This window comes from Schistocerca cancellata, chromosome 5 (assembly GCF_023864275.1).
Source record: "Schistocerca cancellata isolate TAMUIC-IGC-003103 chromosome 5, iqSchCanc2.1, whole genome shotgun sequence".
Taxonomy (NCBI): Eukaryota; Metazoa; Arthropoda; class Insecta; order Orthoptera; family Acrididae; genus Schistocerca; species Schistocerca cancellata.
Window position 1 is genome coordinate 563214704 of NC_064630.1, and position 144179 is coordinate 563358882.

Genomic DNA, 144179 nt, shown 5'->3' on the forward strand with positions numbered 1-144179 from the left:
ACGTTCTTTTAGTATTATGGCACAGTTTGCACACTACTCCTGCAGTTTTATTACTAAAAGCTTGACAAATGTGTTGGCATGTATCTAACCTAAAATGGCCACCGAGCTCTAAAACTGCAGACTGAAATCGGGGTGGTCCATCTCACCCAGACAATCAGGATAGATGGACCAGTTCTATTTGTGAGTGATGGACCATGCATTTTAATTAGGGAGAGATGGTCCACAATTAAATATATCTTAAGTGACCCTGGAAACATTGATCGAATAACATGTTTTTGCATAGTTGGTATTTTTCTCTTTCAGAAAAATGCCAACTAATTACAAAAGGACCGGATCTTGTGAGCGAGGCAAATGGACCGAAGCTGGATTGATGAAGGCCATACATGCTGTGCGGGATAATATCATTGGTGTCAATGCTGCAGCTAAAGCTTTTGGTATACCTAAAACTACATTGAAAAGAAGACTGCAGTCAAAAAATTATTCTATGGGTAGTATGGGATCTCAGCCTTTACTGGGTATTGAGAATGAACGAAAAGTCATCGCTCGCATTAAGAAACTTCAAGAGTGAGGTTTTGCACCATGTAGGGATTCAGTAAGGAGCATGGCATTTGAATTTGTTGAAAGGCTAAATATACAACATACTTTCAATAAGGAATTAAAAAAGGCTGGTTACGACTTGCTTCATTCCTTTCTCAGACGTAATCCCAATATAGTTGTAAGAAGAGCGGAAGGTGTGTCATCTGCTAGAGGCAAAGGGATGAATAAATACACCGTGAAAGAGTATTTCAAGCATCTAGCAACTGTCATGTGCGAAAACGAATGGTTTGGCAAACCAAGCCACGTCTACAATATGGATGAAACTGGGCTACAGCTGAACAACAAACCTGGCAGTGTTTTAGCAATTAAACATTCAAGAAACCTTGCGTCAGTCACATCTGGCGAGAAAGGAGAGACAATCTCTGTTCTGTGTTGTGTCAATGGCGATGGAACGTTTCTTCCACCCTTTTCCATAATGATGGGGGAAAACCTAAAGCATCAATTTATGGATGGAATGCCACCTGGTGCAATTGTAAGAATGTCTGAAAAATCTGCATATGTAAACAGTTGTATTTTCCTGGATTGGCTAAAAAACCATTTCACTCCCAGGAAACCAGCAGGAAAAGTACTGTTAATGCTTGATGGACACACGCCTCACACAAGCTGTTTGGAAACTTTAGAGTTTGCAGAGGAACAAGGGATTATTTTAATGAGTCTACCTCCACATACATCCCACTGGTTGCAACCGATGGAACCAACATTTTTCAAATCACTGAAAAACTATTTTTACAAAACTTGCAACAATTTTTTGATAAATAATCCAGGGAAGAAATTAAACCGTATTCAGTTTGAAAAACTACTAAATTAAGCGTGAGCTACATCAGTCACCGTCGAAAATGGTACAAGTGGCTTCAAGGCATGTGGAATAATTCCACTGAGTATGTCTGCAATCCCCGACTATGCTTTTTAGTCGGAAGTTGAGTCAGTGCCAACAAATATAGGAGCTGAATCTAGCACTCAAGCCAACCAACCAGTTCACAGCTCATCAACAAACCTAGCGACCCCAAGCACATCAAAAGAGCTGAGTTCCTCCGCCGACACAACTTCAAGCACCAAACCTACGAAATCCGAGACTTCCACGATTACCACATAAAACTAACCACTCCTATGTCTAAGCAAACACCGACAAAGCTTTTGGAAAAAGTATCACCTGTTCTTTCTATTGACAAAACACTGAATTCCAAGAGGAACACAACAACTGTCTCCAAAGTGCTAAACTGTGCTGAAAATATTAAAAGTGTATAGGGAAAGAGGGATGAGGAAAGAAAGGCAACAGAAAAAAGGAAACAAAAACTACCAACAAAGCAGAGCACTAGCGAGGAGAAAAAGAGACCCAAGAAACGACAAAACAAACAGTCCACCATATTCATCAGATGCAGAAAGCTGCAACACTGAAGACTTTGTAGAAGATACTGAAAATAGCTTTGACGAATGGCATGCAGATGATTGTGTGGGGTGTGGTGAAATCTATTACGAAACCAACAAAAAAGACTATTGGATTCAGTGTATTTTCTGTTCACGATGGTCACATGAATGTTGTTCATCATTTGTTAATAAGCGTAATAGCTGTGGTAGGAGAAAAATATCCTAAAGTTGGCACAAAATCTACAAATCAATGAAAATCCAGTGTTCGCTTACTATTTACAAAAAACTGATAAAATTGTTTTGGTCTGAAATGTCTTACTGTATTCATTACTACATATTCCAATAAAAATATGTGATTTCCATTCACTCTTTTCTTCATGTGTAGCAATTATTTACGTGGTCCATCTCATCCACTACACTGGTCCATCTCACCCATACACCTAGGGGGGGGGGGGGGGGGGGATGGACCGCTGATGTATATTTTTATTTCGTTGTGTGACTTGCACTTTGAGTGGAGGGCCTCAGTAATGTACTGTATGTAAGTTTATATGACAATCTATGGTACAAGTGGCTTCAAGGCATGAACCATGGACCTTGCCGTTGGTGGGGAGGCTTGCGTGCCTCAGCGATACAGATGGCCGTACCGTAGGTGCAACCACAACGGAGGGGTATCTGTTGAGAGGCCAGACAAACATGTGGTTCCTGAAGAGGGGCAGCAGCCTTTTCAGTAGTTGCAGGGGCAACAGTCTGGATGATTGACTGATCTGGCCTTGTAACATTAACCAAAACGGCCTTGCTGTGCTGGTACTGCGAACGGCTGAAAGCAAGGGGAAACTACAGCCGTAATTTTTCCCGAGGACATGCAGCTCTACTGTATGATTAAATGATGATGGCGTCCTCTTGGGTAAAATATTCCGGAGGTAAAATAGTCCCCCATTCGGATCTCCGGGCGGGGACTACTCAAGAGGACGTCGTTATCAGGAGAAAGAAAACTGGCGTTCTACGGATCGGAGCGTGGAATGTCAGATCACTTAATCGGGCAGGTAGGTTAGAAAATTTAAAAAGGGAGATGGATAGGTTAAAGTTAGATATAGTGGGAATTAGTGAAGTTCGGTGGCAGGAGGAACAAGACTTTTGGTCAGGTGATTACAGGGTTATAAATACAAAATCAAATAGGGGTAATGCAGGAGTAGGTTTAATAATGAATAAAAAAATAGGAGTGCGGGTTAGCTACTACAAACAGCATAGTGAACGCATTATTGTGGCCAAGATAGACACAAAGCCCATGCCTACTACAGTAGTACAAGTTTATATGCCAACTACCTCTGCAGATGATGAAGAAATAGATGAAATGTATGACGAGATAAAAGAAATTATTCAGGTAGTGAAGGGAGACGAAAATTTAATAGTCATGGGTGACTGGAATTCGTCAGTAGGAAAAGGGAGAGAAGGAAACATAGTAGGTGAATATGGATTGGGGGGAAGGAATAAAAGAGGAAGCCGCCTTGTAGAATTTTGCACAGAGCATAACTTAATCATAGCTAACACTTGGTTCAAGAATCATGAAAGGAGGCTGTATACATGGAAGAAGCCTGGAGATACTGACAGGTTTCAGATAGATTATATAATGGTAAGACAGAGATTTAGGAACCAGGTTTTAAATTGTAAGACATTTCCTGGGGCAGATGTGGATTCTGACCACAATCTATTGGTTATGAACTGCAGATTGAAACTGAAGAAACTGCAAAAAGATAGGAATTTAAGGAGATGGGACCTGGATAAACTGAAAGAACCAGAGGTTGTAGAGAGTTTCAGGGAGAGCATTAGGGAACAATTGACTGGAATGGGGGAAAGAAATACAGTAGAAGAAGAATGGGTAGCTCTGAGGGATGAAGTGGTGAAGGCAGCAGAGGATCAAGTAGGTAAAAAGACGCGGGCTAATAGAAATCCTTGGGTAACAGAAGAAATATTGAATTTAATTGATGAAAGGAGAAAATATAAAAGTGCAGTAAATGAAGCAGGTAAAAAGGAATACAAACGTCTCAAAAATGAAATCGACAGGAAGTGCAAAATGGCTAAGCAGGGATGGCTAGAGGACAAATGTAAGGATGTAGAGGCTTGTCTCACTACGGGTAAGATAGATACTGCCTACAGGAAAATTAAAGAGACCTTTGGAGAGAAGAGAACCACTTGTATGAATATCAAGAGCTCAGATGGCAACCCAGTTCTAAGCAAAGAGGGGAAAGCAGAAAGGTGGAAGGAGTATATAGAGGGTTTATACAAGGGCGATGTACTTGAGGACAATATTATGGAAATGGAAGAGGATGTAGATGAAGATGAAATGGGAGATAAGATACTGCGTGAAGAGTTTGACAGAGCACTGAAAGACCTGAGTCAAAACAAGGCCCCGGGAGTAGACAACATTCCATTAGAACTACTGATGGCCTCGGGAGAGCCAGTCCTGACAAAACTCTACCATCTGGTGAGCACGATGTATGAGACAGGCGAAATACCCTCAGACTTTAAGAAGAATATAATAATTCCAATCCCAAAGAAAGAAGGTGTTGACAGATGTGAAAGTTACCGAACTATCAGTTTAATAAGTCACAGCTGCAAAATACTAACGCGAATTCTTTACAGACGAATGGAAAAACTGGTAGAAGCCGACCTCGGGGAAGATCAGTTTGGATTCCGTAGAAATGTTGGAACACGTGAGGCAATACTGACCTTAAGACTTATCTTGGAAGAAAGATTAAGTAAAGGCAAACCTACATTTCTAGCATTTGTAGACTTAGAGAAAGCTTTTGACAATGTTGACTGGAATACTCTCTTTCAAATTCTAAAGGTGGCAGGGGAAAAATACAGAGAGCGAAAGGCTATTTACAATTTGTACAGAAACCAGATGGCAGTTATAAGAGTCGAGGGGCATGAAAGGGAAGCAGTGGTTGGGAAAGGAGTGAGACAGGGTTGTAGCCTCTCCCCGATGTTATTCAATCTGTATATTGAGCAAGCAGTAAAGGAAACAAAAGAAAAATTCGGAGTAGGTATTAAAATTCATGGAGAAGAAGTAAAAACTTTGAGGTTCGCCGATGACATTGTAATTCTGTCAGAGACAGCAAAGGACTTGGAAGAGCAGTTGAACAGAATGGACAGTGTCTTGAAAGGAGGATATAAGATGAACATCAACAAAAGCAAAACGAGGATAATGGAATGTAGTCAAATTAAGTCGGGTGATGCTGAGGGAATTAGATTAGGAAATGAGACACTTAAAGTAGTAAAGGAGTTTTGCTATTTAGGGAGTAAAATAACCGATGATGGTGGAAGTAGAGAGGATATAAAATGTAGACTGGCAATGGCAAGGAAAGCGTTTCTCAAGAAGAGAAATTTGTTAACATCGAATATAGATTTAGGTGTCAGGAAGTCGTTTCTGAAAGTATTTGTATGGAGTGTAGCCATGTATGGAAGTGAGACATGGACGATAACTAGTTTGGACAAGAAGAGAATAGAAGCTTTCGAAATGTGGTGCTATAGAAGAATGCTGAAGATAAGGTGGGTAGATCACGTAACTAATGAGGAGGTATTGAATAGGATTGGGGAGAAGAGAAGTTTGTGGCACAACTTAACTAGAAGAAGGGATCGGTTGGTAGGACATGTTCTGAGGCATCGAGGGATCACAAATTTAGCATTGGAGGGCAGCGTGGAGGGTAAAAATCGTAGAGGGAGACCAAGAGATCAATACACTAAGCAGATTCAGAAGGATGTAGGTTGCAGTAGGTACTGGGAGATGAAGAAGCTTGCACAGGATAGAGTAGCATGGAGAGCTGCATCAAACCAGTCTCAGGACTGAAGACCAGAACAACAACAACATGACAATCTATAGGAAAATGCTGCAGAAGTTAAAAAAATTAAAAACCGATTAATTTCACCCTAAAGAAAAAAAGTGGTCCAACTCTCCCTGAGTTACCCTACATGAAATATGCGAAGTGGAAGCGTAGTTACCACAAATCTCGAAAAGTTCTTCACTGATTTACTTCACATTTTTTCACGATACTCTACTGAACATGCAGCCAGAAAGGGATATAGAGTGGGGGGGGGGGGGGGAAGGAGGAGATGGACAGAGAGAGAGAGAGAAGAGGAGTTTGTGTACAGAGAGATGGGGGGAGGAGGAAATGTATCAAGACAGGGGGGATGAGAAGTTGGGCAGAGAAACTGGGGGGGGGGGGGCAGGGTATTTAGAACGTATATGTAATTCTCATAGATATTTAGCAATTGAAAAGCACTGCCAGATTCGCTAGTAATATCATAAAAATCCAAAAAATTATCTCGTAACTACAATATGGCTTACTCAAGTAAAACGTGTGGTGCGTAGTTACTATCAGCCATTATGTAAAATTTGGTTCTGATCCCACATCTGTGCATAGTTGTATTAAAAGAAAAAATACTTGAGCATATAAGCCAAAATCATATCACATAGTATTAAACTCTTATCAAACAGTAAGAGTAATCACTCATTCAGTGTAAAAACTAAATGATGAAGCACATACATCAATGTGTACATGAAGATCATGTAACAAACAAGGTTCAAATGTCAAGTCTAAATACAATCCTGAAGATAAATGTGATATATCAAGAGAAACAAGATTTGTATGCTATGTGATAGTGTCACATAAAACCTTTTTATGCATTGGCGTAATGTAAAACGAAGTATAACAAGAAGGCTATGAGAAGAGACCAAGAACATATGGATAAAAGCAGTAATGTCGTGATTCGTTACATTAAGCCAATATATGAACAAAATGTCCAGTTCTATCAGTATATAAAAATTCTTTGACAATACATATATATCAGGGCTCTCTCACCAACTAACTGCATTCTCCTAAAGTGTTGGTGACTAAACCACGCCATATTTATCATACAGGTCAACAGAGCTCAAAATGGCAAATCTATACACACAATTAAAAATATTAATCTGATATGTCAAAGGAAAACAAGATTTTATATCATGTATGAAAATATTATTCAAAAATATGATAAAATAGGTATATTGTAATCCAATATTATTTGTGTTCTGCTTCTATTAACTTGCATTTTAAAAAAATTATAAAAATCCTGTATAGCATTAATGTTTGATAAACAGCTTATTTTTCAACGACTGTGATAATATTATGTTGTACTTGACTAAGCTTTACGGTGTCTTAGATCGCATTTGTAACCTGGACTATTGTAGGTAACTTGTCGTTGTTTGAGTTAATGCTGTAATGCGGAATACTTACAGCTCCTACGTTTTTCAGATTATTCAGTGTCATGTTTGAAAACCATGAATGTGATATGATGTTGACTTTGTAAGAGATGTTTTTCGTAAGTATATTTAAAATCTTCGTTTAGGACTTCCTGTGTAGTAAATTGTATTCCGATTTCGAAGTTCACTATTTTTGTTGGTTTCGTTTCATGTGTACAGCACTGTGGAAATGGCCTTATGATTAAAACCGGTCGTTGAATTACAAGACAGCAATGTGTTCATCATATATTTCAACAAATTTCCTGAGAGTAGATAGCTACAGGGCTTTTAATTATTGACTTTGGAGTTGAGAGAACTTTACCCCTATTTCGTGGATAGGCTTATTTAGATTTGATAGCGTAGCATTGCAGACAATTATCCGGGATCGCCAATAAACGTTTCCTACTAAATTCTCGGATCAGTGCGAAACATAACTGTACTGCGCGCCACTCATGGCCAAGAGAGTGTGGATTCTGACCACAGGGGTGACTTTGCGCGACGGCACGGCAACTTCGAGGCACGGAAGGAAGGAATATCAACATGAATTCTTGTAAAAGCCAAAGGACAAGGTGAACCATTAGAATAGAAGCTAGCGTGAATAATAGAAGAAAAAATTTACTTCCACAATAGAATACAACCGTCATCAGGAGACTTTCTCTATTTTTTCGAGGAAAATGGGCTCTTACTTGGCTTTATGGCGTGCTTAAACTCATGCATTAATGATAATCTACTCTTACGTACACTCTGAAAAAAGAAAGAAACGAACCACGAAGGAATTATCCGATATCAGTAGATGTGATTTAAATGTACAAACAAACAGATGAGTACAATTTTAGAAAAAATTGGATGATTTATCAAGAGAAAGACCTTCACGAATTGTGTAACTCAACAAAGCGGCGGTCCATCTCTAGCCCTTATGCAAGTAGTTATTTGGCTTGGAACTGATTGACAGAGTTGTTGAATGTACCCATGACGGATAAAGCGCCAACTTCTGTCCAGTTCACGCTTTAGATCGTCAAAATCCCATGATGGTTGGAGGCCCCTGCCCACAATGTTCCGAACGTTCACAGTCTGAGAGAGATTCAGAGACCTTTCTGGCCAAGGGTAGGGTTTAACAAACACGAAGATATGCAGTAGAAACTCTCGTCGTGTGCGGACAGCCATTATCTTACTGAAATGTAAGCCTAAGTTGGTTTGCCAAGAACTGCAACAAAACAGGGCGTAGCATATCGTCGACGAACCGCAGTGTTGTGAGGTTGCCACAAATAACAACCAAAGCGATCGTGTTATGAAAAGAAGTGGCACACCAGACCCTTACTCCTGGTTGTCGGGCCGTATGGTAAGTGACACTCAGGCTGGCATCCTACCGCTGCCTGGGTCGTCTCGGGACGCGTCGTCGGCCTGGACTCTCGTTGACAGGAGTAGGATTGTCTTCAGTCATGAGAGTCGCTTCGAAAAGTCCCCCAGTGACAAACGAGGAAGCCCCGGACAGCAGTGGGATACTAAGCTGACTGTGGCCCGCCATACGGCCTGACAACAAGGAGTGATGCTCTAGGCCGCTACTTCGTTTCATAGCAGGCCCCCTTTGGTTGCCATCCGCAGCACCCTTACAGCGCAGCAGTACGTCGAATGTATTCTACGTCAGCAAGGTCGCCGGATCTTGAGAACGGTGGGAGGGTTATGGGCAAAGCCCTCAAACCATTTCGGGATTTTGACGATCTAACGCGCCAATTGAACAGAATTTGGCACCATGTCCCTCAGGAGGACATCCAATAACACTGTCAATCAGCGCCAAGCCGAAAAGCCGAATAACTGCCTGAATAAGAGTCAGAAATGGACCGACGTGTTATTGATTTGCTCAATTTGTGAAGCTCTTTCTCTTGAATAAATCATCTAACTTTTCTGAAACTGTAATTGTTCAAAATGCTCAAATGTGTGTGAAATCTTATGGGACTTAAGTGCTAAGGTCATCAGTGCCTAAGCTTACACACTACTTAACCTAAATTATCCTAAGGACAAACACACACACCCATGCCCGAGGGTGGTCTCGAACCCCTGCCGGGATCAGCCGCACAGTCTATGACTGCAGCGCCTAAGACCGCTCGGCTAATCCCGCGCGGTTGTAATTTTTCATTTGCCTGTACACCTGCTGATTTCCGTCCCATTAGGATAATTCTTTCGTTGTGTGCCGTTATTTCTTCTTTTGGTGTGTGTTATCAATACTGTAATGTGCTTTGCACTTATCCATTGTGAAAAATGTTTAATATGGGGCAAACGAAAACTTAAAGCACGTTGCTCAGTTCGGGCAAATTTATAATGGAAATGGGCTCTTGTCGAAAGTCTGTCTGTGCACGACATGGACTTCTGTGCATAAATTTAATGAATTAAGTCAAATAAAGCTGTGAATAAAACTAATGGTACTGAAATGCTGTCGTTCTTTTTACTTAGAGTCTGTATTATATCACGGGCCAGTTCTAAAATGTTTTTAGACTGTTAGCATAGAGCCAACAGAGAACATGAAATTAGGCCTAAACTATCACAGAATCAACTACACATTTAGTTACAGGATACAGGACGTAGGTGGTCCGACGCATTAGCTTCTCTCAGCGCACGTCATTCATGAACTCCGTGTGTTATTGAAACCAAATTAGGTAATACTATGCATTTCAATTCATTGATGCTGCATGTTGCATTGCTTCATTATCGCATTATTCTGCTTAGCATCCATCAAATATTTATAGGATATTCGGCTTATGCAGCTCACAAGACTGTATTTGCAGAAATGCGTTGTTCACGTCGTTGACTGATTGGTTCCGTTCTAGGCCATTATTTTAATGTGATAACCTTTTCAATGCACCCATCTCAATAACTGAGTACTTCCTGTGCTATCATGGGTGATGGAATTTTGTGATAAGTTGTCGCACTAATTAGGTGAATTGTGCTGCCACCTACCGCCAGGTACTCCATATCAGCGACCTAAGTAGTCATTAGACATCGTGAGAGAGCAGACTGGAGCGCTCCGCGGAACTCACGGGCTTCGAACGTGGTCAGGTGATTGGGTGTCACTTGTGTCACACGTCTGTACGCGCTATTTCCGAGCTCCAAAACATCCCTAGGTCCACTGTTTATGATGTAATAGTGAAGTGGAAACGTGAAGGGACAGTTACAGCACAAAAGCGTAAAGGCCGACCTCGTCTGTTGACTAACAGAGACCGCCGACAGTTGAAGAGGGTCGTAATGTGTAATAGGCAGACATCTGTCTAGACGATAACACAGGAATTCCAAACTGCATCAGGATCCACTGCAAGTTCTATGACAGTTTGGCGGGAGGTGACAAAACTTGGATTTCATGGTCGAGTGCGCTCATGACAGAAAGCATGGGTCACATTTCAGTGGTGTCGGTGGAGTCTATCAGCAGGACGGTTTCACTAGACACGGCCTGCACCTCAACAGGTATGGGAAGGGGAGGTTGGCAAAGCTTATAGGTGACAGCATAGGTGGGGTTGGTGGGATCACTCATGGGAAAATTCCTGCAGTAGTGGGTGTTAGAGCTGCACCTTTTTTAGATTGAAGTCAGCTGATAGGTATTCCTGCTTAAAGGAAGTCTCTCTAACAAGGGAATCACTTTTGACAAAGCTTAGGTATCCGAGTAATGAGGGAATTAGTATATTTCATCAACATATACAAGGTATTAGAGATAAAGTTAGTGAACTGCTTATAGATGTTGACTCTGAAATTATTGGTATATCTGAACACTTCTTAAATAAGGAGATAATTCAGAGGTTTCCTTTACCAGGATACAGGTTGGCCGGCTGCTTTTCGAGGAGCTCTTTGCGGTGTGGGGGAGTAGCCATGTATGTGAAAAACGGCATCGCATTTGAGTCAATTGATGTTTCAAAGTACTGCACTGAAAAGGTGTTTGAATGTTGTGCAGGTGTGGTTAAATTTAACGGAGCTAAACTTGTAGCTGTTGTTATTTATAGATCCCCAGACTCCGATTTCACAACATTTTTGCTAAAGCTAGAGGAGGTTCTTGGTTCACTTTATAGGAAATACAAAAAGTTAGTTATATGTGGTGACTTCAATATTAATTGTATAAGTGACTGTGCAAGGAAGAGGATGCTGGTAGACCTCTTTAATTCATATAATCTTATGCAAACCGTATTATTTCCAACGAGAGTGCAAGGGAACAGTAGAACAACCATAGACAACATTTTTGTTCATTCCTTATTACTAGAAGGGCATTCTGTTTGCAAAAAAGTGAATGGCCTTTCAGATCATGATGCGCAAATTTTAACTTTAAAAGATTTTTATGCTGCAACACGTGTTAAATATAGTCATCAGCTGTTCAGGAAAGCTGATCCAGTTGCTGTAGAGACCTTTGTAAACCTTATAAAGGAACAAGAGCTGCAAGATGTTTATAGCGCTGATACAGTAGACGATAAATATAATGCTTTTCTCAAGACTTTTCTCATGCTCTTTGAAAGTTGCTTTCCGTTAGAACGTTTAAAACAGGGTACTAGCACAAACAGGCAGCCTGGGTGGCTGACTAGAGGGATAAGAATATCTTGTAGAACAAAGTGGCAATTATATCAAAACGTTAGAAACAGTCAAAAACTAAATGCAGCAGCCCATTACAAACAGTATTGTAAGGTGCTTAAAAATGTTATTAGGAAGGCAAAAAGTATGTGGTATGCAGATAGAATAGCTAAGTCTCAGGATAAAATTAAAACCATATGGTCAGTCGTAAAGGAAGTTGCTGGTCTGCAGAGACAGGTCGAGGATATAGAATCAGTGCGTAGTGGGAATGTCCGTGTTACTGATAAGTCGCATATATGTACAGTATTTATAATCACTTTCTGAATATAGCAGGTGAACTAAATAGAAACCTAGTCCCAACAGGGAATCATATAGCGCTCTTAGAAAAAAGTGTTCCGAGACTGTTACCTCAAATGCTCCTCCATGATACTGACAAGAGGGAGATTGAGTTAATAATTAAATCACTAAAGACCAAGAACTCTCATGGATATGACGGGGTATCTAGCAGAATACTGAAGTATTGTTCTATGTATGTTAGCCCAGTTCTCAGCCATATCTGTAACTTTTCCTTTAGGAGTGGTCGGTTTCCTGACCGATTAAAGTACTCGGTAGTGAAGCCACTTTATAAAAAGGGAGACATTGATAATGTTGACAATTTTAGACCTATTTCTATGCCATCGGTGTTTGCTAAAGTTATCGAGAAAGTTGTATATACAAGGTTACTGGAGCATTTAAATTCACATAATTTGCTGTCAAATGTTCAGTTTGGTTTTAGAAATGGTTTAACAACTGAAAATGCTATATTCTCTTTTCTCTGTGAGGTTTTGGACGGATTAAATAAAAGATTGCGAACGCTAGGTGTTTTCTTTGATTTAACGAAGGCTTTTGACTGTGTTGACCACAAAATATTACTGCAGAAGTTGGACCATTATGGAGTAAGGGGAGTAGCTTACAATTGGTTCGCCTCTTACTTTAAGAACAGAAAGCAGAGGGTAGTTCTCCGCAATATTGAGAGTGGTAGTGATGTTCAGTCCCAATGGGGCACTGTTAAGTGGGGCGTTCCCCAAGGGTCGGTGCTGGGGCCACTGCTGTTTCTTATTTATATAAATGATATGCCTTCTAGTATTACAGGTGATTCAAAAATATTTCTGTTTGTTGATGACACCAGCTTGATAGTGAAGGATCTTGTGTGTAATATTGAAACAATAACAAATAATGTAGTTCATGAAATAAGTTCGTGCCTTGTGGAAAATAATTTGATGCTAAATCACAGTAAGACTCAGTTTTTACAGTTTCTAACTCAAAATTCAACAAGAACCGATATTTTGATCAGACAGAATGGGCATATTATAAGCGAGACGGAACAGTTCAAATTCCTAGGCGTTCGGATAGATAGTAAGCTGTTGTGGAAAGCCATGACCAGGATCTTGTTCAGAAACTAAATGCTGGTTTATTTACCATTAGAACAGTATCTGAAATAAGTGACACTTCAACACGAAAAGTAGTCTACTTCGCATATTTTCATACGCTTATGTCGTGTGGTATTATTTTTTGGGGTAATTCTTCTGATTCAAAAAGGGTATTTTTGGCTCAAAAACGGGCTGTTCGAGCTATATGTGGTGTAAGTTCGAGTACCTCTTGTCGACCCCTATTCAAAAATCTGGAAATTCTGACATTGCCCTCACAGTATATATTTTCTTTAATGTCGTTTGTTGTTAGCAATATTAGCCTATTCCCAAGAGTTAGCAGCTTTCACTCAGTTAATACTAGGCAGAAATCTAATCTGCATGTAGAATGCACTTCCTTGACTCTTGTGCAGAAAGGAGTGCAGTATTCTGCTGCATCCATTTTCAATAAGCTACCACAAGAACTCTAAAATCTTAGCAGTAGCCCAAACTCTTTTAAGTCTAAACTGAAGAGTTTCCTCATGGCTCACTCCTTCTATTCTGTCGAGGAGCTCCTGGAAGAGCTAAAAAATTAAGCAAATTCCAGTGTTACATTGTTGATTGTCTTCATTTAAACTTACGACTTGTCACCTGAATACGTTTTTTTTATATTTCATTACATCTGTTTCTAATGTCGTGTTATAATTTCATGTATTGACTCGTTCCATGACCATGGAGACTTCTCCTTAATTTGGTCCCACGGAACAATAAATAAATAAATAAATAAAAGTGGCTACTCATATGCCACACATCACGCCAATGTACGGCCTGTAGCGGAGTGGTTACACTGTGATGGACTGGCCTACGTAGAGTCCTGACCTCAATCCTACAGAACACCTATGGAATGTTTTTGAACGCCGACTTGGTGGTAGGCCCCACCGACCGATATCGATACCTCTTCTCAGTGCAGCACTCCGTGAAGAATGGGCTGCCATTCCCCAAGAAACCTTCCAGCACCTGATTGAACGTATGCCTGCGAGAGTGGAAGCTGTCATCAAGGCTAAGGGTGGGCTAAGACGATATTGAATCCCAGCATTACCGATGGAGGGCGCCACGAACTTGTAAGCCATTTTCAGCCACGTGTCCGGATACTTTTGGTCACACAGTGTAGGTAATACAATACCCACCTAAAATATATGGTATTTGCTGCAACGAACTACCGTCGTAGCGGACGAAAGATCAATGATACCACAGTGCTAAGGTGATTTGCTTCAGGAGGCAACGCTTCCCGTTATTTTGTTAACTAATCTCCATTACGTCTGAATAACTGGTAATAGGTCCACATAGGCTATTTGGTGCCAAGAATTCTACATGTATACGGATAGAAAGAAATGTAACAAGTATTCTTTTTTTAAAAGAATCGTAGTTCGTGGCATTTCCGTATCGTCATCAGAATGTGACTTTAATGGTTGCGATATATTAAGTGAGATATACATGTGCTGCTCTACATGTATATGCCAAACAAGTATAACAAAATGTTATGATTTGTTAGCACTTGCCAAACGAAGGAATATATATATATATATATATATATATATATATATATATATATATATATATATATATATATATATATATATATATATATATATACAGGGTGTTACAAAAAGATACGGCCAAAATTTCACGAAACATTCCTCACACACAAAGAAAGAAAATATGTTATGTGGACATGCGTCTGGAAATGCTTACTTTCCATGTTAGAGCTCATTTTATTACTTCTCTTCAAATCACATTAATCATGGAATGGAAACACACAGCAACAGAACGTACCAGCGTGACTTCAAACACTTTGTTACAGGAAATGTTCAAAATGTCCTCCGTTAGCGAGGATACATGCATCCACCCTCCGTCACATGGAATCCCTGATGCGCTGATGCAGCCCTGGAGAATGGCGTATTGTATCACAGCCGTCCACAATACGAACACGAAGAGTCTCTACATTTGGTACCGGGGTTGCGTAGACATGAGTTTTCAAATGCCCCCGTAAATGAAAGTCAAGAGGGTTGAGGTCAGGAGAGCGTGGAGGCCATGGAATTGGTCCGCCTCTACCAATCCATCGGTCACCGAATCTGTTGTTGAAAAGCGTACGAACACTTCGACTGAAATGTGCAGGATCTCCATCGTGTATGAACCACATGTTGTGTCGTACTTGTAAAGGCACATGTTCTAGCAGTACAGGTAGAGTATCCCGTATGAAATCATGATAACGTGCTCCATTGAGCGTAGGTGGAAGAACATGGGGCCCAATCAAGACATCACCAACAATGCCTGCCCAAACGTTCACAGAAAATCTGTGTTGATGACGTGATTGCACAATTGCGTGCGGATTCTCGTCAGCCCACACATGTTGATTGTGAAAATTTACAATTTGATCACGTTGGAATGAAGCCACATCCGTAAAGAGACCATTTGCACTGAAATGAGGATTGACACACTGTTGGATGAACCATTCGCAGAAGTGTACCCGTGGTGGCAAATCAGCTGCTGATAGTGCCTGCACACGCTGTACATGGTACGGAAACAACAGGTTCTCCCGTAGCACTCTCCATACAGTGACGTGGTCAACGTTACCTTGTACAGCAGCAACTTCTCTGATGCTGACATTAGGGTTATCGTCAACTGCACGAAGAATTGCCTCGTCCATTGCAGGTGTCCTCGTCGTTCTAGGTCTTCCCCAGTCGCGAGTCATAGGCTGGAATGTTCCGTGCTCCCTAAGACGCCGATCAATTGCTTCGAACGTCTTCCTGTCGGGACACCTTCGTTCTGGAAATCTGTCTCGATAAAAACGTACCGCGTCACGGCTATTGTGTGTGAGGAATGTTTCCTGAAAGTTTGGCGATACATTTTTGTAACACCCTATATAATTTAAAGAGATGTAGAGATGTAGCCGGTCGTCTATGTCCCAACGATCCAAAATATTTAAAAGAAAGGAAGGAAACAGGAAACAGCTGAGATAAAATAATGGACCTAAGTATAACACAGTTGAATATTCTAATCAAAGGTTTGGACAGTAACATCAAAACAGACAAATAATTATAAAACCCACCTCATAGTTAACCTAAAATTGACGGTAAATCGTTATCTCGGCTGATTTCTGTACAGCACAACAGTTCTCATCTTACTGCCACAGAAAGATCAGAAATATGACAGAAAACGTTTGCTAGCCTCTCATTCAATAATGTCGGCAATATTTCTGCTAGAAGAATATCTACTTTATTATGTGCAATACAGTGGAGATTCACAGTTGAAAGGTTAATGAAAAAATTACATTGCTTTTTTGTCAATACACTGCAATACAGTGCAATACAGTGGAGATTCACAGTTGAAAGGTTAATGAAAAAATTACAATATTATTGCTTTTTTGTCAGCCTTTTATTAACAAAAACATAGCGTAAGCATCAGTGTTTATATGAAAACAAGTGAATACAATAGTAAGCGCCAAAAACATTGTGCTAGGACGTTACCAACAGCAACAAACAATAATGACTGTGGCGTACAGCCTGATAATCATAATCAGCTTGGGGACTAGTCTTTTGGTAAGCATGTTGCGATCCACTCACAGCAACGACCACGAGAAGCACAGATGTTATGGGATGGCGTTGTAGGAGCGACGCAGAGCTGGACACTCGAAGACCGAAGTGGAGCGGTAATCTGCGAACACGTACACAGGCACATTAGGAAGCGCTATTGATGTAACTAAAAGAGAGAGAGTGCAGAACTATAGATGAAAAGGGCACCAGGAGGGAAAGTTGAACGATTCATAGCTATGCATGTTATTACAAATGGTTCCAAATGGCTCTGAGCACTATGGGACTTAACATCTGAGTTTATCAGTCCCCTAGAATTTAGAACTACTTAAACCTAACTAACCTAAGGTCACCAAACACATCTATGCCCGAGGCAGGACTCGAACCTGCGATAGTAGTTTATTACAGACGAAGTCGTAACCCAGCTGAGAAAAATGGAATGAAATACCAGCTATGGCTTTTTCGGAGTGACTATCCCTGCGTCTGTCTGAAGTGACAGCGGAACCGCGTAATGCCTAAACTCCTGGCCGAGTAAGGAAACTCACTGATTAAGTTCATTATCTTAACCACTACACCGCTTCCCTCAGACATTCAATGGTTCAAATGGCTCTGAGCACTATGGGACTCAACATCTTAGGTCATAAGTCCCCTAGAACTTAGAACTACTTAAACCTAACTAACCTAAGGACATCACACACACCCATGCCCGAGGCAGGATTCGAACCTGCGACCGTAGCAGTCCCGCGGTTCCGGACTGCAGCGCCAGAACCGGTAGACCACCGTGGCCGGCCTCCTCAGACATTCCACGCACATTCTCTCTAAAGTGTTGTAATGCTGTGGCTTCTTCTTTACTGCAGAAATTGTTTATGCAGACTTTCATAGTTCATGTAATGGGCGGAAGTGATCCTTCTACTGCGTCGGCCGTTGTGACCGAGCGGTTCTAGGCGCTTCAGTCCGGAACCGCGCTGCTGCTACGGTCGCAGGTTCGAATCCTGCCTCGGGCATGGATGTGTATGATGTCCTTAGGTTAGTCAGGTTTAAGTAGTTCTAAGATGTTAAGTCCCATAGTGCATAGAGCTATTTGAACCATTTGATTCTTCTACTTCACGAAAAGAACACTCTCCACTAAAACTGTGATTTTTAACAATGATTCTAAGTGTAAAATGATGTATAAATGCAATGGAGGTGTTAGTTTGAAATTTAATGCTCGTCAGCTATTTAAACAAAACGTTGCAAACGAAAAGGTTAAGAAAGTAATGCTAACTGATTCTTCTGGCGTAAAGCGTAATATTACTGTTGCTCTACAATACTTATTTATAAGGGGCGATCAAAAAGTTTTTCGTTCGAAGGGCACACTAACTCCTTGCCTGATGTCGCTGCTTACAGTACATACCCGCTTCGGAGTCGCGCAGGGTTGCATATACGCTGCAGCGACGCCCGCATACGGGAACTTCCTGATGGTCACTAACATTTCATTAAAAGGTATTCAACTCACACGACAGTCAACAGACTTTAACTATCGTTGCCAAAGAAACATCCGTGAACTACTAAAAAAAAAGTTTTACTGGTTCCATGAGCCCTGCAGCACAGATAATGGTAACAGACACCGATATTTGTTTGAAATCTGTTAGGAGTTCCCACACAAAAATCCGAGATCTGGATGGACAAGACATTTGTGGGCGGACAGATGCCAGATATTTCTATCATCCTGAATCGTGGTACACTGTTTAAAGGAGTGTACGTTGTTGCAAACCTAATTTGTTTGTAGCTCTGGCGAATCAAAGATACTGGATGAGTGTTGGAAGGAGCTGGGCCGCGGACGAGAAGCACTTACTGGTGCGGTTGATGCAGTTGAAGCGCAGCATGGCGCAGTAGCTGGAGAAGGCGGACGTGGAGAGCCCGTCTCGGCCGCAGACCGGGGACCACGTGCCGGGGCACTGCGGGCACTGCAGCTGGGCGCGCGCGACACACACCGCCGCCGCTGCAACAACACACCGCGTCTCCGTCACACACGAACACACACACACACTCACACAGATGAACCGTCTACCCTAAAGTAATCCCTGAGCTGTTATTTTATTCGCTTCACAAGTGTCAGATCTGTCTGTCTTCTGACTGGTTCAAATGGCTCTGAGCACTATGGGATTTAACATCTGTGGTCATCAGTCCCCTAGAACTTAGAACTACTTAAACCTAACTAACCCAAGGAATCACACACATCCACGCCCGATGCAGGATTCGAACCTGCGACCGTAGTGGTCGCGCGGTTCCAGACTGTAGCGCCTAGAACCGCTCGGCCACCAGCGGCCGGCTAAGTTATGTATGCCTCTGTAAATATTCATGCACCAGTAAACCACTTTCACTTTCTTGCAGTACCGGCGTGTATTACCTCACCTGCTCCTACTCGCTTCCTTCATTCGGCCGACCTTTCAGTTGTCAGGAGCAGACCCACGCACAATAAATAGTCATGATCGCAAAATACCATTTGTTTAAAACGCCGTGTTTCGGGACATACATTAGGCCATCTTCAGAATGATTGCACCATTTGCTGAAGCTGGCGACGTGCTGAGCAGTTGCGTGTTGTCGAGAAGGTAACTGCGAGTAGGACTCCGAGGAAGTTTCAAGACAGGTCTCGACGTCATACATTCGAACCTATACTGAGTGATCACAAGTATCCGGAATCCCCAAAATATACGTTTTTCGTATTAGCTGCATTTTCCTGCCACCTACTGCCAGGTACCCCGTATCAGCTACCTCAATAATCATTAGACATCGTGAGAGAGCAGGATGGGGCACTCCGCGGAACTCACGGACTTCGAACGTGATCAGGTGACTGGGTGTACTCCTAAACATCCCTAGGTCCACTGTTTCCGATGTAATAGTGAGGTGGGAACATGAAACAACACGTACTGCATAAAAGCGTAAAGGTCGACCTCGTCCGTTGACTGAAAGAGATCGCCGTCAGTTGAAGAGGATCGTAATGTGTAATAGGCAGACATCTATCCAGACCACCACACAGGAATTCCAGACTGCATCAGGATCCACGGCAAGTACTATGACAGTTAGGTGGGAGGTGAGGAAACTTGGATTTCATGGTCGAGTGACTGGTCATAAGCCACACATTGCGCCGGTAAATGCCAAACGACGCTTCGCTTGGTGTAAGGAGCGTAAATATTGGACGATTGAACAGGGGCAAAACGTTGTGTGGAGTGACGAATCACGGTACACAATGTGGCCATCCGAAGGCAGGGTGTGGGTATGGCGAATGCCCGGTGAACGTCATCTGCGAGAGCGTGTAGTGCCAACAGTAAACTTCGGAGGCGGTGGTGTCATGGTGTGATCGTGTTTTTCATGGAGGGGGCTTGCATCCCTTGTTTTGCGTGCCACTATAATAGCACAGGCCTACATTGATGTTTTAAGCACCTTCTTCCTTCCCACTGTTGAAAAGCAATTCGGGGAAGGCGATTGCATCTTTCAACACGATCGAGCACCTGTTCATAATGCACGGCCTGTGGCGGAGTGGTTACACGAAAATAACATCCCTGTAATCGACTGGCCTGCACAGAGTCCTGACCTCAATCCTATAGAACACCTTTGGGAACGCCGACTTCGGGCCAGGACTCATTGACTGACATCGATACCTCTCCTCATTGCAGCACTCTGTGAAGAATGGGCTGCCATTCTCCAAGAAACCTTCCTGCACCTGATTGAACGTATGCCTGCGAGAGTGGCAGCTGTCATATATGCTATGGGTGGACCAATTGAATTCCAGCGTTACCGATGGAGGGCGCCACGAACTTGTAAGTCATTTTCATCCAGGTGTCCGGATACTTTTGATCACTTAGTATAATAAAATCATTTGGAGAGATAAGAGTCAGAAGGTAACTCAAAATCTATCGAACAATAGAGCAATTACTGTATTTAGAGAAAAGGATTACCGATAGCTATCGAAGATGCCAAGAACGGACACATGTTCAAATTATCTGACGAGCTATCTGACCACTGGTAAACTGCTGGCTAGAATAACATGCAGAAGCGTAGAAATTGAATAGGTAATGGACAGTGAAGATCCGACTGATTCGTAAAAAGGTGTTAGTATATCATATTTAAAATATGGAAGAGGAGACAAGTGAAATGCGGACACTGCCGAATAATTTCCTGTATCTACGAAACAAAGTTGGACTTAGAAAACTGGAAGATCAACGAGAACAAGCTTACGTTAAAAACGCAGAGCTGGAACTTATCACTACTGTTGTTCAAAGTGAACATTCAATAAGAGACTAAAGAAATCAAATCTTCAGGACGTCTACAAAAATGCAATGAAAGGAATACGAATCCTAAGGTTAGCCATTTGTCTGAACTATAGAAAGTTTAAAATACTTGTTTTGCAGCGTTTGTCGCCTTCTTAACAAAGAATTAACTTTAAACATTAAACAAAAGTGGCAAAATGGTGGACAATGGCAGGAAGAAGTGTAGTAAATACATGGATAAAAAAAACCGAGGAGAAAGGAGAAGAAATGAAAAAAAAATTGTTGTCTAGAAACCAAATGGGCAGATGAATAAGTGTGTTCACTGATATCACATATATACCTGATGATACTATACGTGTTGAAACAGAATTGACTGCAAATCAAAAATGGACCGTGAGAATGGTACAGAATGCGCGCTTTTTAAATGTGTTTCATAAGATGTATGTTAAACGTAAGAATATAGATAAAAGTATGAGACGAAGAAGCATGTATGTGATTATGTATGTTAAAGACAAGAAATAGCAAAAGTATCAGACAAAGAAGTATTAACATAAGCAGACGAGATATATAAATTGTTACTAGAAGAAGCGACAGGATAATGGGGCTTGCGATGAGACGTCAAGATATAAAATTTGTGGGAAGTTCCTGTGGGACCAAACTGCTGAGGTTATCGGTTCCTAGGCTTACACACTACTTAATCTAATTTAAACTAACTTACGCTAAGGACAACACACACACCCATGCCCGAGGGAGGACTCGAACCTGCGACGGGGGGAGCTGCGCGAACCGTGGCAAGGCGCCTCAGACCGCAAGGCTACACCGCGCGGCGTCAAGGTGTAGTTAGACTTGGAATGGAAGTAATAGAGGAAAACCGTTGGGAGAAAAATATGTTGAATTTATCGGACATAGAGTTCATAAATAAACGTTGCGTGTAGATAAAGTTGAGTGTAGTTGGAATGTGGTAAAGAAAAGATTCCCAGGAGAAGGGAAGAAATGAAAGTTGTCATGAATGTTTGGGGGTGATATGGGCAGCGGTAAGTAAACGCCAAGTAGTATCCGCTACCTACTAAAGCAAGAGCACCTGGCACATCCTTGGAAGAAAGTATGTGAAAGAAACAACATTGCAGTCATTGCTATGCAGTACTATGTTTAGGCTTTGAGGGGTGTTTTAAGATATCCAGTTACGTACAACTATATATGCTGCAGGTCCATCCTTCCACTAATTTACCGTATAGTAACAGGAGTCCTCGCTCAGGCATTAGTGATAAAAACATGTTTCGCATTTACACGGAACGTCCCACCTCAAACCTGATCACTGGCTAAGCGGTGCAGCATAATCATTCAGGCGCTATGATGCTGTACTGTACATTACTGGTTCGCATACGACTTCTAGATCTCTCGTAGGAACTTACATTCCAATGATTCCTGGTCGACATTTTTGGTTTTCTTCATGCTGCAATGGTTCCTGATCGACGTAATTGTGTTTCTTCGTCTATTTCGCTGTTCTTTGTTTCACTATTATAGGAAGAGCCCTAGCATTCTTTGAGGGAACAATCGGCGAAGAAAAATTTATGTGCCGTTGAAAATGACTAGTCAGTCGAAACCAGCTTAGCTATTTAACATTTTAAGTGAGCACTGACTAAAACAAAATTTACGTTTTTAGTTCTATATCATGTCGGCCATCCTGTCGGAACAGCCTGATACATGTAAGAGAGCCGTATTTCCCATCTTCAATGTGACTCTCAAAACATCTGTTTCATTTATATAAATAAATAGTGTGCTCCGGATCGAAATCTGAACGCGGACGCCTGACTTTAATTGACGCTGTTCTCCCAAAAGAATCACCGAAGAATGCCTCTCTGGCAATCTCAGAGCTTCAATTTGCACTGGGAGCATCCGTTTCTTCCAAAGGTAAAATAATTTCATCTCTCTGCTGTTTGACTCCCCATATTTTAACTCAGTAAGTACTTAATTTCGGTAATAGTAATGCGGAGCCAGCACAGACATACAAAACTGTCTTCTAACCAACTGCACCTCAAATGGCTCAGTGAGAAGGGAACTGCTGTATTTCGTAACGGTTATGAAAATTGCTATGTATGAGAGCTCTGTGTTTCATTGGTAAGTTATACTTTCGGATCAGAGCGAGCTAGAAAAGAGGGTTGTTGGAAGCACAATGTAATTCTCTTTCTCTTTGCTATTCTCAAATCAACAGTTGAGAATGAAACGTGCATCTCACTGTACATGTAAGTGTATTACGATGAATATTGTGGTAAGAACTAGATTGGCAGTAACAGGTTGATTAATATGTGTCGAAGCTTGGACGAAAAGAGAAAGAGACGAAGTAGAAACTGAGTGATAAGGAGGTGCGAAGTTGAATTACTCCGAACCATTATTACCTTCTTGAATAATTGTAACTCGTCCCACGAAATTTATAACGCATTCTATCCAAATTAGTGGTCTATTTTATCACTTAGCTAAAAATCGCGTATGCCTGCAAATACTATGTAGAGGCTAAGATATCCACTTTTTCGCAGAGTATCACTTTTAAATTCAAATCAGAACAGGATTTTTACATTTCTACAAGGCACAACAGTGTTAAATCCATGTTGCGATCGGATATTTTTGTACGAGACTGGCAATCAAAATGACGAAATGGAAATGATAGCGTTATGGAAATAATAGCGTTATTGAATAGGATTGGGGAGAAGAGAAGTTTGTGGCACAACTTGACCAGAAGAAGGGATCGGTTGGTAGGACATGTTCTGAGGCATCAAGGGATCACCAATTTAGTATTGGAGGGCAGCGTGGAGGGTAAAAATCGTAGGGGGAGACCCAGAGATGAATACACTTAGCAGATTCAGAAGGATGTAGGTTGCAGTAGGTACTGGGAGATGAAGAAGCTTGCACAGGATAGAGTAGCATGGAGAGCTGCATCAAACCAGTCTCGGGACTGAAGACCACAACAACAAACAGCGTTATCTTTCTTATAAGAAGGTTTCGTTGGTATAGCAATATCAGTTGTGGTTACATCGACAGGATCGTGTACAAATTTCTACAAACTAATACTTTTCAAGACTGTTACCGGTAGTAACTTTTTGACTCTCTAAACAATTCAATCAAGATTTCAATCTACCTTCACAGCCTTAATTATGGTAGACATGTGTGAAGGCAGTTTCAACGTCTTGTACATAATGCTTTCGGGACTATAGGAAATAAAATATCCTTGTTGCAGTTCTGAAGTAGGTTTTCCATAGTTTTCCCAAAACGTACTCGCGATTTCGACAGCTATGGGACTGTAACGTCTAAGATTCGTTCTACTGGTTGAACAGCTCATGAAGCTTGTCCCCTTAACCAATGTTAACTTTTCACGTAGAACATTTTTTTCATACGATGCGTCATTTTCGAAATATTTAGATGTCTCGAATTAAAACAAACAGGGCATCGTACGAAAAAAACTAAGTGAAAAGTTAATATTAGTAAAGGGGACGTCTGCTGTGCTACAACTGGCCGCCTCCTAACCATCCCTCCTACGTGGGCGGTCAGCTTTCTATTTTCTAATGGCAACTCCCATTTTACACTGCTTATTCGGATTCTACGCTAAAAAATAAGTTCAGTTTACTCAAACCATTGTTTGGTAGTTGGCGCTGTAATCAACAAACATCAAGTTGCACGTTTTTGCAAGAAGAAACCGACGCATTTGATTCTACACATCATTTACGCTGTAAATGTTAACCTTTGTTTCCTAACGGTTGATATTTACGGTCGAAATTTACTTTATATTTGCAAATCTGACTGTACAGTACCATATGGTTAGCTTTTCTAATGTCTGATTTGAAACGATGTCTAGCGTGATCCAGGAACAGGAGGAGGAGGAGGAGAAGATATGTGTTTAACGTCACGTCAGCAGCGAGATCATCAGAGACGAAGCACAAGCTCGAATTAAGAAGGATGGAGAAGGAAAGCGGCCGTGTCGTGGAAGCAACCTGGTATTTGCCTTAAGCTGTTTAGAGAAATCATGGAGAACCTATCTCAGGATGGTCGGACGTGGGTTTGAACCGTCGTCCTCCCGCATGGGAGTCCAGTGTGCTAACGACGAGAGTGTAATAATTTTCGGTTCCCATCGGGATGCTTTATTTCGCTGAGTCCTCCTGCTTCTCACCACTGGGGTGCTCGATTTCGGTGAGCATCCACTGCAGGTGCGCCTGTCACTGTCACTTCATACACAACTTACCACGTGTCCGGCCCTGGTAACTGAGTGGTCTGCGCGACAGAACGTCAATCCTAAGGGCCCGTGTTCTATTCCCGGCTGGGTTGGAGATTTTCTCCGCTCAGGGATTGGGTGTTGTGTTGTCCTAATCATCATCGTTCCATCCCCATCGACGCGCAAGTCGCCGAAGTGGCGTCAACTTTAAAGACTTGCACCCGGCGAACGGTCTACCCGACGGGAGGTCCTACTCACACGACATTTACATTTACCACGTTACAATGATAGTGGTTTGTATTCCACCGGTAGCCGCGTAGCGGCCAGCACGAGTGTTACGGCGGTTGGATGAATACTCACACCGAAATCAGTCATCCTGACGCCGTGGTTCGAGTGCAGCCACCGGAATCAAGCATTCCGATAGCTTGCGGAAACACCACCATCAACCCCGTAGTTTATTTGCCAGAAATATCAGTCTCTAGCCATATTATTTGTGCTGTACAATCACATTTGACAAAGGTTCACATTTACATCGTAAATGAAACGTATCATCCAAAGGGGTCGGTTCTTAATCACAAATGCAGGCACATTTGACATTCGTCGATTACAGCACCATCTACTACAAACGAAAAACAATTGTTTGAGTAAACGGTGAGAATGTTTTTGGCGTAGAACCCGAATATGCAGCAAAAATGGGCGGTCCCTATATGAAAATACAAAGAGAGACTTCGCCACACATCACAACGTGGATTGCGAAGTAATGTTGCAGTGATTATGTAGAAAGGCAGACGGCTGGGATTGAATCCCGCTCTGGTGCATATCTTTAACTAGACACTTTTCTTCGATAACCTTTTCCAACGGCAAAATAGTCAGTGAAAGATGGGGAGGCTAAGTGGAGCAGAACAGCTTGTTGACTAGCATCCGCTCTGAGGGTTTGACTCACCGGTGAGGAGGAGGACTGCGAAGACTTTGCGCGCCGCCATGCTGCCTGCCTTGCTGAGAGCCGACTGCCGGGTCCCAGCCGCGGTGCGCCCTTTATACCAGCAGCCGAGGTCGCCGCAAGGCCGGAAGGCGTCCGGCGTACACTGAAGACCCTCATCTAGAGGGACGTGGTAGTCACGACGAGGCCCTACCCCTCCTATTGGAAGCAGTGAGGGTTCACCATGTGAGCCTGAAGGGCTGCGTCAAATGGCGAGTAAACTTCAGCAAGTCGGTTGTGTAAGCTGCTTGTGCGAGTTCTTTGTCTTGGAAACACCCAGCGAGTCAACTTCCTCAAGTTGCCTCACTCTCAGAAGTACCTTCTGCAAGTTTATGAAAACGGGTTCTTGCATCTTGCTGCAAGTACTTTTTACAGTGCTGGAAGTTTTCCTCAAACGCGCAGATGTTTTTTGTGTACGGTACCGGTAAGAAAATGTCAATGTCTAGAAGGAAATTGGCGCAAAGAGAGATCCCGGTAGCAAATGCACTATTGGAACCCCTAATCAAATACACTGCCGGGAAAAAAAAAAATGGTAGGCCTGTACACTTTTAGAGATTTCCAGTTCCCTCAAGATTTATTGTTGCAACAGTGCAAACGGAGTACATGAAATGATTACATTTACAAAGCAATAGCACAAGCCGTTCTAACGAACCAGTATCGACCCGCATTGAAATACCCAAATTTCTACGTGATGTAACCTCCACAGCAGCAATGCAGGCACTGACTCTGGCACCCAGTCGCTCTACATCTACATCTACATCCATACTACGTAAGCCACGCGATGGTGTGTGCGGAGGGTACTTTGAATACCTCTATCGGTACTCCCTTCTATTCCAGTCTCGTATTGTTCGTGGAAAGAAAGATTGTCGATATGCCTCTGTGTGGGTTCTAATCTCCCTGATTTTATCCTCATGGTCTCTTCGCGAGATATACGTAGGAGGGAGCAATATACAGCTTGACTCCTCGGTGAAGGTATGTTCTCGAAACTTCAACAAAAGCCCATACCGAGCTACTGAGCGTCTCTCCTGCAGTCTTCCACTGGAGTTTATGTATCATCTCCTTAACGCTTTCGCGATTACTAAATGATCCTGTAACGAAGCGCGCTGCTCTCCGTTGGATCTTCTCTATCTCTTCTATCAACCCTATCTGGTACGGATCCCACACTGCTGAGCAGTATTCAAGCAGTGGGCGAACAAGCGTACTGTAACCTACTTCCTTTGTTTTCGGATTGCATTTCCTTAGGATTCTTCCAATGAATCTCAGTCTGGCATCTGCTTTACCGACGATCAACTTTATATGATCATTCCATTTTAAATCACTCCTAACGCCGACTCCCAGATAATTTATGGAATTAACTGCTTCCAGTTGCTGACCTGCTATATTGTAGCTTAAATGATCTTTCTTTCTATCTATTCGCAGCACACTACACTTGTCTACATTGAGATTCAATTGCCACTCCCTGCACCATGCATCAATTCGTTGCAGATCCTCCTCCATTTCAGTACAATTTTCCACAGTTATAACCTTTCAATATACTACAGCATCATCCGCAAAAAGCCTCAGTGAACTTCCGACATTATGCACAAGGTCATTTATATATATTGTGAATAGCAACGGTCCTACGACACTCCCCTGCGGCACACCTGAAATCACTCTTACTTCGGAAGACTTCTCTCCATTGAGAATGACATGTTGCGTTATGTTATCTAGGAACTCTTCAATCCAATCACACAATTGGTCTGACAGTCCATATGCTCTTACTTTGTTCATTAAACGACTGTGGTGAACTGTATCGAACGCCTTGCGGAAGTCAAGAAATACGGCATCTACCTGGGAACCCGTGTCTATTGCCCTCTGAGTCTCGTGGATGAATAGCGCGAGCTGGCTTTCACACGATCGTCTTTTTCGAAACCCATGCTGATTCCTACAGAGTAGATTTCTAGTCTCCAGAAAAGTCATTTATACTCGAACATAATACGTGTTCCAGAATTATACAACTGATCGACGTTAGAGATATAGGTCTGTAGTTCTGCACATCTGTTCGACGTCCCTTCTTGAAAACGGGGATGACCTGTGCCCTTTTCCAATCCTTTGGAACGCTATGCTCTTCTAGAGACTTACGGTATACCGCTGCAAGAAGGGGGGCAAGTTCCTTCGCGTACTCTGTGTAAAATCGAACTGGTATCCCATCAGGTCCAGCGGCCTTTCCTCTTTTGAGCGATTTTAATTGTTTTTCTATCCCTCTGTCATCTATTTCGCTATCTACCATTTTGTCATCTGTGCGACAATCTAGAGAAGGAACTACAGTGCAGTCTTCCTCTGTGAAACAGCTTTGGAAAAAGACATTTAGTATTTCGGCCTTTAGTCTGTCATCCTCTGTTTCAGTACCACTTTGGTCACAGAGTGTCCGGACATTTTGTTTTGATCCACCTACCGGTTTGACATAACCCAAAATTTCTTAGCATTTTCTGCCAAGTCAATCGATCGTACAGATTGCGAATACTGTCCTGAGATATACTATGCCACGCCTGTTCGGCCTGTCACGTACTTCTGTAACAGTTATTGATTGACGAGGCGCATGAGTCAAATATCGACCCATCATATTCCACGTGTGCTCGACTGGAGACAAGTCTGGAGATCGTGCTGGCCAAGGAAGCTGAAACACGTCTTGCAGAGCACGTTGAGTTTCACGGGCAGTGTGTGGCCTAACATTATCCTGTTGGAACAAAGCATCCCGCCCCCCCTGTTGTAAGAACGGCAAAAGAACGGGTTTAGCAGCTCCGCACGTACTGAGCGCTTGTTAGCTTAACCTTCAGAAACAGCAAAAGTGAACGAGAGTTTCAGTTAACCCCATGCCAGACCGTGAGGACTGGCGTGAGGGCAGTGTCTCTTGGACGAATGCCATCTACGACACAGCGCTCACCTGATCTACGTCGTAAGCGCAGACAACCATCAGTTGCATACAGGCAGAATCTGCTTTCCTAGCTGAAGACCACAACACTCCATTCCATCTTCCAAGTGATCCTCTGGCGGCAGCAGTCGAGCCGTGCACGTTGATACTATGGCATTAGTGTAACACTATATGCCCGTAGTCTCACAACAACCGATTCCCAACAGCTCTAATTAACGCGTCCGGGCTCACAAACCCTCTTATCTGCGCTGTTGCAGCTGTTAGCTCTGCCACTGCTGCCATTACAATACGACCATCCTGGCGGGCGTCTATGCTACATGGACGTCCAGAACCTCACGTGACCTCTGATACCAGCGTCGTTGCACAACGGACGCAACACCCCCAACTCCTGTAGCAATTCTCCGGAAAGGCCACGCCGCAGTTAGATCCCTTTCAAACCCGCTCAGTTGCATATAGGAACCACGAGTGCGTCTCTGTGGCACGGTTGACTGCTTTCTTCACGCGCTTACATCACACTGAGCCTTCTGGCTGTTAGAATTCCCTACTGAAGGGTAGACACGGATGGCGCTCTGGTAGCTATGCCACTACGCTATCTGTTGGCGGACGACGATGAAATCATTATTATCGGCATAGGAATTGTAAGTAGGCTGTTTAGGTTTTTATGCTGATAACGTCATGTAGCGCTCTGTATGAAAATCACTGGCTGTGCTGTGTGCAGTCTGTGGCTGGTTGGCATTGTTGGAATATTCGCTATTGTAGTGTTGGGCAGTTGGATGTGAACTGCGCATAGCGTTGCGTAGTTGGAGGTGAGCCGCCATCAGTGGTGGACATGGGGAGAGAGCTGACTAGAGTTGGGCAACACGATTCTTTTTCCCGATTCGATTCCTACGATTCAATCTCACATTGCGAATCGATTCCTTCGATTCGTTCACGATTCATTCTAGTCTGCGATGGCACGATTCTTACGGAATGCAAAAAGTTCTACATCTTACTCACAGATGGCAGGACATGTCTGAAATTGTCAATGGGGTTAGAATCGAACTGTGTCATGATAATATATGCCATAAATAGTTTATGAGTAAACATGCAAATGACGTTACAAGTGTGATTCTCGATTTATACGTCACGTTCGATTTGATTGCATCTATTGTTTTATTTCAGTATGCCAGGAAAGAGGAGTCGATTTGTGCGAAAGGTGGTGCAAAATTACATGGTATGCGTTTGGTTGTGTGGCTTGAACGTATCTAACTACGGACGTCTGTTTTATAGTAACAAAACCTAGCAGTGAGGCAAATGTGATTTGGCTCATATCATCCTATGTTTTTCTGTGCTAAGATGTCTTTCCAAGTCCACATCACTCTTGCAATTCATAACGCAGCTGACAGCCCTTCCACAAGGCAAATTTAGCTTAACTTTCATTTCCTCTAAATACGAACCATAGGTATTTTGCTTTTAATTTGTCTGAGAACTTGCCACTGGCACAACTATTTACATGAGAAGACGTCACTGCCAAGTGTCAGCTTGGTTTTCACACGTAATATTACGGCCCAGGAACTTCGTTTGTTCGTTTCGAGCTTCCTTTGTTGACACGCGTCCTCCACTTGACTGCCATCTGGCGGCCGTAATCATTCGGCACGACTCGGCATGATTCGGAAGTTGCCCTCGAAGCATAGCGTACTAAGAATCGATGAATCGTTGGTACTTGGAATCGTCACGACTCGGAAACACACAATCGTTCTTACGATTCTTTTGAACGACGATTCGTCAGTATCACGATTCGATTCTTACGATTCTTTATTTAGAGTCGTTCAAATGAACGACTCATTCACGAATCGCTACAACTCTCGAGCTGACAGAGTTTTGAGACGTTACTATGAGCGGACGATCTGCACGTGTGGTCGTCAAAAAAAAAAGGAAAAAGGAAAAAACATTATTAAGGTAAATACTTTGTTTGTTGTCTATGAAAATCTTTCATTTGTTAACTATGCCTATCAGTAGTTAGTGCCTTCAGTAGTTAGAATCTTTTATTTAGCTGGCAGTATTGGCACTCGCTGTGTTGAAGTAGTTCTAGTAACGAAGATTTTTGTGAGGTAAGTAATTCATGAAAGGTATAGGTTGTTTTTAGTCAGGGCCATTCTTTTGTAGGGATTATCGAAAGTCAGATTGCGTTGCGCTAAAAATATTGTGTGTCAGTTTAGTGTTGATCAGAATAAGTAAAGAGAGAAACGCCTGAGTACGTTCAGTTTTGCTCAGTTGCTTGAAAATCAAATAACGTAGAGGTTTACCAGCACAGTAATTCATTAATTTTTCTAAGGGGAGGTTTCATATGTCGACCCTTAGCCGAGGATACCTCACTGGAATCTTCTGACGTTTTCTTGTAGTTTGTTTAATTAGTATAGCTATTGTTTATTGCTAGAGCGTAATAGTAGAGAGAATTTCCTTTGTAGTTGTAGTTTTTCATTGTTGTACAGTAAACAGTTGTGGCATGCATGTACATTTGCACCAAGTATTTCGCAGCTGCGCTTGCAATTAATTAGATATTATTTTCAGTGCTATTTTTATGTGTTTTCTTATTTTACTCTTCAAATTGTGCTTTTCTGTGTTATAATGTGAAATATTGCGGCAATTATGGCGTGTGAAAAACGTAACACTAGCCTCCAAAGTAAATTGAGAAATGATAGTGACGACGAGCATAGCTTATCAGTACCACCGTGAATTGAATTACTGTGCTGGTAAACCTCTTACGTTATTTGATTTTCAAACAGCTGAGCAAAACTGAACGTACTCAGACATTTCTCTCTTTACTTATTCTGATCAACACTAAACTGACACACAATATTTTTAGCGCAACGCAATCTGACTTTCAATAATCCCTACAAAAGAATGGCCCTGACTAAAAACAACCTATACCTTTCATGAATTACTTACCTCACAAAAATCTTCGTTACTAGAACTACTTCAATACAGCGAGCGCCAATACTGCCAGCTAAATAAAAGATTCTAACTACATATACCCCCCCCCCCCCATGAACCATGGACCTTGCCGCTGGTGGGGAGGCTTGCGTGCCTCAGCGATACAGATGGCCATACCGTAGGTGCAACCACAACGGAGGGGTATCTGTTGAGAGGCCAGACAAACATGTGGTCCCTGAAGAGGGGCAGCAGCCTTTTCAGTAGTTGCAGGGGGAACAGTCTGGATGATTGACTGATCTGGCCTTGTAACATTAACCAAAACGGCCTTGCTGTGCTGGTACTGCGAACGGCTGAAAGCAAGGGGAAACTACAGCCGTAATTTTTCCCGAGGACATGCAGCTCTACTGTATGATTAAATGATGATGGCGTCCTCATGGGTAAAATATTCCGGAGGTAAAATAGTCCCCCATTCGGATCTCCGGGCGGGGACTACTCAGGAGGACGTCGTTATCAGGAGAAAGAAAACTGGCGTTCTACGGATCGGAGCGTGGAATGTCAGATCCCTTAATCGGGCAGGTAGGTTAGAAAATTTAAAAAGGGAAATGGATAGGTTAAAGTTAGATATAGTGGGAATTAGTGAAGTTCGGTGACAGGAGGAACAAGACTTTTGGTCAGGTGATTACAGGGTTATAAATACAAAATCAAATAGGGGTAATGCAGGAGTAGGTTTAATAATGAATAAAAAAATAGGAGTGCGGGTTAGCTACTACAAACAGCATAGTGAACGCATTATTGTGGCCAAGATAGACACAAAGCCCATGCCTACTACAGCAGTACAAGTTTATATGCCAACTACCTCTGCAGATGATGAAGAAATAGATGAAATGTATGGCGAGATAAAAGAAATTATTCAGGTAGTGAAAGGAGACGAAAATTTAATAGTCATGGGTGACTGTAATTCGTCAGTTGGAAAAGGGAGAGAAGGAAACATAGTAGGTGAATATGGATTGGGGGGGAAGGAATGAAAGAGGAAGCCGCCTTGTAGAATTTTGCACAGAGCATAAGTTAATCATAGCCAACACTTGGTTCAAGAATCATAAAAGAAGGTTGTATACCTGGAAGAATCCTGGAGATACTAGTAGGTATCAGATAGATTATATAATGGTAAGACAGAGATTTAGGAACCAGGTTTTAAATTGTAAGACATTTCCTGGGGCAGATGTGGATTCTGACCACAATCTATTGGTTATGAACTGCAGATTGAAACTGAAGAAACTGCAAAAAGGTGGGAATTTAAGGAGATGGGACCTGGATAAACTGAAAGAACCAGAGGTTGTAGAGAGTTTCAGGGAGAGCATAAGGGAACAATTGACAGGAATGGGGGAAAGAAATACAGTAGAAGAAGAATGGGTAGCTCTGAGGGATGAAGTAGTGAAGGCAGCAGAGGATCAAGTAGGTAAAAAGACGAGGGCTAATAGAAATCCTTGGGTAACAGAAGAAATATTGAATTTAATTGATGAAAGGAGAAAATACAAAAATGCAGTAAATGAAGCAAGCAAAAAGGAATACAGGCGTCTCAAAAATGAGATCGACAGGAAGTGCAAAATGGCTAAGCAGGGATGGCTAGAGGACAAATGTAAGGATGTAGAGCCTTGTCTCACTAGGGGTAAGATAGATACTGCCTACAGGAAAATTAAAGAGACCTTTGGAGAGAAGAGAACCACTTGTATGAATATCAAGAGCTCAGATGGCAACCCAGTTCTAAGCAAAGAAGGGAAGGCAGAAAGGTGGAAGGAGTATATAGAGGGTTCATACAAGGGCGATGTACTTGAGGACAATATTATGGAAATGGAAGAGGATGTAGATGAAGATGAAATGGGAGATAAGATACTGCGTGAAGAGTTTGACAGAGCACTGAAAGACCTGAGTCGAAACAAGGCCCCGGGAGTAGACAGCATTCCATTTGAACTACTGATGGCCTCGGGAGAGCCAGTCATGACAAAACTCTACCATCTGGTGAGCACGATGTATGAGACAGGCGAAATACCCTCAGACTTCAAGAAGAATATAATAATTCCAATCCCAAAGAAAGCAGGTGTTGACAGATGTGAAAATTACCGAACTATCAGTTTAATAAGTCACAGCTGCAAAATACTAACGCGAATTCTTTACAGACGAATGGAAAAACTGGTAGAAGCCGACCTCGGGGAAGATCACTTTGGATTCCGTAGAAATGTTGGAACACGTGAGGCAATACTGACCTTACGACTTATCTTGGAAGACAGATTAAGAAAAGGCAAACCTACGTTTCTAGCATTTGTAGACTTAGAGAAAGCTTTTGACAATGTTAACTGGAATACTCTCTTTCAAATTCTGAAGGTGGCAGGGGTAAAATACAGGGAGCGAAAGGCTATTTACAGTTTGTACAGAAACCAGATGGCAGTTATAAGAGTCGAGGGGCATGAAAGGGAAGCAGTGGTTGGGAAAGGAGTAAGACAGGGTTGTAGCCTCTCCCCGATGTTATTCAATCTGTATATTGAGCAAGCAGTAAAGGAAACAAAAGAAAAATTCGGAGTAGGTATTAAAATTCATGGAGAAGAAGTAAAAACTTTGAGGTTCGCCGATGACATTGTAATTCTGTCAGAGACAGCAAAGGACTTGGAAGAGCAGTTGAACGGAATGGACAGTGTCTTGAAAGGAGGATATAAGATGAACATCAACAAAAGCAAAACGAGGATAATGGAATGTAGTCAAATTAAGTCGGGTGATGCTGAGGGAATTAGATTAGGAAATCAGACACTTAAAGTAGTAAAGGAGTTTTGCTATTTAGGGAGTAAAATAACCGATGATGGTCGAAGTAGAGAGGATATAAAATGTAGACTGGCAATGGCAAGGAAAGCGTTTCTCAAGAAAAGGAATTTGTTAACATCGAGTATAGATTTAAGTGTCAGGAAGTCGTTTCTGAAAGTATTTGTATGGAGTGTAGCCATGTATGGAAGTGAAACATGGACGATAACTAGTTTGGACAAGAAGAGAATAGAAGCTTTCGAAATGTGGTGCTACAGAAGAATGCTGAAGATTAGATGGGTAGATCACGTAACTAATGAGGAGGTATTGAATAGGATTGGGGAGAAGAGAAGTTTGTGGCACAACTTGACTAGAAGAAGGGATCGGTTGGTAGGACATGTTTTGAGGCATCAAGGGATCACAAATTTAGCATTGGAGGGCAGTGTGGAGGGTAAAAATCGTAGAGGGAGACCAAGAGATGAATACACTAAGCAGATTCAGAAGGATGTAGGTTGCAGTAGATACTGGGAGATGAAGAAGCTTGCACAGGATAGAGTAGCATGGAGAGCTGCATCAAACCAGTCTCAGGACTGAAGACCACAACAACAACAACAACTACATATACAGCGAGCGCCAATACTGCCAGCTAAATAAAAGATTCTAACTATATATATATATATATATATATATATATATATATATATATATATATATATATATATATATATATGACATCCAGTCTTACAATACAAATTTACTCTTTCTGATGGACACACGTCCAGATCATCTGCTCTCAAAACTCCGCCATCTCTCTCCCCACATCCACCACAGCTGGCGGCTCACCTCCAACTGCGCAACGCTACGCGCTGTTCACATCCAACTGCCCACCACTACAATAGCGAATATTCCAACAGTGCCAACCAGCCACAGACTGCACACAGCACAGCCAGTGATTTTCATACAGAGCGCTACATGACGTTACCAACATAAAAACCTTAACAGCCTACTTACAGAATCACACATCCAACAGGCTGCAAATAAGTGTTTGGGAGATTGGCCTGCTTTCAACACTTCTAAGGATGTCTTCATCAGCCTGGTGTTGTTCTTAGCAAGACATACGTGGCAAAGGCTTGAATGTGTTTGTTTTTAATTTTTGACTTGAGCATATCTGCTCGAAAATTTGACCACTGCTTTCTCGCAATGTAACTTTACGGTTTCTTAAAATTCCATTCTAATGAAGATACCCTTAGAGGTGTCGAATCCTAGGTCATTGTCCCAAACAGTTATTTGGCACCGACTGGCTCTGCGATTCCTATGCTGAAACTTACATACGATTGCTGAGACACAGCCATGTTTAAAACTATTATGATCAGTAAGTCTACTATCCCTCATGTGGCCCAGACATAATCGGATCAAAATTCGACGTCGTGTGTCCAGATATACAACCGTCAGCCAAGAGAGGGAGAAATGAATTTACCTATTACTTTGTTTCGCAAGAAGGGGGTATAGAATGAGGGTTCAAATGATTCAGATGGCTCTACGCACTATGGGACTTAACATCTGAGGTCATCAGTCCCCGGCCGGCCGCTGTGGCCGAGGGGTTCTAACCGCTTCAGTCCGGAACCGCACTGCTGCTACAGTCGCAGGTTCGAATCCTGCCTTGGGCATGGATGTGTGTGATGCCCTTGGGTTAGCTAATTTTAATTAGTTCTAAGTGTAGGGGACCGTTGACCTCAGATGTTAAGTCCCATAGTGCTTAGAGCCATTTGAACCAATCATCAGTCCCCTAGACTGAGAACTACTTAAACCTAACTAACCTAAGGACATCACACTCATCCATGCCCGAGGCAGAATTCGAACCTGTGACCGTAGCAGCAGCACGGTTCCGGACTGAATCGCCTAGAACCACTCGACCACAGCGGCCGGCTTAGAATGAGGGGACAGACGACTCTAAATTTTAGTTGATTTTTTAAATTTTATCGTAAACAAAAATATATTACACTTACAAGCAAAATTTAGTCCCTTACTCAGGGAATGAGCGTGTGGTGGGGAGGGAGAGGGGGGGGGGGGCAGGGGGGGGGGCAAGTGTTGGAAGCCTACATGGCCACGTTAGGCAACGAACTCGTGGAAGTAGTTAGGCTCATTTTCCTCCGTCCTCTTATGTCGAGTCAGTTGTGCCTCTGTTTCGTATGAATGACTGTGATGACTGCTTGTACAGTGTAGTGTTGGGTTTGTGTTATTACGGATGAAGGGAAGGGAGAGAGTGAAACCCAGTGCCATCACATACCCTACTCCTCTCAAATAGCACCAAGGTGCCCGTCGAATTTAACGGCCCCACCCGATTGAAGGATCACTATCAACAGTGTCACATGTTATCACTTCACGACTCACTGCAGAGAGGTTTGGAATTTAATCCGGGACAATAGTGCAAAGGTTGGTGATCACGAACTTTACACCAGCACTTCTCCTCCCCTTGCCGGCCACATAAAGGCACTGAAAATTTTTCATCACCAGGATTCGAAAATGCTTACCTCCGAGTCGAGCACCACCACACACGAGTGTATTAGCGACCTCGGCTACGTAGACAGGTTACGTTTATAACAAATACTGTTTGCAAAAATCAAAGCTTAATTAGAAGGTGATCTTTTGATTAAATAGCTTGCTGCAGTTTCGTATCCTGTTTACGAATATTTGATTGTGCAATAGACAAGAGATGCACGAAACATGCACACTACACTCTCAGCATTTTCTAACCTAAGTCCTCTGATTTTAGTTTATTCAGTACTGTATCGTGATAACTTAAATATATACGCCTCCGTATCCGATCTTTCGCCCAAACATTTCTGTTTTTCCTTAACTTTTTGTTTTTCGTCACAATTTTCCTTCAGTAGTAATAAATCAACAACGATGGCGGCTGCTGTGGTTTTAAAGCACGACAGCGTAAACTGACGCTTGTAAGTCTCACGACGAGTGTCCAGTGGTGACACATTTACAAATATTAATAGGAAGCTCCTGAAATTAACTTGCTCAAGCGACTTGCAGAAACAAACTTACGTAACTTTTTGTCGTAATTTACGCACCTCTGCACGCGCTTCCCGAAGTTATTTCCGCAAGTCTCTTGCTAGTGGACACAAACCTTAAGAAGGCGGACTCCATTAATGGCGGGACAGCAAATTTATACGCACAACATAGTCACAAGTTAGCGAGAGAAACCAGAATGGCCTGTTACGTGAAGATCACCTTCTTTTTCACAAGTTTTGTTCTCCGTCGCGAAGGATGGAGCAGGCATTTCGAGATCCCATCTGCCGAAGAATCCAGTTCTCCTCAGCCAAATAGCAGACGAACTGGTACTGGTGCACAGGGAGTCGCAGTAGCGAATTTTTCGAGGTAATTTCAAGTCCCAGCTTTGCTTTATAACCAGAGGAATCCCCCAGAAACCCTTAGCGTAAACTGGGAAACTGGCGCTATTTTTACGTCTGCATCTACACAAGCACTCCACTAACCACTATATAGTGCATGGGTGAGGGTATATCGAACCACCATTATCGATTTTCTTACTTGTTCAATTCGCGTATTGAGCGAGAAGCTAGTGACTGACGACATATTATTTTATTCTTGCGATTCCTATGGAAAATATACGATGTTGGCAACATAAAAGTCGGAAGAATTCTTTCTTCGAATACTGGTTGCATAATTCACAAACACGCTTTCGTGAGAACAACGTCGCCTATCTTCCAAGGGTTCGCATTTAGGTTCCCCTAGTTTTTCCGCTACACTTGCGTAAGAGATACACCGGTGTGATACTACATTAACAGGGCGACGCTGAATTCGATCGATGTCTGTTATCATGCCTACTTGCAACAGACCCCGAATGCTCTGACATCATTCTAGAATTGGTCCAACTAGCGTCTTGTATGCTATTACCTTTACAGATGCTTTGCATTTTTCCAGAACCCTTCCAACAAATCTGTACCTTCCATCCATCTTCTGTAATACTCATTTATGTTATCTTCCCGTTTCATATCGCTCCTTACTATAGTCCCAAATACTTATAGAACGTGACGTGCTCAAGATGTTCACCAGTAATCTAATAATCAGATACTATCGGTTTCCTTCTCAGTATTATAAGCATTATCTTACCTTTGTCCACATAGCTGCCATATACTACCAAGAAGAAATGAAGATGATAAACGGGTATTCATTGGACAAATATATTATACTAGAACTGACCTGTGATTACATTTTCACGCAATTTGGGTGCATACATCCTGAGAAATCAGTACCCAGAACAACCACCTCTGGCCGTAATAACGGCCTTGATACGCCTGGGCACTGAGTCAAACAGAGCTTGGATGGCGTGTACAGGTATAGCCACCCATGCAGCTTCAACACGATACCATAGTTCATGAAGAGTAGAGACTGGCATATTGTGACGAGCCAGTTGCTCAGCCACCATTGACCAGACGTTTTCAGTTGGTGAGAGATCTGGAGAATGTGCTGGCCAGGGCAGCAGTCGAACATTTTCTGTATCCAGAAAGGCCCGTACAGGACCTGCAACATGCGGTCGTGCATTATCCTGCTGAAATGTAGGATTTCGCAGGGATCGAATGAAGGGTAGAGCCACGGGTCGTAACACATCTGAAGTGTAACGTCCACTGTTCAACCGTCAATACGAACAAGAGGTGACCGAGACGTGTAACCAATGGCACCCCATATCATCACGCCGGGTGATATGCCAGTATGGCGATGACGAATACACGCTTCCATTGTGCGTTCACCGCGATGTCGCCAAACACGAATGCGACCATCATGATGCTGTAAACTGAACCTGGGTTCCTTCGAAAAAATGACGTTTTGAAATTCGTGCACCAAGGTTCGTCGTTGAGTACACCATCGCAGGGGCTCCTGTCTGTGATGCAGCGTCAAGGGTAACTGCTGCCATGGTCTCCGAACTGTTAGTCCATGCTGCTGCGAAAACGTCGTCGAACTGTTCGTGCAGATGGTCGTTCTCTTGCAATCGTCCCCATCTGTTGACTCAGCAGCTAAGATGCGTTCATCTCGACTGCTAGTGGTACGAGGGCGTTGGGATCAAGCACGGCGTTCCGTATTACCCTCCTGAACCCACCGATTCCATATTCTGCTAACAGTCATCGGATCTCGACCAATGCGAGCAGCAAGGTCGCGATACTATAAACCGCAATCGCGATAGGTTACAATCCGACCTTTATCAGAGTCGGAAACTTGATGATACGCATTGCTCCTCCTTACACGAGGCATCACAACAACGTTTCACCAGGCAACGCCGGTGAACTGTTGTTTGTGTATGAGAAATCGGTTGGAAACTTTCCTCATGTTAGCACGTTGTAGGTGTCGCCACCGGCGCCAACCTTGTGTGAATGCTCTGAAAAGCTAATCATTTGCATATCACAGCATCTTCATCCTGTCGGTTAAATTTCGCATCTGTAGCACGTCATCTTCTTTTTGTATCAATTTTAAGGGCCAGTAGTGTAGTTTATGCATGTTGAGAGCATTATAAAACTTACTACGATTCTATGGGGCACAACCGATATTATCTTCGCTGCAGCGGAAGATTAACTTTGAAATATAACTTACTGAGTTCTGTCAGCTAAATACTTAATTAAAGAAATACTCCGTACGATCACATGTTGGCTAGTATTCTCCGATGTGGTTCAGTGTTGTATGTGTTTCGGATCCGCTGCAGTCATGGACTGTGCGGCTGGTCCCAGCGGATGTTCGAGTCCTCCCTCGGGCATGGGTGTGTGTGTTTGTCCTTAGGATAATTTAGGTTAAGTAGTGTGTAAGCTTAGGGACTGATGACCTTAGCAGTTAAGTCCCATAAGATTTCACACACATTTGGACATTTTATTTGCAATTGAAAATGTCATTTCAGTTCTGTTTGCTGCAACAAATAAAACATAAAAGAAGTACAGCTTTAAAGTATATGAAAACGAAAAGTTTAGAGTCAGTTATTGTTTGTTATACGTTTGTAACGAAAGTGAAAAACAGTTTTCTTGAACTGTTTATTACATATTAGCCTTGGTTAACAAACTGTTAAAGGACATCTACTACAGGATAAGTCAGTTATCATGTTCTGTTAAGTTAATGCATAAGTTCGTAGCGTTTATGTTTTGTATGTTTGTATTCTGATTGCTATGGGTTTATTTATGGATTGTCATTTCTTCATTTGTAGTTCACTGTTGCTATCCGAGGTTACATATTGTCGGTTTGTCATTTGGAGAGTGAGTGGAGCTGTGTATGCTGGAAAACGGGGTGCTAAGTGGAGAAATCGGATCATTTTCATCATAGTCTTCTCTTTGAGTTTAATAAAGTGGTGACAATAACAGTGTATGAGGTAATGGCATTGGACAGAGCAGGGCAAGAAAATGTTTTCTCGTCTTAAGGAAGATCGTTTTTACATCAATGACTCTTAAGGAATACCGTTGGGATTTGATGAAGGTCATTTAATTGCATAAATCCACAATGATCCAGGACATAGTACTCGAGAACTGGAAAATGTGATGGACTGTGATCATTCCATCATCGTGCGACCGTTGCCTGCAATGGGGAAGGTTCAAAAATCGGGTGTATTGGTACCGCATGTTCTACGCCAAAATCTCAAAAATCGGCGGTGGCCACATGTGCATCAATTGGCTCTTGAACAACGAACGACCATTTTATGCTAATATAAGGAAACTAAAGGAGTGGTTAAGCCCAAACAAGGCAGCAAAACATAATTTGATGCGTCTGGTGGAACAGCGACGGTGTGGTGTACTGCGCGAATTGCTCCACCCCCTCCCCCCCCCCTCCACCCCCTCTCGTCGTGTAACCATCACTGCTGTCATTTATTGGCAGAAACTGAGACGTCTTGCAGACACAGTCCAAGAACAACGACCAGGAAGACTGCGTGAAGTTATGCTACTCCACGACAACGCCCTGCCACATTTTGCTAGACTGACGAACAAACACTATACAGGAAGTGGGTTGGGAAGTCATTCCACACCCTCCTTATTCACCTGATCTTGTGCCCTCAGATTTTCACCTTTCCTGCTCTCCATCGAACACCTCCGTGGAAGCGACGAGTTACTCGCGTCAAAACCACGTGATTCCTACTGTCTCGGGATTTGAGAAGTTACCCCAGCGTTGGCACACTGTTGTAAATAGTGAAGGATAATATATTATTGATGACTAAACTCTCTGTTACATGCATCTGTTGTATCAGACGCTACCAACCTAATAATTTAACTTTCATTAAATACAGGGTGTTTCTAAATTAACATACCTGTTTTATGGCATTGTAGCGTTTATTACGTTCAAGTTAGAATTGTAAATGATACACCAAATGAAAGAGCAACTCATACAGTTTTGTTTGTATACCTGTGCGCAATGGGAAGAGTATGGAATGACAAAGAGTGACTGAAAAACCTGTTGAACGAGTGCGAGTCTTTCACACTTAGCCCCAAGAAATATCCCTGCGGAAAGTTTATGGGCTTTTCTTTTTCGGTGAATCAACTGTAAGTGACGTTTCTGATCTTGATGTGCTACAGCTATGGCCCGTGCCTCAATGGGAAGAAGCTGAACGACACATCTTTATTTGGGAGCAAGATGGTGCGCCGCGACACTGGCATTATTCAATACCCGACTGGTTAAACGGCGTTGTATCCGACCGGTGGAATGGGCGCAAGGGGCCGGTTGACACAGCATTTTATGCATGACCTCCACGTTTACACACGATCTGACACGATCATGTGTATGTGCCTCCGATACCGGCTGATCTATCCGACTTCAGAAACTGTGTTATTGCAACAGCTACTCCAGACACATTGATCAAGGTTTTGGAACAACTCGCCTATCGACCCGACGTGTGATCGGTGTTCACACTGAATAATTGTAAGAAAAACTGTTTATGTTTGTCTTTCATTTGGAGTATTATTTATAATTGTAAGGTGAATATAATATGTGCTACAAAGAGTTAAAACCCTTATAATGATTTTGAAATACCCTTATAGTTTGAACTTATTATTTAACTATAATTTTACACGTTGCCTGCATCCAGTTCATATTTCATAAAATACCTACGCATTTTATACACTTCCTAGAAATTGTATTTCTATTTTATACAATGCGTTGATCTGACACTTGGCTGTTAACACCATCATTTAGAAATGGAATAAGGAAATGTGATAAACTTCTATTAGAAGGCTGGCTAGAGGCGGAAGTCTGGAAAGTCCAAGGTACAACACTCTCACCTCCATCACGGAATCAGCTCCTTCTGTAGGCCGTATTTATCGAGAATATCTTGCGTAGCGAATTAGTCACGAGCGGCTGGAAAAGAGCGAAGGACATTCTTGTTTGTAAGAAGGCTAAAATTTGGAATGTACAGAATTACAGTACAGTATCGCTGAAGTCCCTCTGTTGCAGGACCCCAAAGCACATTCTAAGTACAAACATTATGGAGGGAAAGAAGCTTGTCTCAAAGAATAAGCAGGATTCGAGTAAAACTACTCGTGTGAAACAAAGCTTGCATTATTCACACACGACATCTTGCAAACAACAGGTGTACGTGAAAAGGTACACTGGCGTGTTCTGAATGTACGCTGCTGTCCAAAACTTAAGGACGAAAGTAACTTTCGCATGATTTGTTACTACCAGCTAACACACCTAATTGATACTTGGACCATATTGCTACAGTATAGTATATAAGGTAACTGAAAGAAATAAGCAGTGAGACGAACAGAAATGACACACTGAGGTGACAAAAGTCATGGGACAGGGATACGCGCTAGTATCGCATACACAACGTATAAAAGCACAGTACATTGGCGCAGTTTAGTTGATTCATTTGGAAAGGCTTCCGACGTGATTACGGGCGCACGACGGGAATCAACAGACTTTGAATGCGGAAATCGTTAGTTAATGCAATATTCTGAGATCCACAGTGTCAAGAGCGTGCCGATAATACGAAATTTCAGGCATTACCTTTTACCGCGGACAACGCAGCGGCAGTCAGCCTTCACTTAACGATCAAGAATATCGGCGTCTGCATAGAATTATTGCACGTTTTAAAAGACAAACAACACTCCGTGAAATGAACGTAGAAATCAATATAGGGCGTACGACGAACGTATCCGTGCGGCGAAATGTGACGTTAACAGACAATGGTAGCAGACGACCGACGCGAGTGTCTTTGCTAAAAGTGCGACATCGCCAGCAGCGCCCCTCCTGGTATCGTGATAATATCGGTTGAATCTAGCCGTCTGGGAAACTGTGAACTGGTCAGATAAGTTCCGATTTTAGTACGTAAGAGCTGATGACAGGGTTCGAGGGCGGCGCAGACTCCACGATACCGTTGACCCAAGGCCCTGTGCAAGCTGGTGGTGGCTCCATAGTCGTGTGGTCTCTGTTTGTATGGAATGGTCTGGGAACACTGGTCCAACGGAGACGATCGCCGACTGGAAATAGTTCTGTTAGACTACTTGGAGAATATTTTCAGCTACGGTCGCAGGTTCGAATCCTGCCTGGGGCATGGATGTGTGTGACGTCCTTAGGTTAGTTAGGTATAAGTAGTTCTAAGTTCTAGGGGACTGATGACCTCAGATGTTAAGTCCCATAATGCTCAGAGCCATTTGAACCATTTTGAACATTTTCAGCCATGCACAGACTTGATGTTCACCAGCAATGATGAAATGTTTGTGAACGACAATGCGCCATGTCAAGGAGCCACAACCGTTCGCTGTTCGCTTTAAGAACATTCTGGACACCAAGATGGCCTGACATGAATGCCATCAAACATTTACGGGGCGTAAGTGAGAGGTCAGTTCGTACACCGAATGTTGCACCGGCAACACTTCCGCAATTATCGACGGCTATAGAGGCAGCGTGGCTCTGTATTTCTGCTGTTACTGCCGACGGCTTGTGTCCATGCCACGTTGAGTTGCTGCACCACGTCGGGCAAAAGTCCTGCATGATATTAGGAGGTATCCCATGACTTTGGTCACCTCAGTGTGTATTCCAAGATAATAATGTTGTGTTGGCAGAAGAGCCAACACCGTGTTACTATGCACGCATTTTAGCTCACGCAGGTTTGCTTGAGGAGGGAAGGACTATACTGACGTGTGGTCTGGAACATGACAAGGAATTAGAATTCAGAAAGCGGACGTAATTAGTTTGATACTTAACTTTAATCCATTAATAATGAACGTCGCTCTTGACGGTACATGATTCACAATATTATCTGTTCAGAATACTAATTATAGTAACTGAATATGGCGCCTTGCTAGGTCGTAGCAAATGACGTAGCTGAAGGCTATGCTAAACTGTCGTTTCTGCAAATGAGAGCGTATGTAGACAGTGAACCATCGCTAGCAAAGTCGGCTGTACAAATGGGGCGAGTGCTAGGGAGTCCCTAGACTAGACCTGCCGTGTGGCGGCGCTCGGTCTGCAATCACTGATAGTGGCGACACGCGGGTCCGACGTATACTAACGGACCGCGGCCGATTTAAAGGCTACCACCTAGCAAGTGTGGTGTCTGGCGGTGACACCACAAATAATCACACTGAAGTCAAAGAGATTTATGATGGCCCCGTGGACGTTGTAAAAGGCGGTTGTTGTTGGTTGGTTTGGGGAAGGAGACCAGACAGCGTGGTAATCGGTCTCATCGGATTAGGGAAGGATTGGGAAGGAAGTCAGCCGTGCCCTGTCAGAGGAACCATCCCGGCATTTGCCTGGAGTGATTTAGGGAAATCACGGAAAACCTAAATCAGGATGGCCGGACGCGGGATTGAACCGCCGTCCTCCCGAATGCGAGTCCAGTGTCTAACCACTGCGGTAAAAGGCGGGGCATGGTTCTTATTAGGTTGTGTAATCACTACGGACCGAGCTCCCAGGCTGGCCATAAGGTTCGAAGGAGCTCACGTGTTAGGGCGTTCCGTTCCTCAAATGGTTCAAATGTGTGTGAAATACACTCCTGGAATTTGAAATAAGAACACCGTGAATTCATTGTCCCAGGAAGGGGAAACTTTATTGACACATTCCTGGGGTCAGATACATCACATGATCACACTGACAGAACCACAGGCACATAGACACAGGCAACAGAGCATGCACAATGTCGGCACTAGTACAGTGTATATCCACCTTTCGCAGCAATGCAGGCTGCTATTCTCCCATGGAGACGATCGTAGAGATGCTGGATGTAGTCCTGTGGAACGGCTTGCCATGCCATTTCCACCTGGCGCCTCAGTTGGACCAGCGTTCGTGCTGGACGTGCAGACCGCGTGAGACGACGCTTCATCCAGTCCCAAACATGCTCAATGGGGGACAGATCCGGAGATCTTGCTGGTCAGGGTAGTTGACTTACACCTTCTAGAGCACGTTGGGTGGCACGGGATACATGCGGACGTGCATTGTCCTGTTGGAACAGCAAGTTCCCTTGCCGGTCTAGGAATGGTAGAACGATGGGTTCGATGACGGTTTGGATGTACCGTGCACTATTCAGTGTCCCCTCGACGATCACCAGTGGTGTACGGCCAGTGTAGGAGATCGCTCCCCACACCATGATGCCGGGTGTTGGCCCTGTGTGCCTCGGTCGTATGCAGTCCTGATTGTGGCGCTCACCTGCACGGCGCCAAACACGCATACGACCATCATTGGCACCAAGGCAGAAGCGATTCTCATCGCTGAAGACGACACGTCTCCATTCGTCCCTCCATTCACGCCTGTCGCGACACCACTGGAGGCGGGCTGCACGATGTTGGGGCGTGAGCGGAAGACGGCCTAACGGTGTGCGGGACCGTAGCCCAGCTTCATGGAGACGGTTGCGAATGGTCCTCGCCGATACCCCAGGAGCAACAGTGTCCCTAATTTGCTGGGAAGTGGCGGTGCGGTCCCCTACGGCATTGCGTAGGATCCTACGGTCTTGGCGTGCATCCGTGCGTCGCTGCGGCCCGGTCCCAGGTCGACGGGCACGTGCACCTTCCGCCGACCACTGGCGACAACATCGATGTACTGTGGAGACCTCACGCCCCACGTGTTGAGCAATTCGGCGGTACGTCCACCCGGCCTCCCGCATGCCCACTATACGCCCTCGCTCAAAGTCCGTCAACTGCACATACGTTTCACGTCCACGCTGTCGCGGCGTGCTACCAGTGTTAAAGACTGCGATGGAGCTCCGTATGCCACGGCAAACTGGCTGACACTGACGGCGGCGGTGCACAAATGCTGCGCAGCTAGCGCCATTCGACGGCCAACACCGCGGTTCCTGGTGTGTCCGCTGTGCCGTGCGTGTGATCATTGCTTGTACAGCCCTCTCGCAGTGTCCGGAGCAAGTATGGTGGGTCTGACACACCGGTGTCAATGTGTTCTTTTTTCCATTTCCAGGAGTGTATTATGAGACTTAACTGCTAAGGCCATCAGTCCCTAAGCTTACACACTACTTAACCGAAATTATCCTAAGGACAAACACACACACGCATGCCCGAGGGTGGACTCGAACATCTGCCGGGACCAGCCGCACTGCAGCGCCTTAGCCTGCTCGGCTAATCCCGCGCGGCGTTCCATTCCTCCCCCTGCGCGGTTGACAACCGCTCGAAGGCTGTCGGTGCATGTGAACGTGTTGCAATACAACGCAATGCACTTGTGCTCGATGGGATTTAAGTCGGAAGAACGGGAAGGCTAGCGCATTCGCCGAAATTCCTCTCGCTCCAAGAGCTCGTCCACGTGCACGGTTCGATGCGGTCGCGCGTTGTCATCCATAAAAATAAAGTCAGAGCCGACAGCATGAGGGAAGAAGTACAATGTCACAATTACGCGGGCCACTGAATGTACCGAGTTCAAAGATTTGTAGGACAGTCACCCGTGCAATATTATGCCACCCCAGATCTTAACACCTGGACCACCAAAACCATTATTTTCGATTTTCCTGGGCGCATTTCGTCTTCTTGCCCCTCGCGACGTGGGGCACATCCGACATTGTCACATGATGGTTTTGGTGATCCAAGGATTCTGGTATGAGGAGGCATAATGTTGCATGTTTTTAGTCATCTTGCAATTTTGAACACGGTGCACTCGCCGCCCATTTGCTCCTGACTTCATCTCTCTGGACGACAGCGTGTGAATCGTGTGGAACAGCGCAGGTGGAGGAGTCGTTGGAACCAGAGGATTTTCGCGAAGGCGCTAGCCTGTCCGTTCTCCCGACTTAAATCACACCAAGCACGTGTGGTATGCGTGCGTTGGGGAGGCGGATTGTAGCACGTCCACAGACCACCATCGATCAGTTGTCAATCGCTTTGATAGGACAATGGTACGCCCTACCACAAGAACTCCTTACCAACATTGTGGCCAGCATGGGAACACGTTGCAGAGCATGTACTGCCGCCCGTGGTAATCACACACTCTATTAAGAACCATGTCCCGCATTTTGTGATGTCCAGGAGACGATCATGCATCGCGGTGACCTCATTATAGTTATAGCTTTTAACTAAAGAGTGGTTTCAATTCGTCTCACTGCGCATTTGTTGGATGTGAACAGCACGTAGCGTTCCGCGGTTGGAGGTGAGCCGCCAGCAGTGGTAGATGTGGGGAGAGAGATGCCAGAGTTTTGAGCGGACGTTCTGGACGTGTGTCCGTCAGAAAAAGGAAATTTCTTTAATTGGATCTCACAAAGTTATATATATATATATATATATATATATATATATATATATATATATATAATGACTTTTGAACGCTATTAAGGTAAATACATTGTTTGTTCTCTATCAAAATCTTTCATTTGCTAACTATGCCTATCAGTGGTTAGTGCCTTAGGTAGTTAGAATCTTTTAAAAAGTTGGCAGTATTGGCGCTCGCTGTATTCCAGTAGTTCGAGTAACGAAGATTTTTGTGAGGTAAGTGATTCATGAAAGGTATAAGTTATTGTTAATCAGGGCCATTCTTTTGTAGGGATTATTGAAAGTCAGATAGCGTTGCGCTAAAAAATTATTGTGTGTCTGTTTAGTGATGATCAGAATAGGTAAAGAGAGAACTGTCTGAGTACGTTCGGTTTTACTCAGCTATCTTTGTATCAAATAACGTAGAAGTTTTCCAGCACATTCATTCATAAAATTTTCTAAAGGGGACCTTACAACCGTCCTCAAACTCGTCATACTCGCAGAGGGAAGGAAGGAAGCCAGTATAGCACTGACTTAATAGCGGCCCCTTCATTTCTAGGGCATGCAGCCCGCAACATTAGTTTCGTATTCGCTCCGTTTCTGATCTCTATTCGCTTTTCCTTCTCGAATAAAATCAGTTTGTGTTTCCTAAATGCGTCCTTTGCATGAGGGAAGGTTCCTGAGGTTATGAAAACCCTCTAAACAACTTCCAGCAGGCATTGCGAACAGTTAGGTTCCACAATTAGAAAGTGCCTCAAGAGAGCTATCATAGTTTCGATCTGCAACACACGCATGGAGTGCAAATTTGCTGTTTAGGTATTCTGTCTGGAATACACTGTCCCATGAAATAGCAATTTTGCGGCGTGCTTGAATTTCGGCCCGCCCAGCTTGTCGAGCCAGTGCGGGTCCAGCGCTCAAATTGCGTCGCGTGTGTCGGTAAGTTGGGAGGCAGCTCCTCACCGAGCTGTTGGCGGTCTGGTATATTTCAAGCATCTTTATAATTACCTTAGCATGCAACCACTAGTTAGAAACATAATGCTCAGCAATGCATTTTGTGTGCTTTTTAAGTGCTTGCATATGCAATTTTCGCACAGACAGCTGGATGATGGGAGCTTGTCTCGCGAAACACATCGCTGAGGATTATGTTCCTAACATAACTGGAACTGTACTACGCTAAGATTATTATAACATCTTCATAACTTTCTTTAAAATGAATATTTGAATATTGATAGGTAGCAGCGACGATCTGACGCCAGTTCTGGGATCTGTGAGCAGCAACGGCGGACAAGACCTTGCTTGTAGCACCAGGCCATGCAGGCCGTACCGCCAGGGCCCAGTTTACTTTCCAGAGTTGCTGGATCTGGGAGTTGGATGTTGAGCAGCAGCATATGGCCAGAGGGATGGAGGTTGGTTGCTGGCAGCTGGTAGCAGTGGGACTTGGTGTTTGGAGTGCAGGTTATCATGATGATCATGGAGCTGCGTGGAACTACAGCTTAGATATACTGTCTGCGTAGTTGGCAGTTGAGACATGTGCAGCTCGTGTTCGTGGTGTTTATTGCTTGACATCTTGTCTTTGCAGTACTGCCGTCCCGTTTCTTATTCGATTTACTGGCGTCACTAAGCTGGTGGCTTGTCTGCCCATGAGTGACAGCAGCAACGCGTATCGATAAAAGCACTGTCGTACTATCTTTGGAGCGACCCCCAGTATTTCCGGGTCATCGTGTGTCGGGAGTTGATTCGGGATGGAGCAGCAGTGAGATCTGGACACCCATGACTCGCCCGACCGTTGCCGACACACATGACTTGAGTGGGGACGATCTTGGTTGGTCGTTTGGTTGGTCGTCTGATCAGACAAAGTGTATCTGGTTGCCGACCGCTTCTGGGTTCTCTGTGTGTGTCGACTTGTGATTCATCCTTGTTGTTCCACAGTCTCTGGTTTTAGTTGGTTGTGGAAGTGTTTTCGTGGAACCGTGTGTAGCTTGTATGGTTTTGACTGAGCAGCTATTTTAATGCAGTCTGCGTGCTGCATGTGGTCAGTCTGTTGGGACAGAGCAGCGAGGAAGTCTTGTAAGGTGTCAGGCAAATCCAACACCTTCCATGAAAACCCTGACATGATTGCAAATCCGGCAGTATGTCACATAGCTCCGAATAAATCCTGAGATTAATCCAAAGTAATACGATCAACGAGTGAGCAAATGGAATACCACAGACTAACACAAGAACGCCTACCGTGAAACAGACGCAGTTCTGAGGGGAGAAACGAGAACAGAAGCCGAGAGCAGAATCGTGTAGGCTAGGAGGCCCTACGATAAGGGACGGACACCCATGTCGCCAGCCGACAGCCAAAATCACCCCCAGCCCATGTTAAAAGATAGAGCCCTCCAGAAGAACAGTATAGATCTTACGATAACACTAAAAGGGCCACACCAGCTGCAAGTTTTAGCGTGAGACTTTTTCGTGTATCTGTTACGTTGCAAACTTTAAAAACATTGCCCCACCACGAAAAGTATAACGTTTCTCATTGGATAGACAGAATTTTTGTAGGCGGAGCTTAAGGTTAACATTGAGACCCTGATTGGTCAGTTGAAAACACAGCCAGATAGTTTTTCTTAAACCAACTTCGGTAAATTGTAGTAAGGAGACGTTAGGACAGAGAGTTGCTTCCCAGACGACGAGATGTGAGGAGCTGTGCCGCCCGCCGCCCCCTGATGCTGCCTAAACACCGACAAGGTAATGAACGCACGCGATGCTGCATTTTTGAGCGCATAAGGCTTCACTCAGAACTGCAGAAGTCTCATCTGTTACATCCCCTTTTTGCATAATACTAATGTCGATCGTCAATTAAAGCTGATGGTATTCACATTTCCTCTAGAAGTTAAAATCTGAAAAGCGATGCTTTTTCTGTTATATAATTATTGAGAAGACACATCAGCCACTGTAATTTATGACAAGTTAAATAAGTAATTAAAGATAATTGAGGGTCACTGTAGACCATTTTGATAGTTCTCGCGTTTATGAAAATTAAATCTAGGTTATAGATGTGATATGGCATAGGACATCATTCGATCCATTGTAGAACTTGGAAACCCATTCAGGGAATATTCGTTCACATTTTTGTTGAACGCCGTTGGTTTTTATCATCCTGTATCAAAATATTTAGTGCAATTTATAAACAATGTTTTGTGAGTAGAATAAAATTTCCAATGGTAAACTTAACTGCTTTTTCGACGTTATTTTACCAACTAACTAAAAATAGGAAAGCCTTGAACCCCTTCCACTAAATTTAGTTAGGATTAAGATTCTTTTACAGGGAGTGCAGTGGAGCTGAAGCTGAAATCATTAAGTATTTGATTATATCATTGCTAGTCTCACTGAACTCTTCTGAACTCTAAATGTCATGTGTGGTCTGGCGTCTCCTTACCAGCAACAGGTCCCAGGTTCGAATTACTCAATTCCCTAAAAAACACGCTCAGAGCGTCGTTGCGCGAAAGTGGTAGGGAGACACGACTTAGAACAAACAGACACCACGCAGAATGTTAGAGTCTCTGTGGCGTTAACGGCCACAGGGCAGAAAATACCGCTGGTGCACTTGACTGGCAAGTAACAGTCAATTTAATTATTAATCACAATACAGGGTTATTACAAATGATTGAAGCGATTTCACAGCTCTACAATAACTTTATTATTTGAGATATTTTCACAATGCTTTGCACACACATACAAAAACTCAAAAAGTTTTTTTAGGCATTCACAAATGTTCGATATGTGCCCCTTTAGTGATTCGGCAGACATCAAGCCGATAATCAACTTCCTCCCACACTCGGCGCAGCATGTCCCCATCAATGAGTTCGAAAGCATCGTTGATGCGAGCTCGCAGTTCTGGCACGTTTCTTGGTAGAGGAGGTTTAAACACTGAATCTTTCACATAACCCCACAGAAAGAAATCGCATGGGGTTAAGTCGGGAGAGCGTGGAGGCCATGACATGAACTGCTGATCATGATCTCCACCACGACCGATCCATCGGTTTTCCAATCTCCTGTTTAAGAAATGCCAAACATCATGATGGAAGTGCGGTGGAGCACCATCCTGTTGAAAGATGAAGTCGGCGCCGTCGGTCTCCAGTTGTGGCATGAGCCAATTTTCCAGCATGTCCAGATACACGTGTCCTGTAACGTTTTTTTCGCAGAAGAAAAAGGGGCCGTAAACTTTAAACCGTCAGATTGTACAAAACACGTTAACTTTTGGTGAATTGCGAATTTGCTGCACGAATGCATGAGGATTCTCTACCGCCAAGATTCGCACACTGTGTCTGTTCACTTCACCATTAAGAAAAAATGTTGCTTCATCACTGAAAACAAGTTTCGCACTGAACGCATCCTCTTCCATGAGCTGTTGCAACCGCGCCGAAAATTCAAAGCGTTTGACTTTGTCATCGGGTGTCAGGGCTTGTAGCAATTGTAAATGGTAAGGCTTCTGCTTTAGCCTTTTCCGTAAGATTTTCCAAACCGTCGGCTGTGGTACGTTTAGCTCCCTGCTTGCTTTATCCGTCGACTTCCGCGGGCTACGCGTGAAACTTGCCCGCACGCGTTCAACCGTTTCTTCGCTCGCTGCAGGCGGACCCGTCGATTTCCCCTTACAGAGGCATCCAGAAGCTTTAAACTGCGCATACCATCGCCGAATGGAGTTAGCAGTTGGTGATCTTTGTTGAACTTCGTCGTGAAGTGTCGTTGCATTGTTATGACTGACTGATGTGAGTGCATTTCAAGCACGACATACGCTTGCTCGGCTCCTGTCGCCATTTTGTCTCACTGCGCTCTCGAGCGCTCTGGAGGCAGAAACCTAAAGTGCGGCTTCAGCCGAACAAAACTTTATGAGTTTTTCTACGTATCTGTAGTGTGTCGTGACCATATGTCAATGAATGGAGCAACAGTGAATTTATGAAATCGCTTCAATCATTTGTAATAGCCCTGTATAGGAAGACGGCTGCAAGATTTTGCTGACTCCAACACATCACACGTGCTGCTAGCCCGAACGGCCCAGGGAGCAACAACCCGCAAATGAAAGAAGAGATGTCACAATAGTTGAGGTTTCATAACAGGTTATCTGATCACTCAACTTCAGCGTCCAGGATCGGTGGACAAGGAACTTTGTCGCTCTCGCAGCTAGCGCCTCACGATCTGACAGCGCCTCACTATCAACCTCTCTGGCGTAATAAACATATAAAGCCCCGCTAGTGACAAATTGACCAACTCTATTTTGTCTCGCTGTACAAGAAGGAAGTTGTTGTGTAATATAACCTCTGACGCTTACTGCTTGTAAAACGAAAACGTATATATTGTAAACGTATTGCTTTGTGCTTAATTCCAGAATATAATTTAATAGTTAAAATGTTAACCTACTCTGTTCCTTTCTGAAAAACTCCTCTCCTTGAATTATTAAATAAATACATAAGATTTTCTAACGGTCATAAGCCATTCCAGGTCATTGTTGGATTGCGGCCGTAAACCGCTAATAGCTTTATATTTTTGTAATAATTTTTGGACTTCTTGAATAATATTACAAGAATAAAAATCAGTAGAATGTTTATTTATTTAATGATACCATAAAACATGATTGCTCAGAATTTTTTTTTTTGTGCTTACATGATAAATGTTCCGACTTGATTGTTTTCGCTTCACTGAATCTGATAACAGTCAATGTTTTATTAAAGAATTAACTCGAAGACAAATAGTCAACAGATGACCGAAGTCGAGTTTTTTTCATTTTGTATGTTCAAATAATAAGAGTTACTTCATTACAATCATTTTTCGTTACGCGAGTGTTTGTATTGGCAATCCGTCTCGATAGTGTACGTTTTACGTCGGGCAAACATAAACAATTTCATACTACTGACATCTTACACGCATAACTTTATGAGACATATTGGTTCGCAAGATTAATTTTAACAGAATTTCAAAACCTTTTGCTGACGTAATGTCCAATCATGAACTGTGACAAACGCAAGACAATTTTATGTGCTTTTCGCTATAATCATTCCTTTGATTTCACTCGCCGAGCAACTGCGGCGCGCGTGTTATAAATCGTTACATTAACTTCCGGTCGCGTAGCAACCGACCAAGTAAAATAAACATGATCATATGTTCTCAAAACATCACATATAAAATAAATTGAAATAAAAATACACACTGAGGCAAAGTTCCTATAATGCTTACCGAATTTGCTATATATACCATGAAAATACGTGGTGAATCTCGCAGAACACTAGAAGCATATAGGCCAGACTTTCCTAATATTTGTCTGTATCCAAACTGGTAAGTGAAGTGAGCGTAGGTAAGGAATTTTAAAGTGAACAACAATATTAAAAAGTTTTAGCGGTGAAAATACTTTATTGACAGAAAATTCATGGCACTGTTAGAAGACATTTAGGGTGAGACGGAGGCGTTTGTTATGTGGTAGCATCTCCAGCAGGAGCTTCTGGGAAGACGTGAGACGACCTTGGCAGCGCGCGTTGCCCACTGTTGCCTCTAAACTCGCCTTCAGTACTGAGGAATGGCGTTTAGCGAAGAGCGAAGAGCCAACGCAGGGCACTCTGCGTCCAAGGTCCGGTAGAAGCCTGTAACAAGCACCATCATAGCAGTCGAGCATTGCCACGAATTAAAGAAAAAGAGAGGTTTGATATCGGCTATGTCAGAAACAAAGATAAACTCAAAGAAGACAACTTCTATAAATTTATTCCTTAGGCAACTGAGAGATAGTTTTATTTTGGTGTTAAATACTAGGCTTCCAGTTGGCGCAGTCTAAATTTCTCTCCCTTAGAACCTGCTTAAGTCAGTAAATAGCACTTTTGCACACCTATAAATACATTTTGTAATTGTCACTATCACTGTTCTTATTACTATTAGCCTATTGTTATTATTATTATTATTATTATTATTACTACTAACGGCATTAGCAGCATAAATGACAGTAGCAGTAGTACTGCTAGTATTAACTTTTTTAGTTCTTCGTAGTATTTATTCACATTGTCTCGACATACTTACATAACTATCATGTAAAAAGGTACAGTATCTGTGGAAACCTGTCAAAAAAAATAAGTAAATGTATGTCTCCATAACCGACCTGTGAACACGTTTGCCGTACTGAGCATTTTTCATCGGTGGGATCACAGGAACTACGAGTAGTTCACTAAAACTCGGGATAACAGCTAGGCAGTACCTGAACGAGATATAGGACCGCCGGAGCGGGTATTAACGGCCGTGACAGTAGGGTGCTCTCCTTACGCTCCTATGAGGGGCGTTTGAAAAGTGTGCCAAGTCCGAGAGATGGCACCAACGGCGCGTATCGAGGTCATGTTTAGTTAGTAGCATCTTTGGAAAGAACGCACGCCACGTTTCAGCCATATTGGTCTAATTGTTTGTGTTTGGCATTCATGTGAATCAAGGAAGTCGAGTAATTATCAAAAAATGGACGAAAAAGAATTTAATGTGGTGATTAAACATTGTTTTATGAAAGGCAAAACGCCTCAGGAGACTAAAGAGAAGCTTGATAAACATTACAGTGGCTCTGCACCTTCGATTAGAACAGTTTATAGGTGTTTTCAAAAATTTCAGAGTGGCCATAGGGGCTCAAATGATGCTGAACGTTCTGGACGCCCTGTGGAGGTTATGACTCTAGAAATCATTGATAAACTCCATGATATGGCGATGGATGACAGAATAGTTAAAGTGCGTGAGATTGCTAGTGCTATGGGCATCTAGAATCAACGGGTACATAATATTTTGCATAAACATTTGGACATGAGAAAGCTATCCGCAAGATGGGTTCCGCGATTGCTCACGTTTGACCAAAAACGGAATCGTGTAAAGTGTTGCAACAATGGTTTGCAGTTGTTTAGGAAGAATCCGGAGGCCTTTAAGCGTCGTTTCGTCACTGTGGTTGAAACATGGATAAATTACTATATTCCTGAGACCAAACAACAATCTAAACAATGGGTTACCAAGGGAGAATCTGCACCAAAAAAGGCGAAGACCATTCCTTCAGCCGGAAAGGTTATGGCGACTGTGTTTTGGGATTCGCACGGGATAATCCTCATCGACTATCTGGATAAGGGTAAAACTATTACAAGTGAATATTATTCATCGTTACTGCCCCGTTTAAAAACCGAGCTGCAAGAAAAACGCCGGTGATTGGACCGCAAGAAAGTCCTATTCCATCACGACAATGCACCAGCACACACCTCAGCAGTTGTGGGCCCAAAATTAATGGAAATAGGATTCCAACTCGTTTTACATCCCCCCTGTTCTTCAGACTTGGCTCCCTCGGAATACTATTTGTTCCCCAATTTGAAGAAATGGCTGGCAGGACAAAGATTTTATTCAAAAAAGGAGGTGATTGCAGCAATTAATAGCTATTTTGCAGACTTGCACAATTCCTATTATTCAAAACGGATCAACAAATTAGAACAGCGTTGGACGAAGTGTATAAAAGGAGACTGTGTCGAAAAATAAAAATCGTTTACCCCAAACACGTAAGCAGTTTTTATTTTTGCACCGACTTTTCAAACGCCCCTCGTATAATACTGGTATCTATTGACATATGTAGGCAGTGGATGAAGTAAGGAGAGATCGGCACCCCTCCGTCCTGTATGACTCTTAGCGCCATGTTTTTCCCCCTTAGTTAAACATCAATGGATCTTAGTGAAGTAACCTATGTCTCGGATCATTCTATACTATACACAATAAGGTGGCGTAGTGGTCAACACACAGGACTCGCGTTCGTTAGTAGTGGCAGGTACCAGCTATTGTCACGTAATGCTAGTTTTTGTCAGTATTCGTCTGACCAGAAGTCTTGTTCCTCCTGCCACCGAACTTCACTAATTCCCACTGTATCTAACTTTAACCTATCCATTTCCCGTTTTAAATTTTTTAACTTACCTGCCCGATTAAGGGATCTGACACTCCACGTTCCGACCCGTAGAAAGCCAGTTTTCTTTCTCCTGATAACGACGTCCTCCAGAGCAATCACCGCCCGGAGATACGACTTGGGGACCTTTTTTGCCTCCGGAATATTTTACCCAAGAGGACGCCATCATCATTTAACCATACAGTAAATCTGCATGCCCTCGGGAAAAATTATGGCTGTAGTTTCCCCTTGCTTTTCAGACGTTCGCAGTACCAGCACAGCAAGGACGTTTTGGATAATGTTACAAGGCCAGATCAATCACCGAAACTGTTGCCCCTGCAACTACTGAAAAGGCTGCTGCCCCTCTTCAGGAACCACACGTTTGTTTGGCCTCTCTACACATGCCACTCCGTTGTGGTTGCACCTACGGTACGGCTATCTATATCGCTGAGGCACGCAAGCCTCCCCACCAACGGCAAGGTCCATGGTTGATGGGGGTGCTACCCTTGGGAAACCGGAGCGGGTCGCTAACAGAAATATAAAAGTATATTGCAGCGAAGGCGCTGAAGGTGTTTTTCTTTCTGGTAAATCCGCCTCATTCGTTGATTGCGAATGCAGAAATGGTTCGTTTGAAATAGACACGACAGATTTCCTTCGCACCTTCTTTAATAGGCAACATTACACAGCTCGAATCGTGTGGCAAGCAACCTCAGAAAGCAGACGATGCATTTATCTATACTGAAGTACTGTCTGAAACAATCTGTTACATTTACTCAGTTAGATCTGGATTTCAAGGTGGTATATACACTCCTGGAAATGGAAAAACGAACACATTGACACCGGTGTGTCAGACCCACCATACTTGCTCCGGACACTGCGAGAGGGCTGTACAAGCAATGATCACACGCACGGCACAGCGGACACACCAGGAACCGCGGTGTTGGCCGTCGAATGGCGCTAGCTGCGCAGCATTTGTGCACCGCCGCCGTCAGTGTCAGCCAGTTTGCCGTGGCATACGGAGCTCCATCGCAGTCTTTAACACTGGTAGCATGCCGCGACAGCGTGGACGTGAACCGTATGTGCAGTTGACGGACTTTGAGCGAGGGCGTATAGTGGGCATGCGGGAGGCCGGGTGGACGTACCGCCGAATTGCTCAACACGTGGGGCGTGAGGTCTCCACAGTACATCGATGTTGTCGCCAGTGGTCGGCGGAAGGTGCACGTGCCCGTCGACCTGGGACCGGACCGCAGCGACGCACGGATGCACGCCAAGACCGTAGGATCCTACGCAGTGCCGTAGGGGACCGCACCGCCACTTCCCAGCAAATTAGGGACACTGTTGCTCCTGGGGTATCGGCGAGGACCATTCACAACCGTCTCCATGAAGCTGGGCTACGGTCCCGCACACCGTTAGGCCGTCTTCCGCTCACGCCCCAACATCGTGCAGCCCGCCTCCAGTGGTGTCACGACAGGCGTGAATGGAGGGACGAATGGAGACGTGTCGTCTTCAGCGATGAGAGTCGCTTCTGCCTTGGTGCCAATGATGGTCGTATGCGTGTTTGGCGCCGTGCAGGTGAGCGCCACAATCAGGACTGCATACGACCGAGGCACACAAGGCCAACACCCGGCATCATGGTGTGGGGAGCGATCTCCTACACTGGCCGTACACCACTGGTGATCGTCGAGGGGACACTAAATAGTGCACGGTACATCCAAACCGTCATCGAACCCATCGTTCTACCATTCCTAGACCGGCAAGGGAACTTGCTGTTCCAACAGGACAATGCACGTCCGCATGTATCCCGTGCCACCCAACGTGCTCTAGAAGGTGTAAGTCAACTACCCTGGCCAGCAAGATCTCCGGATCTGTCCCCCATTGAGCATGTTTGGGACTGGATGAAGCGTCGTCTCACGCGGTCTGCACGTCCAGCACGAACGCTGGTCCAACTGAGGCGCCAGGTGGAAATGGCATGGCAAGCCGTTCCACAGGACTACATCCAGCATCTCTACGATCGTCTCCATGGGAGAATAGCAGCCTGCATTGCTGCGAAAGGTGGATATACACTGTACTAGTGCCGACATTGTGCATGCTCTGTTGCCTGTGTCTATGTGCCTGTGGTTCTGTCAGTGTGGTCATGTGATGTATCTGACCCCAGGAATGTGTTCTTATTTCAATTTCCAGGAGTGTATATAGGGAACTTCTTTTAAATTTTCGGAAGTGTAAAATTGTGCAGTTCACTAAACGAAGAAACGTAGTGTCGTATGTCTACAACACCAATGAGTTATAATTGCAGTCAGACACCCCATACAAGTACCTGGGTCTAATAATTTGTGGATAGACCACATGGGCTCAATCGTACGTAAAACATGGTTCAGCAAACAGTCACTCAACAATGGAAACTGCTTACAAGTCAATTAAATTCTGCATTCCATACCAGACTGTTACTCAAGTTTACGGGACCAGTACCAAATCGGATTGCTAGGGGATATTGAACGTTTACAAAGAAGGGCGGCACGAATTGTCACAGGTCTTTTTGACTCAAAGGAGAGTGTCAAGGAAATGTTGAAAAACCTGAATTTGCAGAGTCTTGAAGATATATGCAAAGCCTACTTCCCAAATGTGAAGAAAATGTTTTGAGTTAAGGACCTATGAATATACATCAACTCTCTTGTATCGCTCCTATAGGGATCATGAAGACAGAATTAGGCAAATTACAGCACGCACAGTGGCATTTAAGTAGGCATTCTTCCCACGCTCCATATGTGATTGGAGTGGATGCAACCCTAGGATTATTTTTCAGAGCGCGTAAATAGATGTAGAGTGCAGAGAGAGCAGGTAGGTAGGCTAGTATGCTTACGCGTCTTGTTGATGCAGTTGAAGCGGTACATCTGGCAGAGGCTGGAGAAGGCGGACGTGGCGTAGCCGTCCCTGCCGCAGACGGGCGACCAGATGCCCGGACACTCGAAGCACGACTGCTGGCCCAGCGCGCACCCCAGCACGCCTGCAACACCGCACTTCATTCTAGCAGGCCCAAATGAACACGCACATCGACCAAAGAAAAAAGTACATCCATTATTGTAGTTCCAGCAGGATCCATAGACACCACAAACTCATCATTGTGATATACACTACTGGCCATTGAAATTGCTACACCAAGAAGATGACGTGCTACAGACGCGAAATTTAACCGACTGGATGAATATGCTGTGAAATGCAAATGATTAGCTTTTCAGAGCATTCACACAATGTTGGCGCCGGTGGCGACACCTACAACGTGCTGACTTGAGGAGAGTTTCCAACCGATTTCTCATACACAAACAGCAGTTCACCGGCGTTGCCTGGTGAAACGCTGTTGTGATGCCTTGACTAAGGAGGAGAAATGAGTACCATCACGTTTCCGACTTTGATAAAAGTCAGATTGTAGCCTATCGCGATTGCGGTTTACCGTATCGCGACATTGCTGCTCGCGTTCGTCGAGATCCAATGACTGTTAGCAGAATATGGAATCGGTAGGTTCAGGAGGGTAATACGGAACGCCGTGCTGGATCCCAACAGCCTCGTATCACTAGCAGTCGAGATGACAGGCATCTTATCCGCATGGCTGTAACGGATCCTGCAGCCACGTCTCGATCCCTGAGTCTACAGATGGGGACGTTTGCAAGACAACAACCATCCGTACGAGCAGTTCGACGACGTTTGCAGCAGCACGGACTATCAGCTCGGAGACCACGGCTGCGGTTACCCTTGATGCTGCATCACAGACAGGAGCGCCTGCGATGACGAACCTGGGTGCACGAATGGCAAAACGTCATTTTTTCGGATGAATCCAGGTTCTGTTTACAGCATCATGATGGTCGCATCCGTGTTTGGCGTAATCGCAGTGAACGCACATTGGAAGCGTGTATTCGTTATCGCCATACTGGTGTATCACCCGGCGTGGTGGTATGGGGTGCCATTGGTTACACGTCTCGGTCATCTCTTGTTCGCATTGACGGCACTTTCAACAGTGGAAGTTACGTTTCAGATGTGTTACGACCCGTGGCTCTACCCTTCATTCGATCCCTGTGAAACCCTATATTTCAGCAGGATAATGCACGACCACATGTTGCAGGTCCTGTACTGGCCTTTCTGGATACAGAAAATGTTCGACTGCTGCCCTGACCAGCACATTCTCCAGACCTCTCACCAATTGAAAACGTCTGGTCAATGGTGGCCGAGCGACTGGCTCGTCACAATACGCCAGTCACTACTCTTGATGAGCTGTGGTATCGTGTTGAAGCTGCATAGGCAGCTGTATCTGTACACGGCATCCAAGCTCTATTTGACCCCAAAGCCCAGGCATATCAAGGCCGTTATTACGGCCAGAGGTGGTTGTTCTGGGTACTGATTTCTCAGGGTCTATGCATTTAAATTGCGTGAAAATGTAATCAGATGTCAGTTGTAGTATAATATATTTGTCCAAATAATACCCGTTTATCATCTGCATTTATTCTTGATGTAGCAATTTTATGAAGTTCGAATCCTCCTCGGTCAAAAGAACTTTTCAGTCTACCTTTAACCTAGCCATTACCTCCCAATTATGTGACGATGTGAAAACCTAACACGTGTTTCGGATTCTACGTTAAATAGTAGGTTCCCTTTCCCGACAGGAATTCTGGGGTAGGTTACAGACACGGAAGTCACCAAAGGGCCTACAATTGAAAGACTTGCACCAGCTATTGCGCCATACGGAATTATTAACGCCGGCCCTGTGGCCGTGCGGTTCTAGGCGCTTCAGTCCGGAACCGCGCGACCACTGCGGTCGTAGGTTCGAATCCTGCCTCGGGCATGGATGTGTGTGATGTCCTTAGGTTAGTTAGGTTTAAGTAGTTCTAAGTTCTAGGGGACTGATGACCTCAGATGTTAAGCCCCATAGCGTTCAGAGCCAAGTCAAGTTTCCAGTGGAAATAAAAAATGTATTTTCAGCATTTAATATAGTTTTTGACCAAATTTAAAAGTTTAAAATGCTGTCATAATCTACTGATTAAGTGGTTCTGTCTTAAGTAAATGGTTTAATACAATAAGTCAAGTATTAAAGTTAGAAAGTCTGTACATTTCTTGAGGCAACGTAACTCAGGGAGCGCAAATTATCCGGACTATAGTCATTAGTTTACGGGTGAATAAACAGACACTAAGAAAACCAACTTAATTAAGGTTTTGTGTCTTCGACGGAAATTTTACATCCTTAGTATCGAATATTTGACACATCAGCTCTTTTATAAGCTAATCAGACGTTTGAAGGGTTTTCCACATGAGAGTTCGATTCCTTAAAAACTGGAGGGTGGAGTGTTGTTATTGGTCTCTAAGTGAAACGAAAACATGGAGACGAAAAGTAGAGCTTTAACCATGAACGAGAAGGAAACACAGTGGAACTGCGCATCTCCATAATGCCTACGTATTACGTAGCATCGCAGCTTGCCTTTTAAGCAGCGCTGTCTGAACGTCAACTTGAAACTGCTTATCACAAATAAATTTTGTTCATAGTGACAAGAATGTTTTAGGGAGCACAACCAGAAAAGGAGGACTTATGCACTTACTCTGAACTACTCTAGTCTTGTGTGCTGAAGATCTCACACCAAACCAATTATTGCAGCTGTGAATGTGACATGCCCTGCGTCATTACAGGTTGTGTATGACTACGCACCAACTGTGAAACCATTCGTGTAAGTAGCGTACCACACAGACAAATGTTTAAGAAAAGAAATTTACCTCATGGAAAAATAAGGCTCTCTAAAATTCTCCATTGTGGAAATCATAATTGCATTACTTTATAAGTCTCCTTCCTTTATTTACACTAAAATCCGAAAACAACTTGTTCTCTCGGTCAAAACAGTTTAAACATAACTTCTAGAATCTCGAATGTCAAATCTAATCATGTGACGTTCCTGACGACGTTTCATGTTTCAGAGCTGAAGGTTAGATTGAATTCTGGCTGAATATTTCTGTGGTCAGGTCGGGATTCGAGCCCGCGACCTCTCGGTTTTCGGGCACGCCCTTTACAGACAGAGTCGATTTTTAGAAATGACTGTAATTCATTGAAATTGAGTAATTACTTTCGGCGCTGTATATGAATTTTAAAATAGCCATCTTTTGTGGTCTTGGAGTATGGTACTTTACAAAGCCATGTTTAGCACGTTGAGCACAGGTTAGGAAAATTTTACTGAAGGAACTTCGAATCCTTATATATATATATATATATATATATATATATGTGTGTGTGTGTGTGTGTGTGTGTGTGTGTGTGTGTGTGTGTTTGTGTGTGTGTGTGTGTGTACGGGTAACGTCAGTATCGTGTTAACGATCAGGAAGATATAGAGACAATACGCTTCCACCTATGGGCAAACTGTGAGATGTTGGCTAGCAAAGCCCTTTTTAGGAGAGGACTGTTGACTCGTGACAATATATGAATAACAACAAATACCTCGACATACATACGTTCGCGTTCTGAGTAAGAGGAAAATAACACTCTTCCTCCTCACGGTTCCTAAACGGTCGTATCCTGTTCTCATGATCTCTACGCGAGATATACGATAGTTGCAGCAAAACTGTTCCATAGTCTTCCTCGAACATGGATTCTACAAATTCAGCCAACATGATTTGCGAGAACGCCTCCCTCTTTCTTCGAAAGATTCTAATTTCAGCACCGCGAGCATTTTTGTTACATTTTGGTCAAGCTATACCAAGCTGTCATTATCCGTGCAAAGCATCACTGTATTCGTTCGGTATCTGCTGCCATACCTACTTGAGCACTGTCACCACCGGAGCAATAGAATAGATAGCTCTGAAGTTCTGTACCTGGTTTACATTAAAGATACTCTTCACTTTTGCAGAATCCTTCCAACAGATCTAAACCATCCCTTTGCCCTCAGTTATAATGATTTTATATTTTCGGCCCATATCGGTTCTTCGTACTTCCCCTAAATACTTATACAAATTACTGACCATAAATTATTAATACTCCAATACTGATTCTGGAAATGCTTTACTGGCTACAGGATTTCACCTCCCGCAGCAGTTTTTAGTTTTCTTGTTATTAATTTTCTTTATATTATTGATGAGAAGTACGCTTTTGTTTCTTTACGAGATGCAATAAGATACATGGATGATGATATGGCCGGCTGTTGTGACCGAGCAGTTCTAGGCGCTTCAGTCAGGAACCGAGCGACCGCTACGGTCGCAGGTTCGAATCCTGCCTCCGGCATGGATGTGTGTGATGTTAGGTTAGTTAGGTTTAAGTAGTTCTAAGTTCTAGGGAACTGATGACCTCAGATGTTAAGTCCCATAGTGCTCAGAGCCATTTGAACCATCTGATGATGACATATTTACTGAATTAGCAATCTGGAAGTGCTTGGCGACAAAGCTGTATACTGAATAAGAGGGCTAATACGTAAATTGTTTTACCCTTTTAACTATAAGTGGCAAAGATTCACTATTTTATGCTCAGGATTAACAATGCGTACTTATCAAGAAGTTTTCTAACGATTTAGTCTGTAAAATGTTAAAGTGTTATAATTTTCAACCAATTATCATTGCACAACGCATGTGTAATAAAAGTTTCGTACGCAATATGTGGCTCAAAAGTTAACTGACATCCAGAATGAAATCGTACTCTCTATTCACCATGCATATTATGAAGGTACGGATAACTTCATCATTCTGTAGGAAATGGAACATGTGATTTACAGACAGCACACAACCCGGAAATGAAAGGGCAAATCCTTGTAGCTTCTTTTGGGTCAGGCTAGTTTAGCTGTCATTGGTGCAGGGGGATTCCGATTCGGAATGATAATTTCTTCTCACGTCACGTTAGTTTTGAACTTGCAGTCGCGGGCCCGCAGAGAATGACATTGTGTTTGTACGCGTCAGTGGTTCAATTTCACACTTGTCTACGACAAAAACTGAACCAAAAAACAAAGCAATTGTGAAATATATGGAATGCATTGTTTCAAGTTAAATTGTGTAAATAATGTTTCTGTAAAAATGTATTGTAGAAATTATATATGTTAAATAAATTAATTTTTGCGGAACAAATGTTGTCAACTACATACAGAGTGCACAAGGAGGAATAGTCAGTATTCAAGGGGGTAAGAACGGAAAGATCATTCGAAGCAAAAAAGTGCAGTAAACATGGGCTCAAAAATGGATTTCTTAAAAGCTATCAGCAAATCTTCATCATCAATATTGTGAAACAAGCTTCTTCTCCTGCAAGCTATTTGATTTCCGAATGGTTATTTGTTATTCCACGAACCGTCCGCCCCTAGTGGCTGAGTGGTCAGCGCGACGGAATGTCACACCTAACGGCCCGTATTCGATTCCCGGCTGGGTCGGAGATTTTCTCCGCTCAGGGACTGGCTGTTGTGTTGTCCTTATCATCATTTCATCTCCATCGACACGCAAGTCGCCGAAGTGGCGTCAACTCGAAAGACTTGCACCAGGCGAACGGTCTACCCGACGGGAGGCACTAGCCACACGGCATTTCCATTTCCATTCCATGAGCCGGTGTTCGAACGTCTTCAGGTTCATTTTCAGACAGTTTTCTGGAAGTTACATCACTATTTCCACCATAATGCTGAATAATGCTAGAAATAGTGATGTAACATCCAGAAAACAATCTGAAGGTGAACCTGAAATGGTTCGAAAACCGGCTCAAGGAATAATAAATAACTATTCAAAAAAGTAACTGGTTGCAGTTTTATACAAAATGTAAATATATTTAATTAAGAGTCACGGGTTCTAAAATGTCCATAATGGATAAGCATAATCTTTGACTTCCATATTTTGAGAGATTGATAATATGGAGCGAAACAAGAAAAAAGTGTAGTAAAGATGCCCTCTAAAGTGCGTACCTTGAAAAGATTTGAGCATTTGTTCATGTTCGCTAATGTGAAACAGACCACTTCCACTGAACAAGTGATCCTAGCTCTTAAGGTATGCGTTTCAGAGGCTACGTTTACCAGACATATTTTTCTTGTTTTGGTCTGTACTATCTCCTCCCACAATATGGAAAGCAAAGAGCTTGCAGTAGAAGAGATTTGTTTCACAGTATCCAAAATGAAGAAGTGGTCAATGCTGGTAATACATGCATTTCAGAGTCCATGTCTACTAGACGTTTTTGCTTCGAATGATCATTCCTCCATTCCTGCCGAGGCATCCTGTATATTACTGCTGCTCGCGGTGCTATGAAGTCTGTACAATAAGGTTGCAAAAAAAGAGTATCTTTTTATGAATTCACCTACAATAAATCTCTTAGAAGTAATTTTCCTGCCTAGGCTGTTTTGTTTATTTGAAATAATTATTCGTCATTAGCAATTACCGAGTTTCGTCCCCTTGGGAATTATCAACCTACACTACACCAAAAAGTACGTTATGATTATAAAAATGGCTCTAAGCTCTATGGGACATAACATCTGACGCCATCAGTCCCCTAGACTTAGAACTACTTAAACCTGACTAACCTAAAGACATGATACACATCCACGCCCGAGGCAGGATTCAAACCTGCGACCGTAGCAGCAGCGCGGTACTGGACTGAAGCGCCTAGAACCCCTCGGCCACAGCGGCCGGCTGTTATGATTACAACACGCTCTTATCTGTATAGCATTTTGGAAAAAAAAGCAATATGTGATGGTATCGTCTTGCAAGAAACCAAAGTCCGGAACCGCGAGACTGCTACGGTCGCAGGTTCGAATCTTGCCTCGGGCATGGATGTGTGTGATGTACTTAGGTTAGTTAGGTTTAAGTAGTTCTAAGTCTAGGGGACTGATGACCTCAGAAGTTAAGTCCCATAGTGCTCAGAGCCATTTGAACAATTTTTGAACCATAACGAGCAAAATACGAAGTAGGCCCACCATGAGGCGCAAACCCACGAAAGTGAGCGTGACGGCCACTCGTTTCAGAGCGCCTGGCTACTGGTGAACTGTAAAGAGCCGTTGGTTCAGAGCTTACCGAGGACGAGGAGGACCGCGAGAAGACGTGCCGCCGCCACAGCCATGCTGTCTGCTGCTGTTTGTTGTCTGCACTGCTGCGGCCACCGCGACCGCCCCTTTATACCGTCGCCCAAGGACAAACCGGCCAGCTGTTCTGGTCCGCGTGGTGCTTCTCGTATGACGTCACAAGTAGTCCTGACCCACCTGTGGCTGAGAGTCCCAAGTCTCGCTGACAGAATACGCTTTTTGACAAGTGAGCTACCGGTATAACTCGCCACAATAGCCAACTCTCGATAATTCGAAGCTAACGGCCCCTGGAAAACTACGAATAATTGCGGGTTAGATTTAACCGAAGTTTGAGTAACCATGGCGGAATCAAGAGGAAATTCGGTAGGGATAACCCCTCCAAAAATAAGTGTATAACATCGTGGTTTCAATAACACTAGTACTTCCTCACGACGCTAAAATTAAACCCAGAATAAAGTCTGTAAATTATTTAACGATCTTGTTATGACAATTTACTTGTAAATGTCCTTCTTGGCCGGCCAGAGCGGCCGAGCGGTTCCAGGCGCTACAGTCTGGAACCACGCGACCGCTACGGTCGCAGGTTCGAATCTTGCCTTGGGCATGGATGTGTGTGATGTCCTTAGGTTAGTTAGGTTTAAGTAGTTCTAAGTTCTAGGGGACTGATGACCATAGAAGTTAAGTCCCATAGTGCTCAGAGCCATTTTTGTCCATCTTGATAACATAAACTGTACAATTACGGTTTCGGCGATTGCCATTTTCAGATCTGTTGCAAACAGAAAAAACCGTGGTGTGACCAATTAAGCTCAATTAGCTGAAGCACAATCTACAAGCCCACTGACATATATGAAAAATAAAAATATTATCATACCAGCCACATATACCATAAACTTATTCCGATATAGGTATCTACCTGAAAATCCAGAAGATGTTCCACAAGTCATGTACATACTTCTAGATGTTGTAGAGGGTACTTAATAGATCAAGATTTATACGAGAACTCATGTCCGGAAACGTCACCCAACGATGCTACAGTGCGTCAATGTTATATGTGTCGGCGCCTGTAAATGCATAGAGTTTCACGACGAACAGGAAATATTTTAGGAGGTGGCAGTATAGACGAATTACAATAAAAAATGCCATATAACGTTTGTCCAATTTTTATTGAGTACAGAGATACAGCTGAAAGTATGTAACCCAAACAAACTGAAAGCAAAGGGAAACGAGGACGTTCATAGTTGATTTTCAAAAATTCCACCTCAGACTTCAATGCACTTTTGACTTTTCTTGATAACACCACGTGTAGCTCTTCTGAGGTGGTATTCGGATTCTTCTATGAGGGCTGCACTACTCATAATCCGCACAATCAAATCGCCTCTTATATTTACTTTTTCTCTGTAGACTTCGCTTCCCAACCATTGACGATGCGATAACACAACAAGCCCAATCAACTGGTTGTCTAGCAACCACATCACACATTTACAGAGAAGCATTATTGAAAATGTGCCTCCACAATGGCGTGTGGGTTTTCTTCAGGCCATTGACGTTAGTAATATTGGGATTAACTGGCGATTCCCAAGTATCCAACGACAAAATTCCAATCTTTTATCTTCATCTCCTGCTCGATTGTGTTGATTGAGCTGCAAATGTTACATATGGAACCCCGTGCATACGTAACGTCCGCCAAACTGTTGTGAGCGGAACACTAATAAAGTGCAGAAATGCTATGGGTGCTTGTTGAAGCACTAAATTGCAGAAATGCTACGTGTGCTTGTTGAAGGACTACGTTCTACCGATTGAATAATGTCTTTTTCATCCACAGTCTCTTCATTTACATGTTCAGATACAATATGACTGCTGGACACGGTGCCACTGTCACGCAGCGTACTGAACTCACAGGTAATCTGACAGTCTGCGGTTAGTAAATCGTACGCCGCACCTCTAGCATACCAAAATGGTTCATATGGCTCTGAGCACTGTGGGACTTAACATCTGGGGTCAGCAGACCCCTAGACTTAGAACTACTTAAACCCAGCTAACCTAAGGACATCACACACATCCATGCCCAAGGCAGGATTCGAACCTGCGACCGCAGCAGCAGCAGCGCGGTTCCGGACTGAAGCGCCTAGAACCGCTCGGCCACAGCGGCCGGCTTGGCATACCCAGCGAGCGTAAACACGTACGGCATGTTTACATGCTACAGTACAGCAGACTTGGTCAACAAATCACAATGAAATCTTCAATGTAAACTAACGCATAACTTCACAACGTGAACATCAACACTCTATTGCTGACATTCGATAAATACGCCCTTAGTAGCCCATTTCATACGGTGTACCAACACACGAAATGAAAATGCATTTAAGCCGGCCGAAGTGGCCGCGCGGTTCTGGCGCTGCAGTCTGGAACCGCGAGACCGCTAAGGTCGCAGGTTCGAATCCTACCTCGGGCATGGATGTGTGTGATGTCCTTAGGTTAGTTAGATTTAACTAGTTCTAAGTTCTAGGGGACTGATGACCTCAGCAGTTGAGTCCCATAGTGCTCAGAGCCCTTTGAACCATTTTTTTTTTTTTGAAAATGCATTTAACTCAGTCTTAGTTCCATACTCAAAAATCTGACACATGTTATATGGCCTTTTTTTATTGCAATTCGTCTATACTGCCACCTAAAATATTTTCCATTCCTCCTGAAACATCCTGTATATGTACACACCCGGTGATTCATTAATGATGTTACAAACCTTTTAGAATGATGGAGAAAGTTAAATGTATCAGTTTGAAGTAAGAGTCTCTGTACCGGGAACGAAAGAGTCGAAAGTTATAACTGAAAACCATTCCGATACTTCCGACAGTGGAATACATGTACTGGTACTGTTGTTGCTAGCCGGCCGTTGTGGCGGAGCGGTTCTAGGTTCTTCAATCTGGAACCACGCTGCTGCAGCGGTCGCAGATTCGAATCCTGCCTCGGGCATGATTGTGTGTGATGTCCTTACGTTAGTTAGGTTTAAGTAGTTCTAGTTCTAGGGAACTGATGACCTCAGATGTTAAGTCCCATAGTGCTCAGAGCCATTTGAACCTTTTTTTTTTTTTTTTTTTTTTTGCAAGGATATTGTTGGGAAGGCAACTTTCGCAGGTGGTAGTATGGATGAAAACAAGGAAAGAAAGTCCAGAAAGCATGGGCTGTAAAATGCATACCTGAGCAGCTAAGAGTACTTGTTCAATAGAGAACATGTGTTTCACAATAGCGAAGACGAACAAATGTTCGTAGCTCCTCAGGTATTCATTATAGAGCCAATGTTTATTGGACGTTTTTTCCTTGTTTTGGCCCACGCTACCACTTCTGAAAGTACCGGTAAATGTATTTCACTTTCAGAGGTACCAGAACGGTTTGCGCTTATAACTTTCGACTGGTTATTTTCATGTTCAGCGATCCTTACCTCAGATTCATATCGAAGAAAGTTTGTAACATCACCACTAAATTACCATGTAGAAGGGTGAGTCAAATGAAAACCTTAAATATTTTTTTAAATTTTATTTATTGTGCAGAAATGTTACAAAGCTGTATCACTTCTCAATATAATCTCCCCCATGCTCAATTCAATTCCTCCAGCGCTTAAAAAGTGTATAAATTGCTTTAGAAAAAATTTCTTTTGCTAGTCCGCACAACCACTCATGCACCACGTGGCGTACCTATTTATCAGAACGGAACTTATTTCCTCCCATTGCGTCTTTGCGTGGTCCAAACATATGGAAATCACTTGGGGCAAGGTATGGTGAGTATGGTGGATGAGGAAGACACTCAAAATGCAGGTCTGTGATTGTTGCAACTGTTGTACGGGCAGTGTGGGGCCTTGCATTGCCATGTTGCAAAAGGACACCTGCTGACAGCAATCCATGTCGCTTTGATTTGATTGCAGGCCGCAGATGATTTTTTAGGAGATCTGTGTATGATGCACTGGTGACATTGGTCCCTATAGGCATGTAATGCTGCAAAATGACGCCTTTTTCGTAGCAAAAGAGAGTCAGCATAACCTTCCCAGCTGATGGTTCTGTTCGAAACTTCTTTGGTTTTGGTGATGAGGAATGGCGCCATTCCTTGCTCGCTCTCTTCGTTTCCAGTTGGTGGAAATGAACCCAAGTTTCATATCCAGTAAAGATTCTTGCAAGGAAGCCATCACCTTCTCGTTCAAAGCGTCGAAGAAGTTCTTCACAAGCATCAACACGTCGTTCTCTGATTTCAGGAGTCAGCTGCAGTGGCACCCATCTTGCAGACTCTTTGTGAAACTGGAGCACTTCACGCACAGTGTGGTGTGCTGACCCATGACTAATCTGTAAACATGCTGCAATGTCATTCAGTGTCACTCGGCGGTTTTCCTTCACTATGGCTTCAACTGCTGCCATGTTCTGTGGAATCACAACTTGTTGTGCCTGACCTGGACGAGGAGCATCTTCCACTGAAGTCACACCATTTGCGAACTTGCTACTCCATTCGTAGACTTGCTGCTGTGACAGACATGCATCACCGTACTGAACCTTCATTCGTCGATGAATTTCAATAGGTTTCACACCTTCACTACACAAAAACCGACAGAACGCTGTTCTTCCTTGGTGCAAGTCGCAAGTGGGGCGGTCATCTTTGTACTGATACTGCGATAGTATGTGTGCATCTGCACTATCTATGCTGCCACCTACAGGCCATCCTGCACGCTGTTTGTAGCACGCTTACAAACTTACAGGATAACGGCGAGAAATTTCGATTTGTTATTACAAATTTGAGGTTCTCATTTGACTCACCCTCTTACATACGAGGGCTATCCACAAAGTACATTACGTTTTCGTTTGTGTCCGTTAGGGGCGGGGCTAGCGCGGCCATCTTGGTGTCATGGCATTCCGCCGCTCAGTCAGCATCCTGCCGTGCTAGTGAGAGGTTCGTGCTGTACTCCGTTGAGTTACTGTGACAGTTTGAAATGTCAGCGTTAATTGAAAATGCCACGAAGTGTGAAGTGCGTGCTGTAATAAGGTTTCTGACTGTAAAAAACTGTAGACTGATAGAAATCAATCGGCAGCTTTGTGAAGTGTATGGGGACAACATAATCACTGAAGGTGGAGTGCGTCAATGGGTCATAAAATTTAAAAATGGCTGAATTAACGTTCACGACGAAGAGCGAAGTGGAAGACCCAGCATAGTGACTGCCGAACATGTCGAAAAAGTCGATGCCGCGCTCCGTGAAAACCGTAATTTCACAATAACGGAACTCTATGAGTTTTCCACAAATTTCACGAAGTATGTTGCACGAAATCATTACCGAAAAGCTTGGTTACACACGTTTTGTGCAAGATGGATACCAAAAATCTTGACAGAGATTCACAAAAATCAGCGAATGGCTGTAGCGTTAACGTTTTTGGACGCTTACGAGAAAGATGGCGACTCATTACTCGATCGCATCGTTACTGGTGACGAAACATGGGTTAAGCATGTGAACTGCGAGACAAAATTGCAGTCAATGCAGTGGGGGCACACAAATTCCCCCAAAAACCCAAGAAATGCATGCAGATAATGTCGGCAAGGAAGGTGATGGCGACTGTCTTTTGAGATAGAAAAGGTGAGATTTTTGTGGATTTCCTGGAAAGAGGCACTACAATAAACTCTCAAAGGTATTGCCAAATTCTGCACAACCTCAGAAGAGCAATACAAAACAAGCGCAGGGGAAAGTTGGGCTCAAAGATCTTGCTGATTCACTACAACCCCCGGGCCCACACGGCAAATGCCACTCGTGAAGTTCTCGAATCTTTTAAGTGGGAGTTGTTTCCACATCCGCCGTACAGTCCCGACCTGGCACCGAGCGACTTCCACTGATTCCCAGCAATGAAAAAGTGGTTGGCTATGCAGCGTTTTGATGACGACGCACAGCTTCAAGAAGAGGTAACCACGTGGTTGAAGGCGCAGGCGGCCGAATTTTACGACGAAGGAATTTCCAAGCTCGTCCATCGCTGAGATAAGTGCCTTAATTTAAATGGCAACTATGTAGAAAAGTAGTATTTAAGTGTGGCTTTCATCTGTATATAATAAAAAAATTTCCAATACTTTATTTATTTTTAATTCCAAAACGTAATGTACTTTGTGGATAGCCCTCGTATATACATTTTCAGGCACCGGGGCCTACAACATTGAATCTATGTTGCGTCGTTGGTGATGTTTCCTGACGTGAGTTTCTATGTCAACATCGATCTGCTAAGTCTCCTCTACAACCTCTATAAATGCGTAGTACGAATTGTCAAACACCGTGTGTATATCTAGGTACATAATAAGTGCTAGTGATGGCCTGGATATGTCCATTATTTACACAAATAATGAGGCCAGTAAAGGGCACTTATACTAGGGTGCTTGGGTAACCAGTATCGCACATTCAACAGTTAAAATGCAGTACACATAGTCATTAATTAAAATAGTTTTATATGGCAAAATGAGCTTCTGACAATAAAACATCAACTAGCATAAAATATGTGGAAATAACATGTAACTGTGTGTAAGCCAGAATAAAATTTCAGAGTAACATCACTCCCACAAATCGAAATCTTTCAGTATGACAAAACAATTAAGCATAAGAGTAAATGAAAGATAATTAACAAGACAATGGCTGTCGATAGTTAATGACACATTAGGAGGCGAATCTGAGTGGCACCGCCTCGTTGCTTCTCTGTAGGAAGTTCTTGTTTCCCTTTGCAGAGCTTGCGGACGAAGGCCCTGTCTCTTCGACAGTGGTGGCCGTCGCAAAATTAGCTTTCTATCATTACTCTTTGGATTTTAAGTATGGATTCTATTTCCAGATGTTTTATGTCATCTGATCTTTTTTTTGTCAGACGCTGATTTTGTCAAATGAAATAATTTTAATAAATGATTTATCACTTTGTTTTTCACTGGCCTCAGTTATTAATATAAATACTGGACGTATGTAGGCTGTTACTAGCACCTACTATTTACCTAGATACATAGATTTTGAAGTTGCTACCTAAGTTCGAATATTTTTATGATGTGTGTGGCTGGTACGCATGGCTGTTAACCATGTTAATATTTTCATTTTCCTTATGTATCACAGGGCGTTTTATATATTTTGCTTAAGCTAATTGAACTTTGTTGGTTACACTACTGTTTTTATATTTAGAACAGATCTGAAGATGGCCCGGTAACTAAGATGACAGCTTGAATTAACAACTGTGAGCAACAGATGTTCATTCGACCAATGAGTTGCGAGCAGGCACTGTTAAATAATGGACGTGCGACCATAGTGTGTAAATTCTGTAGAGTCACAAACCGCAACGGAACGATATCTCGAAATCAACTGTTCCGGACATTCCTCAGGCTGTTTTGAACAAGAGAAACTTTGTTCCCCACACCTTGGCTCCCGAACAAAAGCAACGACGCATGGACGCCTACCGCCACTAGATTTAAATGCAAAACGCGGACATTTATTTTGTGCAAAAAAAGGACATCCTTGATGATGAGGCTTGGTATTACCAATACGAACCTACCACAAAAATGGCTCTGAGCACTGTGAGAGTTAACATCTGAGGTCATCAGCCCCCTAGAACATAGAACTACTTAAACCTAACGAACCTATGGGCGTCACAACATTCATGCCCAAGGCAGGGTTCGAACCTGCGACCGTAGCAGTCGCGCAGTTCCAGACTGAAGCGCCTAGAACCGCTCGGTCACACCGGCCGGCTGAACCTACCACACGAAGACAAAGTACAGAAATTCTTAAGAAGGGCCAACGTTTTGAGTAACTGGGAAAGGTGGTGGTGGCACAGACTACTTAGAACAACTGAAGCATTAAAACCACCATCTTAATTTTCCTTTATTTTTTATTAATCCATTCTCAAACCCGTCTGGACTGACGTATTTGGCGAAAGTCGTTTTTAGGATATATATGTGCAATGTCTCCAATAACGACATTGCCACTTTCGGAGTCACAAATAGAATCGTCTCTGCTTCTTCTTGTTTTTTTTTTCCATCTTCTCCTTCCCTTTTTCTGTTCTATCGCCTTTGTTCTTCACAGCCGGAACACCGAAAACTTCGTCAGTCATGACATAGCAGACTTCCACATAATGGTCAAAACGTAGAGAGTGAAAAAGTTACATTTTTTAAATTTTTACACCTGGTTTATGGTGCATTATGCATTTTTGAGTAACCATAGGGACTGTTGGGTAGAGTTGGCGACGAAATAAACGCGGAATCAATTGACCAACCAGTTCGCATTGCAGAGTGTCATATATGTTCTGGAACGATGAAAACGAACAGAGGACCAGAGAAGGCGGCGAGGAAACGTTGGCAAATGGTGCGCAGAATTGGACCGCGCCGCGCCAGGAGCGACATCTGAAAGAAGTGAATATAAGCGCTGCTCCTGCCAACCTCGGGGCTCAGATCGGCACAGTATCGCGGACGTCAGTTATCAGTGACGTGTGTCAAGCATTTCACATATCAAGGACTCTAAATTATACTGCATGTCGCCCCTCGTTTACGACTACTACTTGTAAATCTCTAAAGTTAAGTATTGTTAATTCTTTCATAGAATTCGACGGGCGTTTCGTACGACGTGGAAGACGCATAAATTGGCCAGCCCGTTCTCCTGATCTTACACCTCTGGACTTCTTTCCGTGGGGTACGTTAAAGGAGAACGTGTACCGTGATGTGCCTACAACCCCAGAGGATATGAAACAACGTATTGTGGCAGCCTGCGGCGACATTACACCAGATGTACTGCGGCGTGTACGACATTCATTAAACCAGAGATTGCAATTGTGTGCAGCAAATGATGGCCACCACATTGAACATCTATTGGCCTGACATATCGGGGCACACTCTATTCCACTCCGTAATTGAAAACGGAAACCACGTGTGTACGTGTACCTCACCCCTCATTGTAATTTACATGTACGTCAGTGAAAAAGACCAATAAAGAGGTGTTAGCATGTGGACGTAATGTGCTGTTACAGTCTCTTCTGTACCTAAGGTCCATCACCGTTCCTTTTGGATCCCTACGCAATTCGGTGCTCTCCGATACACACGATCGAACAGCGGAGGAGTGGTACTCAAGCGTCAACTTTAGGTTACAATATCTCCGGATGTAATTAACATTTTACAATGCAACAAACGGCAATGATTACGTATTTGTTTATATGTTCAGATGTGCTAACAAAACTAACGGGGTTCCATTTAAAAAAACGTAGGTTTTTGGTAAAAAACATACTTCCGTGCATTTTTGTATAGTTTGTATTAAACAATTACACTAGCCCCTCTCCTCACGTTCGTTCTGTGGAATCGGTTCGTCAGTATTTGATGTGGTTTACGAAATATATCCAGCGGTGACGTTAGGTGACTCACCCTGTATATGCCAATTTCGAACTGTAGTGTTGTAATGTTGTTATGTGTAATTTGTTCTGAAAGCGGTGCTGATAGACAATAAAAGCGGGTTAAAAGCTGTGAGCTGTCTGGGGAAGTTAACCTTGCATTACTGAGCAACTGTTTCACCAGGTATCCAGTCTAGCTTACCAAATCCCCAACCAGACTAACATTAATTATAATCTTTTAATCGCCATACGACAACCGGTGATTATATATATATATATATATATATATATATATATATATATATATATATATATATATAAGAGAATTTAAAGAAATAAATCAGTTTATATTTGGAAATTTATTTTAACATTGGTCATTGAAATTTCAGCATATTAAACTTGATTCATAACTTAACTGGTGCCCCTTATTTAGGATTGTGAAAATGTGAGTTTATAATCTTACGGAACACATCAAATATGGAGCCAAGATTGGGAGACTGCATACAACACTGCATTCATAAAATAAAACACGAAGAACGTTGAAACATATGCAAGAGGAAATTAACCACAACCAACCGATTCAATTTTCACCCAAAGAAGTTACGTTCGTAGCGCAATCCTCCCCGTTATGTAATTACCACACACTGGTACACTAAATTCATACTAACTCTCTGTGAAATCTTCCCGAAAAGAATAGCTGAGGGCTACTTTGATGATTACACCACATGCTTCACGTGGTCAACTTGGTTTACACAAAGAGTGTAACTCCACAATAATTTTGATAATTAAAATAAATTAGATCGAAAAGCAATTTGCAAAAGAAAAACCTCAAACTGGTTACTATCGCTTACTATTAACCTGATGCGTCAAACAATTGTATAAGCACATGGTACTGGTCTCACAAAGTACATCCCACGTGGGTTGAACCTTAAAGAAAAGTTGCTATATTGAAAAATATTGTCAAGACGAGACGTTATAATCTCACGCACATTCACATTTAAGATTGATGATCTTAGTTAGAGTAACTGATCAACACGTGGTTCCATTTTACTCACAAAGTAGTGACAAAGCAACTACTGGAAGATATTCTAAACTTCACACTCGAAATACACTGCATTGCAATTTAAGATAACATTAGATATTTTAGAGCTAAACCTGAAATAAAGGTGATTAAATTTTCAGTTAAGCTGAACTTACGAAATCCATTGTCCCACGGACTTAGCAGACACGCGCTTAGCCGGAGATCTTACCACTTCAGATGCTCACCGCAGACAGACTGACTAGGCCCCTACCGAGGGTGCTTAACAGATACAAACGGAAGTGACTAGAGAGGCAGCTTCCTATACCAACATGACAAGGGATGGACAGGACCATCCTAAGAATGGAAACCTCTCTGCTTTTAGAAAGCGTAGCTACCTGTTCCGACGTTGGTCCTACTGTTCTCTAGCAGACAGGCTTGTCTGCTACCATCAAGCATGCAACTAGAAATACATTTGCTCATTCATCCTCTCACACAGAAGGGAAGGGGGATGAGAGTATCTTATCATATACAGTATATAAAAGAAAGCGGATGTAGGTTCCGTATGAGACTGTGTGACATGAATTACATATAAACTGTGTTTTAAAGTGTAGTAGTGTGACAGATCGTTTTTGTTTGCGTGTAAAAGTAACACGTTTCACTGCTCAGTCTCCTCCCAGATAGTCAGAAACAGTAAATTTAGAAGAGGAATTTATGCCGTAAATGACAACAGATTTAAGAAATTAACATGAAAGGAATCCAACAGAGGCCTTTCAGTGTATTTGTGGGCGGGCGACCATGACAGCTTCGAGTTATCGAGTTAAAAACACGTATTTACCAAGTTTTTCTTTTTTCCAACGGACCAGATATTTTTAATTTATCGAGAAATTCGATTTATCGAATTAATAAGAGTCGACTTTACATTTCACCTACAGTCTCTTAAATGACGAAAATAATTTTCGCAGTTTAACTTGTTCTGGTAGAATTAAGCCGCGGGAAAGATTAGATCGTGGCTAGATGAAACGTAGGAACACACGAGGCAATACTGACCCTACGACTTACCTTAGAACACAGGATGAAGAAAGGAAAACCTAAGATTACAGCATTTGTAGTTTTAGAGGCAGTTTTTGTCAACGTTGACTGGATTCTAAAGGCAGCAAAGATAATATGCAGGGAAAGAAATAGTATCTTCAACTTGTACATAAACTAGAATGCAGTTATACAAGTCCAAGAAAGTGAAAGGACAGCACTAGTTGAGAAGGGAGAGGGACAGGGTTCATATAATCCAAGTAATTTGTAAAGGCATTAAATGTTGTAAAGAAGAAACAAAAACCTTGATGCTTGCTATGACACTGTAAATTTTGTTGCAGCCAGCAAAGGACTTGGAAGAGCAGTTTTACGAAATGGATAGTGCCTCAAAAAAAGATCATAAGAAGCACGCTGATAGTAAAGCAAGGGCAAAGAATATAATGGAATCCATTCTTCTCTCTCCTGTGTCATCATCTGTTCGTAGATACTGCAAACCACATCCTTCTCATTCTGCTTATTGCAGTTATGCTTTGGTCTCCCTCTACAGTGTTTACTCTCCTACTCCCTTCCATTACCAAACTGACAATTCCTCTTACCTCAGGATTTCGTCCTATAAACTGATCCCTTCTTTTAGTCAAGTCATGCCATAAATTCCTTTTTTCTCGATTATATTCGATACGTCGTCATTAGTTATTCGCTCAATCTGCTTAATCTTCAACATTCTTCTGTGATACTACTTTTCAAAAGCTTCTACTCTCTTCTTGTCTGAGCTGTTTATCGTCCACTTTTAACTGATGTACAAAGTTTTGCTATGGCCAAATAGTGTTATAGAAGACTTTAGGAAGTCACTTCAATTTGTTAATTGTCGCACAACACTACACATAAAAGACTTTAGGAAGTCACTTAAATTTGTGTTCGATGTTATTCTGTTATCAAAGACTTTAGGCAAATTTGTATTCAGTGTTAAAATATTTCTCTTTTACAAAAAAGCTTTTCTAAGTCTTACAAGTTAACATTTTATGCCAGTTACTTTGTTGACCAAATGTCGAAATTCATCTACTACTTTTTTGACTCATTTCGTAATTTAACTGGAATACCATTGCCTAGGTCGACTACAATACATTACCCTCGTTTTACTTTTATTGATGTTCTTCTTATAATCTCTTCTCAAAATGTTATTCATTCCATTCAACTGCTTCTCCAAATCCTTTGCCGTTCCTGGTAGAATTACAGTGTCATCGGAAAACCTCAAAATTATTTTTTTTCCCTGAACTGTAACTGCCTTTCCACATTTCTCTTTCGTTTCCTTGACTGCTTGTTCAGTACACAGACTGAATACCATTACAGGCTACAGCCCTGACTCACAACCCTCTCTACCACTGCTTCCCTATCATGCCATTTGAGCCATAACTGCCCTCAATAAGCTTTGGCCTCTTATATTTTTGTCCCTGATATCTTCAAAATTTCAAAGAGTCTAGTCCAGTCAACACTGTGAGGAGTTACCTATACTTTTACCAATATAATAAACGTAGGTTTGGCATCCTTCAACCAACTACCTAAGATGATTTAGCACAGAATTGTCTCTCGCACTCCTACATTTCTCCTGAACCAAAACTATTTTCCCACAGGTTGGGCTTCTACCAGTTGATCCATTCTTCCGTATATAATTAGTGTCAGGGTTTTTCAACCATGTCTTATTAAACTGATGGTTCGGTAGTATCCACACCTGCAACACCTGCCTTCTTTGGATCTGAAATTATTACATTCTTCCTGAACTCTCATGGTGTTTCTCCTTTCTCATCTTGGACGTGAGGTGGAATAGTTTTGTCATGGCTGTTTCTCCCTAGGACCTCAGTAACTATGAGGGAATGTCGTCTACTACAGTGACCTTGTTTTTACTTGCGTGCTACAGTACTCTGCCAGATAGTTCTCTCAGTATGACAGCTCCCATCTCGTATTTATTTACTTCATTTTCCATCGCTACACTATTGCTTTCAAGTACATTTCCTTTGTAATTATTCCTTCTACCTCTTTGCTTAGTACTGTCTTGTTATCTGAGCTCTTGATAATCATACAGGTGGTTCTTTTTCCTCAAAAGGCCACTCTCATTTTCCTATAGGCGGCATATGTCTTTCCCCCAATCATACATCTTTCATTTTTCCTGTAGCCATTCCCCCTTAGCTGTTCGGCATCTTCTGTCAATCTTATTTTTAGACGTCTTTATTTCCTTTCGCCTACTTCATTTAAAACATTTTTTATCTTTTCTCCTCTCATCGGTATTAAATTCAGCTACTCCTGTGGTATCCAAACACGCCCAGGTAGATGTCTGTGTTAAAGTGCTGATCCCAGATAGAATCCGTACAGCGGAATAAAGACGAGGGTCGGTATGCCGGTGGTTTGTAGATGGTTTCCTACAGCCTGCTAGAGGAATACTGGGCTGCTACAGAAGTCCCGCCTCAGTTACACAGTTCGCCAACATTGAAAAACTTTCACTTGAACAGCACTACATGCAGACAGTTTGGGTACACGAATTTACCACCACAGGTAAAGGGTTGCGACAGAAAGGACACCCGACCATCCCTTAAATTAAACATGAGCCTCTGTAAATAACTGTGCCGACACAGCGCCGATGCAAGACTATGACAAAATCACGAAGAAGATCTCTTGTGGTATCCGAGGATTTCTGATGTGCCTTGTCTTTTTACCTTCTTGGTCCTCTTCTGCCCTCACTATTTCGTCTCTGACTATTTCATCTTTCAAAGTTTTGACATGAAGAACTAAAGAAGAATTCAGGAGGAATGAGTTTTAAATGGCCGTCCATCATGGTAAGGTGGGTTTACTTGGTTTCGCAAATCACATCTAGCGAGTGCACTACAGTCAAGTTCATATCCCATCCTTATTCAGCTGAACTACTGCTTTGCCCAAAATGACGTCAATGACACACTGGCTTTTAAAGTTACTTACTTTTTATGGGTGTCAAGCTTCAGAGATGAGATGCATAGTAGGGCAAAGGGGATACATGGGCTTTTTGTTAGTGCGGATTGCCTACATCAGGGGCAGGCATATGTTTAGTGGCAAACCTATTGTTCTCTTTTGATTGGCAGGTCTCTAACCTATTGTTCTGCTAAGTTGATTATCACTCCCCTGGAGATAATCCATCTTTCTATGCAACCCCTCTCCCTCCCTCTCCTCCTCCACCTCCCTCTCCTCCTCCCCCACCATTTTGGGATCAGCCCTTGTCACACTTTCTATATCAAATTAATTAACTAATGAATTAAATCAATCAATTAATTAACCCCTCTCCTCTGGGAAACCCTTCAGCCCTCTCCCTCCCCTCCCCCACCTGGAAACTGACAGGAAAAAGAGTCAGTTCATTGGCTGTTTGGCAGGGAATTGATTGCAGAGTAGTAATATTGTTTAAACAATTTCTGGTGGGCAAGACAATGTGTGAAATATTGTTTATTTAAACAATTTAATGGACACAAGGTGGTGTGTAGAATATGGTTGATTTATTTGCTTAAAGAATTTGGCAGTAAATCAATTGCAGTGTATGTAACATTGTTTAAACAATTTCTGGTAGTCAAAGCAATGTGTGGAATATTGTTTATTTAAACAACTTAGTTGATACAAAGCAGAGTATGGAATATAGTTCATTTATTTAGTTAAAGAATTTGCCAGGAAACACTGCACCCCCATTCCCCTGATGATATAATGGGTTTTCCCGTTCTCCTCTGCCACCAATTAATGGGCCAATTTTTGAATTTTGTGCCCCTTTGAATAAGGTTTCTGGGCCCACCTCTCTGGGCCCAACCATCCTCCCATTCCCATCACTGACACAAGCATATTTTTGGTATCAAATTGATTGATTAATTAATTAAATCGATAAATTAAACCCCTCTCCCTCTTAGGAAATTTCTCCAGCCCTCTCATTCCAGCCAACCCCCAAGTGGAAATTGCCAGAAAAAGGACTCAGTCTGTGTTGGAGAGGAAGGATCTCACAACAGGAAATTCAATTACATACTAAAGGGTGTACTGTTTACTTATAAAAATTCAATTTTCAGGAGATGAAGCTCTTTATTTGGTGGGAAAAGCTCACATTCAACTATTACGTGTCCTAATTATGTAATTAAACTACTTTAGATTGGAGATGTTGTCTTTTTGGGAAATTTGTGTGTGTGTGCTCGCCTTGACATGCAGGTATCGACTGAGCTAGTGCACCACACCACCACCAGAGGATATTCAACCCCCCACCCATCGCTCCAACCCCCCTAACCCTCCCAGGAGAAATTGGCAGAAAAAAACTCACTCTGTGCTGGAGACGAAGGATCTCATGACACAACATTCAAATCAATGTCAATAATATATTGATGCATATACTTTATGTGATCAGTTTGTGGGAGACAGGGCTCTCCCACTTGGGTAGAGCTTACATCTGCAAACCCCATCCCCCACCCCCACTTCCCTTGCATGATAACTGTAAGCAACGAGGAATGGAACGAAGTGAGATATAGTAGCTGCTGTTTGGAGCCTCCTTCACGTTTCTTTGTCATCAGGGTGCCGCCACAAAGCTCAAAAACCCCCAATGTCCTAATTACAGATCATGATACTAAATACCATCGACCACGGACCAGATGACAGCTTCTTTTGATCTCGCTGCCCCAAACAAAGCGTCAAGTGGCGGCAATCTGTTGATCGTGAAATTCTAGTCTCGCTTCCTGTCTCTGTCTTCCTCAAAAACCTACTTCCTGTGCGTGTGTGTGTGTGTGTGTGTGTGTGTGTGTGTGTGTGTGTGTGTGTACCAATGTCTCCAAACATGCAGACAGAGGTTTTCATGTCTCCTCAGAATACTGTGTTCCTGTGGGCTAATGCTGGAGACAAAGGGAAAGCAGACGCAATTTCAGTATAAAAAACAGAGTTAAATAGTTCTTTTGTACTACCCTATCAAGTTAATTGCATAACAATTTACAGGACTCAAATAGATAGTTCAAAACACTCACCTCCACTTTATGATGATCCCTATTCATAATAAAACATATTTTCAACATTTAAGTATCACATGTAGACATTATGTAAATCAAGTAATGGAATTTCCAGCACAAGTAGATTGTAGTGCTTAATATATCCGAGCTCTTGTATGCATTGATGTTTCACAATACACACACCCTCCTCCACCATAACGTTTCCACTGAACATATCTGGTGAAAAAAAAGTCCTATCAATCACACAAACTTGCGACTACAAAGAGCATGCCGCCACCGATTACTGAGAGCTGCGGTCATACCATCGATCACCAGAAGGGACATTGCATTTTATTGTGAGGACTGATGATGGGAGACCTGCAGACATATTGTCTATGCCAGCAGCTGCATGCCCATCACCCAACACTCACATGCCTACAATACCAATTGCTCAGAGGTTGGATAGAGACTCAATTGATCAGTTTACATGGGTGGAACAATCATCCAGCGCAACCACTTGTCATTTTGAATCTTCTCACCCAACGCACACATTTACTTTGTCGCTGCTGACTCAGCACACTAATCACTTCTTTAGCCCCTGCTGCTGTGGACAAGAGCAGACAGGTTGGCACATCCACTGTACCTAACCACCCATCACAGGCAAAGCTAATTAGTTACTTCCAGTCGCCAACTCCTCATGACCACTCCTGCTGTATGAGATAAACACCAGCAGCTGGGGCGTATACAGTAGTCCTAATCAATTCCACCCCAACATAGACTCACCAGGTTAAAAAAAACAATGTACCCAATCTGAGACAGCCGTGTTGTTGACCATACACTTCGAATTTCTCACACAATTTTTAAATTCCGCTATTTTATACAAGTTATTTTCGAAGACTGAAGAAATTTGTGCATACTCGCGTTTTCACATCGCTAAAGTATCGTTACTTGTGAAAATCCTGTAACGGTCTGGCTTAAGCTATATTTCCTCCAAATATTCTCTCATCAGGTAAAAAATTCTGTTGGAATCAGCTTAATACTTGTTACATCCTGCATCACAGGACTAGAATATCAGACTCATTTTTGGCTCATGACAGAGTGCTAAGATTTATTCTGTCGCAAGATGCCTCCCCGCTTTCGAACTCTCTCTTAAAGTAGCCAAAAGCTTCGCCACATACAAAGTCTCTTAAGGTAACAGTTGTAAATATCATGTTTGTGCTACGTATCACTTTATAAATTCGGTAATATAAGTGATTCTTTTACAATGATCATCTCGCTCTGTGTAGGTGGGGCATTTAAATTTCATTAAAAGATATCACCGCAACGAAAAAATGCCTTAATAGCGCTCCAACTCATGAATCTTATCTGTGGTTTCTTAGCTATCACATCCACCCACCAGGTAGCACCTCAGTGATATCAAATTGATAGGCTAATTAATTAAATTGATTATGAGAGTCACTTTGCATGGCGAGTTTTATTTTTTTTTTTCCGCAGTCGGATTACATTCACCATTTACCTCAAATGGGAATCCCCAGAAGGATGACTATGTTCTTTTTGAGGAACACTATTGGGAGCTGACATTGAACCTGACCACAGAAGGTTTTTACCACTGGCAACATACATTTCACATAAGGATCAGGCTATTAAAAACACAATCACAACAGCTGCATAAAAGCAGTCTTGGTTCTACAGCCACACCCAAGAGTTGCTGACGATATCCACCTTATAAACCATACATGCCTTATAAATCGAGGTATGGTATTGCTTCCAAATGAAGTGGCCTTCCACACATATATCATGACACTGAATACAGATGGTGATTTCGGAATATGTATTAGCAGACTACTAGCAGACTGAAAGTACAGGTGCATGTCGCCAGTGGTGTAAGCTTGTAATAAAATCACTCTTATCACCGAATTTAGAAAGTTGTATAAACCTGATATTTGCAACTCCCTCTTGTTGCTGTTAGATATTTCACACACTAACAATGCATTTGTAACACATTCTATCTTGATACCATGTAGATTGTATAAAAGAGGTTCTGCAACATATCCATGGGGTCATATGAAAGGAAGGATGATGATTGGTTGAGAATAATCACATACAGCAGATAGTGTGCTATGTGAACAACGCAAAGTTACGAGATTGAAGTCATAAGAAGCACACATAACCCTACGACCAATACACTGACTTTTCTGATCTATAGTATTATGCTTTCTGGTAAAATGTTGCCTGCAATTTGGAATCAAGTCTCTCCACTCGCCCACATACTTGTGTTGGATCCTATGGTGATGTCTTTTAATGACTACAGCCACTGGTGAATCATATTTGTGGCATTCTCATATCTCAAAACAAGTCACTATTTCGAACCTGTCTGCCAAGGACCCCACACAGCAAAACAATAGTGTGGTTTTAGACTGTCCTTCTGCATCTTGCAACTGCTCCTCAGTCTCTGCCCTGCCCTCCCTGCAGCTTTGTCCATGTGACCAGTCCAATTTAAGTCAGAACTGAGTTGATGTTACAGAGCGCTATATCTAACCCCTCCTGTATCCCATGGAGAAACAGGGTTATTGAGTCAATGCAACAGGGCCATGCTTTGACTGCTTGGTGGAAATTAGAACAGGTTGTCTTAGTTCTGCCAAATGTAGACAATGTGTAAGGCCAGCACCAAATGAAGCTTTCTCCTACAACATGAGGTAGTAGAAAAGACGGTATGAGCAGTTATGCTAGTGTTGGAAAGTCTCCACATCATACAGGAACTGGAAGAAGGACGAGGATTTTGCTACTGCATTGCAGTGCATCTCCAAACTACATATATGTACTGTAGTTTGAAGGAGATCTGCATCCCTCAAGGTGCATTCATGTCCATCACCCAAACATAATTTCTATCCTCGTTATTTTGTACAATCAACAATGAAAAACTAAGAACTATGAAACCCCACTAATGCCACCCAATAGAGAACTGAATAAGATATTACCACATCCTTCTCTTCCAATATACCGAAAGCAAATTCTGTCTGCGTGCTGACATCGAGCATATGTGGCAATCCTATTAAATATGTGGGTATAGGTCCATTGGAGCAGGTGGCCAGCCATCGAAGTTGCTTACAGAGACCAGTGTAATATTTCGTCACCCATACTGTAGGAGGACCATATCCTACAGACTATCAATTGCAAGAGGGGGTCCTTATGTTGTTCCTTCATAAGCAGTTTGATACATTGTTTTTCGGCTGTAATGCATCCAAGCAGTGCATGGCTACAACTTTGTATACCACCATACATTTTGTTTTTCCATCATAACTTCGAGGTCTGCATCAGGTGCTAAACTGACGTTAACACATTTTGACCCATTGGCTCTCATGGAAAGCTGGACAAAACATGATGTAAACTAAGCTGCTCCCACAACACACAGCATGGTTGAAATAAGAGACAGAGGCCATGTTCTTATTGACATAAATATGTAGGACATCGCAACATAGGGAAACTGGAAGAGTCTGTGGCGTTGTGGAGCATTTTCAAACAGCTGCCTGAAGGTGATGACCATTACATTTAATCTTTCACAGTGGCAGGGTAGCAGATGTCTAGGTGTTCCGTTTCCAAGAGGCCAAGAGCATCGATTCCTTATAATGCATGTGATCACTCTTTCGATGCTGGCCATCCCTGGAAAGTATTGCTTTTGCAAAGACTCAATCCATCTCAAGCAATTGGTGTCAGTCAATCATTATGTGTAATCAACAGCATACCAGTGAACATATGGGATGGAAAAGACACTGTCAATATGGGACACTGTACTGTAATAAGCACCACAACTGATAGTGCGATCAATTTTAACAGTTTTACTAGCTTTTCTGTAATTTCAACGCCAACCAATCACACTGCAGCATGCTTCCAGTATCTGAGTGCAGTGTAGTGGGAGGAAGTCCATTAATCTGGCAATATGCACTCACATCATAATGTTTATAGCAATGCTAGTACATAGAAAGAAGCACCTCATTTTTAAACACTGTTAAATCTGTGTGAAATGTCACATATCAGAGGTATACGTTTTCTAGGAAACAGGTAGTAGTCTACGGCATTTAAATTTTTATGTCTTTTAGTAAGTTTCCTATAAGAGCCAAAAGCACTTTACCAATATTTCGTGATTTCAGCCAGCAAAACATGGAACAGACAGTTGAAAAAGTCTTGTCATCATCTTGGAAGACACAGTCCTCCAGCTGAATCATCATAACATATTCAGAAATACCTAGAACACCTAAGTTAAATCGTTGTCTTGTGCAACCCAAAATTGGGCAGTCGCTGTTCTCCCTAAATAGCGAACAGAGGGTTGGCACTTCAGTGGACCTCACCAGCCCCCACTTAAGTTAATGATGAACACAGTTGCTCCACAAATGGTAATTTACTTGCTCATTCTGATGCTGAACTGGCGATGAGGCCAGTGTATTCATCTTTTATATTCCGATTTTTTTTAATGCTGCATACACTGCTACAAGTAATGTATATAAGCAGAGACCAATGAGTAGTTCACCTAGTTGTGAGAAAACTGGTAAAGAGCTAAGACGTTGATGTGCATAGCAGCAGCAAATATGTGAAGCAGCCACATATGTGGTAATTATGTTGCTTAATGTTATTTACAGCATAAGTGTTGGTATGACATACAATCAAGAGTTCTGCCATGTCGCCAGCCAGGGTGGCCAAGCGGTTCTAGGCGCTACAGTCTGGAACCGCGCGAGCGCTACGTTCGCAGGTTCGAAACCTGCCTCGGGCATGGATGTGTGTGATGTCCTTAGGTTAGTTAGGTTTAAGTAGTTCTAAATTCTATGGGACTGATGACCTTAGAAGTTAAGTCCCATAGTGCTCAGAGCCATTTGAACCATTTTTGATTTCTGTCATGTCGTGGTATTTGATAATCCATGATTTTGTGTTGCTAAAGTAATATTCTCTGAAGATGAATAGTAACAAGTTGGTGATATGCCTATGTACATTTCTGCATTCTTCCATGACAACGTTCGTTCATTGTCAGTAATGCTGGGAGATCACATGGTCACAGCAGGAACGATTAAAATGTTTAGCGGCAAAGAGTGCATACATGTGCAGGAACAGACGTTTAAGAATATAATGTACACAAGTTCTTCTATAAATTATGCTGGACACTGTCAACTAAGATGGCAATCATTCGTCCACTGATTCTACGAGACATTGTGGGGTGAACCGTTGAAATATGCTCGCCAAGCTCAAGTACCTATCAGAAAAAATCATCCCTCCATTGTATGATTCATGTATGTTTCCATTCATATACCCTGCAATATGTAAGTACTTATTTAAAAAATTAGATGCTACATTTATGTGTTTGTTCTCTATAAGGCACCCTGCATGCCAATATGGGCACACAGTCGTCCTCAGGACAGAGTGGTATAAAAAACTCCTTCAGAGAGTCTTATGGCAGCCGACTGGTCGTGCAGTGATGATGCTGGAAACCAGATAGAAAGGAAGAATGGCTCATTACTTCCCAATAACATGTGTGCTTTAATTATAGGACCTTCATGGTATGGGAAAACTGATCATGTTCTACCACTGTTAATACATCCTGAGAGGATCCTCTTTGAACATGTACATATTTTTTCAAAACCTCTATTTCAACCAAAATATCAGCTATTAATAATTCATGAGACCACAGTGGAAAATCAGTATGAGATTCGGAAATGTTTATGCTTTGACCACCATATGCAAGTTGATTCATGTTGTTTGAGCCAGACCTATTCAGGGGTCTTGAGCAGTAGGTCCGAGATAATGCGAAACTTACTACAGCTTTCAAACAGGAAAATCTGAACTTAAATCATATTTACCACGCATATGGAGGAATCAACATGTCATTCAATTAATGTGTCACTATAAGCCGGGATTGCTGGAATAACTCATTATATGAGTTTCTAGTTATTGATAAAACAAGGAAACTGTTGACAGACATAGATGAACCTTTCATGAGATGCTACGTAAAAGGCAGTGTACCAAAACCTACCCCAGTCAGAATATTAGGTTATGGACAAATTCGTATGGATGCTATATGCTTATCCCAGTGGACTGCAGCACAATCCAAACAGACATTTATATGTCGACAGAAAAATTGTGCAAGGTTAGTGGAATTCGATAGTGATAGTGGTGTCAAGGCAGCAGCTGTGAAAAGTGTATCTCAACTGAATAATAAAATTCGACGAAGTGAACAAACAATGAACATAAGGTCAATGGAGTAGGATAGCATTATCAAGGCCCCAGCTACATAAACTGAATGTCAGCTGAACGATAGAATCCAGAGAAGTCAGCAAGCAATCAACACATGGTCAACAGAATTGGATAGCACTGTCAAGGCAGCAGCTACAAAGGTTGAAGAGTTGTATGCCAGAATCCAGCGAGAGGGAATCGATGTAGATGGAATACTGAGTCACTCAAAAGAAATATCAATGCGCGAAATGGGATTGGATGGGTTTATCAAATGAATAGCTATAAAAATTATATTGTGCAGGTCGCTAATGCGGGAGACAAATGAAATCTCCATCAATATGAATCTGAGATAGGTGACTCAAGAAGCTCAATAAACCATCACCACAATTGTCTCCCCTCCCCCAGAATATATAAGATGCATACTATCTTGGAGTGTGATCAGCATGAGATAGAATGTTGACAAAACACAAGATCATAGATGGACAGAAAACCTCACATAACAAACTGTGATTCTTAGAACTGAGACAGCTCTATTGTGAACAATCTCTCATGGAAACTTGTGACCCATTACATAAAGTATTGAACAGCTCTCACAAATGGTGGCAGTGTTGGAAGGAGGTGGAAGGGAAGAAGAAGATGGCAAAGCAGGATATTCTGCCAACAACTTCATCATCACAATGTTGTCAAATTAGACATGACATGTGGGGTCAGTTGGGATTAAAGTGCGCGTCATTTATGACGGCGGCCGAGTTTAGGTTCGTTCTGCGCAGCTGACATCACAAAACACAGTCGGCCAATGAACAGAGAACGACGTTGCCAGAGTTCGGCTGCAGTGCAGAGCACGGACGAGAGTCTTCAGTTTTAGAAACGTTCAGTGATAAATAAAGTAATTGAACCAAAGCAATATCTTGATAGTAGACTTTCTTTTATAGAAAGTTTGGAAAAAGCATTCTTTATACCAATTGCTTCATATTCTATTAATAAATTAAACCAAACAACCAATAAGCCTCCTAATTCAGGCGATAGCAAGGAAAGGTGTTTGTATGATTCTCACTAACCGATTTTTCGCAATAAAGAACAGCAGTATTTGTTTATTTCCTATTGTACTTCGACGAAACGTGAGTAATTCATAGGCATACCTACAGTGTTTGTCGGTATTTTGCGTGATAGTTTAAAGTCCTTTGGGAGATGTATTGAGTGTCAAGATGTGTTAGCGTAATGGTTAAAGTGTTTGAATGATAAGCAAAAGGTTCTGAGTTCAAACATTGATTGGTGTTTAGTATTTTCTTTATTTAAAAACAATATCTAAGTGTCTTACTTCATGAATTTTATTCGTTTGAAAGTAATTTTTTGAAATTTCTAGTGGCAACTAAAGTCGACCATACGGAAAGTATGCGTATTGACTTTAACCTCTGCAAACTCTTCAAAATTTCGTGCAATAGTTTACTACATCTAATGCTGCACAATAACTGCGTTGAACATCGAAACAAAATTAAGTCATTTATGGGGGGAAGGTATCAGTCAAGAAGATGTGTAAAAATCAAGTTTTTGGGCCAAATAGTTTTTGTGAAATCGAATGATAAAGTGTGTCAAAGCAGTCGAAACACCATGTGTCCGCACAGGCGAGCAGTGCAATGATGACAAAATCGCGCACATCGCGGAATGCGGGGAGCACGTCTCTGTAGCAGCGAGAGGTTTAATGCGGCCATGGTAGCTTTACTTCATAAACTGCACGCTCCCCCCTAAACGTAAGTTTGCGAACTATACTATAGCGCTGCTTCTCTTGGCACGTACAACTGGCAACGCAGCAATCTCCCGCGTCTGGACGGGCATGCGCGAACCGCCAAGATAAAAGAATTGAACTATAGCTGTAAATGGTTGGAAAGCTACCTCTATGCTTAACAAATAACACTATCCTCATTACAGACAGGGGGTTTGAGCAGACACCTGGTTTAGTCAGCTAATATTCCCAAAAACATCGAACCCACAAAAGTATTTGCCGAAAGAGAAGAGATCTTATGCTGAAATACTGTGTATGACGAACGCACATAGACAAGACAACACTCCAAATGTACGAGTAAAAAGCACAAACAGCTAGAAACATATTAACGTTGTTAGACCAGCAGTAATCATAGCAAAGACCAAAATGCTGAGATTCAGCATAGAAAGATAGTCACATTACCTAAGGAGGAAATGTATTACGATGATCTCAACGAAATCATGACTGACTGGGACTAGCGACAGCATCAGTCACAGCAGGACATACAGCTAACGATAACACAGTAATAATATTAATCTTCTTGGAGCTTCGAGAAAGGCAAATTATTGAATAATAATTGAGATGGTGTTCCATGAACTCCACAGGTCTGCTCACAAAATGTTCCAGCACAAACAAGTCATAACATATGATGTGGATTATTTATGGCAGGCTGATCTCGTGGGTATGAGACTATAATCACTATGGAGTAAAGGTTTCAAATATATTTTAATGATCAGAGATACATATTACAAATTTGCCTCAGCCCTTCATGTGGAGGCAAAGAGTGGGAGGGAAGTTGCGCAGGTGTTTGAACAATTGCTGTAGACTGATGTTCTGACAACCTGCAGACTGACTATGGAGCCGAATATTACAACAAGTATTTCAAGATGGTAATGGAGTGACACAGTACAAACCACTACTCAACATTCTCCCATATGAAAGCGAGTATTATGGAGCATCTGAACAGGACTGTTAAGACTTGTATGTGAATATGTGGTGCATACACATGACCAGACATTCTCCCACAAATTATTGGGGAGTATAATCGAACTGAGTATTGTACAATTAAGACGAGTCCCGTTGGTGTATGTAACATTGGAGTTCAAAATACAGCACATAGCTGTATTAAGATGTTGATCTCCACAAGCATAAGTGCAGCGTAGGTGAACTGGTGCATATTTCGAAATACAGAACTGTGTTTGAGAAGTCTTATCTTCCTTACTGGCCAAGAGGGATATTTACAGTGTCTGAAGTATAGAGGACAAAACCAAGAACTTACATCTTAAAGGACGGCAATGGTGACGAAATTGCAGGGGCTTTTTACACAGAACACTTACAGAAACGTATCTTGTAGAGCATGCCATAAGGTGTCATGGGAAAAGGCCTTAGTGAAATGGCTTGGTTTTCCGTCATCAGAAAACAGTTGGGTAAATGTTTACAGTCTGCTATATGATACACTGTGCAAATCTCAGACAGTGCAGTAGCATAGCTTGAGCGCTAAGAAGCGCATCAGCGCAGGTGGTGATGGTATTCTCAGTAAACTGCCAGATGAACTGTAAATTCCCAGATACAATTTCCGTGCACCTGGAACAACACCTCAGAAGCACCTGGCTGGTGGTGATCAAGGATTAATCTGCTTAATGAGCCATGCAAGTTGTACACTGCAAATCGAGCTTTGGCAGAACATCACTCTGCAGATCTAATTTTAGCTGACGAAGCCAATGAAATGCGTTGACGAAGCGACATAAGCATAGGACAATGTAATACGGTATTCACAGTTAATAAAGCAATGTGTACCATGCTTAAAGCGGCCGCTGCAATAAATTTCACACAAACTGAAGAACATACCAACTGGCTGTTAAAAAATTGTATCTAATTAGCGGTGGTAGCGATAAAAAGCGTCTTGAACAAGAAGAAGAAGAAGAAGAAGAAGAAGAAGAAGAAGAAGAAAAGTGCAAGAAGAAGACTTGTTAAAATGCCTAGAGTTCTGACAAAACATAAGACTTCTAATGGAATTTTTTCATTTCTAATTCCAGCATTAGCAGGGCTATCGACAATTGGGTCATTGGCAGAAGGGGCTGCCGCTGTAACCTGAACACCACAGAATGCACAAAACTCTCAGAAGCAACCACAGGAATCTAAAAGAGGTAATAAGATGATGTCAGCCATCAGTACATGTAAAGGTCTATATTTAAAACAATATAAGATTTGTCTTGGGCTATTTGCTAAAGAAAAGTCCCATAACTGAGGTACCAAGCAGACTGCTTGCCAGTACTGATCTGTTTAAATTTGTCAAGGAACTCAAAAACCCCAAGATTTCAAGGTGTATTTAAGCAGAAAACTTTAGTGAAGATGACCTGGAAATGCAAGCAATGTATGTTTGTAAATTTGGACACTGCAGGTGGATCTGGAACGCACTGAGGTGTGTATGTTAAAAGAAAACGGAATGTGTCCCACTTTGACTTAAATTGGGATCTACACACTCCGAAAGTATTGAGTGTATTTCGCCAACAGCCGCATGCTCTAAATTTCTGCGCTACCAAGACTTTGATTCAAACATCTGTGGTAATTTTTTGTCTAATGTTTCTGCTGAAAAATCCATAAAAAGAAGCACAATGTTAGTTTAGCCATAGATACGCAATCATACTCTGTGACTGTTAAAAGAGGCCGCTTTACTGCCCCTGATAGATCTTAGCAAGCGTGATTGTACTATTGCACTGATCAGTCGGGAACCTTACAAATGCATTCCAAACACCAATGAGGCGAACAATAAACAAGGAAGTGGAAAAGTGGTGGAGATTCCTCCTGGCTCTTATGACAGTACAATCTAAATCTATACAAATACAAACGTAATGTTTGTTTGTTCAAGATCTCCGAAAGTTATTGACTGATTGCGTTGAATTTTTGACACAACGTTTCATTTTAATACAGGCATGTTTTTAGGTAACTAATTCTTAAATCTGCGATAGGTGTCGAATTGCTTTGAAATTTTGACACGACGTTGGATTCGAATACATTTGTCTTTATGTAACCGTTTTTTAATATAAGTAATATGAGGTACGTGTACCAAATAAGGCCCACCTAAAGTTTAGGAATTTCGTTGTCAGTATGTGTAAGTGGTAAGATTCCGAGATCGTACGTGCAACATCCTACAACTATATTCAGTTCTAAAATAAATGAACATTGGAAGCTTATTTAATTAATATCATCACTTTAGAGAAAACGTTTAACTCTTGCAAGTGAGCTTTCTTAGGATACCTTGTTTCTAATACTGTCTGTAGCCACATCTTGTTCATATTGACATTCTGGGGCATGTAAATGGCAGGAAAACTGTTTGAATACACTGCAAGTGTTTTAATGTAATTTTATTTTAGAAATAAATGGAATGAGATGATACATAAACTTTTATAACTGCTTCTTTTTACAAACGCTTCGCACAGAACTGTTGGTACTTATTGCTTATTAACTCTTCAGACTATTAAATTTAATCCGCAGTCGAAATTGTTCTGACAATAGTAAGTTTCCTTATCGTAATAGGAACAACAATCCTAATCATTACATCTTCAATGAACACATGAATAACGATTCGTGAAACTGATTTGGCTCACTTAAATCATTTTTTACAGGGCACAGGAAATTTCTCACTTTGTCTTTCGGTGTCAATCCTACACAATCTTCACGGATCTATTTCATACATTTTTTGTAAAGTATCATGTTAAATATCCTGTCTTCACAGCACACGTGACAAAACCAGCCAACCTCTTGCAACACTTTCTTAGAGGCAGAGCTGCTGCTTTCTTCAGCGGAGTCTTTTTTTTTCCATTTTTTCTTCTGAATATTCTTTACTGACAGTGAAATTTTTTTGCGACGTGTATCTTCCTTAAGCCCACTTCTTTCGTTGGTACCATTTTTCCTTTGATTCTGCGTGAACAGGGCCTTATATACGACTTGGGCCTTCTTCCGTGGTGTTTTTTCTTTTTTTTGTTTTCCTTCAGCTTCAGGGTTTGCCAAATTTCCTTGAAAGAACAATCGTGATCCTCAGCTACGTCACTATCTTCAAGACTGAAGTCACTTCAACTATTCTTTACTGAATGTGCCTCGTTTTCTGATGAACTGGAATCAGTGGACTGGCGTCACTTTTTTCGGGAAGCCTTTGGGGCTGATTGAGTCTCTGGCAGTTTCCCTGTTTCAGGGGCAGTTGTCATGTCCTCTTCTAGGTCAGGACGCTCTGATAGACGAGAGGGAGAAAATGCAGTGTCTGGAGTAGCTTCTGGGGCAAGAGGATAAATCCCTGTTTCACGGAACTCAGACATTACATTTACTGAGGATGCTGCTGTTGGCCACATCTTGCTGAAGAATTTTCCAAACACACGTCCATTAATTGCTTTGTTTTCTTCTCTTTCATGTGTAGACCAGTGCAGCTGAACTTTGTCGTCCCAATAAGACTCAAACGGCTTGAATACTGATTTATCCATGGGTTGCAGCTCATGTGCTGTGTTGCTGGGCAAGCAGTGAAGTCTGATAATGTGCTCTTCAGCAACATCGCATATTTCAGGGGCCAAATGTGACGATGCTCCATCAAATATCAAAATAACAGCTTTTGCAGGCTTGTATTTGGCAAAATGATCCGTTTGATGAATGTCGCAGTATTCATTGAGTCCTTATCTGTCATTTCTGCTGCTGTCCCAGGTGACAGATGGTCTGGTTTGCGTCACTTTCCTTTGAAAAGTATCATAGGAGGAATAACCTGTCCAATGCATTCCCACATGAGACAATGGTAACATTTGCCCCATGTTCTGGGGCAACAAAGTGCAAGCGTTTCTCATCTTTCTTCACTAAAACTTCAGGAGACTTGTGGAGTGATGATGATGTTTGGTTTTGTTGGGTGCTCAGCTGCGCGGTCATCAACGCCCAGGCTTGTGTAGTGTGAGGAGACATCCCTTTTCAGCCATATTGTAGACAGTTTTCAGGTTCTGAAAATGATCGATCATTTACGATAATCTTGTTTAGCTTTGCAGCTCTTCCTGGATACAAGTATTGAGCTTTCTTTCTTGCAATGTCTGGGTGTCTTTGCAGGAAGACCTTGAGCCACTTGCGTCCACCCAATCTCTTCGTCTCATTAAAAGGATTCTGTACACTATTCTTTTCACAATATACATATATACATCTTCTGAGCACTTTTGCTGTAATTGGATACCCAACTTCAGCAAGTCGAAAAATTCTTTGGCAAAGTTCTCTTTCCTGAGCTTCGTCCAAACAAGTTTTTCGTCCAAAACGTTTGGTTGTTAGTCCAGAACTTATGCGGTTGCGTAACGTACGTCGAGGAATCCCGTATGTTTTCGAAGCGGCTCTGACAGGCATCCGTTCAGCAACAGCTTCCACACCTCCTTTTAATTATCTGCATCCCATGTTGCTCTTTTTTTCTGTGGCTCCATCTAGAAACAAACATTTCCAGTAAGCATGACGTTCCTGAATTGGGGCTGTAAAACTGTGATTGTATATATTTTTAAAGTTCCATACTTCAGTTATAGCTACTAAAAATTATTCATCTAAATGTAGAACCTCCTGTGACAAAGAATACCAGGATGGAGTTTAAAATGTTTTCTTTTGACATTTCTTGCAAAGACCACTTATAGCTCAGTAAAAATGTATAAAATAATTTAGATTTAATTTAGAGATAGTAAAAATGTGTTACATGAGGTTTCCCAGTATGCGCTAAAATTAAATAAGCACTGTCGTTATGCACAGCTCTGTACAACAGGGTGCTTAATAAGGCCGACCGGGCCTTGTTTGGAGAGCCACGGATGGGCCTTGTTGGGAACAACCAGTTTAAAACGCGTATGCATTTATTGTTTAAAAAGAAACTTATTATTAGGAAGATAATTCCACTATCTTAATACAGCACAATTTTCTGCTCATTGGAAATAGGTGTTACCTTGGCCACTAGATGTGGCCACTACCGAAGACATTTAGCGCTGTTTTAAAACTTTCTATGCTATAAAATGAGAGTGGGCCTTATTTGGCACATGTACCTTATAACTTTTTATAAATTTAACGAAGGGGAAACGCTGTTACAAAAAATCAAAAAGTTTTAGAGTTAGTAGACATATATAAAAAAGAGCTACTACAAAATGTGACCAAAAGCATCCAGACATCCCCCAAAACGTACGTCTTTCGTACTAAGTGCGTTGTGCTGCTACCTACTGCCAGATACTCCATATTAGCAACCTCAGTAGTAATTAGACAACGTGAGAGATCAGAATGGGGCACTCCGCGGAACTCACGGACTTCGAGCGTGGTCAGGTGATTGGGTGTCACTTGTGTCGTACGTTTGCACGCGAGTTTTCCACACTCCTAAGCATCCCTAGATCCACTGCTCCCGATGTGATTGTGAAGTGGAAGCGTGAACGGACACGTACAGCACAAAAGCGTACTGACGGACTTCGTCTGTTGACTGACAGAGACCGCCGACAGTTGAAGAGGGTCGTAATGTGTAATAGGCAAACATGTATCCAGACCAGCACACAGGAATTCCAAACTGCATCAGGATCCACTGCAAGTACTATGACAGGCCAGAGGTGAGAAAACTTGGATTTCATGGTCGAGCGGTTGCTCATAAGCCACACATCACACCTGCAAATGCCAAACGACGCCTCGCTTGGTGTAAGGAGCGTAAACATTGGACGATTGAACAGTGGAAATACATTGTGTGGAGTGACGAATCACGGCACACAATGTGGCGATCCGATGGTATGATGTGGGTATGGCGAATCCCCGGTGAACGTCATGTGCCAGCGTGTATAGTACCAACAGTAAAATTCGGAGGCGGTGGTGTTATGGTGTGATCGTGTTTTTCATGGAGGGGGTTTGCACCCCTTATTGTTTTGAGTGGCACTATCACAGCACAGGCCTACACTGATGTTTTAAGCACCTTCTTGCTTCCAATGTTGAAGAGCAATTCGGGGATGGCGGTTGCATCTTTCAACACGACCGAGCACCTGTTCATAATGCACGGCCTATGGCCGAGTGGTTACACGATTATAACATCCCTATAATGGACTGGCCTGCACAGAGTCCTGACCTGAATGCTATAGAACACCTTTGGGATGTTTTGGAACGCCGACTCCATGCCAGGCCTCACTAACCGACATTGATACCTCTCCTCATTGCAACACTCCGTGAAGAATGGGATGTCATTCCCCAAGAAACCTACCGTCACCTGATTGAACGTATGCCTACAAGAATGGAAGCTGTTATCAAGGCTAAGGTTGGGCCAACACCATATTCAATTCCAGCATTGCCGATGGAGGGCTGTCTTACGAACTTGTAAGTCTTTATCGCCAGGTGTCCAGATACTTTTCTGGTACACCTGACTATTATCATGTAGGGCGCCCACGAGCAAGCAGAAGTGCCGCAACACGTGGCAAGGACTCGACTAATGTCTGAAGTAGTGCTGGAGGGAATTGACTCCATAAATCCGTAAGAGTACAAGGGGGTGCAGATCTCTTCTGAACAGCATGTTGCAAGACATTCCAGATATGCTCAATAATGTTCACGTCTGGGGAGTTTGGTGGCCAGTGGAACTGATTAAACTCAAAAGAGTGTTCCTGGAACCACTCTGTAGCAATTCTGGACGTGCGGGGTATCCCATTGTCCTCCTGGAATTGCCCGTGTCCGTCGGAATGCACAATGGACATGAATGGATGCATGTGATCAGGCAAGATGCTTACGTAAGTGTCACCTGTCAGAGTCGTATCTAAACGTATCAGGGTCCTATACCACACCAATTGCACATGGCGCACACCATTACAGAGCCTCCACTAGCTTGAACAGTCCCCTGCTGACACGCAGTGTCCATGGATTCATGAGTTCGTCTCCATACCCGTACACTCGATACAATTTGAAACGAGACTGGTCCGACCAGGCTACAGGCTCATCAACAGTCCAAAGTCGGTGTTGACGGCCCCAGGTGAGGCATAAAGGTTCGTGTCGTGCAGTAACCTAGGGTAAACGAGTGGGCCTTCGGCTCCGAAAGCCCATATCGATGATGTTTCGTTGAATGGTTCGCACGCTGACACTTGTATTAAAAACCTGTAGCGATTTGCGAAAGGGTTGCACTTCTGTCACATTGAACGATTCTGTTGAGCCGTCGTTGGTACCGTTCTTGCAGGATCTTTTTCCGACCGCAGCTATGTCGGAGATTTGATGTTTTACCGGATTCTTGTATTCACGGTACACTCGTGAAAAGGGCGTACGGGAAAATAACCATTTCATTACTACCTCGGAGATGCTGTGTCCCATCGCTCGTGTGCCGAGTGTAACACCACGTTCAAACTCACTTAAATCTTGATAACTTGCCAATGAAGGAGCATTAACCGTTCTAACAACTGCCCCAAATAGTTGTTGTGTTATATAGGCGTTGCCGGCCGCTGCGCCATATTCTACCTGTTTACATATCTCTGTATTTGAATATGTATGCCTATACCAGTTTCTTTGGCGCTTCAGTGTATGTCGTCAGTAGGAGCTGTTGTGTAAAAGGGAACATAAATGGTATGTCAATGTACAGTAAGAGCAATAACTTACAAGTAATCCCTCATTAACCCCGAGCCGGATAACGAAACTGTATTGCTGTATGGGAACCACTCTAGCCTGGTTTGTAGGAGGCTGTGGTTTGGTGAATGCCCAGAGAACGTTACCTGCTATCGCGTGTAGTGCCAACTACGGTACGGAGGACTTGGTGCGACAGTACAGCGGTGTTTTTCGTGGTTAGCGTGTGGTCCCTTTGCTGCGCTTAAGAATACGCTAAATGCGGAAGGATATGAACATGTTTTACAGCATTGTGTACTGTATACAGTAGGACAACAGTTCGGATACGGTGACGGCGTGCACATGACAATTCAACCTGTCATAAAGGAGCACTTGCGAGTCAATGGCTTGTGGACGATGGCATTCCTGAAATGGACTGGCCCTCTCAGTGTTCCGACCTGAATCCAATGGAACGCCTTTCTGATGAGTTAGAACGTCGACGTCGCTCCAGAAACCAGTTTCTAATCTCACTACTTTCTCTGATTTCGGCTCTTGAGGAAGAATGGACTGCCATTCCTCTACAGACATTCAGACATCTCACTGAAACTGTTCCCAGCAGAGTTCAGTCCATCATAAAGGCGAACATTATGCGTAATATTAATGTCCACTATACGTGTCCGCACACTTTTGTTCTGATAGTGTGCATCACACATTTCCATCATTTGTTGAAGTATGTACTTACCTGAAAAAGTTTCGGAGATTTTTCAGAGATGTTTTCTTGGTAGAAGTGTGGATTGATACCCTCTGGTCTACAGGGCTTGATTCCAGATATCCGTACCCCAACAATCTTCGTGCACTCGTGTTGTCAGATTCTCGTAATAATGTTTCTGACCTCCGTAGACATGTACAATTGTTTTCGGGCTAGGTCTCTGACATGCTGCGTGTTACCGAAGGAGCATTTCCTATTATGCGTTCCGCCGTGGCAGGACCATATTCCTGCTGCATTCGCCCATGTGCAGGGGGTGGGTCCTCATATAGCGGTTCGGAGAGTAGCAAAACATTTTCTTCACTTCTCTCGATGGCGCTCTACCGGAGGAGATTATGTTTGCAACTGCGCGACCCGCTCATGTCCTTGCCGAACGTCCTTAGCCAACTCGTTTTGTTGGGCGACGACTCGGGTCTGCTGATCTTTAACTTCAGAGATTTAGGCCTGTTTGATTTCTGTGTGTTCAATTCGTTTCGCAGCCTCACTCATTTTTACCTGCCTTTCTTGAACAATTTTTTTGCCTTGCTTTTGGAGAGTTGCAAGTGCCATTTGCGTCTTACACACCTCAGTTCTTGCCAGTTTAACCTGTTCTTAGGTCACTGATGCGTCCTTTCGTGCTACTTGTGCTACCCATCGCGCTGTATTGGCATCGCGCTTCACCTGGTCCGCGATCTCACTCGGTTCTAGTGTTGTTTTCTTGACATTCTCTAGATCTTCTTGCATTCCTGCAATCTCTTTCTTAACTCCATCTGTACCGTCTGTGACCGTTCTTATGACTAACTTGTGTCTTTCCTCCTCTTCCATCCGACTCTTTTTCTCTGCCTCTTTCTGCCTCTTGCCTCTTCCTTTCCGCCTCTTGCACGAATTGCATGAGAGCCTCAAACTGAGATCCACCGCTAACACCTTCCAGACTAGATGAACGAGATTCCATCATTCTGTGATTCGTTCGTGATTCTGGTCTGTCAGTCTCACTGACGGTGCGTCTCGTACCAGCAGCGCCTACATTTCGTTCTGCTGCGGTCTCCCGTTTACCTTCGTCACCTGACTGAGACACGTCGTCATACTGTGCAGGTTCTACGTTCGACATTTCTGCCCGATCTGCAACTGCATTTACTTGAGAATCCCGTATAATATCTGCCAGGTCACGGCTAATAATCTGATGTGGATCCATGGATAACAAAACACAATTACTTCCGCTACTCTGTAGCAGACGTGCCTTGCTTCTTGTAAGCATGCACTCAACTCTGACCCAGACGAATTTAAGCACTACACATTCCTATGCCACTCAGATTCTATTCTAAATTACGCTCCCGTGAGCTACTGATTCCAGTTCCTGAGAACGAATTCAAATAACAGCACGCGTGTCTATACCCACAAACGAAAATCTCAATCCTAACAAATCAGCACATAGCCGTTCGCTATCAGAAACAAACAATCAAGTGACGCAGAAATCAAACCCACAACATGAAAATACACAATTACAATAATTAAATATCAATGCTATGTCTAGGCGTCAGCAACGCGGAACTGTTCTATCCAGTCCACCCCATTAAACATGGGGAACAGAAAATTCACTACGCAACACCATCTACGATCTGAGGGTCACAGAAGGTGCCATCAGTTCTGAGCAAGGGACGTCAAATTGAATGACAACGCTAGGCACCACTATCTGACGGGCACAGAAGGTGCCATCATTCCGAGATCCTGGCAGGGGACGCCACAATTAAAGGTAACACTGTTTGGACTACATAAAAATGATTGAGAATGTATGCAAAATTTAGTTTACTAACGACATTTATTTTTCCAAATCAAAGACAGACGTAAATTATGCTAAACAAATTTTTATTGCATACTGTAAAGAACTAACAGTTGGTTCAAAACCGCAGTGAAAAAGGATACTGGGTGGCAGAGGTGAGTCAAATACTCTGGCCCTAAAAATGTGGATAACGCAATCTGAATTGATCTGACGCTGAGCAGACTTTGATTGATAATCTACAGAAGTTTCCCAAAATACGTACAGCTGAGAGCAAGTGGCGTTGAGATCTGCATGCTCTGACAAGGCCGGAGCAGCAATATACATGGTGTCCGAAAAGTCTTTCCCTGATTACATAAATTGATAACTCAGGTTAGAAGTAAGATACAAATATGAAACTGGTGTCTAATTGTTTACAAACTAACAAAGTTTTTTTCACGCATCAGTAAACTTCCACTTCCATTGTTGCCCAATTACAGTACACGTCGATATGACTTTGCGGTCGAAATGCTATCACTTATTGAGGACGATAATGGTTATCTCAGACGAATTGCCTTTTCCGACGAAGCGATCTTTTTTGTCAATGGAGTAGCGAATCGCCATAATGTGCGCATTTGGGGTTCACAACCCCCTGGCGAGGTCATGGAGTGCACCAGAGGCAGTCCAAAGGTGAATGTTTGGTGCGCGCTTTTGCACGATCGAATTATCGGGCCATTCTTCTTCGCTGAGGCTACCATCACATCTGTAGTGTATCTGGACATGTTGCAACTGTATGCTGTTCCTCAGCTGCTTCAGGATCACCCCTATGTCTTGTTTCAGCAAGACGGTGCATCGCCTCATTGGGGTTTGGACGTCCGTGCCTATCTCGATATGACCTTTCCTGGGATTGGTCGTGATGGGCCAACGGTTTGGCCTCCACGCTCTCCTGACATAACCCCATTAGACTTCTTTTTATTGGATTATGTCACGGACGAGGTCTAGCGAACACTAGTACCAGATATTGAAACCCTGCGACAACGGATAACCACAGTCGTTGAATCGCTTCCTCCAGTGATGTTGGCTAATGTGTGGACGGAAATATCGGACGGAATATCGCCTAGATGTGCTACGTGCTACCAAGGGTGCTCATGTGGAAGTTTACTGATGTGTGAAAAAAACTTTGATAGTTTGTAAAAAATTAGACACCAGTTTCATATTTGTATCTTACTTCTAGCCCGAGTTATCAATTTATGTAATCAGGGAAAGACTTTTCGGACACCCTTTTTGCTTCGTGCAGCGATGTAACTTGCAGCTGGCGAGATGTGAGCGGCAAAGCCGAGACGTGAGGCGGCACCTGTGAATCGATCGCGGCCCCGAAAGAAATGCAAAAATCTCACGGTCTAGCGATCAGGCAGACGAATCGCAATTTACTCTCTACCAGAGACCTGAAATCACGGTACATTTCAGTGTGTGACACGCCCGTTCACTGATCATACCAAGAACCAATTTGGCTCACTTATACGACAGAGTTCATAAGGGTACCAAACGTCAAGATTAGTAAACCAAAAAGGAATAAGTGTGCCCTCAGTCAACGAGTAGTCCGAGATGTTGGAAATCACACTGTCGGTACAGTAAGAACTTCACCACAGGCTCCCCAGTCCAACCTACTCGCAAGTGAAGTCAGTCTCAGGACACGTCCCAAGCACCAACTACCCATGCCAGATCATCGATCAGAAGTCTCCATAACAGACCGAAGACCAGCAGCCGAGAGCCTCGCACCTCTTCAAAAAAAAAAGTTTTCCCGCAAAGTGCACGAACGACACCGCCTTCTCCCGTCTTGAGCCAATCGTAGGGCCCTAGAGGCGCTTCCCTCCCACGACAGCACAAACTCCTGTCGAACAAGGGCAAAAGTTAAGAAACCTGTGTCTCTGGAAAAGAAGAAACAGCTAATTACTAGCTTTTTTTAAAGTTATGCACAGGGGGAAGTTGTTTTTCTCCGAAGTCGCGTCGCTTCCCGCGGCAACAAGTGAATCTTAAAGATCTTTATCTGAATCGCCAGTGCCTTGGAGTTAGTTAGTCCTGGCTATCAGGTGTTCAAAATGGTTCAAATGGCTCTAAGCACTAAGGGACTTAACATCTGGAGTTCATCAGTCCCCAAGACTTACAACTACTTAAACCTAACTAACCTAAGGACATCACACACACCCATGCCCAAGGCAGGATTCGAACCTGCGACTGTAGCAGCAGCGCGGTTCTGCACTGAAGCGCCTAGAACCGCTCGGTCACAGCGGCCGGCAGCTGTGACGTGTAATAGAGGTTCTATCTCTGAACGTTTCTCAGATGCCGGAGTTTCTTGCACAACCGAGGCAGCCAATGGAAGTGGGTCACATGCCTATCTGCAGTATCAGCGAACTCAAAAACTTGAGAATTTTTATTACCTGTGACTCTGCACATAATGTCCATTTTATGACTCTACTGTGTAGATGTGTCCCTTCAGTCCGTCGCCCTCAGCCCAGACTTTAGCTTGCACCAATGCAGGTATAGTGGCATTGTTCTGCTGGAGACCTGTCTCAATGAGGGGCTAATCTGACTGCCCTGTATGGCTGTGGACCTGTCCGGCAAGATTTACTGAGGGATGGGCTCGCCACCAATTGCTTCCAACTGCAAACATGCCGTTTTTACGAGCTAACAACCATAAAAATACCTCATGCTTTTAGCACCCTACCAGACTTCATCAGCATCTTGCTAAAGTCTCGCTCAAGGTGTGTCAAGTTGTAATAAAATTTTTAATATTTTTCTGTGTCCTCTCACAAGGTTTGTTGCCAAACAAGACACATAGTACATACCATATAATTTGCACTGTTGTGAAAATATTTTCAGAGTGGTAGATATAAATGTGATGGAGATACGAAGATACATCCTAACACAAAAAAAGACGATGCACAACGAAGCAATTATCTGATGGGTATTGAAATCGGTAGATGTGATGTGGATCTATGTACAAACAAATCATTATAATTTCTGAAAAATTGGATGATTTGTTCGGGAGAAATTTTCACAAATTGAGCAAATCATTAATGCTTTTGATCCACGTGTGGTTCTAATGCAAGCAGTACTCCGGCTTGGCATTGACTGATAGAGTTGTTAGATGTACTCCTGAGGTATATCGTGCCAAATTTTGTTCAGCTGGCACGTTAGATTTTCAAAATCGCGAGATGGTTGGAAGGTCCTTCTCACAATGCTCCAAACACTCTCAACTGAGGACGGATCTGGCGACCTTGATGGTCTACGTGAGGTTTTGCAAGTACGAAGACGAACAGCAGAAACACTCGTCGTGTGCGGGTTTGGCTTACATTGAAATGTAAGCCAAGGATGGCTTGCGATTAAGGGCAACAAAACAGGGCACAAAATATCGTTGACATACCAATGTGTTGTAAGGATGCTGTGGATGACAACCGAAGGGATCTCGCTATTAAAAGAAATGGCAACCTTGACCATCAATCCTGGTTGTCGTGCCATGTGGCGGGTGACATACAGGTTGCTATCCCACCACCGTACATGTACATCCAGACACGTCTCGACCTGGAATCTCACTGAGTGTAGTGTCAGTGATGAGTCCCTCTTCGAATCAAGCCCCAATGACCAACGAAGAAGAGTCTAGAGGGCCCTCAGAAAGCGATAGGTCACAAACCTGATAGCCTGGGGTGCCATTTCTTTCCTGATGCTCAAGGCGAAACTATGACACATCCCCTACTACTAAGTATAATCCTTCGTCAATACTGATTGCCAGCAATACGAAATAATGGTTCAAATGGCTCTGAGAACGATGGGACTTAACTGCTGAGGTCATCAGTCCCCTAGAACTTAGAACTACTTAAACCTAACTAACCTAAGGACATCACACACATCAATGCCCGGGGCAGGATTCGAACCTGCGACCGTAGCGGTCGCGCGGTTTCAGACTGTAGCGCCTAGAACTGCTCGGCCACCTCGCCCGGCAATACGAAATAATACTGACTGAAAAAGAACGATGGGTGGACATATCTCATAAGTTTTCCTGCGAGTGCTACCGTTGTGTCCTAGACAGAGAGGCGCAATCGTCTTACAAACAGCGAGTTGTTAAAAAACACAACCATATTACCATTACAAGTGGTCTTGGTTCTACAGGTGCATACAAGTATCCATGTTAAAAGCTATACCCACTTTATAAATCGAGGTATGGCATTCCCTCTGAATGAAGTGGTTTTTTTCCAGACAAATACCGTGACACTGAATATAGACGTTGATCGCTGGAGTGTTTAGTATCAGACTAACAGCACAGTTACATGTCGCCGACGGTCAGAGGTTCGGTGATATATCGACTGGGTTATAGGCGATGATAGACTGAGAAGAATCACAAACAGTAGTAGATGATGTGCTGATTGAGGTCTTAAGAAATGTACACTAGCGTTTCAGATCTTTAGTGCTACACTTTCAGTAGAAATGCTGTCTGGGGTTTGGAATGAAGTCTTTCCATTCAAGCACATACCTGCGTTGGCTCCTATGGAGAAGTCCTTTAATGATTACAACCACTATTGAATCACATTTCTGGCACTCTCATACGGCGAAACGAGTCACCTTTCTCGAACCTATCTGCTACAGTTTTAGGTAGTCCCTATGCATCCTGCAACTGCCCTCTCAGACTCTGCACAACCATCCGTGCAGCTTTGCGCATGTGATCGTTCCAGTGTGAGTCATAACTGAGTAGAAGTCAGAGAAAAGTATATCTACCACCTTCTGCATCCCATGAGAAACAGGCTAAGTTGCGTTATTGCAACAGGACTGTGTTTCGACCATTCAATGGAAACAGGAACTGGGATAAGGACGAGGATTTGTGCTAACTACATACAAGTACTACAGATTCGCACCCATTCACATCTATCATCCCAACATGATATCTTCGTTATTCTGTACCAACCAACAGAGAAAAATTACGTACTATAAAAGTTCCGCTAACTTCATTCGATAGAGAACTCGATAAGATTTTTACCGCGTCTCTCTCTTCCCAGATACTGACATACAGATCCATGTAAGTTTAGAGGCAGATGGTTCTCTGTCTTCCTGAAAAGCGTCAAATACAGTTGTCAACTCGTGTGTATCACTGTTACCTCAATAGACATACAGTATAATGCTGCCTTGACAGAAAAAAGACTGACTGCTTCCCTGGTTCTCTTCGCTTCCATGTCGACATTTTCTCAGATCCATCTTGCTATCGCAAACCTGTTCCCATGTACAAATTGTTCTGCGCCAACCTGAAGATACGCAAGTACTTCCTCAATTTCCCCACATTTCGGTGTATATTCACTCAGTTTATATGTATTTCCCATCCTTTTTCGCAATTCTATCCATTTTATGTCAATTCTATCCATGCGAGCATGACATAACCTCTCGATCTGTGTTCTAAAATTGCTTGTAAATGTAGAACACTGCCAACTCCTAGCCCAATTGCACTGATTTGGAGGCATATTATAGCACTGTACTCAATTGTATCCAATCGCCTCCACATTTGGAGAGCTTATGCTGTGTTTTCTGTATGTCTGTGTATATGCAAGTGTCACAGACACCATGGCGAACACACTTGATGGTGGTACTACCTCTAATTGATTAAATAAAGACTGGAAATAAAGACTTATGTCCAGCACAGACCGAGTCCTTTTCCTGCCAGTTCCTAGGAAGAGGAGGCGATTGGGTGACTTATGTTAGTGGAGGTAGCCCAAGTGCATTTCTTTTCCCGCCATTTTCTTAGGTTAGTAGAGGTAGCCCAATTCACCTATCTTCCCTCCAAAATTCGAAATTCCCACCAGGGGGCGTGGCAATTTCCCGCCAAAAGCCGCCATCTTGGATGACGTCAATCGCGTCATCAGCTGACGTCACGTACTCACATCACCCGCTGACGTCACGGCCGCCATCTTGGATGACGTCAGTGGGGTCACACCCACCTTGCCCCCTACTCAGGTAGTCTAGCACATTTTTAGGGAAGTCCTCTATGATGCACTATCAAGCTCCTTGTAACAATTCTTCCACATTCAATTAGAGCCTCGCCTGCTCTGTCTAATAGTGGTTCCTTTTACACCTTATCTGGTCACTTGTTTTTTTCTACTGCTGTCTTCAGAAACTGTTTAGCACAAATTTACTGTCTGATCCTCCTTGAATCATAAAACAGATATAAAGTCCACGCTTTCGTCAAGCGCCGAATTTGTTGGTAACGTGTCGCACTGATAGTAATCCAAAGAACTACAAACGAAGAATTGCTGGATTCTAATTTAGAACAACTGCCAACACGAGAAACTTAGAAGAAGATATCCTCGGTGTAGCGAAGGAGCTTCTATCTCTGATGAAGGCAAGGTGTCTGGTTCAGACTGTATATAAGTCTGGTTCCTTTCAGAGCATGCTCATAAAATAGCTTCATACTTAGCCATCATATACATCCACTTGCTCTTCGAAAGATCCGTATAACAGAAGACTGGAAAGTTGCACAAATCACATCAATACCTAAGAAAGTAAATTGGAGTAATCCGCTTAATTATAGACCCCTAACACTAACGTCGATTTGCAGCAGGATTATGGAACAAGTACTGTGTTCTAACATTATGAAATACCTCGAAGAAAATGATTTATTGACAAATAGTCAACACGGATTCAGAAAATATCGTTACTGTGAAACGCTACTAGCTCTTTATTCTCAAGAAGTAATGAGTGCTATCGATAGGGGATGTCAAATTGATTCCATATTTTTAGACTTCCAGAAGACTTTGGAAACCGTTCCTCATAAGCGTCTTCTAATCGAATTGCACACTTGTGTGTCTGGATTCGTGATTTCTTGTCAGGAAGGTCACAGTTCGCAGTAACTAACGGAAAGTCATCGAGTAAAACAGAAGTAATATCTGGAGTTCCCTAAGGAAGTGTTATAGCCCCTCTGCTGTTTCTGATCTACACAAAAGCCATAGGAGATAATGCGAACAGCCATCTTAGATTGACTGCAGATGATGCAATCATTTGCCAACTGCATAATGATTTAGACAAGATATTCTATGGTGCGGAAAGTGGCAGTTGACTCTAAATAATGAAAAGTATGAAGTCATTCATTTGAGTGCTTAAAAGGAACCGCTAAATATCGATAACACGATAAGTACACAAATCTAAAGGCTGTGAATTCAGCTAAATACGTAGGGATTACAATTAAGAACAACTTATATTGAGATGACCACATAGATAATATTGTGGGGAGAGCAAACCAAAGATTATGATTTATTCGCAGAACACTTAGAAAATCCAACAGGTCTAATAAAGAGACTACTTATACCACGCTTGTCTGATCTCTTGATTACTGCTGTCCGGTGTCGGATCCACATCAAAGAGTACTGACGGAGGACATCGAGAAAGTTAGAAGGAGGGGAGCTAGGGGAGCTTTTTTTTTTTTTTTTTTTTTTTGTTATCACGAAATTTCGATGAGATGAAGTACCTGTGGTCTGCGGCTGCCGGATCTGATTAGTAATCAAAACGCCCTCGATCCTGGGTTTGAACCCCGCCACCGCTTAAATTTCGAATAATGATCAGCGTTGGCGGCCAAAGACTTCCCGGCACAAGTCACCCTCATACTGCCAATGGCCAAGTCAATGAGGGAGGAGGAGAAGACACAAGTTCAGGAGCTCTCTTGTCCTTAGTCTGGGAAACTGCCCCTAAAAGAGGAAGAATCAGTAATGATCAGTGGCATGAGGGTGCAGAAGGCAATTTGTAACCACAGGATATCTGCCATGTAACGAAAAAAGTATAATGATGATCTATCGACTGGCAAAAGATTCTGGAATAATCCCCCATTTGGATTTCCGGGAGGGGACTGCCAAGGGAGACGTGACCATGAGAAAAATGTCAGATCCTTGGACGTGGTAGGGAAGCTACAAAATCTGAAAAGGGAAATGCAAAGGCTCAATCTAGATATAGTGGGTGCCAGTGAATTGAAATAGAAAGAAGACAAGGATTTCTGGCCAGATGACTATAGAGTAATATCAACAGCAGTAGACAATGGTATAACGTAAGTAGGAATCGTTATGAATAGGGAGGTAGGGCAGAGAGTATGTTACAGTGAACAGTTCAGTGATAGGGTTGGACTCCTCAGAATCGACAGCAAACCAACACAGACAACGATAGTTCAGGTATACATGCCGACGTCGCAAGCTGAAGGTGAAGAGATAAAGAAAGTGTATTAGGATATTGAAAGGGTAATACAATATGTAAAGGGAGATGAAAATCTAATAGTCATGTGGGACTGGAATGCAGTCGTAGGGGAAGGAGTAGAAGAAAAGGTAACAGGAGAGTATAGACTTGCGACAAGGAATGAAAGAGGAGAAAGACTAATTTCAGCTCGTAAAAGCAAATACTCTGTTCAACAATCACAAGGTGAGGAGGTATACTTGGAAAAGGCTGGGAGATAGAGGAAGTTTTCAGATTGATTTCATCATGGTCAGACAGAGATTAAGAAAACAGATACAGGATTGTAAGACGTATTCAGAAACAGATATAGATTCAGATCACAATGTAGTTGCGATGAAGAATAGGCTGAAGTTTAAGAGATTAATCAGGAAGAATCAATACGCAAAGAAGTGGGATACGGAATAAGGAATGAGGAGATATGTTTGAAGTTATGTAAGGGTATGTAAATAGGCTGTTTATGTTTTATATTGGTAACGCCACGTAGCACTCTGTATGAAAATCACTGGCTGTGCTGTGTGCAGTCTGTGGCTAGTTTGCATTGTTGTCTGCCATTGTAGTGTTGGGCAGCGGCAGCTGGATGTGAACAGCGCATAGCGTTGCGCAGTTGGAGGTGAGCCACCAGCAGTGGTGGATGTGTGGAAGGAAATGGCGGAGTTTTGAAATTACATATATTATGACCTTGGATGATATTAAGGTAAATACATTGTTTGTTCTCTATTAACATCTTTCATTTGCTAACTATCCCTATTAGTAGTTAGTGCCTTCCGTAGTTTGAATCTTTTATTTAGCTGGCAGTAGTGGCGCTCGCTGTATTGCAGTAGTTCGAGTAACCAAGATTTTTGTGAGGTAAGCGATTTGTGAAATGTATAGGTTAATGTTAGTCAGGGCCATTTTTTGTAGGGATTTTTGAAAGTCAGATTGCGTTGCGCTAAAAATATTGTATGTCAGTTTAAGCTCAGTCCTGTACAATTTTTCTGTCGGGACGTTTCATATGGCGACCCTGCCAGGATACCTCACTGGAATCTTTTGATTTTTTCTTGTAGTTAGTGTAATTAGTGTAGCCTTTGTTTATTGCTAGCGCATAATTGTAGAGAGAATCTCCTTTGTAGTTGTAGTTTTTTATTCTTGTACAGTAAAACAGTTGTGGCATGCATGTAGATTTGCACCAAGTATTTCGCAGCTGCGCTTGTAATTAAGTAGATATTATTTTCAGTGCTATGTTAATGTGTTCCCCTACTTTTGCTCTTCAAATTGTGTTTTCCTGTGTTGTTGTGTGAAATATTGTGACAATAATGGCGTGTGAAAAACGTAACACTAGGCTCCAAAGTAAACTGAGAAATAATAGTGACGATGAGCATAGCTTATCAACACCACTGTGTAGTGAATTAACAGACATTCGAAGTAGTAATTTGGTAATTGTACATAGGGAAATGGAGCGGGCGGCAAACAATGGCGTAGGCAGTAAAACAATTAGTGAACAGGGAAGCATTATCGATCGATCGGTCGGCAACAGCTCGCCTCAGGAATCGGGAATGACAGAACACAATATTGCAAATACTGTAGACTCAGGTTTTGGGTTCTCACCGTTTTCTCAAATGAGTCAAGACACATTTTCCGCTTGTCAAAATGTGAATGTTGCTGGTGCAAATTCACTGCCAAAAAGCACTGAGGAACATGTTTCAGACACCAGTGCATTGTTATTACAATTAATTCAACAAATGGGACAAAAACTTCAAAAGTTAGACACAATGGAACAAAATCTTCAAAAGTTAGACACAATGGAACAACACCAGAGACAAACACAGCAACAGTTACACACAATGGAACAATATCAGAGACAAACACAGCAAAAGCTTCAACAGTTAGACTCATTGGAACAAACTCTCGAACAAACACGTGAAGATTTAACTGCTGAGTTACATAACATTGAATCGAAATGTCAAAAAGTCTGTAATGACGTAAAAACACAAATTTGTGAGCATTTCCAACCTATTTTTTCGCGTCATGAAAATGCATTACAGAATCACGAAGCAGCCATAAAAGAACTGCAAACTATTGTTCATGAAAATCATGAGACCTTGCAAGCTAAAATGGACTCAGTTGCATCTACAGATTCGGTTACGCAACTTGCAAAAACTCAGGAAAGCTTAAAGGACACAGTAGAAGGCACGTGGAGGAAATTCGTTCATTATCAGAGAAAGTAGTTGAATTTTCGGATCAGCTAAATAATTTATCTACGAAGGTAGATGATAATCTGAATGACACAAAACCGGTAGTCTTTAATGACACAGAAGAGTGCGAACAAATTAGGAAACTGAAACAAAATCTGAATCAAATTAATACGCAACACCAAAGAGAAATCTAGGAAGTACGAGATCAGCTGACACAGGTAATACAAGAATTACGTATTTCAGAGGACACTCGCACTCCAATACAGGAAGAGGGACATAGAAATACGGAACAGCCACAAAATAATAACACAGGGCATTTGGGAAATTATGAAAGAAATTGGCAGGGTGCACCAAATTTTGAGATGGAACCGCCGACACGACGTAACAATGACCGATATGCTACTCGCCGACACGATGATTTTGACTATAAGCTGTTCATTACTACACATAAATTCAAAAGTTTAAGAATTCTGCCAACTACATTCATCCACAAGCGTGGCTCCATCAATTCTCTCATTGTTTTCCTCTCAACTGGTCATTAGAGCACAGATAAGAATTTATATGTGGCTACTTAGAGAATGAACCAGCTGTAAGAATGCGATCGTTCATTCACGATTGCCACAGTGAAGGAGAATTTTGCCATGCCTTCCTCTCAGCATATTGGTCTCAAGCCACACAAGACCGAGTAAAACATGGCATCATAATGATGAAACATTTCGAACAATCTGAATTTTCCAGTCTTATGAAATATTTTGAAGACATGTTGCACAAGAATCAGTACCTGTCAAACCCATACAGCCCCTCAGAACTCATCCGCATTAGCTTAATCAAATTACCTGAACATTTACGGCATATTATTTTGACAGGACGTTGTAAAGACGACATTGAAGCTTTTCAGGGACTCTTACAAGAATTAGAAATTGACACAGACAGTCGCGGGATGCGAAAACAGGAAAACAATCACTACAGGTCACATCCGTCACAATCCCGTGACGACAGAAACAATAACTGGACACGACAATTCTATTCTTACAACGTAAATCGTGACCAAAAGAGACACCACCCGTATGACAACCACTGGCAGAGTAATAGTTACAGAGAGAGATCGCATTTCCGTAGTAATGAATATGACAGAGACGCTCATAGAAACAGACAATTTGGCAACCAGAACAATTTTTATCATGGGAGACAGAATAACTTCAGATGCAACGGTCCACCGTGCAGTGATAATGCAGGGAGAAATTCTCCACCACTTAACCGACAAGAAAGAAACTACAGAAACTACCGACATGACGACAGACGATATAATCGTAATGACAGACCTGAATTGCATCAGAACTGGCGAGCTTCAAACAGAGCAGGGCCTTCTCGGCAAGGCGAATTTGTAGAAGTTAGGTCTCCAAATCCCAATAACGACGCGGGCCAACAAAGAAACAGACAATGACTCGCACCTCAGGCAGCCACTTGCGCCCGCTGGCTCACGGAAAAATAGCAGACGCTAACCTTGAGAAAAATTCCAGTATTCTTTACCGACGTATACCACATGATAATTGCGTCGAAGTTGAAACTCTGAGTACTATGAAGAGTAAAGGATCGCACCCCATTTCACATGTAAAACCGTTTACTGAAAGATAATCTGCTTTTTAACTTTGTCTTTGCCATAAAACGTTTCACTTCACGTTACTAGTATGCTTTAGAAACTGTTACCATGCAACAATGTTTGAAGTTACATATCCAGTCAAGAACCAAGAGAACTTATTTAAACAGAAATTACGAATGCATTGTTATTGCGAACAGACGACACAGTGTTATTGTGTGTGTACATTCTTGCTTGTTAGTTGCACGATTACGTAACGACTATAAGGCTCACATACTTAGAACATTTACCAGTACTGCTAATGAGATTTTAATGCAACATTTTGGTTTACTTGAAAATACATTCTGAATTAAAGTACTTTCTGAGAGATACCAGATGACACAGTGGTTAGTTTATGTAACAGCTACACGATTATATCACGACGTTACTAATGAGTGACAATTTACAATGTTGCTTTTGCAGTGTATCTGTTTTATATCTGCACAGTTTTTCTGAATTATTCTGGAAAGTAAAACATGTTTTAGTAGTAACTTTTGTGGTATAGCCACAATGAGACAGCACAACAATACGTTACAGCACAGTACTTTCATCATCACAACAATAAGTGTAATAACTAAGATATCTCTACACAAAGCATTTCGCTTTTGTTTATCATGAGGTAAGTACATTGGCTTCTGCAGAACTTAGCTTTCGGAGGACGATAACTACGACACTTCCACAGAGATTATCTTACAGCAAGACGCACATTTAGCGCTACAGGACACGTATTTGAGTGATTAATTTTGTACTTAAATCATTTATTTTTAAAGATATTTGAAGTACAATGATACAAAGGTTTTCCGTAATACATTTCATTCCATTGTTGTAATCTGTAACACCTGAGGGTATAAATACAATAATCCTCAGGGGGGTACACGCTTACTTTGTGTATCATGTGTTTGGCAAGCACAAGGAGCCCTAGCTAATATGGTATTTGCTTATACAACTTTACATATCGGTACCATATTCCTCTAACACATAAATTACATAGCTATCTGATCATTTAACTGAGAGAGACAAATTTTTTACTACGTCAGTGACACATGTTTACACAATTACACTGTTGGATAACTTCACACTGATGAAATTGTCTGTACTTTGTGAACTGTTCATATGTTTTTGGGAACCATTGTGATACTATGAGAGCTTTGAATGATGTATTTGGTATGAGATCATGATTTTTAAAGTACGTTTGAGGTAGATGACACTACTGAAATGAGCAGAGAATCTTCTTTAGGTTTTGAAATTATTGCAGAAAGCTACGACATTTTTGAGAGTTGACTGAGGTGTTATGATGTTATTATTACGATGACTATGTGTATTATGCTATTGCAGTATGTTTATGATCAATAATCCCTATGCTATATGAGTTATTTGATTATGCTACGTATCTGTTATGATGAAATATTGATGAAGTGTCGACGAATAAGGTAAGGAATAATGAGTAGTGGTTAGGGACTCTGACTTGTGAACAAGGATGTTGGAAACCAAAAATCGTACTTTAAGAGTTATGAAATGTATGTAAATGTGTGAATGTATCACAACGCCGGCGAAAATTTTTTGGACACTGTTATATTCATAAGGTTTTGTTTCTACACATTTGCAACGCAAATTCTCGACCCGTGAAATTTTGTATATGAGACTGTCACTGTAGCAGAAACTGCTGTCGTAAATATTTCCGTAAGAAAGTTAAGTGACCACCTGCACGTAATGCGTCGTGGGCACCCAGCTGTGCGGCTGACGCCCGAAAAAAAAACGCCATTAGGGTGTGCCTTTCAGAGGCACAGGTATAAAAGAAAAAACAAGGGAGGCCATTATCCTCACTATTGATATTCCTTTGTAGAAAGCACCGCAAATACGACACGCTCATTACTTGGAAAGATACTTACATCTGCACACCTGATTATGACAAGCGTCTTTCTCGAGAATTGTGAGAATTTTTACTGCCTTATGAAATGCCATATGGCTAATGAATGTTGTTTCATGCCGTCCTTTGTACATATTTGCTCATTTTCTTTAATATCTAGTTTCTAGCTGCACTGCAGCATTGGTTAAAATAAAATTTTATGAATGTACTAATATAGACATTTTATGCCTACAGATCCAGTAAACAATAGCTTTAAAAAAAACGAAGGAGCACAAAAAGACATTTCCCTTCACAGGACTTGCATACATAATTTTCTTTTCAACTACTTGGTAATATTTTTCGTAGACTAAGTTGTGGTGCACCACTTTAATTATGTAGACATTAAGATGTGAATATACATTTCCCTTATCTGCATTGTAGTCTTTAGTGTAATATTTTTTATGCTTGAGCTATGTCATGTTTAGGTATAATTTGCTGCTGCTGCTGTTTGCCAGGCATAGTGTTACTGAATTTGACTTTGTGTTACTCTGCTAAGCCAGTTTACTACTGATTTATTTTTCTTGTTTGCTGCACAGTGCCTTATATTAGTTGTAATATTGCAATTGCTTTGCCTATTTAAATTTTTTGTCATTGATGTTTGTGTTAATTGTTTTGCGCTGCTGCATTGCCTCGTCCCATAGTTTAGCATCTGAGCTCAGTAGATTTAAGTTAGCTTAAGAGGGGGTAGCCTATAAGAGAATGCGTTGCGATGAATTTGAAGAAATGCACTGAGAGGTTATGCGAGAAAAATACAGAAAGCATGCTTGGATAGGATTTTTTTGGTGGAAGCAAAGGTTGAAATAAGATGAAAGATCTATGGAATGAAGTTTTGGGTTGGACTGCAGCACCAAATGTTACACTGAAAACGAACCCTGTCCTTTCCTTTTGTGTTATCCCACTATGTGTTTGTGTACCCTTGTGTATTTGTTTTCTTCCTGTCTCTGTGTAGTTTCATAGAATTTTTTTTCTCTTCTAATACTAAGCTACATTCACTATGATGAGGAATACTGTTATCCTCGAATATAATTGGCATTAATAATATGTTATTTACCTTGTAAAGATGCTTAGACATTATTTATTCTGTTTTATTTTAATGCTCATGTGTGAAGTTGATGTTTCGAAAGTTATTCTGGTCTTTTATGTATGTACTCATGTCATAATTCCAGTAACACAGATGTATATGTTATTTCTATTCTTTTGTAAAGCCTGTATTACTACAAATGTTATCTGTATTGTTATGTTCTTTAATGATGTATTTTGTACCTTTGTAATTGTATTCTCATGTTATAATATTGTAATTGACACCAGTTCATCAAATTAAGTAACTTGTAAGCATTCATTTCACTGCACACGTTTCTGTTGGTCATAGTATATGGACAATATGTGAGAAGTAGGGACTGTTAGTGTTTGCCCGTGTGTTACTAATTCAGCAGGGGACTGGATAACAGCATTGCTGGTTCTAAGGACAATTCCAAAAACTTCGTAAGTGTACAAGTGGTGGTTTATGGACTTGCTATATTGTCTGCAAGACTTCTAAGGACAATTCCAAAAACTTTGTGCGTGCACAAGTGGTGGTTTATGGACTTGCTATATTCTCTGCAAGACTCTTCAATGGTGATTGTGCACCTGCACAGTCACAACAGATGGCTGCTGGCCATCTCTACAAGGACTGCAGTGGGTCTGCATCTTTGATGACTCACCAATACCATTATTTCTACAAAGACTACAGTGGGTCTACACCTTTGCTGACTCACCAGTACCATTATTTCTACAAGGACTGCAGTGGGTCTGCACCTCTGGTGGCCCACCAGTACCACAATCTCTACCAGGACTACAGTGGTCTGCTCTGTGATGACCTACCTACCAATATTCATCAACTTCGAATGACTCTGCTGTGGGTTTGCTCTGTTGTGGCCCATTACCTGTCAGCATGTCAAGAGTTAGCACTGTCGTACCGTTGGAAGGACAACACTACTTCTTCAAGACTGCATGGAAATCCACTGCTTCCGTGTGCATTTTCTTTTACTGCTCAGACTTTGAGAAAAACACTGCAATTTCACAGTGATGAACAATCTGGACTGTCTTTATGGACTGTGACAAAATTTTAGCTTTTGACCAACATTGTATTAATAAGTGTGTGCATTTGATATCTTTGGTATTGTAATTATGAAAAATTTTATCAAATCATTATTGGCCAGTGCCCAAAACAATTCGTAAAATTTTTTGTGGGGAGCATGGGGGCTATGTAAGTAGGCTGTTTATGTTTTATATTGGTAACGCCACGTAGCACTCTGTATGAAAATTACTGGCTGTGCTGTGTGCAATCTGTGGCTAGTTTGCATTGTTGTCTGCCATTGTAGTGTTGGGCAGCGGCAGCTGGATGTGGACAGCGCGTAGCGTTGCGCAGTTGGAGGTGAGCCGCCAGCAGTGGTGGATGTGTGGAAGGAAATGGCGGAGTTTTGAAATTACATATATTATGACTTTGGATGATATTAAGGTAAATGCATTGTTTGTTCTCTATTAAAATCTTTCATTTGCTAACTATCCCTATTAGTAGTTAGTGCCTTCCGTTGTTTGAATCTTTTATTTAGCTGGCAGTAGTGGCGCTCGCTGTATTGCAGTAGTTCGAGTAACCAAGATTTTTGTGAGGTAAGCGATTTGTGAAACGTATAGGTTAATGTTAGTCAGGGCCATTTGTTGTAGGGATTTTTGAAAGTTAGATTGCGTTGCGCTAAAAATATTGTATGTCAGTTTAAGCTCAGTCCTGTACAATTTTTCTATGGAAACGTTTCAGGTATAGATACTGTAATAAGGAATGGCTCAGTAGGCAGTACACTACAACAGGAATGGATATGGCAATCACAAAAGTTGGAAAGAAAAACATAGGTACAAAGAAGATAACCGCAAAGAAACCATGGATAACAGAAGAAATACTTCATTTGATCGATGAAAGAAGGAAGTACAAAAATGTTCAATGGAATTCAGGAACACAGACAAAAAAGAAGAAACAAATAGGAAGTAGCCGGCCGCGGTGACCGAGTATTCTAGGCTGCTACGGTCACAGGTTCGAATCCTGCCTCGGGCATGGATGTGTGTGATGTCCTTAGGTTAGTTAGGTTTAAGTACTTCTATGTTCTAGGGGACTGATGACCTCAGATGTTAAGCCGCATAGTGCTCAGAGCCATTTGAACCATTTGAACAAATAGGAAGCACAGGGAAGTTAAAACGAAATAAATGCTTGAAAAATGTGGGGAAATCGAAAAAAAAGATTGTCTGAAGGACTGACTCATCATATACGAAAGTCAAAATAATCTTAGGTGAAATTAAAAGCAAGGTTGGGAACATTAAGAATGCAACAGGAATTCCACTGTTAAATGCAGCGGAGAGAGCGGATAGGTAGAAAGAGTACATTGAAGACCTCTACGACGTTGAAGATTTGTCTGATGTGACAGAAGAAAAAACAGCATTCGATTCAGAAGAGATAGGGGATCCAGTACTAGAATCAATATTTAAAAGAGCTTTGGAAGACTTAAGATCAAATAAGGCAGAAGGTAAAGATAACATTGCATCAGAATTTCTAAAATCATTGGAGGAGATGCTAACAAAACGACAATTCACATTGGTGTGTAGAATGTATAAGTCTGGTGACATACCATATGACTTTCGGAAAAATACCATACACATAGTTCCGTAGACAGCAAGATCTGACAAGTGCGAGAATTGTCGCACAGTCAGCTTAACAGCTCATGGATCCATTTTGCTGTGAAGAATAATATACAGAAGAATGGAGAAGAAAATTGAGGATCTGTTACATGACGATCAGTTTGGCTTTACTAGAGATAAACCTGTCAGAGAAGCAGTTCTGACGCTGCGGTTGATAATGGAAGGAAGACTAAAGAAAAATCAAGGCGCGGTTATAGGATTTATGACCTGGAAAAAGGGTTCGACAATGTCAAGTGGTGCTAGAAGGTCGAAATTCTGAGTAAAATAGGGATAAGCTATAGGGAGAGCCAATGTATTGCTGCATCAATAAGCTCCCCATCATCCATGTAGTGCTTCCTGCGCAGTGCATCCTTTATTGGACCAAACTGGTGGAAGTCGGAAGGTGGAAGACGCGGGCTGTAGGGTACATCAAAATGAACAGTCCATTGAAGTTATATGAACTCCTGTCAGGTGCGCTGACTTGTGTGAGGTTTTGCGTTGTCGTGGACAAAAAGAAATTCGTTTATATTTTTGTGGCAACGAAAACACTGAAATACACTCCTGGAAATTGAAATAAGAACACCTTGAATTCATTGTCCCAGGAAGGGGAAACTTTATTGACACATTCCTAGGGTCAGATACATCACATGATCACACTGACAGAACCACAGGCACATAGACACAGGCAACAGAGCATGCACAATGTCGGCACTAGTACAGTGTAAATCCACCATTCGCAGCAATGCAGGCTGCTATTCTCCCATGGAGACGATCGTAGGGATGCTGGATGTAGTCCTGTGGAACGGCTTGCCATGCCATTTCCACCTGGCGCCTCAGTTGGACCAGCGTTCGTGCTGGACGTGCAGACCGCGTGAGACGACGCTTCATCCAGTCCCAAACATGCTCAATGGGGGACAGATCCGGAGATCTTGCTGGCCAGGGTAGTTGACTTACACCTTCTAGAGCACGTTGGGTGGCACGGGATACATGCGGACGTGCATTGTCCTGTTGGAACAGCAAGTTCCCTTGCCGGTCTAGGAATGTTAGAACGATGAGTTCGATGACGGTTTGGATGTACCGTGCACTATTCAGTGTTCCCTCGACGATCACCAGTGGTGTACGGCCAGTGTAGGAGATCGCTCCCCACACCATGATGCCGGGTGTTGGCCCTGTGTGCCTCGGTTGTATGCAGTCCTGATTGTGGCGCTCACCTGCACGGCGCCAAACACGCATACGACCATCATTGGCACCAAGGCAGAAGCGACTCTCATCGCTGAAGACGACACGTCTCCATTCGTCCCTCCATTCACGCCTGTCGCGACACCACTGGAGACGGGCTGCACGATGTTGGGGCGTGAGCGGAAGACGGCCTAACGGTGTGCGGGACCGTAGCCCAGCTTCATGGAGACGGTTGCGAATGGTCCTCGCCGATACCCCAGTAGCAACAGTGTCCCTAATTTGCTGGGAAGTGGCGGTGCGGTCCCCTACGGCACTGCGTAGGATCCTACGGTCTTGGCGTGCATCCGTGCGTCGCTGCGGTCCGGTCCCAGGTCGACGGGCACGTGCACCTTCCGCCGACCACTGGCGACAACATCGATGTACTGTGGAGACCTCACGCCCCACGTGTTGAGCAATTCAGCGGTACGTCCACCCGGCCTCCCGCATGCCCACTATATGCCCTCGCTCAAAGTCCGTCAACTGCACATACGGTTCACGTCCACGCTGTCGCGGCATGCTACCAGTGTTAAAGACTGCGATGGAGCTCCGTATGCCACGGCAAACTGGCTGACACTGACGGCGGCGGTGCACAAATGCTGCGCAGCTAGCGCCATTCGACGGCCAGCACCGCGGTTCCTGGTGTGTCCGCTGTGCCGTGCGTGTGATCATTGCTTGTACAGCCCTCTCGCAGTGTCCGGAGCAAGTATGGTGGGTCTGACACACCGGTGTCAATGTGTTCTTTTTTCCATTTCCAGGAGTGTATAATATGTACAGGAGCCAAGAGGTAATAGTAAGAGTGGAAGACCAAGAACAAAGTACTCGTATTAAAAAGGATGTAAGACAGACATGTAGTCTCTCACCCCTACTGTTGAATCTGTACATCGAAGAACCAATAATGGAAAGAAAAGGAAGGTTCAGGAATGGAATTAAAATTCAGTGTGTAAGGTTCAAATGGCTCTGAGCACTATAGGACTTAACTTCTGAGGTCATCAGTTCCCTATAACTTAGAAGTACTTAAACCTAACTAACCTAAGGACATCACACACATCCATGCCGGAGGCAGGATTCGAACCTGCGATCGTAGCGGTCGCGCTGTTCCAGACTGTAGCGCCTAGAACCGCTCGGCCACTCTGGCCGTCAGTGTGATGACATTGGAATCCTCAGTGAAAGTGAAGAATAATTACATGATCTGCTGAATGGAATGGACAGACTAATGAGTACAGAATATGGATTGAGAATAAATGGAAGAAAGACGAAAGTAATGAGAGGTAGCAGAAATGAGAACAGCGAGATATTTAACATCAGGGCTGATGGTCTCGAAGTAGATAAAGTTAACGAATTATGATTCCTAGGCAGTCTAATCACCAATGACGACCAGAGCAAGGAGGATATCAAAAGCAGACAAGCACTGGCAAAAAGGCATTCCTGGCCAAGCTAAGTATACCAGTGTCAAACATCGTCCTTAATTTGTGGAAGAAATTTCTAAGAATGTCTATTTGGAGCACAGCATTGTATGGTAATGACACGTGTACTGTAGGGGAACTGAACAGAAGAGAATCGAAGCAAGTGAGATGTGGTGCTACAGAAAAATGTTGAAAATTATGTGGTCTGATAACGTAAGGAATAAGGGGGTTCTGCGCAGAATCAGAGAGAAAAGGATATGTGGCAAACACCGGCAAGAAGAAGGGAGAGGATAATAGGATATCTGTTAAGACATCAGGGAATAATCTCCATGTTACTAGAGAGAGAGCTGTAGACGGTAAAAACTACAGAGTAAAACAGAGATTTTAACACATCCAGCAAATAATTGAGGACGTAGATTGCTAGTGGTTCTCTGAGTTGAAGAGGTTCGCACAGGACAGGAACTCGTGGATGCCGCTTCAAAACAGTCAGAAGATCGATGACTTAAAAAGGGGTGGAGAGAGCCACGGACATGATAGGTGAGTAGGCGTAACAGTCATTAAAACAAAGACGTTTTTCATTGCGGCAGGACCTTCTTGAGAAATTTAAATTACCAACTTTCTCCTAAATTGCGGAAATATTCTGTTAGTGCTCTGCTACACAGGGAGAAATGATCATGATGAAATAAAAGAAATCAGAGCTAGCACAGAAAGATGTAAGTCCTCGTTTTTCCCGCGTGCCGTCCAAGAGTGGAACACTAGAGATACAGCGTGAACGTGGTCCGATGAACTCACTGCCTGGCAATTAGCTGTGGATTGCAGAGTAACCATTTAAATGCAGATGAGCGAATGAGGTTAGAATATTGCGTCTTGGACAGCAAATTCCTGATTGAGTACCCCAGATGGACATGGCCCGGAGAAAGGAGTTGTAATGGACCTAGGAAGGGGTTTACCCTACATTTGTCTCAATGACTGACGGAAACCACGGAAAACAATTATGGATGGCCGTGTATATCGCCCCTCCAGAATACGAGATAGTGTATCAGCCTGTATCCCACGTCGTTCTTCATCTTGCCAAGTATGTCGGAAATATTTTAAGCACGACTAAATGAACACATCTACATTACGTAGCTCTTGAATTCAAAGGTGTTTTATAGAAGCTAGACATTGCCGTCAAATGAGAAATCCTCTTCCTTGGAAATGACATCATCGCATAAACAGAGCGAATGAGCCGCATGCATTACGTCTTGTACTAAAAGTAAAAACTACAAACTTGTCGTTTTAATGCACCATAAACAGCGTTTTGCTACGTGATTAATGTTTCTCCTCGTAACACGTGTCACTAATGGTACTACTTTTAAAGATTTCCACATTACTTAGTAATAATTTGTTTGCTCATAATCTCGCTGTTCGCTGACTTCAAGATACGATTACAGTAACTGACTGCATCTGCAGTTAAGATTCATTCAAGAGATAAAGTTTAAGTGGAATTGGCCTTTTCCACCACGTGTTTAACAGTCTCCAGTCCTGTAAACGTTTTGTGGACCAGGCAACTAAACGATTTTGGAAAACTATGTGAGGCTGTCCTCAACTCGTGCATTTTATAATCATTTTAGGATGCTGTATACTGTAATTTGTAACTGTTTGTGGTTTTATTCTTTAGAGTCCGCAGTGCAAAATATGTCTTCTAATGACATGATTATTATGAATATCAGCCGGCTACACTGCTCTTGAAATGGTTTTTATTTTATAAATCATTTACTCTGAGCCCGTTTCGATATATTGCCATCATCGGCAGTTCCGTAAATACGTAAGTGATGGTCTCAATATAACGGTCTGTAACTAGGACCAGAAAAGTTGTAATACATCCGTTTGGTGCTTTTAACTTACAATTGATATCGTCGCTGCCGTGTCCTCTCTTTTTGTAGAATTATTAGTTTCTCCTTAGATGTATGCAGGTGCCCTAACTTTAGTCGGTTTTTATTTGTGCTACTTTTCTCTTGACAACTTGGATGACAGTGGATCAGCGATATTACGTGTCTACATGACTACCATTACAAATAACTGATGTGTGAAAATTCGATTTTTTTATTGTTTTCCCAGTGTCGGTTCTAATTATGTTTCTGCCTGGAATTTTTTTTAGTTATATTTGAGATTTTTATGCAATATTTTTATTTTTCGTATAAAGTATGTTGTCTATGCTTTGTGATGTATTCTTGGTGTTATGTCTTTGTTCTATACTCTTCATGTTGTTATCGCACTAACTACGAACATGTATTATTTAGCGTCTCTGATTTGTTACTTTACCCGCTTTTTGCTTTATAATGTGAAAAAGTTTTCCATGTAACTTTTGAGCTTCACGTCAGATTGCCCATTTAGTAAATTGGTGGGGCTGCTGTATGCATGTGAATATATCTTTGTTACCTCAAGGATGTGCATGAATGCTCCATTTTGCGTAATATGGAGGATCTCTATTGCTCCGTTTATGGGTTTTACGTCGAATTTTTTTTTCTACATCTACAAACAGAAAAACACGATTTTTTGATCATATTTACAGACCGTCATATTAAGACCATCACTCAGATATATGTTGAAGAGCCGAAGAAACTGGTACACATGCCTAATATCGTGTAGGGCTCCCGCGAACACGCAGAAGTGCCGCAACACGACGTGCCATGGACTCGGCTAATGTCTGAAGTAGTGCTGGAGGGAACTGACACCATGAATCCTGCAGGGCTCGCCATAAATCCGTAAGAGTACGAGGAGGTGGAGATCTCTTCTGAACAGCACGTTGCAAGGCATCCCAGATATGCACAATGATGTTCATGTCTGAGGAGTTTGGGGGTCAGCGGAGGTGTCCAAGCTCAAAAGAGTGTTCCTGGAGCCACTCTGTGGCAATTCTGGATGTGAGGGTTGTCGCATTGTTCCGCTGGAATTGCCAAAGTCGGTCGGAATGCACAATGGGCACGAATGGATGCAGATGATCAGACAGGGTGATTACGTACGTGTCACCTGTCGGAGTCGTATCTAGACGTATCAGGGGTCCCATATCACTCCCACTGCACACACCCCAAACCATTACAGAGCTTCCACCAAGTTGAACAGTCCCATGCTGGCATGCAGGGTCCATGGTTTCATGAGGTTGTCTCCATACCCTTACACATCCCTCCGCTCAATACAATTTTAAACGAGACTTGACCGACTGGGCAACATGTTCCCAGTCATCAACAGTCTAATATCAGTGTTAATGGGTCCAGGCGAGGCGTAAAGCTTTGTGTTGCGCATTCACCAAGGTTGCACGAGTGGGCCTTCGGCTTTGAAAGCCCATATCGATGATGTTTCGTTTAATGTTTCTCTCGTTGACTCTTGGTGATGCCCCAGCATTTAAATCTGACGCAATATGCGTAGTGGTTGCTCTTCCGTCACATTGAGCGATTGTCTTCGGTCATCATTTTTCCCGTTCTTGCAGGATCTTTTTTCGGCCGCAGCGATGTCTGAGATTTGATGTTTTACGGAATTCCTTATATTCAAGGTACACTCATGAAGTGGTCGTACTGGAAATTACCCACTTCATCGTTATATCGGAGATGCTGGGTCCCGTCACCCGTGCGCCGAATATAACACCACGTCCAAACTCACTTAAATCTTGATAACCTGCCACTGAAGCTGCAGTAACCGATCTAACAACTGCGCCAGATACTTGATGTCTTACATAGGCGTTGCCGACCGCAGCGCCGTATTCCGCCTGTTTATTTATTTCTGTATTTGAATACGCATGCGTATACCAGTTTCTTTGGTACTTCAGTTTAGTAATCCTGTAATCAGTATCTGTTGTTATTCAAGTGGACTTGGAATGCATCTAAGTTAACTGTTGTACATTAAGGAATTACAGTAAAATGAAGTAATTGGTTTTGTGTGATGTAGTAAACGCTCGACCTCCTGAAGTAAATCTTGGCTTGCTATTAGAGTGCTGCAGTGTTATATGTTTGACCGGTACGGCTCGTCTGCTGAAGGGGCACGGAGCCCCTCGTGTCCGGCCCCACATGACGTTTGTTGCACAGACTCCGGATATGTGACTAACAAAGCATGTCCGTCTTCGCTGACATGTCGCCTCGCCGCACTGCACAAACTCAACGTTTCTCTGTCTCCCTGCTCTCTCTCTCTTCTTTCTTTCTTCGTGTCTGTCCTTTTTTTTAACAAAAAGGTAACATCTCTAAGAACCTTTACGTGACACAGTTAACTTACATAGTATGTCGAAAATAATTTGATATTCAGTGCATCCACAGAGAAACAGACTCATTCCAAACAGAAGATTTATTCTGCATGTAAGTAGTAGGAAACTACATAAACTTTAAAGAAATACTATCCCTGAAATCTAGGAGACGATTATTTGTATAAAGTAAACATATGAAGAACATTATATATTCACAGCTACAACTTCTGACTCTTTTCTCCTCAAGAAAATTTACAGATACTGATGATGAGCAGTAGGTCACTGCGTAAGCCTAGATTTCATTGGCTTCGCTGATTTGGTAATAAAATGCCAGTTTTTCTAAAATCTATGCTAAAAAGAAAATTACATTTTCTCTGATAAATAAAAACTCATCTGGATTTGATGGGCCTTCCTAGAGAGTACTAAAGACTTATTCCCATGTAATAAGAACTATCTTTTCTAAAATACGTACTGCATCACAGATTCAGAGCATTTTTTCCATAAAAATTGAAATATGATTGTCAAATCCTTCTACAAGAGGTAATAAGAGAGATGTCACTCACTACTGACCCATTTCGCTAATGACGTCATTTTTCAAAATTTTAGAGCAAATCATGTATTCTAGAATAGTATGCCAGCTGAGCAACAATAACATCCTCAGTTTGAGAAAACCACAACTGAGAAAACCATTTACACTCTCACTTGCCAAATTTTACAAGCACCAAATAACAAAATAGATTCAGTTGATATTTTCTGCGACCTACCAAAGGCATTTGACTGTGTGAATCCACAATATTCTTCTGGGAGAAATGAGGTTTTATGAAAAGAGGTTTTATGAAGTTGATGCAATAGCAAACAAATGGATAATGTCATATCTAACTAAAAGAATGCAGAGAGTTACACTTAATATTTCAACCAATGTCAGCAAGAGAGATTGTTCTGACTGGGCTGAAATCACTTATGGTATTCCACAAGATTCAATCTAAGGTCTGCCATTGTTTCTCACACGTGTAAACAGAACTACTTCTTTTTTCCAATGACATTAGTATTGTAATCAATCCCAACATACATACACAAACAGAAGCCTTGCCCGTGAAAGGCAAAGGTCCCAAGTTCGGAGTCTTGGCCCGGCACACAGTTTTAATCTGCCAGGAAGCTTAATATCAGCGCACACTCCGCTGCAGAGTGAAAATCTCATTCTAGAAGAAATGGTAAATAAGGTTGTTCAAAGTATTAAATGCTCTCATGATCAATTTTAAATTCAGTGCATTAATACAATCTTAGTAAATGAGTGTTATAAAATGATCTTTTCATATAGTGTTCCTTAAAAAAAAAAAAAGAGAGAGAAAAAGAAAAGGTCATTCCACTTGGGACCTGTGGAAGGTAGATTAGCTTATTTGTTTTAGTTGTAAATATTGTCATGTATTATTGTTTTTCTGACGTGTTCTACATCCTGGAGGACCTCTTAACTATGGATCAATAGGAATAAAAGTAAATTCTGCAAAAAACAATACATTCAGTTCTGCACATCTAAAGTACTATGCCTATGAGAAGTGCAAATTATGGTTAGGAAATAATAACAATCATCGGAATGTCAAAACTTTAGGTGTTCTTATTGATGAAAATTTAGCTGAAAGAAACGCATTTTGGAACTCTTACAAAACTTAGTTCATCAACATTTCCACTTCGAATCATTGCAAATCTTGGAGAGAGAGACAAATCAGTAAGGTGACACATTTTGTGTATTTTCATTCAGTGATTTCATGTGGAATAATGTTCTGGGATAATCCATTTTTAAGAAAAACTGTCTTTGTAGCTCAAAAACATGCTGTAAGAACAATATGTGAAACTAACTCAGGATCATCTTGTGCACATTTATTTAAGCAGTTAACCATTTTGAGTGCTGCTTAACATTATGTTTATTCCCACATGAAGTTCATTGTAAATAATCCATTGCAGTTCAAAAGGAACAATGATATACTTAATTAGAATACCAGAAGTAAAAATGACGTTCATTACTCCACATTTGTTTAGCACAAACCCAATGATATAAAGTATTTGGTGGACATCAAACATATATTTCAAAACAAACTGATAAAGTTTATCATTGTGTTGTATTGTATTGTTTTATCGATCCTCTTCATCATTTTTGCAAATTGGTACAAACTGATACGGGACAGGTCAGTTTTATTAAAAGATGGACTGAGACAACGTCAATTACTGTGATTCTTATAGAATGTGTATCTATTAAAAGTGTACAAGAGTTTACATACAAAAAACTCCTACAAATTATTACTTGTGTATAATATAATACTTAGACTTCTTAATTCAAACTGTGGTTAAACCTCAAGAAGGATAAATGGATGGATACTCCCAATAAGAACACAAAAAAGCAGTAGGGAATTTACCATTCTTACTGCATTGTGTGATCATAGTTTACATCATCTCTTTTTGCACAAAAAATACAAATGTAACTATAATATCATACTCTGCTTATGAATTTACAATATTTAATATAGTTTTAAAAAGTATGATTTTTGCAGTGTGTTTGTGGCCATAGTTTTTTTTATAAAAGAAACAAATTTGAGAATTAAAAGATATTTACAGTATAAAAGTAAGTATAAAGATGTATTTTACGATATTCTAGGTCTTTATGCTAACACACATTTATTTATACTGTAAGAACATTTACTGAGGAGATTATTTTGTACAGATCATTCAATTTTGCAGATTGTTTTTACTGTTTGCCACTGAATACAATCTATACAAATATTCCACTATCACTATTTATTACAAGAATAATGTGAACTATAGCAAAACTTCTGCAGTAGGTAGGTATGAACAGCCACTGTCGATGCTGAAAAATTTTTGATTATTTTGATGCCGCAATGTAGTTTGTTGTACTGCTTGTTTCCTGTTTGGAATGGTCCATTTTGTTTCAGTATTTTATTTGAATATTGGGCATATATAATCTGGTTTCTTCCTGTGTTATGTGAGTGAATACCCTGAACTACAAATTGCTTATTATCGTCTAAGGTTTTCCTTATAAAATATATTACTTGCAGCATATATAAACAAGGCAATGGAAGGACTTGAAATTTTTTGAACAAAGGTTTGCATAAGCTTCTGGGAGCTCCCCTAGGAGGGGTGAGTGCCAAAAGACATATTCAACAGATTAGCAATATATGAACTCACATGCAACACTTGCCAATCAGTATACATAGAACAAATATGCAAGAATTTTAAAACAAGATACTCAGTACACCTGAGAGCCCTAAGAAGTAACAGTACCCATAGCACATTTACTGACCACCTAATAGCCCATAACCATCACCCAACTACAGTAGTAACAGATTTAAAAATACTGAAATCCAGCCACAGCCTATAACACAAACTAACGTCAGAAGAAAAGTTCCACAACCAGAAGACAATAGAAGAAGGTAAAAAAGTATTAAATAAATACACTGCACTCTGTAAGGGTACATTATTTAACACACTAATGGAACTTTACAAAAAAGGCGACACAAACTGTTGACAAGGCTTACCCACACACACACACACACACACACACACACACACACACACACCGAGAGAGAGAGAGAGAGAGAGAGAGAGAGAGAGAGAAATAAAATTCAAATTCGGCGCCAAACTCACTCAGGAACAAATGAACGCGGACGGGATTAGGACACACAACAACATGGTTTGCGCCATGTTTTGTGAAGTGAAAAGGCGATTGTTAAACCATAATTATACAAAGTACAATTAATATGTGTGAGCAGTGCTCTTAGAATGCGAAAGAAGAAGGATCTGTCACAACAAAACGTGAGTAATAACGAACATATACATAAAACATTTTACCACACCAAAATCACATTTTTAAAATCGAGAGATGTATTACCTCAGTTGGTTTCCAAATGACAAGCTATCAGTGCAGGACACTACACAGTGTATAATGTAAAATCAAGGTAAGAACAAAAACGAACAAAAATTGTCTTTGGGCCTCATTTTGTTAGATCAGTTACAATCTAAAATACGTTCCCTTTTTAAAGTTTTTCAACAAACAAAACCCATTGGTCATGACACAGATGTGCCAAAACATGTGTGGGTAACATGTAAAAACAGTCTTTGTCATAAAGGCGGAATCTATATCAATAATTTTAACTGCAAACACGGAAAAATTACAAGGGCTGTAAATTTAAAAAACGAATACTTCGTCTGCCAGACAGGCATTCCACAGAAAGTTCTACTATAAATATGGGAACTCCTTAATGATACTTCAGAAGACAACCCTCCAAAACAGAGTTTAATAAAAATTGTCTAACTCATATGTAATTCTAGACTATATAAAAAGACTGTGAATAACATGATATTTGTACCAAGTAAAGTGGAAAGGAAGGCGGATATTTTGTAGCTAAAATATGAAATTAAGGAACTACACACTAAAAACAGTTGCTCAACAACGAACTGTACAAAACAAATTTAGAACTGACCAATAAATCCGCAATATCAGTTCAGTTTGAGAAAATAATAGAGAGAGAAAAGGCACACATATAGCAAATAATGTAAGAAAAAACTGGAGAAACAAAACAAGAAAACTAAACACAATCATAAACAGCACAAGCGCACCAGCTACAAACAGTCATCACAATCAAGAACATCAATTTCATGACACAATCATCAACCTAGCTGACATTAATCTCACCAAACAAGAAAAAAAGTCCACTGGAAAAAGCACCAAAACACAACATTAACACACACATATTGCACAAAACAACAGCAGATCTTATAACAGAAACTGAGCACATTATAAAAGAACAAGAAAGACTGACTACACCAAAATTCAACGCAAACTTAACAAGAGAACTGGTTGCTGCAAAAATAACACAGATAATCAGAACACAAAAATCCACCATAATCTCTAACGACAAAACGCCACAGGAGACCACAGATAGCGACAACAAAAATTAAAACAAAACAATGCCTTACTAACAATGGCAGACAAAGGGAACATTACTGTTATTGTGAATTAAAAGGAATACAAAAATAAAACATTAATGTTTCTGAAGAACAACAACATCACCAAACTGACCAGTGACCCAACAGCAGGGTACCATAGAAACATTTCAAGAAACACTGAAAAACAACAAAAATACATTCTCAAAAGGCCAGACGAAGAGAATGAAACAGAAAAATCCGAAGACACCCACTCTAAAATCTGTACGAAAGGTGCACAAACAACATATCCCTTTAAGACCAGTCATCATACGACATTGCCCCCCCCCCCCACACACACACATTACCAAAGAAAATATACACTTTTCAAAACAACAGAGACCTTGAAAACTCAATGGGACTAGTAGAGAGAATCAAGAACATAGACATACCAGACACAGCAAGTCTCATATCATTTGATGAGTGTACATTTGCATTCCAGTAAATGAAGCAATCAATATCATCAGTGAAAGACTAAAGCAATAAGGAAACACACCAATCTCATACATTAATGAAACAGCAACCATACTCAAGACCATAACAGGACAACACTACTTTATGTTCAACAAAGAATTTTATTCCCAACATGAAGGACTACCATTGGGATCACCAATTTGTGGCCTCCTACCCAACATATTCATGAAAACCTTAGATAACAAGATCTTCACGCACATAATAAAACCAAAACACACATAGTGATATACTGGTACTGCTAGGTCAATGGCATAATAATATGCCTGGTTGATGAACCACACGCACGCACGCACACACACACACACACACACACACACACACACACACACACAGAGAGAGAGAGAGAGAGAGAGAGAGAACAACTACACAATGAAATAGACAACTTATAATTACAATCAAAAATTCGTATCACATTATAAACAGGAACAGACAACACAATAAATATTCTGCATCTCACCATAAAAAAAAAACCCTTACTTCACAATTCAGGAAACTAACAATCACAAGCAACACCATTCACAATCTATCAAGCCATCCGGTTGCACACAAGCAAGAAAGCTTCAGAGACATGCCCCACAGATTGAACAGAAAACCCATAAGCAAACACAATTACTCTCAGGAGGTAAACATGATAAAAAATAGCATAGGAAAATGCTTCCACGAATCACATGATACGGAAATTAAACCAACAAATTTGTAACTGGAAAAAGAACGAATGCACCACACACAACACAGAACAAAACAACATGCAAACAGTTCCCCCATGCAAGACATAATAGTGCAACAACACACACACGCAAAATAAAATGGCAAATACTCACCCATAATAACAAGACCAAACACAGAATGGGCAACATATGGAAGACACAGGGACTTGAAATAGGGCACAGGACAGACAAGACAACAAAGAAAAACTCAGAACACAGCAGACATGCACAGATAAATTCAACAGATCAGGAATATAAGAACTCACATGCAAAATTTTCCAGTCAGTGTACATAGGGCAAACACGTAGGAACTTTAAAACAAGATACTCAGAACACCTCAGAGCCCTAAAGAGTAACAGAATCCATAGCACATTTGTTGACCACCTGATAGCTCATAACCACCACCCAACTACAGTAGCAATCAGTTTAAAAATACTGAAATTGAGCCACAGCCTACACTACATACTAACATCAGAAGAAAACTTCCACAACCGCAACATGCAATAGAAGAAAGCAAACAAATTTTAAATGAATACACTACACTCTGTAAGGGCACATTAATTAGCACATTAAAGGAATTTTACAGAAAAGGCAACCATCAGGTATAGGAGCTTACTCAGACACACACACACACACACACACACACACACACACACACACACACACGTGCGCGCGCGCGCACACACACACACACACACACACACGCACACACACACACACACACACACACACACACACGCACACACAGTGGCGGATCCAGGCTTTTGTTTTGGGAGGGGCTTCATCCAAGTAAGCGTAGTTTTCTCAAGGTAAACATTAATATACTAAAAAGCAAACATAATTTTATTTTGTTCATTTAACGCATAGCGAGTCTCCTCGGATAACTCTTTGCAAATTCTTGAATAACTTCGACAAGTTGCAGGCTGCCAGATATATCTCGGTGAATATACATGGCAGCCAAACCATTCAACCCGTCATCCGTCATTCTCGTACGAAGATATGACTTCATCAGTTTAAGCAAAGAGAAGCTACGCTCCACACTGCAAGTAGATACTAGCAATGTAGCGATGATTTGTAAAATAATTTTTATATTAGGGAAAAATTAGTTTGTATCTTGATGTGCCTCTGCTGCTGTTTGGGGGTGGGATGTTCCCTGTCTCTCCAGAGCTCTTTCCAAAGAGTTATTTCTCCCGATAGCGAGAAAGGATGAGGCAAGTCGTTGATGTAAACACGTGCAGCCGCAGCTAAAGAGTTCAGATTTTCTATTGTTACGATGGCACATGGTATAAGGGTGAACAGCTCGAGAATTGAAGAGTTCTCTGCTCTCGAAAAGCGACTCCTCAACTGTCCCAATACAAAATCGATTAAAGGAAGAACACATTCAATCTGAAACAAAACACGACATGACATTTTTCTCGAACTCGAAAGAACAGAAAAGAAAGAAATGCTGCATCAAGCAAAAAGCGTATGTATGTATTAAAGGTTTATTTTACCTGTAGTATTCCTTAGCATCAGGTGCTTTAACATTTGAGCGATGAGCAGAGCGTTTGGCGATTCTGGGTGCCTACACTGGGATGTCCAAAGCTTCTACAATACGACAAGCCTCTTGGAATACTTCTTCATATTTCGTTTCTCTGTATCGTTCCAGTGTTCCTATTACAATGTCTACCATCTCATAGCAAAGGCTGAGATCTAATGCAACAGCCTGAAGTTGCCGTGAACGCGAAACAGTAATTATAAGTACAGCGCCGGCTACCGTTAACGTTAAGACAACGTCATATCGTTGAATAGAAGTCAGAAGACTTGCACTTCCGATGACGGAGAAGTTCTGTCCATTTCTTCAAGGAACTGTACGATAGAGTGAAAGAGCTCTTTGAATTGAAGGAGCGCACATGCCTTTCAAGCCAGCGTGTATCACTAAGACTTTGCAACATAATTCTTTTTGCCTCTGTGTGTTTTTCAAGGATAGCTCCCTTGATAAGTTCCAACCTTCTTGCTGACTCAAGCGCAAAATTGGTAACACAACTTGCAACTCCCATGATACTGCGAATACTGGGCAAGCTGCAGGCCCTCACGATAGTTAGGTTTAGTTTATGTGCTGCACGATGCATATAAATCGCTGGAGGTTGGAGCTGCTTTATTCGGGATTGTACGCCACTGAACGTCCCAGACATGTTGGCACCTCCATCTTAACTTGTAGGCTGACTTGATTTAATTCTTCAACGATTTGATCGCTTAATGCAGCACCAATCATGTCATTTGCAGATGAAAGCAAATAAAGTCTTGGTGTATTGCGTTATTTTGTTAATTCAGATATGATTCATGTACTGAGTTGTTCTGTACCGCTGGCATCGTTGTTTTGTCGCCAAGGACATCATAATACAAGGGTCACTCCAAAAGAAATTCACACTTTTTTTTTAAATCCATCTTTTATTCTACATGTTTGAAAGTTTTACAGTGTGTAGATACAGCCTTTAGGAACAATATTTTCATTTCTCCACATAATTTCCATTCCTATCAACCGCCTTACGCCATCTTGGAACCAGCGCCTGTATACCCGCATGGTAAAATTCTGGACCAACCTGTTGGAGCCACTGTTTGGCAGCGTGCACAAGGGAGTCATCATCTTCAAACCTTGTTCCACGAAGAGAGTCTTTCAGTTTCCCAAATAGATGATAGTCACATGGAGCCAGGTCAGGACTGTAAGGCAGGTGGCAATCCGAGTTTTGTGATCGCTTCCGTGGTTTTTTGACTGACATGTGGCCGTGCATTGTCGTGCAACAGCAAAACATCCTGCTTTTGCTGATGTCGTCGAACACGACTCAGTCGAGCTTGAAGTTTCTTCAGTGTCGTCACATATGCATCAGAATTTATGGTGGTTCCACTTGGCATGATGTCCACAAGCAAGAGTCCAGAATCGAAAAACACCGTAGCCATAACATTTCCAGCAGAGGGTGTGGTTTTGAATTTTTTTCTTGGGTGTATTTGCATGATGCCACTCCATTGATTGCATCTTCGTCTCTTGTGAAAAATGATGGAGCCATGTTTCATCACCTATCACAATTCTTCCAAGAAATTCATCTCCACCATTCTCGTACTGTTCCAAAAGTTCGCTGCATACCGTTTTTCTTGTTTCTTTGTGAGCCACTGTCAACATCCTGGGGACCCACCTGGCACAAACATTTTTAACGCCAACACTTTCAGTATTCTGCAAACATTTTCTTCCCCTATCCCAACGTAGCGTGACAATTCGCTCACTGTGATGCGTCTGTCAGCACTCACCAATTCCTTAACTCTCTGCACATTGTCTGGAGTATGTGCAGTACGAGACCTGCCGCTACGATGACAATCCTCAATATTGCCATGCCCGCTTTCATCATGTAACCTGCTTGCCCACCGACTAACTGTACTGCGATCGACAGCAGCATCTCTATACACCTTTTTCAACCTCTTGTGGACGTTTCCCACTGTCTCGTTTTCACAGCACAGGAATTCTATGACAGCACGTTGCTTCTGACGAACGTCAAGTGCAACAGCCATCTTGAAGACATGCTGCGACGGCACCACTCACGGGAACAGGTTGAACTAAGTTTGAAAACAAGCGGGAAGGATGTATCTACACACTATAAAACTTTCACACATGCAGAATGAAAACTGTATTTTCATAAATATAGTGTGCGTTTCTTTTGGAGTGACCCTCGTATTTTGCTTCTTTGACTTTGCCGAGTACCTTTTTCATAATGACAGAATGGCTACAATCAATCAGCTGATTCTGAGTTGTTTTGCTCAGATATGTAGCATTTTTTGGCGCTGTCTCTAAATGTTTTTGGAGAGACGAATCACCTGAGTAAACGCGAAATTTTAGAAGTGCTCTAAATTTTGCTTGGCCGATTTCATCACTTTGTGCGACATCATCGCGGTGACCTCTTAATGGTATGTTTGCTCGACCACATAATATGATCGTCTTTACCATAGGAATCAGCCGCTCTCTGTTTGATTTAACCATTTTCAGTTTCTCAATTTCGGATAAATTATTTACAGCTTTTTCAGGGTTTTCGTATGAACTTTTGAAATGTGTGCTTTTAAAACTGCCATTTTCTAATAATCTGTAGCACAATGGTCTCTGAATATTTCTAGTGTTTTTTTTTTATATTTGCAGAGTTGACGAGTGACTTAAGATCTTAGAGCCACAGAATGCTTGCCCCCACTATCTGTACAATATAGTACGTAAGGCAAACAATATGCGCCGTTCTGTTGTTGGCTATACACAAACCAAGAGTATTCCTTTAGCCAATCAGAACGGAACTTTATTTTTTGTCCATCCTCTGTTTGCTCCGGATATTCATAATTACGAGGTTGTTCTGAAGACTCCGTTAGATGTTTATACTTTTCCTCGTCACTGAGTACTTTTCCTACCATATAAAAAATATCAAAAGGATTTTCAGCGCAAGTAGCCGATGTACCAGCCTCACCCATTGACAGTGGTTCCGGTTCTGTAACAACAACAAACAAAAACTACCACTTGTACGCAAATCACAGAATCATACATAAGCAAATCAACAACTTGCCAACAACTAAAATAGCTCTTCGGAGCTATATTACAGGGTTATTTTAAAAGGCCAATAATCATTTAAGGGTTTAAAATGAAACTTATTAATATGAAGCTTCTATTTTATTATGGGACAAACGTGAAATCAGCTAGTCCCTGTGAAGGTTACGTATAAATTAAACTACTCGACCAAAATGTATGAAACAGCTGATTTTTCGCGATTTTGAAGTTGGTCCCACAGTAAAAGTAGTTCTTATTGATGAGTACTTTAACCCATTAAAAGATTATTTACAGATTTTAGATGAATAACGCGGTATAATGGAATGAAATTCACGGCAACAGCGGCATGCGCGCGAGAAAGCTAGTTTAAAACGAATTCAAAATCGAACAAAGCCGATCATTGATATTACATCATTAACGCTAAATATTACTTCACGTTGTCCCTTGTAGGGCAGGCAGAGAGGATCGAGTGCTCAGAGCATTTTTGTTACCAAAAGTGAAATGAGATTTCCCTCTAAAACAACTTATTCAAAACAACTATAAACCACTACATCTTTTATCGTGCTTTTAACAAAACTATTAGATTGTTATTTTTTAAGCACTGAGTATGTTGAGTAGCCAAAAGTACGAGACAGTTCAATGTATCCCTTTGTTTAAAGCTAGAACAATATTATGAAATGTAGCACAGCGAACTTAGTTAAGAGAAAATGAAGAGCTCGGGGTTATCAACATCTTCCTCGACAGAAGGTTGAACACCAGAAGCAGAGGTACTAGCGGATAAAGTATGTCCAGATGCTTTACATGTCGTTAACAGTTCCTATCAGGTCACATGAAATTGAATGAAACCGCAAACAGCTTCTAATTGATGGCCTATTAACACGATCAATTTCGCTGCGTTAAAGCAACATCTTCAGGTATAACTGGTATCACACAAATTAGCACATGGAGACAACCTAACGCTCGTAGTCAGAGAATCCAACCCCATGAAGAGGAGAAGTGCTCAACGAATAAAAATCGGTAAAAAAATGGGCCGAATAGTGCAGGGGATGCGGCAGCTGTAGTCAGTAGTCGTAAGGGTAAAGCACCAGTGGATTCTCTGATTACAAACTTTGGGAGCATCTCCATGTGCTAAATTATGTGACACCACTTACACCCGAATACGCTGCTTTAACGCGGCGAAACCGGCCGTGTCAATAAACCATCAGTTAACAGCTGTCTGCGGTTTCGTTCAGTTTCAAGTCACCACGAATTTCAACGGCTGTGGCTGCCCATGTTACAAAGTTGTAAGTTCCTACCTGCATCAGCACTTCTGTTGGCAGTTCATTATTGTGGCAACACTGTTCCTTCCTTCCGATTCCTGCTCGAATCGACAAAAGCGAATCCATCATTTCGGATTTCATTTTATTTCTCGCTTTAGTTTTAATAATGGTTATCTGGTTAAAAAGGCTTTCCACTTCGGCATTCAACCATGATTTAGTCGTGACAGCGCATAAGTTGTCAATTCGTGAAATGGGTTGACGTCATTTGCATCTCTGTGTTGAAGCACTTCACACCAGAAATTAACAGCGTCTGTTTCAGATAATTTGACAAGAGCTGAATTTTGTCACTGAAAATCAGTTTTTCTTATTGTACCAGGATCAATATTACACGAAGAGAGGAATCAATGACTTTCTAACGACACGAAGAGCTTTGGACATCGGAGGAAGTGAAATTCTCCTCAAAATGTCATTGTTGTCTGGAAGTCGTTGCAACAACTGAATTATTAATTGGTACACGAACTGGATGCATCTGAGACGTAGGACATGACCTTGTTCTGGGTATAATAAAGATTTTCTCAATTGATTAATCTTAGTTTCGAACTAATATCCTGGATATGTTTTGGGATCTAAGTGGTTTTCAAAGTCTAAAATTAATTTTCTTTGTGTAGGATATGTAGGGACAAAACGTTTTAATTAATGATCGTGTTAGCACAACGTGGTTATTAAACAGCTTACACGGATCCTCATTGTTGGATTCAAAATGTTATTAACAAGATGCAAATTTGAAAGAATCGTCTTGGAAAATATTTAAATACGGCTAACTGTATTCATCAGAAAACACTGAATAAAGCATTGATTCGCGTTATTTCAATGTGCGTTCTAAGCTCTAACCGCTGGTCTGTAGTTCTCGTTACCGTAGGCTCTATGGACAACCATCGCGTATCACGAGCGCGTAGAATTTTAAGGGGTTCTGCGCCTTTGACAGTCTGATTAACATCACTATTCAACTGTTACCGAGTTGAAGAAATCAAAAACCAATAACATGTTTCCCTAACAAAGAACTCCAGATTTTCTGGAACGTCTCACTTGCAGCAGAAGTAGCAAGTTGAACTGAATGGCTTACACATCTTATAACAATCAAATCCAGAATTACATTTTTCAAAATTTGATTGACATCGTTGTGAACACCTACAATTACATTCGTATTGTCTTTGCTATACCCTGCAGCTTTTTTAGATCTAATTTCAATTCTTGAGGCGTGTCTTAATTCATGTTACCCTAGACTGTGCATTACAATGTTCGAGATCGGCTACTTTTAAAAACGTTGGAATGATCGCATTGGTTGCAGCACATTAATATATTATTGTTATTCCTAAAAATTTTGTCACGCTAATGTCTGTTGAGTCATTAATTATAATGATATACATGCTGTCACCGATATCTTGCCGCAAATTTTCCACAAAATACCGCTATTTACATTTTTTATAGCCGCACTACATTTTGTTCTACGTATTTTAAGTTTTCTGGCAATACTACTGTCTGTGAATTTACTCTTGTACATTTCAGTTAAGTGACGACTGACATTATCGGGCAATGGGTGGAAAGAAATAATGCAAGGTAACCCTCAGCTTGATTCACTTCTGAATACTCTTTCACGGTTTTGAAAGGTATTTTTGTTTGTTGACAATGGTTGACAATGGTGCTGCCGCTGTCTTGTGTGTGTGTGTGTGTGTGTGTGTGTGTGTGTTTTTAGGTCACTGTGGCTTATTACTGTGGCACGCTAACAAAATATTACGGAAAATTTATAATATGCTTCAGTGTCATCGCCTTGAATTTTTTCTAACCAGTTTGCAAGTTTACTATCGCGTAACGATTCTGCACGAAATTTCTGGGTATACTGTCCCTTTACGTTACATATGTTTAGCACTAAAATGACAGCAAGTGTGATCACATTACCACCAACACTACAGATATGCAATGTGCATGCAGTAGCAGGTTTCTTAATACTAGAGTGCATAACAAAACATGTGCATAACAATACGGCCACAAAACAACACGGAAACAAAGACAAAATATCGTATATTATAAATGTTTAGACGATGTAAATTTAAGAGCCACTAGACGTTAGCAAATCAAATAGTGGTGTTTGCTGTATGTACTCAAAACCACCAAATTTAGTGGGAAAAATTACTAACTTCGCAATACTGATCCAAAGTCCAGTCCACAGCCACCCACACCGCACCGACCGAAAGATCAAAGAACACGACCCAATAGAAAGTCATAAACTCGGCTAATCGTGCTTGTATGAATTTCATTAAGTACATACAAAACAATCAGAAAGATGTATCTGTTGAACACTGAGTCGACAATGGTAAGTGACCGACATTTTTTCCAGGTAATACTGGTTCATTTTAGCTCGATTCTACCTCTTCTCTCTTCCTTTTCAGTAAAAAAAGAAAAAAAAACGAACGAAAATCTCCTTGTCTATGTTTCGATGTCATTTTTTTAAAATCTGACAAATACAAACGAAAGCACACATTGATTACAATTAAAAACCACTCAACAGCGCATTCTATTGTGTCTGATTCGACAAACAATACAACCATGCCCTATGTGAACAGCAGTGCGGTGCGCGCACCCTCGTATCGGGCGGTGGGTGGTGGCGGTGGCAGTGGTGTGTGTGTATGTAGCTGGGTTTCCAATGGGTGGCGCGATTTAAAAACTAGTCACATAAGCACCTTCTGACAGAAATGTAAAATTTGAAAACATACTTCACCTGCCTAAAATGGATTACGTAACAAGTGATAAAAATTGTACTGTAGGTAGTGTAGCACTAAGACAATAGGATAATATCAAGTTGAGATTTGTCACGGATGGACTCAGTTGGGTTTGGGGAGGGGGGGGTGCCTTGGGCCTCTTAGCCCCCCCCCCCCCCTCCTGAATCCTCTACTGCACACGCACGCACAGGCACAGAGAAAGAGAGACAGAGACAGAGAGAAATAAAATTCAAATTCGGCGCCAAATTCACTAGGAAACAAATGAGCGCGGACGGGGATAGGACAAGCGACATCTTTTACATCACGTTTTGTGAAGTAAAAAGGTGATTGTTAAACCATAATTATACAATATCTGTGTGCAGTGCTCTCTGAACGCGAAAGAAGAAGGATCTGCACGACAAAACGTGAGTAATAACATATACATACGTAAATCATTTTACACACCAAAATCACATTTTAAAAATATGGGGATGCGTTAACTCGCTGATAAATTTCATATTTACATCGCTCGGTTAGCATATGAGAAGCTATCAGTGCAGGACACTGTACAGTTTGTAACGTAAAATCAAGATAACAACAAAAGCGAACATAAGCTGTCTTTAGGCCTCATTTTGTTAGATCGCTTACAACCTAAAATATGTTCACTTTTTACAGTGCTCCATAAACAAAATCCATTGATGATAACACAGGCGTGCCAAAACATGTAACAAGAAAGAAAACAGCGTTTTGCATAAAAGGCGGAACCTATATCTAATAATTTTAACTGCAAACACGGAAAAAATCCAAAAGGAAACGATATATCGGTTTTGTGGACAAGTGTTCTCCATCCGGCCCTGTATGTGGCAACAGTGCACATTGTTCACACAGCTCCCGCTTACACAGCTAACTCATCTTCATCGTTGCTTCACTGAGGCATTGTCTGCGCTCACAGGTCGGCGAGCAGGTGCTGAAGCAAACATGCTACTCCCCCGAAGTCCTCCAACTTATGCCGTCTTCTGCCGACTGCGGGTTGCATCGATATGCAACGGTGGAGGATATAAGCCAATTGAACTGGATATGTAATTCACTTGCCCCTTCAGTGATGCCAAATATAGTAGAGATATTAATACAGAGAAGCTAGAACGACACAGCTGCTTTCATGTTACAGGTGAAAGTGCTGATGAAGAACATGGACACAGCTTCCCCTTTGAATACTTTGAAGTTTTTTCAAAGCATGAGTTGGTAAATATTTATGAAAATGTCTAAAGAACTTTGAGGATATTTTCGACAATCCTAACTGCAGTATCTCGTCAAAGCAGTTCCAAAAAATTAAAGGTGGTGGAAAAAATTACTTGACGGTGAGTGTTAGCGAAAGCAGACAGCCACATATAAACGTCATGTCGATTGAATACGACATAGATAAATAATTTAACTCCAATGACATAACAAGTTTCCCATGCTCAAAGAAAGGAAATGCAAGGTAGAACTACAATGAAAAAACACAATTCATGGTAAGAGATATTTACTCAGTTGTTAATTATAGCCTCATTTCTTTTGAGTTTAATTAATGATTCATGCGCTATTAATAATTTGAGCAGAAAATTAACTTTATTCCTTACTATACAGTGGCTCAGTGGCAATAAGCCACGCTATGGTGGATCTAATGGCACCATCTGGGCGCCAAGATTAACGGCCCCAGCAAACGGAACCACCAAATCACCATTAATCCTCGGAATACCATGGCGGGTGGGGTTATTTACACCTATCGTTTGAAAATATTGTAATCAAGTCAGTTACTTCATATTTTCCAATTCTGAAAAAAATGTTTATTGTTTCTAATGACTTTTTCTACCAGATTCCACAAATATTTCAACTTCTTCAGTTAAAGTTAACTCGAAATGTTAAGTCTTGGCAGTAGATGTCACTTCTCCCAGTCAATATCATTTTCAATAACTTCGAGATCATGACCCTACTTACCCAACAATACGTCTTTAAAAAATATGTTGTGCGTAAAGTTAACGAAATTAGCATTAGCAAACATTTTAGGGTGGGCATAAAGTACCCCCGGCCTTAGTAAAATACGTTATTGAATGTGCGTTGACAAGTTATTGCTAATAATGTGCTAAAAGATATTTTCAGGCTATGCACCCTACTTTCACATCTCTTTAAAAAGTATGTTGTTAATGTAAGTCAACAACAGCTAACGATTTTTGTTTTTCTTTGTTTAGTTTTTTTTTATTGT